The sequence below is a fragment of the Xiphias gladius genome, chromosome 15 (assembly GCF_016859285.1).
Source record: "Xiphias gladius isolate SHS-SW01 ecotype Sanya breed wild chromosome 15, ASM1685928v1, whole genome shotgun sequence".
NCBI classification, from domain to species: domain Eukaryota; kingdom Metazoa; phylum Chordata; class Actinopteri; order Istiophoriformes; family Xiphiidae; genus Xiphias; species Xiphias gladius.
This window is the reverse complement of record NC_053414.1, coordinates 25,331,643-25,475,821: the sequence shown is the minus strand read 5'-3', so window position 1 is coordinate 25,475,821 and position 144,179 is coordinate 25,331,643. Positions and strand designations below refer to the sequence as shown.

At 41.0% G+C, this 144,179-nt stretch overlaps 6 protein-coding genes across 9 annotated transcripts; 2 read left to right on the top strand and 4 right to left on the bottom strand.

Annotated features, from left to right (window-relative positions):
- Window positions 1–45,560: 45,560 nt before the first annotated feature.
- Window positions 45,561–62,635, bottom strand: nomo (nodal modulator). Its single transcript, XM_040147311.1, has 31 exons — window positions 62,480–62,635; window positions 61,809–61,898; window positions 61,677–61,722; window positions 61,431–61,531; window positions 60,919–61,025; window positions 60,729–60,801; window positions 59,083–59,235; window positions 58,468–58,605; window positions 58,166–58,255; window positions 57,926–58,031; window positions 57,632–57,782; window positions 57,276–57,453; window positions 56,815–56,956; window positions 56,535–56,666; window positions 55,773–55,909; window positions 55,574–55,661; window positions 55,314–55,377; window positions 55,139–55,234; window positions 54,757–54,978; window positions 54,242–54,324; window positions 53,839–53,998; window positions 52,126–52,252; window positions 51,218–51,331; window positions 50,913–51,040; window positions 50,280–50,421; window positions 49,935–50,018; window positions 48,738–48,848; window positions 48,519–48,620; window positions 48,169–48,288; window positions 47,842–47,934; window positions 45,561–47,525 (listed from the first exon to the last, which is right to left on the bottom strand). Exons 1-31 carry the CDS (start codon window positions 62,633–62,635, stop codon window positions 47,394–47,396), a joined length of 3,666 nt encoding a protein of 1,221 aa, XP_040003245.1. The 3' UTR covers window positions 45,561–47,393.
- A 204-nt stretch (window positions 62,636–62,839) lies between these two features.
- Window positions 62,840–70,245, bottom strand: LOC120800877 (transmembrane channel-like protein 7). The gene is made up of 16 exons (XM_040147316.1): window positions 70,081–70,245; window positions 68,398–68,662; window positions 68,065–68,213; window positions 67,717–67,872; window positions 67,544–67,629; window positions 67,310–67,455; window positions 67,081–67,228; window positions 66,470–66,652; window positions 65,991–66,136; window positions 65,643–65,757; window positions 65,137–65,234; window positions 64,677–64,860; window positions 64,453–64,583; window positions 64,090–64,245; window positions 63,910–63,988; window positions 62,840–63,780 (listed from the first exon to the last, which is right to left on the bottom strand). The coding sequence occupies exons 1-16, from the start codon at window positions 70,094–70,096 to the stop codon at window positions 63,586–63,588; spliced, it is 2,253 nt and encodes a 750-aa protein (XP_040003250.1). The 5' UTR covers window positions 70,097–70,245; the 3' UTR covers window positions 62,840–63,585.
- Window positions 70,246–70,247: 2 nt separating this feature from the next.
- On the top strand, window positions 70,248–82,889 carry tmc5 (transmembrane channel like 5). 4 transcript variants are annotated; one of them, XM_040147315.1, is made up of 21 exons: window positions 70,248–70,827; window positions 71,909–72,101; window positions 72,666–72,907; window positions 73,118–73,195; window positions 74,535–74,651; window positions 74,793–74,895; window positions 75,230–75,311; window positions 75,439–75,699; window positions 75,928–76,070; window positions 76,205–76,349; window positions 76,631–76,783; window positions 77,178–77,344; window positions 78,097–78,172; window positions 78,261–78,358; window positions 78,459–78,554; window positions 78,705–78,780; window positions 79,337–79,470; window positions 79,662–79,835; window positions 81,075–81,153; window positions 81,302–81,394; window positions 81,472–82,889. In XM_040147315.1, exons 2-21 carry the CDS (start codon window positions 72,028–72,030, stop codon window positions 82,075–82,077), a joined length of 2,997 nt encoding a protein of 998 aa, XP_040003249.1. In that variant the 5' UTR covers window positions 70,248–70,827; window positions 71,909–72,027; the 3' UTR covers window positions 82,078–82,889. The 4 variants fall into 4 exon arrangements, with proteins under 4 accessions (XP_040003249.1, XP_040003248.1, XP_040003247.1 ...); XM_040147314.1 differs by having other exon boundaries at window positions 71,899–72,101; XM_040147313.1 differs by lacking the exon at window positions 70,248–70,827 and adding an exon at window positions 70,836–71,368.
- A 669-nt stretch (window positions 82,890–83,558) lies between these two features.
- On the bottom strand, window positions 83,559–90,007 carry LOC120800435 (germ cell-specific gene 1-like protein). Its single transcript, XM_040146539.1, has 5 exons — window positions 89,657–90,007; window positions 87,494–87,541; window positions 86,218–86,370; window positions 85,395–85,506; window positions 83,559–84,734 (listed from the first exon to the last, which is right to left on the bottom strand). Exons 1-5 carry the CDS (start codon window positions 89,943–89,945, stop codon window positions 84,440–84,442), a joined length of 897 nt encoding a protein of 298 aa, XP_040002473.1. The 5' UTR covers window positions 89,946–90,007; the 3' UTR covers window positions 83,559–84,439.
- Window positions 90,008–95,028: 5,021 nt separating this feature from the next.
- sec23b (SEC23 homolog B, coat complex II component) lies at window positions 95,029–105,805 on the bottom strand. The gene is made up of 19 exons (XM_040145998.1): window positions 105,601–105,805; window positions 103,519–103,746; window positions 103,014–103,071; window positions 102,774–102,860; window positions 101,810–102,046; window positions 101,542–101,624; window positions 101,300–101,444; window positions 99,565–99,723; window positions 99,318–99,433; window positions 99,088–99,211; window positions 98,894–98,974; window positions 98,689–98,778; window positions 98,343–98,449; window positions 97,794–97,947; window positions 97,510–97,587; window positions 97,108–97,269; window positions 96,854–96,940; window positions 96,506–96,727; window positions 95,029–95,750 (listed from the first exon to the last, which is right to left on the bottom strand). The coding sequence occupies exons 2-19, from the start codon at window positions 103,737–103,739 to the stop codon at window positions 95,661–95,663; spliced, it is 2,301 nt and encodes a 766-aa protein (XP_040001932.1). The 5' UTR covers window positions 103,740–103,746; window positions 105,601–105,805; the 3' UTR covers window positions 95,029–95,660.
- Window positions 105,806–107,286: 1,481 nt separating this feature from the next.
- ccdc85al (coiled-coil domain containing 85A, like) lies at window positions 107,287–129,630 on the top strand. Its single transcript, XM_040145999.1, has 4 exons — window positions 107,287–107,934; window positions 109,305–110,403; window positions 126,202–126,259; window positions 128,632–129,630. The coding sequence occupies exons 1-4, from the start codon at window positions 107,617–107,619 to the stop codon at window positions 128,648–128,650; spliced, it is 1,494 nt and encodes a 497-aa protein (XP_040001933.1). The 5' UTR covers window positions 107,287–107,616; the 3' UTR covers window positions 128,651–129,630.
- Window positions 129,631–144,179: the final 14,549 nt, after the last annotated feature.

Below are 144,179 nucleotides of genomic sequence, written 5' to 3'. Positions count from 1 at the left end.
ATGGGGGTTGCATCATTAGTTGTGGAAGATATTTTTACTGCTGCCTTGTTGTTACAGTAGTTAAATGAAGAAGATGAGATGAACTCTATTGATCTCTGAGGGGGGATTTAGTTATTATTGCAGCAGAAATATGATATAAATAAAATGCAGTATATACAACGTATTTACCGAGCACATGAAAGATTAACGATCGTCTTTGAACATTTTCCACCTAAAGTAACAATTTACAGATTCGGTGACTGATTTTTGGCAGCGAACTGCAGCAGCAAACAGGATTTGTTGTGTGCAGATGTGTATCTTAGACCCTTTTTTGTCTGTCTCCGTGAAGACAGGTGGGCAGCATTTTGAAAGATGAGGATGAGGCGAACAAATGCTTCTTTGGCTTTTCTTCTTACTTCAAATTGACAATTTCATTTTAGCCCACTCCCCCTCTAAACCCAAAGGCCATGGGCACTGCCACGAGCCTTCACAAGAGCAGAACAGTAATTGAGGGTGAGGGGCATGGATTTGTGCTTAGACTTATTTTACGTAATAGGAAAGAGATACTTTTTTTTTAAAGCTGCACTAGTCAATCATTTTATATTAACAATGGAAGAAATGGCCATTTGTAATAGTGAAGTGGTTGCTTGTAGTGATGAACCCAAAGAGAAAAATTATCCAACTCTGAAGTTCCCCTAGCAGTTTTTTTTTTTTTGCTTTTACATCCCCCAGCTTTACTGTTTTGATTCACTCTCACCGCTCTCATCCATCTCGTTTTCAGCTGCAGCAGACAGCTGTTTAGCTGAGGACACAAATCCACATTAATGCTAACGTTGGTCCATGGCTGATGGATTTTTAAAGAGCTCTTTGCCATCACGTTAGCCATATCAACTTTATATGGTGATAATACGTCAATGTTGTGTTTGCAGTTTGATCTGCTGCCCTCAAGTGGCCAATACTAATCGATTAATTCAGGTTTAACAAATACGTATTTATTTGTCTGAGTTCTGAAAAAGGAATGTTCACACAAGAGTATGTTTTCTCATATACAGTGAAATGAAATGGTTTCAGTGCTGATCCGTATATTGTTTTATTTTTGGACAGATTTTCACAGGGTATTTCACCTTTATCTTCACAGTCTCATTTATAATAAAGGTAAAATACATTTTAAAATGCATTTTATTTCATCCGCCTTTCTGTTTTATGCACTTCTCCCCCTTCAGTCTCAGGACACCATATAAATCTCATGCATGCACTGTTTCAGCAATCATCAGCAACAATGAGAGCACCTGTAAATAAGCTCATTCGCCCTCTATCTTAACACGTCTGCATTGATGGCTGGCGTGTAAAGAGAGAGATGATATAGTATTGACAGAAAACAGATGGAACTACCAACTTGCCACTGTGACTTGCCGTCGTTATTCCATTTTCGCTGACAGCTTAGGCTGCACTCTGGGCAGGGCCTTGTCATTTTTTCAGTACCTGAATTTGATCAAGATGGAGGCACAATGAGAGGCACCATTAACGTGATTTATGTTCACCATCGCTGTTGCTGTGGCAACCCAACTTCCAATACTCTAACCTCTGTGAAAGCAGCTTGGATCCCTATTGCTTGCCCACTAATGCACATCAGCGTCTGCACACATACAGTACATATGGGGAAAGACACACAGAGACCACATTAACTCACAGAGACACGAAAACACACACATTGCTTGGTGAAAAAAGAGCAGCCCTCCCAAGGCCAAGGAGCTTGTGTAACACACTCTATTTGACACATTCATGGTACAGCCTGAGCTGAAAGCATTGTACTCAAATATGAACTGAATTCATTTGCACTAAAATGAGAGAACAAAAATAATTCAATAACCCGCTGAAAGGACACTCATTTTCTCTGTCTACTGCAGCTCAGTAGGCTGCACGGGCAGAATGAGTCGGGGCTGGGAAAAAAAAAGGAGACAAATCCAATCCTCCAGAGCTGTCATTGTGCCTGATGAGTATAACACCACCTCAACTCATCCCTCAAACTCCCACTTGCTGTTTCTCTGGCTCAGCCACAGCAGCACATTGCTGTTTAGCTCCTGTAGTGACCCATCAAAGTCAAGGTGAGGTTTCAGTCATGTCTGGCGGTTTTCAGCTCTTATGTTTTTCGCCAAGGTGAGTCAACAGCACAACAATTCACACGTGACGAATAGAGAGATCCAAAGTGGATTGAATGTGTAATCTGCAGCGGGGGGGGGGGGGGCTGAGTGAGGAATGAGAGACTATCGTGTTTTATGACTAATATCCTGTCAGAAAGAAGGCAGAGCAGCCGGCTGCTTAGAAGCATTACATGTTCCATCTAAACTGATGTCTGATCATCATCACAGTAAACAAAAGGACTTTCCCCAAGCAAAGTTGCCCCCAGTGCCTGTGCCACACATCCTTTTTTTGAAAATAAATCTGCATACGTTTTAATAAAAAACTGTCAGCGAGAAAACTCAAACCTGAGACAACTTTTCTTTGCTCAGGAAAATGTATCCCCGCATCAGCAAAGTGAATATGCTCTTTCATGGTTGCAGCAGCTCCAAAAAAAATCCAATTAAAAACTTTGTCTCCAAAACACTACTACAGGTTATTGTTACTTTAAAGCAGCAACCGCTTGAACATGAATGCATCTGTGACCTCCTGCTTCCAACTGCTCTGGTCAGCTTCATTCTCAAATGGTCATTGAGGTTTTCTCATTTCATGCAGCAGAGCAGTGATTTGGAATTGTGTTGTAATCTGAGTAATACCGTCAGAAGTCATGAAACCAGAGAACACGTGTTACAGTGATTCACTGATGTTCATGTCTAAACGCTAAGCATTCAAACTTTATACCAGTCCGATGAAGCCAGATAATCAGACAGAGATCAGAGTTTCCATTTTGTTTAACGTCATTCCCTCAGACTGACATTGTGTCCATGTCAGCTGACTTGTTGTAGGGAGGGGGGGGGCTAAGTTTGTTAACAGTAGTGAGCAGTGCTGAGCATTAACACATAGCTTAGTAGGCGGGACAGCAATGTGAGTACTTTTTTTTGTAAATACGGATTGTCCGGCATGTGGGCGTGGTGGATTAGGAGTTGTTTAAAGGGATATTTGACGGAGCGGCGCGGATGAATGAAAATCATGTATTGAGAGATGCAACAAAGTTATTTTACTGCTGAGTGAGCAGTGACGTAATGTCGTTACGTTGTTCAATGAGCAATGTGCTTTTGGTAATTTATTAGAGTTTTCAAGTAACATGTCCAACACTGGTGGTAAATAATGTCACCGGTGTAACGTTCAGTTGACATGGAGGCAGTGGTAGCAGTTGATACAGGATATGGAGCAGTAAACTCAACGTTTTTCACGATTTCCAAAGAAATATGTCGATTTAAGAGTTATTATTTCTGTATGTCGGCTTATAAGATACTCCTGTGTTGATCACATCCACAGTTTTGCCAGTTTTTTTCATGGATGTAGCTAGTTTGGTAGCCACTGGCTATGGAGGATGATGAAGTCCCCATTCTTAATCCCACCTTCTAAATTCTGATTGGTTGACTATTTCTTCAGCGGGGGGAAACAGCAACATGAGCATGAATTGTGCCTTTAATATTCATATTCATTATAGCATGTCTTTTATGATTTTATCAATGCAGTGTAAAAGTTGGAGAGTTCTAGATGTTTTGTGCACAGTGTTCCAGTAGCCATGGCTTTGGTGATTTGCAAGTCAAAAGATATCTAGATGTCTAGGTTGATACCTCTTTTAGGTTCCATATTTTAATGACTATATTTCCAAACTGAAGCAGATCTTAACTACATGCTGAAATATAGTCATTAAATGCAGTTAAAAGAGTGGTCGTATGGAACCTGGATGCATTAAACTAAATGCTAACTTCTTGATAAAACTGAGCCAAATTAGACGTCTAGACTAATTTGGACACTGTTTATGAGTTTATGAGGTTTGTCTGCCTTTTCCCTGTAACTCAGCACAAATCATTCTTTACTTAATGGTCAGGAATAAAAATTTACTTTCAAAAATCTAATACAATTTTAAGAGAAGATAATAATCTTTGTAAGTGAAGCTTTATAATTTATGTCGACAGTACTATAAAATATCAGTTTCAGCTCTCTAAGCCTTGTTATAAAAGCCTGGTCTCCTCTATATGTCTTTATCCTACAGAAGTGTGGGATTGTTTGTTGAAAAGCTTATGTGTTATGTCTATACGTCATGGTGAAATATCGAGCATACAAAGGTGAAAGAAAGGTGTTAAAGCATAACTTGTTACTGTTAAAATAGTAGAAAAAGAATGTACACCAATATTTTACTCTTAAATACTACATATTTTACAATTAAATATTCATTGAGTCGACCACAACACGTCACGTTTTGCATGCAATTGTACCTAAACACTTAAAATATCAGTCCACATGTGGCTTTATTTACAACACTTAAAGTGGCAACCTTGAGGATTTTTCATGTAAATAAATGTCTGTTAAGTTACTGTTTATGGCCCAATGAGGAAACACAATGGTGATTGAGCCTATGGCCACTGATGAAAGTATTGCAATATTTATATATTTGCAGTATTATGAACTAGGTGTCTGTGGCGACATTCCCATAAAAATAGCTGTGTTAAGTTACCTGCTAATGCAAACTGAACATTATCTACTGCTGCAGCTTCACATTAAAAGCATTTAAGTGGCAAAACAAGAGTTAACCTATATTATGAAGTAGTCCCAGGAAATGCAATGTGTTGCAGTGAGCTTAGCACCCACACTGTCGTTCATCAAAAATGCATCTATAAACAAGATAACGGTCATTTTGATCATTTCTGAACAGCGGATCAGTTTGCAATATCGCAGGGATTAATGGAAAAGTCAGTGAGCTGTTAGATGAAGAGCTGGAGGCGGCAGGCTGCACACCTCCAACCTTTCAGCGAGGTAACCAACTCCTGTCACTGTGCCCTGCTGTTTGCAGACTCATGCCGTGTGCAGCATAACATCAGATCACATTTGCTCACAGAATGATGGAATAAGGAATGATAATCATTAGCAGATCTTCTTTCGTTCTCCACACTTTGGCCTTTCCATCGCTTTGGTAGAGATTAAGCTTGGTCTCATCAGTCCACAAACCGTTGTTCACGAACTTTTGTGGCTCATCTCTGTACTTCTCTACTTCCGATTCTTACTGCTGATGAGTGGTTTGCTTCTTGTGGTATGGCCTCTGTATTTCTGCTCTCTAAGTCTTCCTTGAACGGTGGATTGTAATGCCTTCACCCCTCCCCTGTGGAGGTTGGTGGTGATGTCAATGGCTGTTGTTTTGGGGGTTTTCTTCACAGCCCTCACAATTGTTTTGTTCTCAACTGCTGTTGTTGCCCTCGGCCAACCTGTTTGATAACTGTTGCTGAGTACATCAGCAGTTTCTTTCTTCGTTTTCAGTTGTACTGGCCAAGTTATTTCCAAGTTGTTGTACTGGCTATGCCCAATGTTTGTGCAACGACTCTGATCGATTTTCCCTATTTTCTCAGCTTCAAAATGGCTTGCTTTTCTCCCATAGACAGCTCTTTGGTCTTCATGTTGGTTTATCCTTTTTAAAAATAAAGTCTTCACCCAAGGTTAATACCAAGAGTGGACATTCAGAGCCATTTAATGTTTAAACAATCAATTTAAAAGGCAACACCTGGGCAACAAGAAAACACCTGTCAGTCACAGGTTCCAATATTTTTGCTCATTTGAAAAATTGGTGGGTTGAAACAGAAGGTGCAATGTCCTAAATTGTTTGACGCATCTGGATATAAATACCAGGACATAAGAGCTGAAATTCTGAACTCTTGTATCACATTCATATTTTGATCTCAAACCCAAACGTGTTTGTGTAAGGTGTCTGACAGTTGTGAGTGTTGATCTGTCCCTGTTGACTATCACCTCTGGCTTCTACTCTTTTGCCTCTTTCTGTATTGGCTTCCTTACCTTTCGTTTTTGCCAGAAAAGTAATTTCACCTCTGCCTACAACTTTATTTACACCTCTCCCAATTCCCTCAGCAGTAAAGGCCACAGCTCAAGGCAAATGCAAGGACATGTGCTTGAGCAGGGCCTCACTTTATACGTGCGTGTATTTATGCATACCTATGCACGGTATGTGTGTGTTGTGAATTTCAAAAAATCTGCACACACTTTAGGTGATGTTTGCAGAAATGTCTAAAAGGATGATCTGATGTTTGCAGAAAAATTTGGCGAGCAATATAAACTATGGTCTGCGCAGACCTTTAGCCGTTCGGTCTGTCTCATGTCCCTAAACCTCAGCTCTAGGTCAACGCCTCCCCGAAGCCCAATCAGAACTTTACAATTAGTTGATTGAACCTGCCTCCAGTGAGCCATCTGCCTGGGCACACGGTGGAACTGATGTCCTCACCCGCTAGAGGCAATTAACTCTAAATACGACTCTTCCTGCTCATGCACTGCAATTCTCCTCCCAGCTGAGTATAATAAGGTTGAACTACATTGAAGCTGAAGAGGGGGCGTGAAGCCTGCTCATGGCCCCCAGAGGGTGATGGGTAATTACTTCCGTCAGATTTATACTGGCAGTCATGCGGAATGGTGGACGACTGTCTCTGACCCTCGTAGGCAGGGGAAGCAGTGGAGGTTTATTTGGCCGCCTGGGGTCAACTTGGATTGAAGGAGGGGGGGGGGGGGGCTGGTGGCATGAAGAGAAGGTTAGGTGATTAATTGGAGGAGCAGCTCAGGGTCAGCCTCCATTGTTGGTGTGAAGGGTCAAATGAGTGCGCCACCTAATGCCTGGCTCACCCTCGGCTATGACTGAAAGAATAAGTTGTAACTCAGAGCAGTGCACAGAGAACAGGAGAAGAGAAGAGAAGAGAAAGAGAAAGAAATAAGGCCACCATAGAGACAAAAACACAGATTCTGCAGATTTGGAGTCCCTGTCTCTCGACTGACATTTCAATTAAATTGCTATCACAAGTGCCAAGAGTACTGTTGACTTCATATCTTGCCCAGATGTTTTTTTTTTCACTCTGAAGGTTTTGAATTACTTCGAAAAGTGTAGGAAATGTCCCCAGCTAAAGCAAGAGAGAATAGAAGTGCCTGAATCAGTCTCAGGTTTCACTGACAGTAAAAAAGATATCTACAGTTATAAAAAGAAAAGAAAGATAGGAAAGGCTTGGGTGATTTTCCATTCACAGAAAAACATTAAATAAAAATTAAGGTAATTGCCCTTCACCATTCTACATCTAGACATTGACATCCTTAGCCGTTCATCTGTTTTTAAAATTCCTTCGGGTTTCCATAATGTGAATGTCACCACGGCTCCATTCTCCCGCTCAGCCATTAAAGTCGGCCTGGAACATGACAGATCTTTGAGACCGCACCCCACTCTTCCCAGTGATGTTCCTCTCCTTGCTGCCTAAAACGACAAGCTCGAAGAGCAATGCAGTATTACAACACTGTATTTCAATCCTGTTGCTGACATCGGTGCATGTTTTTTTTGGTCTGTCCTCTCTTTACTTCTCCTGAATCTTTTTTTTTCCAGAAAAGTCATCTTATATGGTGCTGATGCCCTTAAAGAAAAACAACGAGGATGGGCGTATCATAGGTACCAGCACTGAGCTATCAATCTTTGAAACCGATTGTCTATCAGCTGCATGGCTTCGTCCTCGACATGTCTACTACACTGCATAGAGGTAAAGATGATGGAACATGTCTTATTCACTTTAAAGTAAATTAACTTTTTTTTAAAAATGGAAATGCAGTATATTTCTGTAGTACTTTGATAATTTTGATTATCATTATTGCTGTAGCCAATTAACATAATTTCATATATTTTAACGCCCTATTTTCTTGGAAGCTAATGAATGCTGGGATGAAATATAAAATAAACGATTAGGCTATAACCAGCTGCCCATTGTTCCAGCACCACGTCCAGCTTATCAACAGCTCCATGTTGGCTTTCATGGCACTAGAAAGAGCGGCCATGTCAATCCTCATTAATTCTCCCAGTGAATTAGAGGCAAAGTATATGATAGGAAATTAATGTCTGCGAGGAGATACTTAAATTATTCAACAGTAACAGGATTATGATGAAAGATCACTACACTGGCTTCTTTCTCTTCCATCCCCATCCATTCTTCCTCCCCTACTCTTCCCCCTCTTCCTTTTTGTGATTCCTCCCTCTTTCCTTTTATTTCTGTCAGATGGCAGCCATTGCCTGAGATATATATACATATACATATATATATATATATATATTTATATATATATATATATATATATATATATATATATATATATATATAAATGTGTGTATGTATTAAGCCCTGCCTAATACTTGTGTTATCCCAACTGTTGGTGTTATGCCTGCATAATCCTACCATACATTATGTTATAATACTTTGTTTTATTTATTTATCTTTACCTTTTAATCCTTAAAAAATCAACTACAAGAGATTACGTTTTCAGTCTCGTTTGTCTTGTTAGCAGGATACTTAAAAAACTGAACTGCCTTGGTGAAATGCAGTAGAATATGCTGTTGGCCAAGGAACAAATGTTCAGTTTTTTGTGCCGATTGTGAATTCATGTGCTGAGCCAGAGGATGGCTTAGAGTAAGATACGCTATTATTATTTTTATGTTGTAAACAAAGTATCCCATGACTGTCTAACCTCCCAGAAAATCACAATTTATCATTTTTACATGTTGGTTTAATATGAATTAAACTAATCAGCTTGTGTTACTTTGTGGGTTTTAAAGTGCTGGTATGCGGATTTTGTTACATTTGCACAGAGTCAGGCTAGCTGTTTCTCCTTGTTTCCAGGCTTCATGCTAAACTTAGCTAACTCATGTTAAATGAGCAAACGCGAGAATGGTATTGAGCTTCTCATCTAACTGCTGCAAGAAAGTAAGTAAGTGTATATCCCAAGCTGTCAAACCTTGGTCCCTTTTACTTTTATTAATCCTCTAAATGTTAATATTTAGAACATCTTGGTGAAGGCAAGCCCTTGCTAAGTGCTTTTCTAGTTTACCTGTAGGTTTAATTTCAATCATTTTGCAGGATCATGAAAAAGGACGGTAAGTGTTTGTCAGTTTCTTTGTAGGTTTGATGACGATCTATTCTAATGTTAATGTCAGGAAACTTAGCAGAGAACTAATTTCTGAAAAATATAAGTTGTTTCTGTAGAATGGGATGCCAGTGCAAAACAACAAGCCAAAACCAATAACGCAAGAATAGATTTTGTGAGTCAAGAACAAGCTGCAACGAGACAGAGATAGGGGCTGTGGAGGCTATACAACCATGGCAACAGGGGCTGAGAATATGTATATGATGCAGTGAATGGATCCATGTAGGGATTTTAAATCTATGGAGACGGAAGAAGAGAGATCATTATGTCTTAGTCGGTAACAAAGACTGAAAGTAGACATGGACAATACCAGCATTCTGCCACACAACAACCACAATGAAGTTAAACTAAAAGAAGCGTCTGAATTCATAGGTCAAATTGGTATCACATTACCTTGATCTCTTAAAATGTAAAATAGGATACATGAAAAGGTTAGCTATGATGAGGCTGATAAGCTGTGCATACAGTATCTATTTTGTTGTTTGCAACAAACCTATGAATTGACTTGGTAATAAAAGATAGACTTGAACAATACTGTCACGTAGTTGCCACATCTTTTGACACCTGCCTCTTTTGAATCCAAAATACTGCTGGGGTGGAAGTAGTTGTAAAACTTTGTAGTTTGTTCTTACTTTTTGGTTGAGTATCAAAAGTGCTTTGTGTGAAAGGAACCCCCGGATCCAGGGTGGGGCTGCTGCATATCCTATACTTACTGCATATTCCTGCACTAAAATCCAAACTTAAAAGCACAATTCGTATGATGTAATAGTTGTTTTTGTTATTGTTGTAAATAAGCCAACGTCTCAGTTGAAAATGCACAGAGCAAAAGTTAGAGTGGTTAGATCTTTCTGTACTTTTTAGAACTAATTAGAAGAAAGTGCTTTTGATGATACTTTGAACCTGCATAGCCCCAGTACTTGGCATGCCATCTTATTACCTACCTTGTTTACAAAATGTGGCAATTTCAAACGGCCTGATGGGCTATATTGGCAGATGTGCACCGTATCTGGTAGTAGATGAAATAGGGAGTTGTACAAATATTTAGGGGACATTTAGTAAGCACACAGTTCTCCCAGGCCACTGGGAGCATCTTATTATAAAACAATATCAATATTTAGAAGTGCTTCATCTTATTCACTCTCACTGCAGAAAGTAATTGTTGGTAGACAATAACTTTAGCATTCAGAGGCAAACCCACTCTTTACAATCGCAAGGTCTTTGGGAATACATAAGTTATGAAGACCCTACTTTAACTGCACTTTGCTAGTACACAATCTGGGAGAAAGCCGTCTTTTAAGACACCACAGCTGCATCTGCAGACTGAAGCATGAATTTGTAAAATGTAGCCGTGGAACACTTTGTTGTACTCGCCAACCAATTCCTTTGTCCTTAGTTGGCACTGCAGGATGTTTTCAGAGGAGTAACCCGAGGCTAGGGATGTACAATGACTCTGTGCACTAATTATCTGTTGCTTCAGTTAATGTTCAATGAATTATTCATCTATGATTGGTTATAGATACATGACCCCAGCATAGAATGAAAGGTACCTGAGTTAATCCCCCGTAGATTGGATAAGTAGTGCAGTGCTGGGAATTTTTTATTCTAAAATTAGCAGGATAAAGCTGATGTTTGTTGATAGCTGTTATTATTGTGGCCTTGCTGATTTATAGTAGCAATGCGCATATTTATTTTTCCTAAGCCAAAAAAAAGAAAAAAAAAACCCTAATAATTAAACATTAAACAACAAACAATAGCACTTCCACATAGAGTGTAGGTTTGCTGTGAATAACTGGGAAAACAAAAACAAAAGGTTCTCCTCATGTCAAGGAGCCTGAGGACAGACTAAATGTGAAGCATATGATGAATTAGTTCTTTATGCTTAAAAAAGGCAAGTGGAACAGAGGGATACTGAGCAGTTGATTTTTTTTTTTTTCATTGTTTTTCCTGAGGTCTGAGAAAGGAGACAGAGGGGGAAAGAGGCAGAGAGCGGATGTACAATGGGAGGAGTAATTAGACACTGAGAGCAAGTAAATCTTTCACAGCACAGTGAACATGCCTTAAACCATTGCTTCGCTTCGAAGATATCCTATTTCTTTCTACAGTTTTCCTGTTCGGCCCCTGAAGTTTGGAAGGATGTGGATAGGAAACTTCCTATCCGGCCAACCCGAAAGTTAGCATCACCATGGTTCCTTCGACAAAAAGCCAATAGGATTTTTCCATTGGCTTTTGGATTATTGCAGAGAATAAATTCTAAACAAGAGTTTATGACACTTAAATGTTTTGTTCAGTAAGATAATCTTCACAAATGAACGCCACTTTATGATTTTTAAAGCCTAAATACAATCACCAGAGGTAAAAGTCTAATGTTAGGCTATGAACAAACTACGCCACGGTCACATGACTTCAACATCACCACCGATAAGTTCCCAACTTCTTATTTGAATTAGCGCGCTTACCTCTTCTACAAAAGCCTTTGCTCGTAGAAAGTTAGTAATAGTTTGAAAGAGCCTGAGTATAAACACAGCGAGGCTGTAAAGGCGGACTGGAGAGTAGATCAGTTTTCGTGTTTAGCCTGATGACAACCTATTTTTAGCCACTTGTTAGCAACCGCCTTTTTAAAGATGCATAAAAGCCTGAAAAATCGCGAATGGGGTATTTACTGATGTATTTCACATTGTAGAATAAAAAGTGATAATATCTTGAGTTTTTGTTAAAAAAAGACATTATTTCAGGCATCTAACCAAAGAGCCATCGCCTTCGGGACGAGGAAACGGAAAGTGCAAAAATGACAACTCAACTCCGGGTTTTAGGATTCAGTCTTGCAGCACTCAATAGGCCTTTCACTAAACCTGGATTAACATAATTTTTTAATTGGGGGAGGCAGAAACAAGCTACAGAACATTGTTACATTATCACCATTTAAAGTTGATATGGCAACCTTGTTGGCAATCAGTTGACTATCTATACAACCAGCAAACATGACATGTCATACGACGATTAAAGGGACAAGACAAAAATTCTGTTATACAAAATTAAATTCTGTACAGTTTTGTAACTTTTCTCTAATGATTGCTTTTTTTTCTTGTGTTACATGGGACACCTCTGTCTCTTCAAGACTTAAAATCCTTTAATAAAACAATTTGAAAAGGGAAAAAAAAAAATCACTCTTTTGTTGAACTGCTCAAAACTCACATCCAAAGGTCCTGACCTGTGACGAGGGTTCACAAGTAGACGTAAACCCTGATCATAATCCAGGATGGATGCCGATCCAGACAGCTGTGGACTTGCACGCAGACAGTGGACGTGCCCACGCTTCTGTACACACTTCAATCTGCAGTATGCGTACGTGGACACGTTCCACACATGTGCACTAGAAAACATGATGGCGACCTCTTGACAGAAGAGGAGCTCCTTTGTTTGTTTTGCTTGGCTGAATAACATGAAAAAGGAAAACAGAGAAGGAAAACAGTGTGTGTGAAGCCTAACAAAAATGGGACCAAGCATGTGAAATACACTACGTACATTATGACATACATATATTGAACGTGTCCAATGTTCTTGTTTGATGCATGCACTTGCTCTGCGGACAGTCCGCACAGTCTCAAATTCTGGGTCGCACGTGGACCCTTGTGGATGATGAAATTTATGTCACGGGGACCCTTACAGACACACACACCTGGAAACCATCAGCTGTCTTTCAGACTCTTATAGAAGCGTGGCAAGCCAAAAAGGTTTTTCACCAGGAGTCACCGGGTTTTTCATTTTCATTTGACAGCAGCGACTTTCACTGAACACTGAGAATTATGTTCAGTGTAGCAAACTGGCTAAGCCACAAGCATCACAACCAAGGACTGAACCTGGGTCTGGGTGTTAGAGGCTGAGTATTTCTCTCTCTGTGCCATTATGACATGATTATTCCACAACTGTTTCTGTTGTTTATATTAAATTGCCCACTCTTTATGCAAAAACAACAGCAGCAGATAATAAATTCCACAAGACTTTTAAAAAGTAATATAAAAAGGTCACAAATGATTCTCCATATACATAGCTGTTTTTAATACTAAGTAAGAAGAAATATTATCTCTATCTATGTACATAGTAACACATTTACAAGTGTATGTGCTTACTTTTAGTCCAAATATCACCATCTGAGAAGCCTTTCTTGCATTTCCACATGACACTTTTCAGGCAGATGTCACTCATCCTTTAAGACAAGAGCGACTGAATCCTTTACCAAGCCAACATCTATTTAAAACCAGCAGATTGAGTAAGCCAGATGTCAGATGTGTTTTCATATTAGTTACAGCTCACTGGCAAAGGGGATAAAGTTGGCTACACCAACAGGACATGCTGGCAAACAGCCAGAGGTGTCCAGGCGTACACAGGCAACAGCCCCATCAACTGAATGACAAAGCTAGGTGCCTGAGATAATGTGATGTAATTCATTGACAGTGCATTTTCCCACTGAACCATTCAAAATGCTATCTACACAGAATGGAGCTAACAGACAGGAATATTAAGTAGACTAGACTTGAGGCTCTTTGACAGTGTCAGACTCATAATAATGTTCAGCTGTTTGTATCAGCCCTAACTTGTGTTTTTTGTGTTTTTTTTTTCATTAAACACTGGTCTCAGTTTTATGAAGAACAGAAAACAGCATCATGCCCGTTTCAAGCTGAATTTTCAAGCCGTTGCCTGGATCCCTCTGAACCCGACATCACATGTTTGTTTGTTTTTTATCATCTTCTTCAACTCGAGGCGCTTTAGTATGTTGAGGGAATTACTTGATGCCGACCCGAGGGGTTACACTGTCTCGGTTTTCCAGTGTCTCATGTTACTTTTGACCTGATCATGTGCCTGGAGAAACTTGGAGGTGTACTTTTCAAAAGATTGATACTATAGCACGGACATGTCGAGGTTTGATGGCAAGTTTTTTATGTTAACTGTGCATGGAGACGTGCAGTTGCTTACACTAAAGACTATGATTGGCAGTTGGAGACGGTTCTAATTCTTCTGAGACCATAGGTGAACCTTTGTCTCAAGCCATACACCAGGCTAAATAATTAGAATGCCCGGTGGACCTCCTACCTCCTACATTTTCCAGCAGCATCAGAGAAGTTCCCCTTTAGCGTTATATGTATCTGAAAACATGTGGTTTAATGTGTTTATTATGAGCAGGGTTGATTGAGGAGGGATGAGAGGGGAAGTCACTACTTTTCTGAAAAACACAAAAGAAACAACAAAAGCCATCGCTTTCGATTAATTGCACCTCTCTCCATCTTGTATTAAGGCTGCTATTTTATAGAGCTTACATGCCAACATCTGTCTACATTTTTGGGTACATTATTAATTTATAGTGGTTGCTACATAGTGTCATCTGGCCAAAAAAATGATACTATGTAGGGGGTCACTCATGTTTGTTATGGTTACGTTCACATCCTGTAATGGACCTATAAACTTTTCCCTCACCTTCTCTGTTCTTGTCTACTCTCTTGGTGGATGTTAATGTATCTGAACAGGTACTGCACTTTCTTCTACCTGCAGTTTAGAAAATAAAGAGAACCGAAAAAGCTTGCGGAGGCTAGGCTGTTGGGGAACAGTGTGGAAGTGCAGTTTGCTTTCACACCGATGTGTCCTTGATCAGTCTGAGATTGTCTGACAAAGCTGTTTTGAATACACTTGCTATAACAAGCACTGAATGGGTGCAATTTAGGGTCCCACAAATGTAGGTGATCTATTGGAAACAACTGTTGTTAATGTAATACTGAGGTCTGTCAAGTTCAAAAGAAACAGGAAATGTAGGTGGCCAGTCAGGTAGATACAAATAGAGTGCTGTGGTATTATGTTAGCTCTGACAAGGTGATTTTTCTTTGTGGGCGTCTGACTCAGAGAAAAAAACAAAAACCCACAGCATGACAGTCAGACTGAAAAAAATCATAAATTACAAAAGAACACAGGGTCAAAGGTCTGCATTTCTGCTGGAGGACAAATTTGGCTCGAAGCAGGAAAAAGAGTGAGGTGAGGACGAAGGTCCGCTCTCTGGTTAACAAGGTCACCAGAAGGCGGACCCGACAGTGCAGTCAATCCACAGCCCGACATGCACTCCACTTTAATAAAAGACACCTCTCCACAGGTTTCATGAAAAAAAACACAGCAACAGGCACATATTGTACAAAGAGGCAATTCTGAATCTTCTAAATTGATGTTTTAAACAGACCTTGAATGGGTCAGACAGGTCTGGCTTGTCTGGACAGAGACCGCTCAAACAGAGAACTTTTCATTTCTACAGTGTTGGCGCTCTTTTTTTTTTGATAGTCAATTAAACGGTTGTCTATGGGGTAAGCTTAAAACCTTCAGAGTATTTTTCATAACCTACAGATCAGAGTGAATCGGTCTTTGCGTATAGCTTACACTCTCAAACATTGCTTCCCTTGCATCCTGACGACAGTTACTACCTTGAAATGTTTCTGTTTCCCATTTGTTACAAAAAAAAGAAGAAACACACTAGTAGCTGCTCTGATGCAACCAGTATAAATCTTTACATAAATTTGGCAGGGAAAACTTTTCAATAAAGCAACCTGTATTCATCAAAGCATTCGTCTCCAGCCATTCCGTCAGGGGGGGTCCAAAGCCAAGGGAGGGCCCATGGAAAGGTTGACCTTTAATGGGATCAAGTGCGAATTACTTACTGACTTATATCACTGACGATACAACTGATATGTATTTACATATAAATATGTGTTGAAAATATATTTCAGCTTGTCATCTGATACCTCATACCCCACTGTTATTGTGAAAATGGTGCAGTGGAAACACCAGTCAAACTGCAGCGTCACCGACAATCAGGGGCTCAAAAAGGAAAAGCCAGAGAGAGAGAGAGAAGGAGAAAATGAAAGGAGCAGAGAGGCAATGGCCAAATTTCCAGCCAGTGTGAAGAAGCACCAGGTATCAGAGACTGAGCTGAAAGTGGCAAAGTAATGTTAGCATGTTCACTTAAATAGATTAGAAAAATCCTGCTGCACTGCCTTTATAAAGAGCTATTGCTTTTTTTTTCTCCTCCATTTCTTCTCTCCTGTTTTGTTTCAAGATAAAAGGAGGAATATAACTGTCATGGTCAAAATTTGAATGAAATGTGTTGGAATAACTTACTTGACCTCTTGTGCTTTGTAATCATATTGTGTAAGTGTATACAAAACAGAGCATGGTCTGGATGGCTCCATTACACTGGATTTTGAAATGGTTGTTAGAGACTCCATCTTTGTCGCTACAAGGCTAATGGCCAAGAGCTTATTTGAATTTGACTGTGTTGGTAATAGAACTAAGTGTGGGTGGGTGGTAAGGGTGTTGGAGTGGGTGTTGATGAAGGGCCCAGTTAGGAAAATTTTGTCCCCCTGGCCATAATTCCTAATGGCAGGCCTGTCTGTCTCCCATTGACTGGAGGCCAGTGGAAATGCTGAGTTTCAGGTCTGAATCACATTACAATGCACTGAAAATAAAGAAAAGATGAGTCACTACAGTGGAGGAGGGGAGAAAGCTTTTGATTTGAGTTCACAGGAAAGCAAATGAAAAAGTATGATACATAATGTAAAGAAATAACTACCATTTCTACTGAATATAAGTGTCAGAATAAGTAGACAGGATAGATAGTGAATCATAAAGATGAAGCCTCTCTTGTCCTTGTGGCAGAAGCATGAGAAAGAGGCTGACACTGAAAAATGCACGCATCTTTGACGATTTCAGTGTTTGAACTAAACACACACACCTCCAAACTCACACATATTCTTAATGATTTATTACCCAGGTATTGCCTTATCTCTGTATTCATGACACTGGTCCAGCCTGCCATAAATAACCTTGTGTTCCCTCATTAGTAGGACAGCCATGTCTCCCTTGGCCTCATTGGCACGTACCCGCACACAAACACACACTGTCCCCCCGAGACCAGGCCGACCATCACCATCATAAATCCATGGGGCGCACAGTCTGGCAAGGAGGGATGAGTAGTTAATTATCCAGACTAGCAGAACTGGGCATGGAGGTGACCCAGACGTACAGACTGGGAAACCCAGAGCTATACAGAGAGACATTGAAAAGAATTGTGGTTGCTCCACTTGATGGTTTGTCTCCCCACTCTCACTTAATCACTGAGAGTTAATTAATCAATTGACTTTACCCATTTGTTGCTAATTACAATAATAGAGGGTCAGAACTTGGCATACACGCGGTGGAAAACAGCCTGGACAGGTTTTCGCTCCCATTACAAGATCGCATTGGATGAAAACATGATAAACCCCCCATTGGCCAAGTGAAGCATTTTCTTTTGCTTTCCAGACTCCACATGTTGCTGCTGTCAAAGTCTCTGCTGCATCTACTAAGACTTGAGCTACTAAGCTACAGACAAGTGTTGGAGAATAGACATAAAAGTTTTGGACTGCAGTAAAGCTGGACTGCTTTGATTTTACTACAAGATACAAAAAGAAAATTAGCTTTGAACAAGGGCCTTTGTTTGCTTACAGCCTGCAGCAAAATGTTAAATTTGTCAGAAAGACCCGCAGCACTGGTAAGCTAGGTAAACCATACCAACCATGTATTTGCAAGTTTTATCTCCTTGAAGCTATAATCATAATCAATGTTTTTACATTCATAATGGATCAAATCACTATATGTATTGTTAAAGCGTTTTAGCATCTTTTAATGTACTGTTTTGGTGTTTGGCCTGGAAACCTTTTCTTTTTGTTCACAAGTGACAACTGTTTTCAGCTAAAAGCTCTGAAAACCCTCTGTACATTACCTGCTCAGCGCCACACGACAAACAGTTAGTAACTAGCCACTGAACATAGTGGAGCATTTAGCAGCTAAAGAGCCAGATATTTTCCTACGCAGTCGGAATAGAGCGAAGCAGAGTTAATGAGAGAGAATGTTGTACTTACATTCATCAAGTTGCCGGAAACGCGAGTACTACTGTTTTTCCACATCTGCTGGATGTGTGCTGTTTGCCAACACATTTGCCATATCAACTTTATAAGGTGATAATATGTTAGTATCCAAGTGTTAGTGTGTGTAAGCTTGTTACGCTGCCTCCAAGTGTGCAGAAAAAAATCAGTTAACTTCAAGTCATGAACATTTGGAATTTTTTCTGACAATTTTCACATGAAAGCTAAATCAGATTTTTGGATGCATTTGTCCGACCATTCTGGGCAGCCATTGGTTGATATTAATTTCCTTACTTTAAAAAATATCTGTTAGCTCTTGAAACCTGCTTGACTTGTGCAATCCATCACAGGGAACATCAAGTCGGTATTAATTTTTTTCAATTACATGATCACTGCACGGTAATACAGATTGATCTGACCACACAGCTCAAGGAAGTTCCAAGAGAGTGTTTCCCACCAATTTTACACATGAAGTTCAGTAAAAACAGTTGTATAATGTCCTCTGTGACTTTAGAGGGGGCTTTCCAAAGTTTGAAAAAATGAAAGAAGGTATTGAACTGCATTATGGAAAGTGTGGGATCCAGTGTTTTTGGAACTCGACCCATTCTAAATTGGTAAAATTCAGGATATCTTTTTTAAAATCTGTCTTTTCTGAGTCCCTTAATTAACATTAAATTATTTAATATCATTTTATTACATTATTGATATATTATACAGTACAAAGAACATTATTTTCCCCTATCATGCAATGTCAACCCTACAGTGCATGATTAGAGATAAGACTGGTAATGCAAGATCACAAAGGTACACAGACAGTCTCATTAATATTCACACCTAGATTTGTACACCAGGAAACAAATACCCGACAAACGGAGAGAGAATATGCAAAGAAGTTGGATCAGTTGGAACTTGAACCTGGGTATCTCTAACAATCTTTAGATATTTTAAGGACAAATCCATAAATGTAGTCTTACAAATGAGTCAAACCACTTCCTCTCAGAGTTGGCACCACGGAGCTGGCTCCCATCTGGTGTGATCATGCTCCAGTGGGTCAGCTCGGGATGGGTTGGGGGGAGTGGATGAGAGGGGAGGTGGTTTGGGGGGCCGTGCGAGAGCAGAGCTCCCAAGCCTCTCAGCCCGGCTGCAGATAGAGTCATACTACTGGTGCTCTGGGTCTGGTTTGGGGGTGGCACTGAGAGACAGGCAAAGGCGACCTGCTGTGCTGCAAGGTCCGATGGAATGACGAGGAGGATGAATATGTGTGTGTGAATGTTTGTGTGTGTGTGTGTGTGTGTGTGTGTGTGTGTGTGTGTGTGTGTGTGTGTGTGTGTGTGTGTGTGTGTGTGTGTGTGTGTGTGTGTGTGTGTGTGTGTGTGTGTGTGTGAATGTTTGTGTGTGTGTGAGTATTTGTGTGTGTTTGTGTGTGTGCGTTTGTGCGTTTGTGCCTGTGTGTGTTTGTGTGCGTGGTGGACTTGATGGGCAGACTGTGAGTGGGCTGCGTGAAGTCCCAGCAAACCTCAGCACAGAGCGAGAAAGACAGAAGATGAAGGGGGCAGATATGACAGCCAGGGAAAGACGGAGGCCAAAATCAGCTGAATGACATCAAAGACATCTAATATGACAACACCTCACTGATACTCTTGTCACATGACAGGAGTTGATATTTTGGTAATTGAAGGAATATGCACAGATCAGCCATATCGTTAGAACTGGTAACTGGTTTTAATGTTGTGGCTGATTGGTTGATATTTACGTATATGACACAGAGGCTTTGAATAAGCATGAAAGGGCAAACCATACCACCATAACATAGTCAGCTGCCTTCCGTTCTGCATCTATTTACCAAAATCTGTCACATAAATCTGCTGTCAGGGGAACATGGCACGAATGGAAAGGATAGAAATATATACATAAAAGGTACTAATTTATCATGCCAAGTTTTACAGTTAAATGAAAGGTAGCCTTCTCTTTTATATATTTGTTTTTGAATATCCTGCGTCATTTGTTCCTCGTATTCAGTTGGTTTAAATAGTTGTAACCGTAAAAACCAGCCAGTATCCAGTACCATTGGATGCTTACTACCCTCACAATTTTCGACCCTGAGCAACGTTCAGTGCCAGTGCAGGAAGCTGAGTGCTCTTTATTTAGTGAGGGGGAATCTAAGACCAAGGTTTGTGACCTGTCACAGATCTGCAGCCAAACATTTGCACTGAAAGCGGAATCAGCGTTGTGATTGAACAGATTTTGTCCAATGTTCTTGTATGGCGATAGAGTTGGTAAAAACCCACCCAATTGTGTCTAAAAATACATTTTTGTAGGCCTAGAGATTTCCAGTCTCTTAACGTTTTAAATTACACCGTCACACCAGTAGGAAGCTTTGCTCTTGGTACTGGTACTTTAGGTATGTTTTGGTCTGTACTGTTATGTAATTAACATATTATGACATATTATACATTGTTTGAAAGCATTAAGTCTCCTGATTCTATCTTTGCAAAGCATTTTAAGATCCCTGTATCACTGCAACAGCTGCTGACACAAAACTGGTTCAGACTTGTGGCTAGGGTTCCAAAGTGTTTTCCACACAAAAGGTACCACTACAGGCCTTCTTATCCCTTTTTTATGCCAAAAAAATAAGCGAGGCAAAAAAACACGTCTACCATGTTTGTGCCTCTGTAACTTTGGTATCTCTTATACTCCTTCTGACTTTTTGGTTGTAAAATTTAATTAGCTACCTTTCAAAGGAGACCAGGGTTATGACTTTAATCAAAAGGGTTGACATGTCTGGTAACAGGTTAAAGCAGTATCAACAGATTATTATTGACCACTGGCGTGTATTGGAACAGGCTGTACATATTATGACACTGACATATTATCACATAATGTTCTTTTAGTGACTGTGTTAGCAAACAGCTGCCTATCTACACATCCAGCAGACAACATTATTATCCCGCTAGAGCGTTTCTGGCCACCTGATGAATGCAAGTTCAATATTCAGTTTCCTTTTAGCTCTGTCTTGTTAGTTGCTCACTTTGTCTGTCTGCAGTTCAATGCTGAGGAGGTAGCGTATGTTGAGTTTATCTGCCTGCTGCTGCTGCTGAAAACAAGATTGATTAGAATGGAAAGAATAAACCAAAACATTAAAGTTGCAGGCTGTACGTGGTCATTTGACCCATTGTTAATATATAAATATTAACTGGTGTGTAGCTTTAAATAATGTCACACTTAGCTTCACATCTACGTTAAAGGTTGCATTCTTATATATATATATATATTTGTATGTATTTGTTTTGTAATAATTTTTGTCTTTTGCTCCTTATCATGAATCATTTTAAGTTCAACTGTAAAAACCCAACATATTCTTTAACCTCTGAAAATAAATTAATAATAATAATAATGATGATGATAATAATAACAACAATAATAATAATAATAATAATAATAATAATAATAATAATAATAATAATAATAGCCTATTTATCTTTATTTGCCTCAGTTATTAAAATTCTTCCATGCATTGCAATATTGTCTTTTTTTTTTTTTTTGCTCGTTTCTGCGGAGGTGTTCCTCTGTTTATTGCTTTGTTTCCTAATATATCCCACTATGACATATGACAGTCTCAGATCCACATTTCATTTTAAAACATGTGAAATACAAATGAACCTAGAGCGAGATCTTTGAACTTATGAGGCCATATCCTCTATTATGTTTCTTTCTCTCACGCCCATCCCCCTTGACATTTGTCAAGACTGGATCCCAGTGCAATCAGGTCTGTGTTGTGCATGTCACACAGCGGCTGGCTGCATTCTGACAACCCAATCAAGAGCACCAGCAGGAAACCAGTAGCAGCTAGCCGGACTCAATGGGATTACAGTCCAGTTAGCAGTAATCCTACAATCAGGGTCTCTGTAACACAAGGCAAATGCTGTACCTCTCCTATTTCTTTAGTACTAGGTTGTTTATGTGCGTTAGTGCAGGATAATGTTGCAAAAAGTCTGAGCTACAGATGCCGCACAAATGGCAGCTATTTTTCTAGAAATTGGGTCTAAAAATGAACAGGTGGTTCAGTAACAGGTACATGCAATTTCTTAGGTGGGCAGTGGGAATAAACTGTCACTGATAACGCCCCACAGAAGTTTGGAATCAAATCGTATCAACTCGGTAAAATGGCTAAGGCTTAGAATGCTACTCCGCTGAAGCCAAACCTGAAACAAAAGCTGTCTTTGAGGGATATTGTTGTAATGCAGAGTAGCCAAGCGTTAGGCTACAAAGGCTTATTCCAAGCTTGGAATGTAGGTTTCAGTGAGTGGATGGAAAATGGAGGTTAGACTCTTGCCACCCCAGCAGCCATCTGACAAATCCCTTTCAGTGACACTGCACTGTATACTGTGGATGGATCTGCCAACTGCCAACCTCCCACCTCCAGCACCAATCAGGGAGGAGAACCAGACTCATTATTCAGGACAATTAGCCAATGGGCTGTTTGTCCCCTGTTGTTACTCACGGCTCATTTGGTCGCAGTCAGATGACGGTGCCATGTCCACTCAGGCTGCATGTCACTCAGGGGGGCTGACACAGACAGACCGGAGAGAGGCGGCCAGCTCGAGATCAGCTCAGTCAGGAATACAGCCATTCTTATTTACTGAGAGAGTGTTCATGTGAACATGCATTTATTTGTACCCTCTTCATACTAGATGCTATAACAAACAGAGGAGTGATATAAAAGGTGAAGACCTGAGAGGTGGAGACACAGTGGCCATTCAAGTAAAGATTACATGACAACAGGATAATAACAAAATGACACCACGTATCACTAAGCATCTGAGGAGGGAAAAAGTTCATTGTTTTTGTCAAACATGAAGGTTCTGTGTAGTAGTGACAGCAAGCAGTTATGCATGTACGCGTATGGACACGAGGTCATCCGCACACATGCAGAGAGATGAAAATGTGTGTGCATGACTCATCCAGTTAACACTCTCCCCCACTGGTCTGGCATGACCGTATCATCCAGTAACCCACAAAGTTGGATTGCTCTGCTTGCATGGGTCTTTGTGCGTGTGTGTGTGTGTGTGTGTGTGCGTGTGTGCGCGTGTTTATGATCTAGAGCATTTACAATGGAGATAGCCTCCAATCTGGTCTCTTTCAGTCCATGGTGGTTTATGTGCACAACTTTGTACAGCCATTTTCGAGGGTGTGATATGGGAAAATAAAAAGTGTGACATTATTCCCAGATGGGCTGCTGCCCGTGACTGAAATTAATCATCAACCACAGATTCTGCTGAAATGGCTGAAAAGGGTCTAAGACTTTTTAATTTTTTCATAGATGAAATTCCAATAACTGTATCAATAAATACATTACATGGTATTTAGTAATACTATTTATTCAAATTCAGGATACCTCAAGTTTTGTTTTGACTGCTTATACCTCCAGTTTAATATATCTATTACATTTTAACTAGTATTGTCATAAGTTTAGTCCTAGATTTAAAAAAAAAAAAAGGTCTCAAAATGTGAAAAAATGACATCTGAAATTCAAATAGTCTAAACCGTAAATTTAGATATTTTTAATTGAAGGCTGCATGCAAGTTAATGGTGGAAATAACTTTAATCTTACTGGTTAAAATGTAATGAGAAATATCTTCAATTCATGTTCTGGTCTACCTATTTAATGATAAAATAGCTTTATGATATTTGTGTCATAATGCTATCTGAGGGGTTCTGACAAGTAAATACATTTAGGAAGATATAATAAATTATCATTCCCATGTCATATTACAGTTTCAGATATGCTTAACCTATAATGAGAGGTTATGATGCATCAAAATGCAGAGGTCAAATACGATATGAGTAGTCATGACATACTTTATGTATGAACAAGTGGCTTGAGCCAGAGTCACTTTTCTCAGCAATGTAATCTCACAGTCGTCCACCTGGTAGGCGTTAGTTTGATTTTTTTAAAATAAGATCTTGAAACATCGTATTTTCACTGCTATTAACTTCAGGATTTATATCTAGTAAGACTTAACTATAACATCTGCATATAAACTAAGCTTATACTGCTCAAACAATAGTTATACCGTCTACATCCTCTGTACTCTGTACTTATGATCTCAGGAGCCAAAGAGTGACAAGGGGCAATCTGTTGTTTGAGAAAATCTGAGCTAATGGTGATCTATGTAGTATAGTATAGTGTCACTAGGTTTTCTTGAGGAAATACATACATCTGTAACAACTCTACAAGTAGACATTCAAATGCTTTCTCTGAATCTTTTGCCATTGATGTCAAGTCTATTTTTTGTTTGATAAACAGGTTCGAATATTTGCTTTTTTTTAACATTACAGTGTTAGTATGTGGAAGAACTTGGCTTAATCATTTAAAATTTGTGTAATAATTATTACCTAATTATCCTACTTAAAGATATCATATTTGCCCTTAGATGTCTTATTAATAACAGCTTGAGACACTGTCTTTAGGAGCGTTTGATTCTTTATGACATTAAGCGATAAGCGATAACTAATTTATTTCCGGAGTATGTTGTGCAATTGTATCGGTATCAAACTGGAATCAAAGATATCAATCAACCTAGCTGCACAGAAAGGCATCTCCCTTCCAAGATATAAAGGCAGATGTCTGGTGTAAAGATCAGGTACACAAAATGATACAACCCTATAGAGTTTACAATGAGTGCTTGGTATGGTTCTATGTTTCCATATGTTAGAGAAGTGTTGGATGAAACCTTTGGTGGGGAGTCCAGAAAGCAGGGTATAATCTGTAGGATTTATAAGAAGGTGAATATATTAAATGACTCCGGTTTCCATTAGGCATGTTGCACCAAATTGTTTATCGACCCATATCTCAGCGCTGACACTCCCTGATTAATGATGTTATTAAGGGGGGAGGAGCAGTGGGGGGAAAAAGATGACAGGCCGTTGAGTGGCTGCCCCAAAACATTGAACATTAATGTCTGTATGTGTGTGTGTGTATGCGTGCATTTGTGCACGTAGTCTTGAACAAGTCCATTCTGCCGTGTGTAAAATTAAAACTTTAATGTGCACCTGATCACACATTTGTGTTCACTGGTGCATTCATGCATTTATTATGCCCATTGAGGTCTATTAATGCATTGCTTTGGATGAGCTGTGTGTGAACATATATACATGCATGTACAGTGTGTATTGACAAAAGTGTTCATCCACTGCTCTGAGGTCATTTCTTAGCTTAACACGTATTCTAGTCAATTACTACAGGAAATACTTATTTTGAAAAATCATACCCATTCTGGATTGCACTTCTTGCCAAATTGAGGTACTTTTATTCAGGATGACAATGGCCCTTTAGGAGTGGTTAAGTTTTCAGCTGGTGTTTTGAACAGCATGGTGATAATGATAACCACATGCCAAGATTTTCAAAACGACAAGATATGATCCAAATTTCGGCTTCTATGTTCCACTCTGCAAAGATGCCTGTGACAATGCAGAAGAGGCTTTTTACCACTGCCAAGGTAATGACAGGGAAAGCAAGACGATGATTCAGACTTACAGTATATGTTAGGAGGGATCAGTAGACCAAAACCATCACTGGCAAAACACTCTGTGTCTTTGCAGAGCTACCAGTTTAACAGAGGAAAGTTTTTTTTATATTGTTTTCCTCCTAGTGCTCTAAGTAATCCCCATCACTCTGCCCGCTTCTTGAAGTTTTCTGTCAGTGTGAGTCCCACTGGATGAAGCTCCAGCCACTGGATGTGAGCCCAGCCAGACAGAGATAATGTAGGTCTAGGTGACCTTTGAGCTTTGGCAGGCTGCAAGTCATCTGACACTTGTCTCAGTCACATCTGCTCCAAGGGCCACGGGCCGCTGATTTGAGTGTACGCGTGCTCGGGCTAACATGGCATGTGTGTAAGTGAGACAGAGGGAGAAGGAGAGAGTGAGAGAAGCGTCCGTGCCTCACTACACCTATGACGGATCAGTCGGGGGGAGGAGAAAAATGAACTAATCAGCCTCTCCAGTGGTGGAATCTCACCCAATTTATTTCCAAGCTAACAGGCGTTGGTTAATGAGCTGAAGCAAAGCATCCTCTCTCTTCCTTCTCTCACCTCTCCTCCTGTCCTCTGCTGTTCCACTGGTGATTCTGCACACCAAACCAATTACTTCTGAGCACATCCATTCATGTGCACACACATTCACGTTGGTATGTCCAATCACACATGTTCACAATCTAGCTCGAAAGGACAGAAATACACGCACGTGCATATGAATAGATATGCTGCAGTCTCGCACACGCGCCCCGACAATCAAACAAAAGATCTCTGTGCACGTAGTCTGAGGTCTTTGTTTGGTCTGCCAATAACTAAGTTTGTGAAAGGGTAAAAGGCCTGGTATTTAAGAAAACCGAGAGACCCAGACAGTGTCATTACCAAAAGGTTTTACCAGACATAATATCTATGGGAGTCAAATAGAAATAATACCTTAATGACTTTTCGCTAAGGCCAAGGATGCAGCACAGACAGCTCTCTGTCTCTTAGCTATGGTGGAGAAATACATAATTCCTTGCAGACTTTACAAATGCAAATCCACTGTTCCACTTGAACTTTTATGCAGGTCTTAGGCAGGTCTTAAGTGGAATAGCCAATTGGGTGAAATTTTGTTTTTACTATACTGTCGATCCAAAATTGTAAATTCTCACACATTAGCAGGGGGAATACAGTGAAAGAAATGTTCTCAAAGTTCACATCCCTCTAAGCCTCTTCAGCTCGAGAAGTTTCAGAAGTTGCAGAGTTCTAAGATATGTCTACAGAATTTTGTGATTTTATGAGTGGCCGGATTTTCTGCATTAATTGGTGATAAAATGCGATTTGATCTTCATCTAAGTGCAGATAGACACAATGTGCTTAAGCTAATAACACACAAACAATTATAATCTTTCATGTCTTTACTGAACACACTCATTAAACATTCACAGTGCTGGTGGAAGAAGGAAGTGAACCCTTGGATTTAGTAACTGATCGAACCTCCTTTGGCAGGAATAACCTCAAACAAACTCTGCCACTAGCTGTGGATCAGACCTGTACAACATTCAGGAGGAATTTTGGACCACTCCTCCTACAGGACTGCTTCAGCTCAGCCATGTGCGTATGATGTCTGGTGTGAGCAGCTCTCTTGGAGTCATTTCACCGCATCTCTATTGGGTTAAAGTCTGGGCTCTGGTGGATTTTCCTTGTCATTTCAAAGTCATTCTGTAGTAGATTTACTTTGATGTTTAGGGTCATTGTCCTGCTGCGTCACCCGACTTCTAATGAGCTTCAGCTAGTGACAGCCAATCTCACATTATCCTGTAAGATACCTTGATGAACTTGGGAATTGGTTTTTCCCTCGATGATGGCGGGCTGTTCAGACCCAGCAAAGTAACCCCAAATCGTGATGCTCCCTCCACTTTACCTTTGGGAAGATGTTTTCATGTTGGTATGCAGTGCCCTTTTCACATCAGTCGTAGTACTGTGTGTTCCTCCAAAACAATTCAACCTTACTTTTATCAGTCCACAAAACATCTTCCCAGTAGTACTGTGGAGTGTCAAGCTGCTCTTTAGCAAACGTCTGGCGCAGGGTGATATGTGTGTTTTTTTTTTTTTTCGTGAGAGCTGCCATGGACAAATGCTTTATGCAACCATGCACCATGGTGTGTATATGGTAGACTCATGAACAGAGATGTTAACCAGCTCTAAAGTAGCTCTAACCAACACCTCCAGCCTTTTTTCATGTTTGCTAACTGACTGGTGTCATTAGCTGAGGGGTTCAGCTTTCTTCCGACCTACACTGTGAATGTTTGAATGATGTATTCCTTATTGACAAGAACAATGCAATGATTTGTGTATTAATTTAAATAGACTGTGTTTGTTCATCACTGTAACTTAGATGAAGATCTTATCATATTTTAAGACAAATTTATACATAAAAGCAGACAATACTAATATTGTTTGTTATTTATTATTATTATTTTTTAATAATAATAATAATAATAATAAAAGGTTCACTTACTTTTTCTTGCCACTGTATATAGTCTACAACAAATACTTCTAACATTTTACAACACTTAAACACAAATTTTGTTTTGTCAACCCATCCATCCAGCCCATCCTCCACCTAATGTGGACTTTGTCATTCTTTATACTACATCACCTCTCCTTTGCCCCCGTCATAAAACATATATCAGTGTTATATTAATTCTCCTTCTAATCATTGTCCCTTTGATGCAAGTTTTCAAACCATTTTTAGACAGTGTGTCCAGTCCAAACTAAGCAGCTTTAAAATGCTATACATACTGAGCAGACATCACCTGAACCTGTTAACCTTCAATCAATAATACTTAAGGGCTCAGTCCACCTATAAGGTGCCAATACTATTGAACACATCAGTGAAAAAAGCATTCTCTAAAAGTCATATAACTGAATGGGGAATGGCTCAGGTGACCTTTTGAGAATATGCCAGTGGAACCTTCCAGCAAAATCCCACATTCCTGGAACAGCAGTCCTGACGTTATGGTTGGGGATTTGCAAATCCTGTGGCAGTGAAAGGTGGACCAATCTGATTTTCAATGAGGGCAGTTGGCTGACCAAAAGCCACTCTCTCTAACTTCTTTTATATGGACCAAAGAGATGACTGACTGGGAGAAGCAGCAAAAACCAGATAAAAAGAAGCAGGCAGAGTGAGAGAGGACTAAGTGCACTATATTCTCTCATACTAAGGTTTCTCTCAGATGTATGCAGGATACTATATTTCCTATATAACACATTGAATGTGGAAGTACTGTGTAAAAATGCAATCAAAAAACTGATTTTTATTGAGCTTGTCAAATATATGTTACACCTCTGTTGAACAGGTTTGTGAGTGTGCAGCTGTCATATAATTAAAAGGATTAGTGGCAGTGTGACTAGTCTGACACTTTTAAAAAGGGGGACTGAAGGATAGATTCACCTTGCTTTACTTTGCTCCACTGAATATTAATGTACAAATGACAATTATATACAGTATTATGTACAGTACTTCAATAATAGAAAGGGCTGGATTTTTATTCCAATCTCTAAACTGATAAATGTGCTAGTTTGATTAAAAGTGACAGCATTTTACTGTGGGAAAAAAAAAGAAGTTGTCAAAATTTACATCTGTGACAGAGTTCATAAGAAAATAATCCGAGACCAGAAGCATATGCAGTGAGCATATGTACCAAAATTTGAGAGTGCAAAGAAATTGATGTGTCAACTCTGATAAATCATGTCATGATTCCGAAGCCCCGAGAGGACAGCTTAAAATGAGGTTACATGGAAAGTTTATGCTATTTTTAAATGTGCAGGAAGAGTCTCATGTACTCTTCAAATGCAATGTGGTCAGGTGAAAATAAGCAGGGAATAGTAGCCACGGATTTCACCCCACTCTTCAATATCCTTTACCTCTATGGCACTAAAAGCCAGCTTATTAACCACGTGATTAACTGCTTTGGCATGCATCTCTCCATGTAATCTCAGCGCATCAGTGTTAACCTGAGATTGCTTGTCAAGGCTGATCAACTCTCGTCTACATGTTTGATGCCGAGTCATGGCAGAAAAGGCCGAGAGTTCACGCCCGCAGGCACCTACTCCAATCACTTGCGAGCACTGGGCAGCTACTTGTCATGTTCGCATGGTAAGAGTCTTTTCCTTCAGTGCTGTGGAAACCAGCGGCCCCTCTGGGTGCAGAGAAAGAGAAAGTCAGAGGGAGAGCAGTCTTCGCCAGCTCAAACTGAATAGCTCAATATTCTATCTAAGCTGAGCTTCATGAGGAAATCAATAGAGACATTTAAGTGCATACACTGCTTGATGCTGTAAAATTCCAAGGGATGTCGCTCATTCAATACCAAGGTCTGAGAGATTCCTACACAAAACCTAGGAACAATCTAAATTAAAATGTTCCCAGAAATCTTATCTTTATTGTAAGCTTGTTTATTTATTTTTTTATTGGTTGGAGGGGGTCTATTCTACCCTGCCCTTCTCCAAACTCCTTTCACAGAGACAGAAGAGAGGCGTCTTTTCTTTGAGGGGAAGAAATAGCTTCAATTAAAAAGGCAAGTAGCTTTAACAAATTCCGAGTGCTGCTTGGGTAGTAATTAAGTCCTCCAGAGTGTTGCGGCCATTAGAGCTCAGAACAACCAAATGAGGACACACCCAGTGTGACCCGATTAAAAGACGAGAAAGCAGCCCCTCGCTGCTCCCAAATTGCTTCTGGCAGTCCATCAGTCTACAATGTATGACTTGAATCACCTTCCAGTCAGTATGAAAGTGACATAAACTTCCCAGTTGGCTGCTTAACAACACTCATATAACTGTATTTACACCAAGCCATTCACAAAAAATATTGTCTCAAAGCTTTTCAGGAAATGTGTGTACTTGTCTTTTGGGTATATTTTGTGGGATGACCAATTGATTGTAAAAATATGACGACAGTAACTTACTTTAAGGTACTGTCACTTTCTTGGCAACATCTAGCTGAAGAACAGATGCTGTGAATTCAGCTGATGTTACCTCTAATACACAAAAAATGACCTAAAATTGCCCAATCGCCCTCCCGTGAACAGCAACTGTCCAATAGCAACTATGGTGCTCTGGTAAAAATGATTTTTCATTCCTTTCCATAACCACAAAGAAAGACCAACACAAGGAATGAATTAAACAGTGTGTTTATCTGCTCTAGTAAGCTGCAAACATTTCCGCCTGCTAGCGTACTAAGTACAGTAGTAACCTAGAGTTACTTCCAAAGCCAATAGTTAACATATCATTAACTAACCACTTTAGCTTGTGGGGATGCAGGGTACTTTAAAAACGCGTTCAATACTAGAACATCCACTGTGTAGTATTTCCCCACTTTGCACAAGCCTATCCTGGATACTGTCAGAGTTTAGACTAATATTCGTAGCTCTGTCCTGCTCTTTTTTGGATTTGGGGAAGTCTACACTCTAGCTCGTCCAGCCAACATTACCCAAGATAGCGTTTCATCTGCCAAACACATTGGTTAGTTCTCATTCTAAGAGCCATCTGTCTTGCAACGATCAAAATGAAAACATGCTGTTTAAAACAGTATGTAGGCTAAGCAGCCCAACGGGGTTATGTTAGAAGGAAAACTGGAGGTAATGCACATAACCAATGTTCCCTTAGGGAGGGAAACAAGATACAACACATCAATATGGGGATTGTGTCCTCGTGAGACCAACCTGAAGCACATTTTTCAACACGCCTATCAATGCTAATGAGACTGTTGTGGGCACTGGAGGCCCTGCCCTCACTAAGAAGTACAAAAGGTGCTGCACAGTCTCTTCTTCTCAATCTACCCTGCGCTTCACTGAGCCCTTAGGTGGTTATGGGCTGACCTGTATTCTACCTCGTTTCCCTCCCTCAGGGAACACTGGTTATGTGCATAACCAACAGTTCCCTTTCAGTTGGTACACTCGATACAGCACATCAGTATGGGGATATAGCATCTTGCCCCTAGACTCCCACGCAGATAGACTGAGTTGGCGTGGCCCTGAAACAGCGGCAATGGTGATGGCCTCCGCATCACCTCCCTGCTGAAAAGACTGCCTGAGTGATATCCTGGGCCATCACGTCTAGGCAGTAGAATTTCATAAATGTATGCGGAGAAGCAAAGCTAACCTAGCCAGCCATAGAGCATATCTCCTCCAGTGAGACACCCTTCAGGAGAGCCCCTGCCTCTGGTAGACTGCGCATGCACGCCACTGGGCAATTCTGCACCCTTGCTGGCATACACGTGAGAAATAGCCCCCACAATCCAGTGAGAAAGGGATTATTTTGAGAAGGCCTTCCCTGACACCAGGTTAGTAGAGTAGATGAATAACTGGTCTGTTTTGCATACCTCTCGTGTCCGGTCAATATAGAAGGCTCCACCTGTGCTTTGCGGCCGCAAAGGGAGGAGGCGAAAACACTATCAACTCAAAAGACAGAGTCTTGTAGTACAAGGCTGGCACCTTAGGGACATACACTGGGTTAGGGTGATATGAGAGCATATTAATGGTAATAGACTCTAATGGTTCAAAGGGCGTCACATAAAGCATCCACAACCAATGTCAGATCCTGTTTGGCAACCACGGTTTTATATGGTGCAGTGCTCTTTTCATAAAAGGTACCACGAGACTGATGTGTTGTACTGAGTGTACCATCTGAAAGGGAACAGTCTTTTAACGTGATATCATTTAAGTAGCCAGCGGAAAATGCAAGACAAACACAGTCTACAGTGTCAGTGGGATCGAGTCCATTTCTTTCAATTTGTCCGATGCCTCCTGACCTCCTGAAGAAATGTGGTGCAAAGCTACTTGGGGGGAAGCAAGGAAAACCCTTTCATTATCCCCAGTGTCTGCGGTGTAGGAGAAATCAATAAAAGTGCCCATGCTGGATTCATCTATATTCTACTGTGTTAATCTAATACCCTCACATGGGGAAAGGAAGATGAGTGGGTGGTTTGAGGGGAAGAGGTGAGGGAGTTTCAGAGGCAGGGAGGTGCGCTGGAGGGGAAAAGTAAGTTAGAGATGGCCAGGTCAAAGAGTTATTTATAGACAAAGTTTTTCGGTGCTCTCACACAGGTTGGGGTCACTTAGTCAGGTTTGAGCAACTTTAGGTAAGTTGAGAGAGTTCTCTTGATTCAGATGCAGGTGAGATGCAGTGGCTGCACAAATATCACTTGTGATCTGTGCTGAACCACAGAGGAAAACAAAGCTCTAGTTATCAGACTTGTTACAAAGTCTTAGAGATATAAATGGAGACAAAAGCGTCTGTGATTTTTCGAGAAACAAATCAAAGAGGAACATAAGACCGCTGGAGATGCACTAGATAGATAGTTGACATTTCAACTGTGGAAGTCATGCTAACGACACACTTGTTCAACCTCTGAAAATCCACACCCACACACGTACGTTCACACACACACACACACACACACACACACACACACACACACACACACACACACACGATCTAACAACCACATCACCTGTCAATGGGAGCCTCATTAAGTTGACAGGCGCTGGCCTCTCAGGGCAGGCCAAGACGTCAGAGCCCTCTCCTTCCTGTCATGACATGATGGATCTCTCCACCACTGGCTGCCAAGCTGCCACTCAAGTCCGCCTTCCTGTGGGCGTCCACCAGGAAACACTCGCCAGGCATCCTGCTGATCAGCTTATATGTATATATCTACTATTGCCATCCACGTCCATATCTGACTGCATGTCGAAGGGACGATCAAGTTTGGTTGTATTAGCAAGTTCTTCCCTGCCTCTTGCTGTCAACATGTGAATGGATGTATATTTATGTTGTACCAATGGCTAACTTAATATTGTACTATACTGGCATAGCCTGGCTCCAGACATCTGAAGCACCAGCCACACCTCCAGTTTGTTCAGTGGTTTACGTACGTCTAATGTTGTGCAGTAGGATACGATAAGATAGACTACTAGGATTAAAAGGAGGGCATCATCTTTGTACATAGCTAGCCATCTACCTACATCCATAGAAAGTAGCAACAAGTGTGGATGAGGTGGATGCAGCTGCAGGGGCAATGAAACAAGCTGAAATATTATCACCTTATCAAGTTGTGTTGGCAAAAACAGTTACATATTTATGAAAATGTTGATTAATGCAGTTTTAAGGTTCGTGGAGATTGAAATATCTGTAGAAAGATCAACTCTAGCAATTTTTTGTAGCTTCCCGCTTACCTTCTACTACCCACAAATCTTGTCAACAGCCTTACAAAATAAGATTTCTTTTTACAAAATGAAGATTAATTTAACCTTTGATGTAATGCTGTAACTCTTAAATCATGAGCGGAGGGAAAGTTTTGGTGTCGATGGGAGAAATGCTCAACAGCAACTAATGACAGCTCCAACTTTGATGAATTCCCATAAGAGTTAAATGTTGGTATCTTAAGATCTTTGAGGAGAACCAATAAAATGACAGCACCACTGTTGATCAAGTCTGACTGGACAGGGAGCTGCATACGGATATTCTGCAGTGTTGCTGGATTGTGGGCGACGGATAGTTCAGTGGTCACGTTACCGATAAGGTGAATCAAGGTTTGGACAGTCATCTTTTGTTAAATCCTTTCCAATCACTAGGCGGTGTAGAGAGAATCAGATAAGCTAAGCACACATTTTAGGCATTCTGACAGCTTTTTCGGACGTGGAATGTCTGATACTCAGTACTAGGAAGAATAGCACCTTATATTTTGTAAATTCAGGTTTTGTGACAAGTGTTACACTTGGTGCCTCTCACTGCATTGTCTGTGGGATTCTTGGTCCACCATCTCACATGTCTCATCTGAGAGACATGTGAGAGATGAGACTGTTGAACTGGTCAACAGTGTCACACTGACTGGACACAGACAACATATTTCATTTGACCTCAATAAAAACTTTATGTTTATTTTAGGATAAATGAAATATGCTAAGAAAATGCATGGTTGGATGGATATTGGGTTGTTGGCTGTCTGCTAAGAAAAACCAAGACCTATCAATTAAAGTCATGTTTCATTAAGTGTGACTTGGTACTCTGGCTTAGATCAGTTTCACTAAATTGACCTATGACTTCTCTAGTGTGGCTGAAAGTGCATTCGGTTTGCGTTGTGAGAAGACCTGTGTGCTCATTTAATTTACAGTAGGTGCTGGCTGAGGAGAGAGATGCTCAGCTCGAAATCATCAATAGTCATACTGCATTTCCATGAAGTTCACAAAACGATCACCGAAAAGGCAATCAAAAAAAGCCAGGCCTGTAGCCTTGCAGTCGATTTACAAGTGCATGAATGAATAACAGCTCAAAAGGGGTGTGGGTGTGGAGTAGGTAAGAAATTTCAAAGTACTTATCAATATTACATCTTGTATTTCTGTTAGTATAAGCTTATTTTACTGTATTCAGATTTTTCAAATGTATTAATTTAGTTGTTGACATAACCAGATGTAGTCAATGAAATTAAAAAGCAAACAACCGTTGCTAGGTTTATGCAGGTCAGTTTAGTTGGCAGAAAGTATAATTTAGTCGGTGCAACTGAAACTCTAATAAGTGAAACTAAACCAACTCTGGTATGTTACATTTTAAGCCACTAATGATTGCTGGATTAATAAAATAATAAAAGTCTATTATATGTTGGAATTGTTTGGTTTCGCATAAGTTATGCCATTTTATAAAACAATTTCAGGAGCAATTAAAGCTGCTCTAATCAATATTTTTATATCAACAAGGGATGAAATGACTATTTGTAATGTGAAAGGTGTTGCTCCTAGTGACAAACCGACAGATAATTATCACCTAACTCTACTGTCCTCCTTAGCTCCATTGAGCTATTCAGCATCTTTTAACTCTGATAAACCTACTGTACACTACCTGCTCAGCAACTAGCAACTAGCTGCGGTTAATATAGTGAAGATCAAAGCAGAGCTATTAGGAGACTGAGTATTGGACTTAGAAGCGCTAGTCAGACATGCAACTATGCAATTAATACTAATGCTGCTCTGTGTTAGCCGGATGTGTAAATAACCAACTGCTTGCTAACACAATAGCGATATCAACTTTATGAGGTGATAATATGTCAGAGTTGTACAGCTGGTTACGCTGCCCCCAAGTGGCCAAAAACTCAATTAATGCATAATGTGTTTTGCACATTCTTGATAGAACTATATTAAGTAAAGCCAGCAAATTATTTTATATGATTGATTGGTGACATGCTAAAATAGAGTGATGATGCATTCCTGTACTGTTGCCTGGAGTCTATGAACTCGTCAAATCTGATATCAGATTTGTTTATTGGCAGTCTTACACAGAGCTCTTTAAGCCTTCATGCCCCAGGTCAGACGTTGTTGTAAGTCATCTACCTAGAGACATTTAGGACATAAAGTTGTATGAATTATTTAATCTTTTTCTTCAAACACTTCTCCTGAAGTGCATCCAGACATCTCACAAAGTGGAAGTATAGAGGCATTGTTAGCTTTCGTGATAACAATCTCAGACACCTTACACCTCCACTGCCAGATCCCTGCGTCCAACATTCTTGTGTGTCCCTTTCTCTGTTTGTATCATCAAAGAAGCAGCCTGTGGCAGGCGGTGCCCCTTTGAAATGTGTGTCTGTCCAGCAGAGCCATTCGACAGCAGGCAGCTAGAGGAGCACACGGTAGCCTGGCCAGTTTGTACCAATTTAATGCTGGATGCTCTCATATGCAAATCCCAGTGGTGACCCAGTGACCCAGGCACTATAGAGCAGGGAGCTGGTAATAGCTTGGTAGACATAGGTAATGAGGTTATCAATTAGAGGGAGACTTGCTCGCATTTGTCCCTGTTATGATGTCGTGTTTTCGAAAGGGCTTCTGGGGAAGGGAAGCTAGGTGAAAATTTGTAATTGTCATTTCATTAAAGGATCCAGAAGCCAGTGTTCCCTAATGGGTTGTTTTGTTGTGAGCAGATGTTTCCAATGCAGGGAAGGTTTTCTGGATTTGTGCAATAAATTAACCTGAAAAGACTACAAGTGATGATGACCCATTATCCTGACGAAAATAAAAACTGTATCATAACCACACAGCAGATCATTAGGTTTGTACATTTTATTTGCATTCTGGTCTCAGCCTCATGCACACAAAGAGCATACATAAAGGTTTGCATATGTGTTTCTGTATATACTTTGGTGAGTTGCCAGTAATGGTGTGGCTTTGTGTGTAATGGGAGGTCACTCAGTATTCCTCTCAGCAGCTGGCCAGATGCTCTGAGCATGAGGGTCTTAGGAGGTGAGCAGACAGAATAACAGCCCAGGCCAGGTATCTTATCTTCACTCCACATCCGTGAAGCCTCAGAGGCCATGTATTATTCACTTAGGAAGACAAGAGATATACCTCAGCATGAGGGATTGCAAGAGGAAAGAGAGGAAAAGATGAAGGGAGGGACGGTAGCGAGCAGAGATGGGAGGATGACAGCACTTGAGGGACAGGAACATGTGAGGAGATAAACTGATACAAAGACATCTGGACATTCATTAACAAGATCAAAAGTGAGATGAAGATAGCTTGGTAGGAGAACAAACTGTGTGCCGTTGAGAGCCGTGTGTCTGTAGGCGCACTGTCAAAATTGGCCAAAAATGACATTTGATTATTCCTCCTAAAAAAAAACCCCCATGTAGATCTGAACCATTGAAATATCTTTTTTTGTGCATTACATCTGTAAGAGAGAGACATAATTACTTGGGTGCATATTTTCGAGCCGTGCCCTCAGATTGCTAATGCTGGAATGCTAGGCTAACTGTAGCTTACATAGCTTATATACAACTTTATCTCGAGGTTCCACAATTTTGTCGTCTACTGACCAAAATCCGAAGTATTTCCAAACAGGGATTTTTAGATTGGTCAGAGTGCAGATCACTCCCTCTGGGGCCAAGTTGAGTTGTGAACTCTCTGCCATCATAACCACACAGTTGTTGAATTATTCACTCATTTCAGCTTGACCTGTTTCATTTTCAATCAGTGAAAGTGACGTTCCTGTCCATCATTCTATGCATTCAGTGCAATGGCTCAGGCCCACGCAAGAACTCGCAATGCAGACAGCTGTGGTAATGCTGCTTTTTTTTCACATTCAAATATTAACTTTCGCAATCAAACGTCTCTTTTTTTTCCCCTACAGTTCGATTATGTAGTCAAATTTAGAATATTTGTTGAGAGCCCTAGTCTGTAGAAAACACTTGAATGTTTGATTTCACTGATTAGCACACCTTTAGTCAGAGGGGAGGAAATAATCAGTAAAACCACCTGCTGTTTTGTTTGGCTTGAGCAAAATCATGCGTAAACCCAAACGTGACTTCAATGGCACAGGGTTGGAGACCGCTGAGCATGGAAGCAAATACTCCTTTGGTTCTGGAAACAGTAGACAAGATACACACCTTACTTTTTATTTCTATATTCTTATACACAGGGGTGACAATTCACTTTTAAAGCAGCTAAAATCAATCAATTTTATATTAACAACAATTGATTACTTGACTACTTGTATGTGAAAGGGGTCGCTCTTAGTATTGAACCCGCAGAGAATTATCACATGAATCTACGACCTGTCAGCTCTGTGGAGCTTTATGGCAACTTTGTTTTGGTTTTTTTGGCCTGCAACTACACTGTTTTGGTTCACTCTCATTGCGCTCGTCTACCTTATTTCCAGCCCCTGCAGGTAGCTATTTTCACTGAGAAAGTTCTAAAAATCCACTGTGCACTACCTGTCCAGCACAAATTGGCAGACAGACAAAGTTAGCGACTAGTGTAGCATTTAGTAGCTTTGCCTAAATTTAGCATTTAGAAAAAGGGCCAGATATTTCACTCAGTAGTGGAGACCAAAAATGGAGCCAAAAGAGAGCAAATATTGGACTTAAATTCATCAGGTGGCCAGAAATACATCTCCAAATAAATGATCATGTTGCTCTCTATTTGCTGGATGTGTAAATGTTTGCAACTGTTTGCTAACAAGCCAGCCATATCAACTCAGAAGGTGTTGTCAGAGGTTTGTTTGCTTGTATTCACTGCACCCGAGGCAAAAAAAAAAAAAAAAGTTATTGCAAGTTTAACATGGTACCTTTTAGCCTTTTTATGTCCATAATAAGACATTTGGGCAAATACGTTTATTCACTTTCTTTCTGCGAGTTAGATGAGAAGATCGATACCACTATGTATGCTATATGAAGCTCGAGCCAAGTAATAGTTGGCTTAGCCAGCAAACTGAAGAAGCAGAGGGAAACAGCTATCCTGGCTCCTTTCAATGGTAAAAAAAAAAAAAAAAAAGAAAAAAAAATCCATTGTTGTTACGTGCCAGAACTGTGTCTTGGCCAGGCCAGTGACTTTTTGGAGTCTGCGCCTGTTGCTGACATCGACAAGACTCCTGGTATGCCAAGCTTAGCTAATCGCGTGTACCTGCTTCATATTAAAAGGACAAACATGTGAGTGACATTGATCACTGCATCTAATTCTTGGCAAGAAAATGGATAAACGCATGTCTCAAAATGTCATCACACATCTTCAGGCATCAGTAAATTGTAAATTGTGATGTGATGTAATTCCATATGGAGCTTTGGCAAAAGTTCTTACTTGTTGATGAATTTGAGCAATTTCTTCCTTCTACAACCTTTTCTATCATTTTGTCTCATTCACACATTCTTACATTATCATGTCTGGTCAATCCGCTTTCTGCCTGTACTTCTAGAGCCACATGGTTGTTGAATGCTTTTCTTTAAGTATCAGGATTTTTTTTTTTTCATACCTAAACTTATGCGGCCCACCACCTCCCAATCACCACCATGATATTCAGATTGTTTCAAGTCAGAGGTTCACTCAAGTCCGCCACCACTGGTGCCCATTGGAGATCCTGTCCTGGGCCAACATTTAATGAAGATGCTTCATATTGATTGAGTCTAATTACCAAAGTCTTTTTTTGTTGCTGTCTCAATAAATTGTGCTTCAGCTTCTGCTGACAGGGATTTTCCACTGTTTTCCACCATCTGCCATTACAAACAACTATAGAGGCTTTAGTTCTATTCCCACTGGAAGTCACTGTCTTCTTTTTGTGCAGTAAAGTGGTCCCTTTCTGCATTTATACAGCTTTTCAACAGATTTTCTGTGAATCTCAGCACAGCAGGTTATTATTTCAAATGCAGCAAAGTGGCTTGTAGATACTACCAACTGTCTCAGCTCTGATTGTTCACACTAAATATATTAACATCTCCAAATTAATGTGCTAATGATTTTTTGATGGAAAAAGCTGCACACAGCCCATTTAAATTCTGACAGTGTCTCATCCATGTCTTCCCTCTTGCACCAAAAACCGCCCACACTAGCTTACCCATTCCCACTGTGTCATCTCTTTATCCTCAGGCTAACCAACAGTGGAGGTCAGTGAGGATTTCATTCCATCTCTCTCTCTACTCTCTCTCTCTTTCTCTCTCTCTCTCTCTCTCTCTCTCTCACACACACACACACACACACACACACACACACACACACCCACACACCAACACCCTCTCTACCTCTTTTTTCTCACTCAGTCTCTCCAACTGACTGTCTGCCACACACCCACATCTACACAGCTCTCCTAATTGTATGCACCGCACACCTATCAAATTAAATTAGCACACAAAACCCTCTTATGCTATCACTTGGCTGACTATTCACCCACTTAATTAATCCAATTAATCAGACAAGGGATATCCACCTAATCAAAACATATGTGTTGTATCTGGCAGCATCATGAGTAGCCTCCCACCACTGCTCAGCAAAGTGTGAAGGGTGAGACCAAGAGACGATGAAACTTGAATTCTGGTCTTCCTCGTTTCATTATCCTCCATCATCATGAAATATGACGTTCTCCAAAGTCTGACACTACAGCTATAAATGATATACCTTGTTTTGATCAGACGATGCTGACTGATGCACAAATTACTGGCTTTGACTCGAGAAACGATGCCTTGTTTGTTTGTTTAATGTGTGGTGTAGCTGTGCCTTGAAGATAATATTATATATTTGCTGTCTGTGTAGAACATACAGTAGATAACCAAGGCAGAGCACAAATTTCACAGGGCATAATTGGGAATCCATGCGAGATATGCAGCACAGCTGAATACGATGAATACTTTTGCTCATAAATTAAGCAAAAACTTGATTCTAAACCACACATTTCACACAAAAACATTTAATGTGTACATCACTGTACTTTGTTTGAATTAAGTCAGGCCCACACCTGGCCTGGAAGGGCAGCTTTAATGACTGGTTGGGCATTAATCGATACTGGTAGCACTGCAAGCTGATATTTAACATTCAAAGCTCATCCCGCTGATGTGCTAAAGAAAGGTCTCAGTATATGGAAGCCTTTTGATCGTGGCTTCCAGGTTGTCAGCAGCCATGCCTGCCCCTTTTGTCCTCCTCCACAACGCGACTTTGCTCAAGGACTTGTGCAACTCCAGTCTGATCAACTTCTTCCCCGTATACAGAGACCAGACATCGCTCTGTGTCCCCCCCTTTTGTCAGGCTCCGTTGACCATACAGATGACAGTATAGACTATGGCACCAGTGTATCGGAACCAAGAGCTGAGGAGAGCGATGAGGGAAGGGAGAGGAGATATGAGACAAAATGAGACGGATAGAGAGGAGGAGGGGAAGAGAGTCAGTCCTTCCCAGAGCCTGTCAGCTTTTTTATTACTGTGATGTGCTTTTATCACCATGCCCGCCAACAAAAATCTCTTAAAGCCAACGGGGCGGCAGCTACAGAGACCTTGCTGAATGGCGAGCGGGCCTGAAAACTCATTTGATCTGCGAGGTACTTGAGCATTGCCAGCAATTCAGTGAGACCTCACAAGGGTCGGACAGGGCTGCAGGGAGGATGGTTCACCTTATTGACCCAGTTCAGGATGGAGTGAAGGGGAATGGACAGCCGGTAGCTGTGGTCAGTGTCACACATGTGTTCAAGGAGAGATTTGTGCACAGGCAGAGGATTAGAAAACAGTGTTTGTACCTGGCTCACCTTACGCTGTGCACTGCTGGGAAGAAGGCACCGAGGCTCCCGCAGAGAAGTATATGTGTTGAGATGTCAATGCCCATATGTCTGGGTAAAAATGGAATGAAGAAAGAAAGAAAAAGGATGTGTCGAAATCTCTAACTTTTCAAAAAATTGAGATAAACTCTAAAGTTTGACCTTCAATCTACATGGTTTAACATAATGGATTAAGTGTCAGAGGGAAATGTATGTCTTGGAGGAGCGCAATGATGTGAATTCAAATTCTGCCTTATTTACATACACATAATCAAAGATATGCAATGCAAGGCACCAACCATGAACTATTACATCCTTAGTTCGAGTCCACCCAGGGACCTCTGTCGCATGTCATTCCCCTTCTCTTTTACCCTTCATTTTCTGTCATCTCTCTAGTGTCAAATGTTTTAGAAATGCATAAAATGCTCCAAAAAACAAAAATCAAAAACTACAGACATTTGATTTAGATACCTGAACCTGGACTTGTCTCATCTCACTGACGAGCTGCTCAATCTTCCCAAACAATAGAGTGTGTGAAACAAATTGATTATTGATTTTAATATTGATTCAGAGGAGCTGTTGTAACATCACTAAGTGCCAGGGCATGCAGTCATGCATAAAGCTGTCTGATGCAATGACTATGTGTGCTCTCAGTCACTAACTGGACAATGCATACTTTTGACCACTTACTTTTGACCACTTGGGGGAAGCAGAAACAAGCTGTACACACACCACTGACATTAACATATTAATACACATAGTTTCACACTATTCCACTGATTAACAGGTAGCAGTAAGGTGCAGGAATGAAAAAGCAGTGAGGGGAATCAAAACATTAGAATTGAGGGCCAGAAATCCATACCACCGAAAAAAAAAAAAAAAAAGATGCTAAAATGCTCTGTACAAGTTCACAGGAACTGCAGAGTAAGGTGATACTGACACTTGGTTCATAACTACGAGCAGTGCTTTTTATATATGTACATGTCATCATTTAATTCAAGGGAACGTATTTGTACCATCCACTCCACCAGCAGAGCAGGTTTATATGAAATTGGATGTGCAACACAGGTAATATAACACCTTCCTTCGTGGTGGGCTGTCTGGCTGTCTTTCGAGTCCCTCCAAGGTCAGCATTTCCAATTGATCAGCACTGTAAATGCGCATGCCAAAGTTCGCCGAAGTTCACCAAAGTTGAACCCGGTGTGTTGGCTCTCAGCATTGCGCTGATGTACTTGGTGTCTGTGAGTGAACGCAATGGTCATGACAGTTTAATTGTAATAAACTGATTTTGAAATTTTGCTGTTACAAAGACTGGTGTGACTAAGCCCTAGGAGTCATAGTATATTTAAATGTTTGAATGATGTGAGACTTTGAAGGCCTTCTGTGCTCTCTTGCTCTCTCTCGGATTACATTAGTGGGGACGTAGCCACCTCAACTTTCATCACGTCTGGCAGACAGTAAGAAGGCATTAGGTTTCATAAAAGGGTGACATGACACACGTCTTGTATTGATAGAAACTGGCACTTAGAGTCTGTCTGGGTCATGTCTCCACACACACAGATGTCAGCTCCCACAAAAAGCAGCCAGTAGATACTATTACACATCATCTTCACTGTCGCCCATCTCGTCATCATCCCCAATGAATATTTAATTCCTCTCCCCGTCGCTGGCCTTCTCATCAAACGTCTGGTACTAATGTGCCACAGACGGTGTGCTGCGCCCCTCTCCACCACCTCCCTCCGCTGCTCTGCAATGACTTGTGTCCTGGCCAATGCATTATGACTGGTAGGGGTGACTCAGGCTGGGCAGCATGCCACTGGACTTTGGGACGACATGAATGGAGAGGGGTTATTTTAGGTGACGCACCAATACAGATGCAGCCGACGCAGGACCAGTCATAATTCTGTAAGGATTTTGGATATGACTTCCAAAATCCTTTGCATTTTAAAAACTCTAAATTTATTTACAGTAAGGCAACACACCTCAATTTGAAAGATTTTGTGTTAAAACGATTTAGCTCTTTTATTGCGGAAACTTCTCCTGAGACAACTAGTTCTACACATGATCTGGTTTAGAAAGCTTCCACTAATCCACACTTTGTTAGGGGGCTCCCTGGAATACAATTTGAGAGGTACTTAGAGGCTGTGTGAGGAACACAGGTAGTGCTTTGTCCTTTTCACAGGAGGGGACAGAGTATAAGGAGGTAGCCCTTCATGTGCAGGATCCACATAAGCTACATAGAAAAGCACTGTCTCAAATGTGTCTCTGCAGGAAGGAGGAGAGACGGACAAATGCTAACAGTGCCGAAGGGAGAGATAAGAAATAGTGATGGGCAAAAAAAGGACCACCAGTTCACTTTTTAAAGCTCAAAATGGAAAGAACAGACAAAAATGAGAACAGTGAACAGAATAAGAGCGATAAAGACTTATTTCTTCATTAAAAGACCTAAAAGGCAGATAATTCTTGGTGTGGTTTCCTCTTAAGAGAAGTCTTTTTAACAGAAAATATCACCAGCCGACAACATTCAAGTAAGTAAATTATTTCGAAAGGCATTTCTTTGTCATTACTGTGGATGCCATTAAGTGGTACTTTTGATTTCATTCCCTCCCCCGCTCACTATTTTATCTCTTATGTGGGCACACACATTCACACAGACACACACACACACTAACGTGCACACAAGTTTAACTATCTGGATACAAAACTGACCAGAGAGCATACAGTAGGCACCATGTTCCCAATGACAGATCTGTACAATTTGTATAGGTTACAGGCTATATCACCCTGTTATGTAAATACTAGATTTCATAATAGCTGCCGTCATCATGAAATGTTCTGTAAATTTAACTTGATGAAGATTCACTGGCCCTCACACACAAGAGAGTGTGTTCACTAGCAGTAAACACCATGTCAGCATGCCCCACGAGTCTTAGTCATTGTCACACCTTCGGACCCTCATGGGAGGCTTCATTTTCATGTCTTTGTTAAAACGCCAAGTGTTCCATTTTTACTACCCAGTACATCAGTAGCTTAGAATATGGACAGAAAAGCCCAACTATCTGCTAACACGTTAGCCACAACAACTTGAAAAGCTAATGGTGTGCCAGAGATGTGTTTCAGTGAGAGTATTTTAGAACCTTTCTGCCCCGAGCGGTCAGATATGGACCTTTTCCCCAGGGGGCATGTTGACATGTCATGGCTGGAAAGACCGGTGTAATTGCTAGCATTAAAAAAGTTCAGTTCCATTCTAGTGTCCCGGTAAGTCATGCTAGTAGGGCAGTTCAGGAACATAAACTGTTTTTGTCCATAAACTCGGCAATTCATCTGATACTGTATACCCTATGTCTGTTAGCAATGCCACCTTCTAGCACTAACAAAATGGTAGAGTTTTTTGCAAGGCCTTTTCCATCAAGCCTCCTCTGGAGTTGGGCCTACTGTACACATTTTTACATTATACAGTTGACAGTACAGAGGGACAGTGAGGCAACGGTCTCAAGACAGAGCATAGAGGGAATTCGACACATTAGAACAATAAGATTTAGACTGAAAGCGGTCCTTTATAGACTGCTCTGCTCTTAGAGCATTTTAACCTCTTAGCCAAACATCAGCTTGTCCTGGCTGAATTCTAATATACACCAAAACGTTTTCTGCCATGTGTTGCCTGGGTGAAGAGAAGAAGTAATGAGATCAGTATGATACTTATTGATTTTCTGGGGGTAATCCACATTTTTTTGATCCTTAACTAAAATAGCACAATATAACTATTGTTCTTGCACACTTAAAGGATGAAGAGATACACAATTCTTGCCATCTTAATGAAAATATTGATGTCTAGCATTACACTGCCCCCTAGAGGCAATACCATAAAACAGTTGAGCTAATTTTCTTCCAGGCAAACTTTATTCATTATCTCAAAAAAAAAAAAGAAAAGAAAGAAAATTAACAGATTCTGATGAAATGACAATTACACCCCAACTCCCTCACCCTCCCTCTCCCATCTCAATCAAACTAATCAACTCCCCCAAAATACGGACTAATTGGAATATCTTTCCACTCAGTAAACAGTCAGTGGCCTTTTCATCTTTGAGTGAAAGTCAGCCAACAACCCAGAGCAGATGATTTGAATACAGAAAAAAATAATTGGGCACCATAGTTTTCACAGTGCATTAGACAGCTGAGCGGTAAGACAATGAGCTTCAGAAATCATAATTCTGCCTTATCTTTCTAAGTTTGACTCAAGGTCGTGGCGGACCCTTTGTAAAGATTCTCACACATTTTCACTTCTGTGGATGGGAGTCTTTTTAAATTTTACGTTGCTCTCCAAAATAGCTTGTACCACACTTCACCTGACAGAGTATCATTCAAAAAACAACCACACCTCTGGAAGACATTCACATCTGATTAGACATATGTTAATAAATTAATCAACTATCAGTTATCCCCTATAGCTCCCTACCACCCACCCCTGACCACACCCCCCAAAAAACCAAAAAATAATCTCCTCACAAAGTATTCAAACTCAAATTTCAAGCATCTTATCCACCATCACTTTCCTGAGCTAACAGAGAAACTGACATCAAGTCAATCTTGCATCACACTTAACAGCTTATAAAATACCATCAGGGTGGATGGAGTGCATTACAGTAACTCATGGGTGCTTTACATTTAAATGACAATGGTATAAAGCAGTCATTAGCTTGTCAACGTCTTTCGGTGTCTTTCAGTCATAGTTAGCAGTTAAAGAAACCCCTGTTTGTGATGGCATTATGACGGTCAATGTGGTTTAAGAGCCAATCTATGGGTTCAAATAAGGGACAAAAAGATTTTGAGCTTGTGAAATGATGTTTAAAAAATTCAAACCTTATGGCTCTTTATAACCCTTTCTGGACCGGTTAAAAGGTTGTGGATAATTTGAAGAGATTTATAGTTTAAAGTGTCTAAATAAAACCTGTGCACAAATTATATCCGTGATTATGTTTCACACAAAGTCAGACACAGTTTTTTACTCTGGGTCTATACTTTGATGTTTACAAAAGCAAGTAATTTGCGTAAACCCCGTCCTTCAGCTCAGATTCTTTTTTCCCCAACAGGTTTACAAGGTTGATATACAACCACATCTTTTGAAAACATTTTTTGACAATAGTTTCTCAAGCTGAAAATCTTTTTGACCCTTATTTGAACCCATACAAATCAATTTAAACCATAAATCTTAAGAATCACTCTGTTAATACAGATAATTCTGATTAGATCTTATCAAATTCCATCTACACTGTGATGAAAATCCCCTTTGCGTACTGTACCACAATGCTGGTGGGTGAGACACATGGTCATCCACAGTACCTGATAGTAGGTATCACAAGCATTCAAGTGCCTTCAAAACACAAAAGATTTTAGATGACCTAGATAAATTACAACGGTATAAAAATGGCTCATATTCTATCACAAATATTGACAATATTTTTAGACAATGAGTGTTCTGGGGGAAAAAAAACAAAAACAAAAAACTTCTAAAAAACAGACAACACTACCTGTAAAATGTCAGCTATCAGTCCAGTGAATCTGAATGGCTGATGAGGTGGTGGTAATGCACGTTGAGTGGTTCATGTTGGGCTTCACTCGGGGCCAAATCACATCTCAGCGAGCTAAACAGTTTACTAGCACCCATCGTTAGCCACAGCTGCTGAAGAAGTTTAACCCGGCTAACCCAGTGCATGCTGAGGCTGGGACTGTGGGTGCTAGTGTGCTATTTAGCATGCAAAGGTGTGGTCTGAGGTGAGCTGTGGTTGTGTCCTCATGTACGCCTGGCTTTCTGTCTCTTGGCCTGACGTTTGGCTTCATCCAGGGCAGCACTGTCCCCGCTGGCCTGGGCCATGCTCCTCACACCCTGAATACGGTTCATGACCTGTAACAGGAGGGGGATCACCTGCAAAACAGGTCAGCAAAGGGTATTAAACAAATGCTTTTTTGATTAAGAGTTTCTTACTTTAAATATTACAAAAATCCCTGGAGAAATAATGTGATTAACTTGAAAGACTTAATAAATAAGAGCTGATTATGAAACGTGAAAACTACAAGGAGGAGGACATTCTTCTTTATGTCATTCCAAATTTTAGGATTTGCCAGGATAAGGCCAAAGTCCAGTGAGGTTTATAACAAATAAACAGATTCAGAAATTCAATAGTCCAGCAAGAAAAGCTCTTTGAACATATTCTTTGGAGCAGGCGGAGCTGGTTACGTACCTTCTCGTGGTTGTACGCTGCTAACAGGAGCAGCAGAGTGAGAGGCAGAGCTATGTAGGAGCCTTGGGCAACATCCTGATCAGGCACTTTACGCTGTGGGAAAAGCAAACACAGACATACATGGACGCAATGTGACATGAGAAAATTGCAAGAGAAACAGCCCAGTCAATACTGTTCTGATTGGGGGAAAAAAAAGCCTCTCTCTCTATAAGTCACGATTCCTGTTCTTCTGTGCTGTGAAATAGGAACGTATTCTCTCACATAAAACACAATCAAACAGCAGACACAGCCTGATCTTTGGCTTTAAAGAAAGCATCTGTATCTTACAGTGGGGTTGAAGGTGAGCGTGATGTGCTTGTGGTAGCCGTTGGAGGTGAAGGACACCTGGGGCAGAGTGAAGTCATACTGGGAGCGGGACAGCGTTGAGTACAGCATCAGAACATAGGTCTGGAGGACACGGAGAGGGATGAATTTAGACCTAACGGCAGCATGTCCTGGGTCATGGTTATTTCTAAAGCTATCTATAAATTTAGTGAAACTTAAAAGCACATTAAGACAATACAGAAACGTACAACCACTGAATAATGTAGATTAGAAAATCTGGCTTTTGGTTTTATTCAGTTGTTTAGACCTCACTGCATTAATTTAGATTTAAGAGCAGAATTACAAGCTGATACCTCTCCATCTCTGTCCAGAGGAGGGAAGTGGAAGAAGAGGGACTGTCCCAGAGAGACGCTGTTGATTGGGTTGTCCAGATTGTCACTCTTATACAGCTTCACCTGGACAGACCAAAAGAGGGTAAAGTTGTAAAACGTCAACCGTCAGCCAGGAGACCATTGCAGGGGAGATACGGAGATTTATAAAATGCGGGGATAACATGAGCCGAGCAGTTGTACCGATAGTGTTGGGAGATGTTCAGGGGACGTGATGACGTTTCCGCTGAGGTCAAACTGATTGATCTGCCTGAAAGCGATGATGTTGACCCCTTCAATGTCACTACTGCCAACCTGGGAGTGAACACAGTGAGCTTAATGTTTAGATACAGCCTTGGACTCCTAAAGAAAATACCTACTATGGATAAAGCTTTATACAAGTCACACGGTGTGATAATAACAGAGAATTAAGTGGAATTAAGGCATTTCCAGCCTTGCCAATGAGATTAGAGGGTCGGCACTTTCAGACAAGCTAAAAATATGAACTAAGAGGTTTAAACTTGCAATGGGATTATCACTGCTTTTGTTCTGCATATAGGAAAGGACCCATGTGATAAGGCTGCTGATAAGTCATAATCACAGGGTTCCCACAGTCATTTTAAAAATTCAATTACAAAAGTTTTCCATACCCTCCAATATTGTTTTCATGACTGCGTTACTGCAGTGCAAAGCTTAAAGGACTATGACATTGAAAATATGCTAATGTTTAGGTTGGATGTTTGATATTTGCATTTAAGTAGAGGTTCAAAGTTCATTCTTGACCTTGGAAACAGCAGGTGAGAAAAAAATCGCACAACAAGGTGCATTAAGTAGCTGTTCTGGCGCTTTTAAATGTAACACAAGGGAAAAAAAAAAATCTTCTCACGAAGATCATGTGATATGATTGAAAGTCTGAATTGCTACTAAATGGACTGTGTGGTGAGATTTTTTTTTTAATACAATTAAAAATAAAGTTAAAGAACCAAAGTGCCTTCTATACTTTATCTTGTACAACATGCATATAAGAGCAGCAACTGACAAATATTTTCATTATCATTTTTTCTGTCCATTGTTTTCTCGATTAATTGCTTAGTCTATGAAATGTCAAACAAAATTCCACTTCGCAATTTCCCTAAGCCAAAACTAACTTCGTTAAAATGCTTGTTTAGATTGACCAACTGACTAGATGAAAAAAAGCAGAGTCAGAGTGTGTTTAAGTCTGACCAGTTACATTTTAGCCTGTGGATTTTCTCATATTATTCCCGCTCTTAATATTTAAATTGGTAGCAACTGTAATAAAATTACTCATAGTTTCTTGAATTCTCCAATAGCCGAATGATCGTTTATACATCTGGGAAGCTGTGTGGACCACAGGAAGCCTGTAATTATTTTGTTGCTTACCTCTATAGCTCTGTGTTGTGGTAGCGCCCTCTCTATGTGGTCGTTGCCTTCAGCGCGTAACTGAATCATATACTTGCAACCCGGCTGCAAGGAAACATTCTGTTAATCAAGTCATTTCAGATTTACAGTAAAAGCACTAAGGAGATACAGGTACGCCATTTCAGAGATTCAATATGCTCGCTGTTCGTACTCATTCATGCAGTGCCAAATGCAGATGACACGAGGTATTTTACCAGTTCAGTCACTCCTTTTCCCAGACACAGGTGTGTGACCAGACCAGTGTGATATAGTTCATTCTAATCTGAAACTGTCTAATCTGATTTTAACAGTTTCTAGCATCCTCACCAGCAGACCCCTGAGTCTGAAGCGGCCCTCCTCATCGGTGACGGTGTCCTCGCTGTAGAGGCTGCACTCTCCCTGACCCACCGCCTCCACGGCAACATCCCGCTCTGCGTCCCCGCTCAGAGACTGCACCGCTCCGTAGCAGCTGAGGACAAAAGCACAAGGCCAGGACACTGATAAGACACATGTGGAAAGCATCAACTGGCAGGTTAATGCATGGTGCTGTGCAAAAGTTTCAGGCATTTTAGATCGGTACCCATCACGCAATACCATCAGGGAGGCGTCTGATCGGTCCTAAATCACATGAGACAGCCTAAATCCGCCAGTCCGCCAAGATGTTTGGCTCAACCTACCTGCCAAGTACCTAAAACTGTACACAGGTGTAATTTGTGCTGTTTCAAAGACAAAGAGTGGTCACAGCAAATTCTGATTTGATTTTGTTTTTATCTGTTTGATGAACTTTGTATGAAGCTAACTGATATATAAAAACTATTTGTGACATTCCTTTGGAAAGTGTCCTCACTTTACTTTTAGTGCCTTAAACCTTGGCATAATACTGTAGATGTTGAAAGAGAAATGTTTATGCTCGTACGCAAAACTAAACAGGAGATAACTGGTCAAGGTACATATGTATACCTGTATGCAGTCTTAATGCCGGTTATATCGATACTGAGGTTTTGACCTTCCTCCACTGTGATCATCTGAGACGCCGGTTCAAAGCGGAACTCCTTCATCATGGGCTTGAAGTAGTACTGACCAGGACTCTTGAGGAGACAAAAACAGTGATTATGTCAGAGGACAAGCAGAAAATACAGCATTATACATTTGCTAGAGCCCAACAGAGGTCAAACCCTACAATCAGCTTTACAGCTTGGCGGACTGATATGGTACACAGAAAAGTACAGTGGTGAAAGCAAATGAACAAATTGCTGGATCCCTACCAGGTTATTAAAGATGAGCAGGCCAGTGTCCTGGGTCAAAAGGTTGGAACGAAACTGTCCTCCACTCAGAGACAGAAGGACGCCAGACAGGGGCTGACCTTCCTCTGATTTGATCTATCGAAAGAAGGGAAAGAGAAGGAGAGAGCAAGTTATAAATTTCATGATTTGACAACTAATTAATTGATTTGACTAATAATTTCAGTCCCACATACTATACCACATGAGTGTGTCAAGACTTGTCCAAATTTGAGTAACAGAAATTGAAAATTTGATAAGTGTTATAACTGTCGCCGTACCCGGACGTAAGAGATCGAACTCCTTCAATCGTTTCAAAATAAAAGTTCATGAGGACTAAATGCCTGTTGTAATGAAGCCAAACTCGAATAGACAAATCTTGAAAATGATGAAATCACTCTGTCTTGGCTCAAATTGTCAGAGCCAGATTGTGAAACAGTGGTCATAATCAGGCTGACAGGTGAGTTCAGTGTCTCTATTGGGTTTTTTTTTTCAGAGTGGATTTACAACAGAAGGCTCAACAAGGGCACAAAACGCTTTATAAATGCTGTACAGAAGATTTCACAGAAATTTATCACACAGTCTGAAAGGGAAACCAACACTGATCATTTGTGCCAGGATCTGATTCTGGAAACTGATTCAACTATCATCAATGATATTTTCTTTTAATTATATTTAACTGAAATATACACTAGGTACTAACAAGGGCATTTCATCCTGTCATTTCATATTCACTTTAAACCAAATAATCAGTGAGAGTAGTCAATGTGAACAAAGAGCTTTAATTGTAGGATACACTGGGTGAAAGTGCCAGCAAGTACTGCGGATGTGAAAATGGCTGGTGATTACTGGGATGTAATTCATATGCAAGTGAGGAGGGTGGTCACATTTACCTTGAAGGTCACACCAGCCAGAGCGAACGCCTTGAAATCTCCCTGGGTTCCCTCCACAGGGCTCAGGACGAAACCTTCTTTACTGGCACTGATGTCATACTGCCGGTCGCTGTGAAGCGGACCCACACTGGAGGAAAGAGGAGAAAGAAGGTGGTTAGGACTGCATGTCTATGGATACATGCGGTTACTATACTAGTCCATATACAATACTGAATGACATACATATGATCATGACAGATAACAGTACAGTATTCCATCCAACTTAAATTAAAAATAACTTTTGAATTGGTAAACCTCCGATAATGAAACAATAGAAAATACTACTCACAAAAAGGGATTACTACACGTGAACCCGATAATGTTGCATACCTGATATGTTCACTTATGACTCTGACATTTTAAAGTCAACCCAAATTGTATCCACCATATTCCTGCCTGAGGAGAACTATTTTCTGTTCAGGGCTCAAGGCAACTGCTGACAAATTCTCCAGGGACCCAACACCTTCAGAGGATCTTCCTCAGGGCAGAATGTGAAGGAAAACTACTGCAGATCAAATTCTGACATCTAAAATTGCACCTATACAAACTATTACGTGAGTATCAGAAATGTCAAAAAACTTTTATAATGCAACATGAAAAAAAAAAAAAAAAATCTATGAAACTCCTGATGTCATTCTTTGTCTTACTTTTATTTGGTAGATAATCAAGTTTTGGAACTACTCCTTGGAATAATACTTTGGGAGACATAAACAGAAAGAAAAATGTAGCCATAGCTGCGGGCTACAACTTGTTCCCAAGATTTTAAGTATACATTTGTTTACAGTATGGCAAATTGGCACTATTAAAAGTATATCGAATTAGCTATTAGCTGTTCCTGTTAGCAGTGCACCCATGGATGTGCAGGCAACTACCACAGGTTTACTTTGTTATTGAAGAAAACTTGAAAATTTGACGATTCTCTGGTTAGTTCTGGGGTTTTAAGGAGCATCTTTTTTCCTATGATTTCCGAGTGGATTCGTGGACGTTTATTCCCAGCGGGCATCAGACATAATTGTATCCTCTGGAAGTATGAGTCACACTGAATCTGAAATTATGTGTATTCATGTCCCTCTACAAGCTGCTCATCTGTGTGCAAAACAACATCTGTGCAACAACTGGAGAAGAACAACTGAGCAAGCTGTAACAAACAGCGGAAGTGAAAACTTTTGATGCAGTTTTCACGCCACACACGGCACTGATGCAGCTCTTCACGTATTAAAAGCTCTCAGCCTTGCCGCTCTCGCGTGCAGCTTTAGACAGTGTTCACCATGAGGCCCTTTTAAATAGACTGCACAATCCGGTTGGTCTCTCTGGCACAAACTGTGATTCGATTATCTATTTGGCCGACCATGTCTAACCTCTAGAGTCTTTTAAAACCCAGTTCAACTCTCTGCCCCTGAACAGCAAATTATATTCCTGTTTAAAGTGGAACCCACACATTGCTGCTGTTTCTACACTTCTTTTGGCCTTAATGTGTTTGAGGATCTGACAGTTTGTATATTATGACCTGCTGAGCACACACTTTTATAGCATAACGTAAAGAAAGCCATTAATATTACCATAATCTATGGTGAGATAAAGACATCTATGACAGGGCGCAGCCTCCAGAATAGCCCACCTCTAGTTTTATGCGCTTTATTTTTATCTCTTAATTCAAGTACTGGGTTCTCATACCTGTATGCTCCCATCTCATTAGTGGCCACAGTAATGAGCAGTGCAGCAGCTCCTCTATCAGTGATGGAGATCTCGACACCCTGTAGCTCTGGTGACACCTTGCCCTCCAGGAAGAGACCCGCACGCCCTGTGATGTCCACCAGCCGACCTGGACAGGACTCTGTCAACGGGGAGAGTTTATTTACTTTTTAAGCTAGCATGTTTTGCATGCTACAGAAATGAGGGGATTCTATTGTTTGAGTTGATTTTTCTCCTCTTCTCCTCTAAGGGCTAAAATATTATAAGCACAAGGGTATACACTTTCGTAGAGAATTAAAGCACTAACAAGCATCTATAACAAAAAAAAAGGACACAAATAGACATGATAATTTTTTTAGACTACAATGTGTGTAAAGGGTTTTACCTCCAGTGATAGTGGCCTCTACTTCAGGGGGGTAGAACAGCAGTTCTTTGGAGGAGGGAGTCACTGTGATCTTCTCTCCAGCCCTGTACAGTCATTTACAGTAAATATTAACTCACTGCATCCTCACATGGATTCAAGTCTCTCAGAATTGGTGTGTTATTGTCACCATGCCAGACTGAAACTGACAAAAAAGAAACATGATTACCTAGAAACGAAGTTGGAAAGGATTATAACTGAAAGCCATAGCATAAACCTATAGGATTGTTACATTATAAGTAGGAACCCTGTGTTTCTGCGTTTAGGAACATTGTCAGTATCATTAAAAGAAAAAACTGTTTGAGAAATTTAGTGGGGAAATGTGCTTCCAAAGCCAGCATCTCACCCCACTTCACAATGCTATAAGACAATGAGTACTAGTATGTGCAAGAGGCACATTCCTGAGTGAACCGAAGTCTTGCAGCCATAAAGAGCAAAGACGATAGATTCAACTGCAGTGAAAACACTGTGTAACTGACCTGGCCCAGTAGGAGAACTCATAATGGAAGGGGCCTGTCAGTTCATCAGCCTTCTCTTGGATTGGAGGGTTATCATCCCTGGCACCTCCCTCTTCTTCGGCGGCACGACGCTCCCGTTCCTGACGGCGTAGTTGAATCTCTTGCAGCTGCTGCTCCTGCCGCTGCTCCTCCAGGCTCCGCAGGGGACCCAGCACCAGCGCCGGCTCACTCTCGATGGACGATCTGACCGAGGAGAGGGTGAAAAAAAAAAAAAACAAACAGAAAAACAAAAAAAAGAAGATAAACCAAACATTTGAAATCATCATTTAGACTGATGCTCAGCAGCGCATGTTTGTTAGTCTCAGAGCTTGCTAAAAATGAGCCCAGCCGTGATGAGTCTTACTTGATGGTAACTGTCACGTCTAGAATCTTGTCAGTGGTGATGAGCCCAGTCATGTGGTGCCGCACCGCAGTGAGGGTCAGGATACTGGGGGCCGAGCTGTTAGACACAAGTAAAGGTTCATTACTTAATGCTCTTTTAACCCTGAATTAAATGGATACAGCATGTGATCACTTACGTATCGTAGGTGTAGAAGTCCTGCTCAAACTGATGGCAGGAGCGAGGGGTGACTTTGTAGACACCTGGACAAGCCATTTTTAGTTGATTAATCACTTTGCTCCAGTTTTATATTTAGGCAAGTCTGACACAGACATTTGGCTCAAAACACTGTACTCTAACTATTCACAAGGGAACAGTTGGTACGCTGATATTTTCTATTCTCAATATGCTAATTCATACTATGTTTAGCTAATGAGAGGTCAGGAGAATGAACCTCACCAGGCTTGGAGAGGCAGAAGCGGTTGACTCCCTTAGAGAGGTTGTACATGCCGACGTTCTCAGGTTTGCTGCCATCTTGGAAGAATTCCTGTGTATTAAAAAGCATTCAGTTAGAATCAGAATAATATCTGTGGACGTGCCACCACCTGTAACAACCCACACCGGGTACTGCTAATGTAGTCAGTTACTGATTACTAACCAGAGTGATGGCATGGGAGAGGGAGCAGCGCAGGATGTAGCCAATCTGTCTGAACTCCACCCCTAAGACGTCAGAATCCAGAACCTCCACTTCCATGGACTTATGCTTCCAGCACCACTCCTCATGAGAAATACTCACTGGGAGGTGTAAAAAAAAAAAAATTATGAATAGACTCAAATTAAAAGTAACAGAAAAAAGAATGTGTTAATATTTGCTGGTAAGGATTAAATCTGTCACACTAGCCTGAGGAGGAAAAACCTCAGGTGCCATGACCACTTGAGGATGAGGCCTGGCAGCCCAAACAAGCTGAGTAAACATGCCTCAAAGATGCTGTGTGTGCAGACAGCTTGCAGACACACCAACAGACTGTGTGTATTGAACAGTGAGGGAGATGGATGTGGCACCAGAAGGTACAGAAACACCAGCTGAATAATGTGTGCTTCCAGAAAGCTGGTGCTTAACACTAATTATGATTGAAAGATGGTAATTAGTCATTGATCTCCTCACAATCGTTAGGAGAATAATTACTGTGATTTCTTGATGGATTCTGAAATGCAGGTAGGATAGGGGAATCCGTTTATGCACTTCACTTGCTTTGACTTCTTCCAGTATTCAGGCTCCAAATAAATGCTGAGGCACTTCTATAGCTGGCAAAAATGCAAGCTTACCAGCACTAATTTCTTGTCTGTAATTGCTCTAATCTACCCTGAATATTGCTATTTCTATAAAGACTTAAAAGTATCAATAGTACTGAGTCCCGACCTTTGTATTTCCCAGGTAGAACGTTGTCAAAGGAGAAGCCGAGGATGTCGCTGCTGCCAGACAGAGCCACCGTCCTTCTCTCTCCCTGCCGGCTCACCGGTTGCAGGGTCACTGAGAGGTCATCACAGGACGCTAGAGGTCAACCAGAGGACACAAGGTCAGCTTGTTTGAAAAATCAAAACCGCTCAATTCAATATTCAACAATCCACTTTTAAAAGACTTCATTCAAAGATGAGTCCACATTGAAATTAATACAAGCCATATATCAATAAGTACTTGCCTAGACAGTAGACTTTTCCAGAGACAGAAGCCATGAATTGGGTGAATAGGAGGTTTGTGAGGGGCTGGTCCACGAGGGAGACATCCAAGGCTTGAGGCTGCAGAGCCAGGCCTGCTTTCACCTCCACCTCAGGGAGAGACACCTGAACACATGGAAGTGAAACCAAAGTCACACTGTAGCCAAGTGTCCATTATACTGCAATATACAGACTGAAATCAGTCATATCTCTGCCAATACACCTCAACACCAGTTGTGACTCAGCAACTGTCCCAGTATCTCAGTAAAAATCATTGTTCACTGACTGTGGATTAGACAGGCTTTACAGTTTTATATAAACAACAAAGTAGGTGACTTCTCTTTTAGGATGAATTTTCGTAACTGATTTACAAGCCAATGCAGGTGAAGCTATTGATGCGTCCTGGCTCTAACTATTAGAAGCCTAGGTGGTACTTGAGTCTTACATGGACGCTGTAGTCTCCAGGTTTGGCCTGAAAGCAGAAGGCCCCCTGAGGGTCAGAGTCGATGGTCCGGCTGGAAGACTTGTCTTGGCCCTGGTTTGTCATGGTGACCTTGTAGCGCCCCTGCTGCTTCATGCCCTCGGGCAGGCGGCTGATGGAGATCTGGCCACACACACTGAACCTGGTGTGGGACCAACATCAGAACGTCATAAGGCTTGTTAGCAACGTGGCAATATGAAAGAGCATACGGACAGCACTGAAGCTGCAATTTTGTAAATAATTTCAAAACATGTACAATCAAAACTTATAATTTGATATCTTGATAAAATGTATGCAGTAAGTGGACAGGCCAGACGCACCCTGCTGTGATGATGTCAGGAAGTTGAGGTGTGTTGGGGGCAATCTTCACTGTGATTGGCTCAAAGAACATGAGCTCCTTGTTGACGCGGATAGTGTAGGTACCGGCTGTCATGTTCTCTAATCGGAAAGAACCATCCTCCTTGCTGATGACTGTGAGAACAGAGTGGATAAGCAAGCAAGTGTGAAAACGTGTTTACGATGAGAACAGCTGAACGCACCTCCCCGATTTTTTGCGTCTTTTTTTGTTGCTTTGATACTACAACCAAAGTCTGGAGCCTTCTAGTAGTGTTTACCTTTGATTTGGTTGTTGAGGGACACTGTAGCATCAGATACACCCTCCCCACCGACACTGTTGAGAACTCGGCCTGTCACAGAGAAGCCCATGACTCGGAAGATGGGCTACACATGGAGCAACAGAAACAGCACTGCATGTCAAGTTGATGTACCATGCCTAACATTAAATCTAAGTGGTTAAATAATGACAAATGTTAAAACAAAAATTGAAAAATTGAGATATTATTTAACTTTTTTACCTCGAGCTTCAGACTGTTGTGTTCAACCTTGAAATTCATCCTAGATGGAGCAACATCAAAAGTGATCCTTTCTCCTCTATAGAAAGGCACCTGACGTGGAGAATTTCACAAAAGCAGAGAAGGAAAAATAATTATATTTACATGAAAAAGAGTGCGAGAGAGGCTGCATTCAAGTGAACTGTGAGAGTGAACTCAAAGAAATAATCACCAGTAAGGATAAGGGACTCACAGCAAATAAAGCGTACATGCAAGCCAGTGTAATTTTATCTCATCAATAAGGGAAAAAAAAGAAAAAAAATTACCACAGTGTACTCTCCGCTGGCCAGAGAGGGGAAGATGAAGGTGCCATCTTCCCTGGACAGAGCGCTGCACAAGTAGACCAGGGAACTGTCCCCAGAATCTGCCCCCTCCACTGGGGATGTGTTACAGCCACTGACATCCTTGAAATCACACACACACACACACACACACACACACACACACACACACACACACACACACACACACACACACACACACACACACACACACACACACACACACACAAAAATGGAGCAATCTAACTTAGTTTGTTGGTTATGATATACACTGTTTTCCTCAATACATCACTTCTTATCATCACTGTTGTGTAAAAGTAAAGGGCGTTTTTTATAAATTACTATAACACAGTCAGTCCATTTTTAAGACATTTAAAAATCAATATTCCCTGACTTCTCTTGAGATAAAATCCTGGCTTTGCCTGTCTTGAAACAAACAAAATTCTATGATATTAGAGAAATCCCAAGAACAGTAGGAATTCTGTTACAATACAAGCTGCACCATACTTTCTTCAAATAATGAAGGATACATTAGACAAGCAGTATGATTAGTTGATCTAATTTTGACTCCTCACAGTTTCTAAAATAATGTTGGTTTACCTCTCTCTTGACTGTCGCTGAGTACAGTAGGAAGGTGACCTCTTTCATGGGGTCCCCATCACTACGGACCTCCCCCGAGACATCGTAGCCTCCAACCACCAGATGGTCGGCAGCCGGGGCATTGGCATTGGAGACATGCACCAAGGTAGTACTCTATCGGAGGACGGAAAAGGTCAGCACACGAGTTACAGCGAGGGTCAGAATAATGACCCTGTCAGGAGCAGTGTGATAACTGCTGGGGATCATAGGTTTAAACCTGCTAACCTGACAGGGAACCTTATGAGCTGAGCAAGTAGGTGCATATTGAAGTTTTCTACACTCAAGTGAAGCCGAATTAAAAAGACCTCGGAGATCGTGCACTCTCTGAAGTGCTGACACTACTCAGACATGGAACCGTGATATTTGGTGCCCAGCAGTGTGCTATTACATACTATGGGGGTGGAAATGATCACACACACACACACTCACTCACACACTCACACACACACACACACACACACACACACACACACACACACACACACACACACACACACACACACACACACACACACACACACACACACACACTTCTTATCTTACTATCACTTGAAATTATTAGTTACAAACTTGCTGATCTGTTCCAACTCTGTTCCAAATGCCTCAAATCAACAATGTAAGGTTGTATAGAGAGAGTCTTTATCTGTTTTACTATATTATCATAGAGGGGTACTGAATTTATACACTGAGTTAAATAGGTATCTTCTACTGTATGTTTTTCATTTTTAACTATGTCTGTGTGTGACTGATGACTACAGGGTGCGGGCTACAAATAATTTCTCACCGTGGTCAAATCGATGGATAAAAATCTTAATCTTAATTTTCTCTTTATATTTTAAAATACACCATTCCACCTGTGGGACGCTTTGGCCTCCTTAGCTCTCAATCTTCCTACGGTCTTGTCAAATTATACATAGTTTGAAAGCTCAAAGTCTCCTGATTCCATATCACTGCAACAGCTGCTGACACAGAACTGGTTCAGATGGCTCCAAAGTGTTTCCCCATACAAAAGGTGCTACTACAGGCTTTATAATCCCTTTTTTTATACCAAAACAAAATAGGTGAGGTGTAAAAAAAAAAAAAAAAAAGTCACCATTTAAAGGAGACCAGGGTTTTGAATGTAGGCTGAAGAACAGTAACCTTTTTATTTTAGGTACATTATTTTCAGACTTGTGCACAAAAAATGGGCATGTCTGTTGGGGGGTTAAAAAAGAGAGTTAAGAAATATTTTCCACAAGATGTTTGGGTGACAAAAGGTACTTTCACTTCACTTTAGTGTCACCTGCTGGCAATGATATATATTTTTTTCCATTCAGAAGATACCAAAGCCTACAACTATATGTTTTTCATGGGTGAATGTTTCCTAAAATTACAAATCAACACCTCACAGCTCCACTACACTGATCAAATTTTGTAGCTTCGACAGCAAACGACAAAATTGAATGGGAGCCAACACCTCATCCAAACATTCATTGAAAAAGGCATCACTGGGGCCACCCCATGTAACCTCATGGTTAAGGCTCATACTACATAACTCCAACATCAACGGTTCGACTCCCGGTCGGGGGACATTTGGTGGATGTCATGCCCGAAGAGAATATACCAACCTGCTCCAGGGTCCAAGAGGGATGGGAAGCTGTGATGTCGTAATTTCCAGGGAGTACTTTGAAGAAGGTATACCTGTGTTAGTAAAACCAAACAAAGGAAAGGTCATGAAACGGCACACTATTTCCAACATATGTTTACTGCAGAAACACCTTTGAACCTCCACTGAACAGAAAGGTAGGAGCCACTTACTTTCCTCCAGGCTGTGTGATGACACTCTGGAGTTTCTCCTCTGTTCCCACTCGGCTCAGTTTGACTTCTACCCCTGCCGGACCCAGGAGATGGCCCTTACTCAGAACCTACATGAGACACAGCACATTAGGAGGAAAAAACATGACACAATAGTAAGAGAGATTTTGTGTCATGAAGCAGTTCCTTGACTGACATTTTCCTAGAAAAAGCTTTTATAAGGGTGGATACACTATCAAAATAGTTTTCTCTGGTATATAAAAAAAAACCAGAAGACCTTAAAAGTTATCCAAACACAAACACACACACAAAAAAAACACGGATGTATGTGTGAGGGACATAACCTCACTCTGCTGTACACCAGAGCACTTTTTCACCATCAATTGAGCTGCAAGATTTTTTGATTTCAGCGAAATTGTTAAGATTTAACGCCCCTTTTTGTGCAGATAAGCTTCAAGGGTCTTCAAGTCCAGATAATTCCATTAACAAGGGAGGAAATTCTGAACACATCTCACCGTTCCTGAGACTGAAAAGCCAGTGAAAACAAAGTTGATGTCTTCCTCTTTGGTACAGATGTCGCTAACTCCATCCACATGGAGGTCGACACTGGTAGGTTCTGGTGAGTTAAAATCAGAGGACAAAAGGCATAGAGGCAAGCACATAGATAATGGAAACAACCTCCGAGACTTTGCGTTTGCTAAACAACAGCTGGCATAATTAATAGTTTGTGAATTGTGAGGATGCAGTTGTGATAGTCTTACCAAAGCTCCACCCAAGAGGAGGCTCGATCTTCAAAATGAAGTCTCCCTATATAAAAAAATGAGTCAGACAGATTACAATCATCATAACTGAAAAACTGAGAATATAGATACTTGAGTTAGTGTGTCCCATACCTTGTCGTAGAGTGGGATCATGAAGTAGCCATTGATTGGAGCACAGTCCGTTTGGTATTTCAAGGAACCTTGTTTAGTGTACAGTTTAATCTGTGCATCAAAGAGGACACAAATGTATCATGAAGTATATTTATAAGTACTACACCTGAACTCCCAATTGCTGGAAGGCCAGCCACAGTCTTGATGTTACCGGGCACACTGGTTGGATATCTTGTGTCAGCGGTCGTTAACAAACCAGACCAGTCTCTCTGGGATTTAGTTCGTCTCACTAATTAACCAAATGGCTCATCCCACGGAGCCTGTGAATGAGCAGGGATTAGGACTAGGGGCCAGCATTTAACGGCCTCCTCGTCGTCACTGACGGGTTTTAAAATTTAACAGTATGTATGTAATTTAACATATGGGTTTTCAGTCACCCGTGACTGCGTACAGAAAACACTCAAATGAGCCAAATAGCATATAGCTAAAACAACACCTAACTACACTGACGGCTCTTGTGTATGTTTGCTAGATACAGAGAGCTAACTCTGAGTTCAAAATATATTGCTTTTATGGTCATTCCATTCAAACTGTCATTCACGTAAACCCCAGCTCTCTGCCTAACCTTTAGCTTACTACGACAAACCAGCTAACTGTTAGCTAGCTGCAAGCCGGGACGTTAGCACTCTCACCTCGATCAGAGAATAGTTGATTTCAACGTCGGACTTGACAAATCCCCCGCATGCCACCACTATGTCATCAGAGGACACAGTTAAGAACTGAGAATAGATGATACAGAATAACACCCAGATGGATCCCATGTCAGCCCGGATCGTAATTCTCAACATTTTTGGCTGACTGAGCCAAGCTACAGCACGCTGCCTCCGGTTCCGTACCAGCTGAGTTGCTGTCAAGGACCGAGTAAAGGCACTGACGGCGGCAGCGATCTCTGCTGGACCGGAGGTGCTATAACGTGACAGTAATGACCCTCCACTGTAGGTAGAGAAGAAAGGAGGAAAACAAAAGCAAAGATTGAGGGAAAACAAAATTAATTCGACTAATTTCAATATTTATTTTTCATGTAAATAGTTCAATGTTAAAGGCAATCACATAAAAGGCACCTAACATTAAAAACAGCACATTTACCCAAAATCTCAGTAAAGCAGTATCCACAGTAATAACATACCCATCACCCAAAGGTTATTTTAGAGTTACAGAAACTGAGTCACAGTATTGGTAAAGAGAACATGGTTACAGTTTAGTATTGTGAAATATACTGTTTTCTTTGCATTATGGTGCAACCTTAGAGCAAATAATAATGATATAAATGTTAGATTTAAAAACACATAGGACATATAATGAATGCATAGTACTGTATGTAAACACAAAAGTTGTACAAGTAAGAAAATGCTAGTGTTAATACTTTTAAAGTGCATACATTTCATAAAGGTTTTTCACACTCCAGTGGTTATAGTAATGCAAGTCCTTCTCAGAAGGAAAAGATACGAGAACTTAGAACTTAGAAATTAGTCAGCAGAGAAAAACAATCTGACCAGGGATGACTGCTTTGGTTTAAAAATACTCAAAGATTGCCACTTCTTAATAGTTTTATGATTAGATTGTCAACAAAAGAACATTGAAAAGGGACCATGCATTAATGTCAGCAGGTCCGCAGAAGCTACAACGTTGTAGTGTTTTCACAATAAAAAAGAACATTGAAGATATTCATTCAAACAGTTTTTCTGTTTCAGTAAATTTGTCCAGTCTTGGATCTGGTCTGTAATATCAGATCTTTGCCTCACACATGTGTGGAGGAGTCTGGAGGTGGGTGTGCCAGGAACAGTGCTTCATTGAAATTGTTGGAGAAGCTGGTATGGTAGCTGGGGCTGCTTCTGCTGCTGCGGAGCTTGGATTTGGACACTGGAGATTTGAGCGCTGGGAGCCTCTGGGCCTGGCACAGCTTCTGGATCAGGAAGCGTTTGTCATGGCCCTCCTGGAAAACAAAATGAAACATAGATATAGAATAGAGTACAGATAAGAATAATAAGAATAAAAATAGGAAAGGAGGCTGACATGACCACAACCACATCTTCAGAAAAAATGTATTCTTGTGTAAACCTACCATTGCTAGCTGCTCCCTTAGTTGGTTAATAACTCTCTTGTGAGCTCCAGCAAGTGCAATCACATAAAACATGGCCAAACTGCAGAGAAAGTGGAAATATTATTTAAAAATATAGCCACTCAGAAAAAAGAAAGAAAAAAAGAACTGTTGTTAAAGGCTGAAAACCTGACTGAAACATACCACGTAACAACAAAGAAGGAGACAGCAAACGCCTCTGATGAGAGAGCGAGGAGCAGGGTCTGGACTCCATCAGGTAGCAGGGATACCGCAGTTGGCAGCACCTCCCAGGAGGTGGTGTAATTAACAAATGGTCCACAGGCCTGGGAACAGTTTATTCTGTACAAAAGGGAAGGGTATATGAGTGTATATGCCAAGAAAACACGTAAGCCGTAGCAACAAATGACCCTACATTCATTGAATCATTGACATGCTGAAGACAAACGTGAGAAATTTCATGTCTTCATTTATATTTAACTAAGTGAAAGTCGGGTTTTATTAAAGCCTCAGAGATAGAATTCAGAACATAATACGGTTATTACTCACTGTGCTACACTAACAGCGACAGGTAGACAGGCAAGAGCCAGGCCAATCAGCAGCACGCCAAGGAAGAAGAAGTTGGAGCTAGAAGCTCGAAACGGACGTGTGGCTGGACGGCAGTTATTCATCAATGACACCTAAAGATAAAGAGCACAAAGGTAATAAAACATTAGAAAACTGTATTCCTGATTTTGAGCAACATTAAAAAAAAAAAAAAAGACAAAAATCACCTTTTTGATGTAGAAGATAAAGAAGTATTTGATGATGCAGATGGCAGGCAGCATCGGGCAGTAGAATGTGCCAATCCAGCAGATGGTCTGACCGTAGACAATCTCTAGCACATTCTGAGGAATACCAAACTCCTGCTGGCCCCACCACTTAGCCAGGCCACAGTCACAGTACTTCACTATCAGCCTGGATAGGAAAGGGCAATGCAAGGACACAGTTAGATATGACTGATGAACAAAGAACGGGAAAGAATTCCACTTAAGGAAAAGCAAGAATATTCGAGGAAGGCTAAAAAACACTGTAAAATTTGTGTCAGCGGTCTTAAAGAGATAATTTACAAACACATCTATACCTCTTGAAATCTTATGATGATCACATTCTGTGCACAAAATTAGACTAACAGGAGTTGTTAAGTTTCTATTGAGATGACGTTTTTTTCACGGTGGGAAAGTGAGGACTTACTTTCGGGGAAACTCCACAAAGATGGTGACTGCGACAATGATGATGAAGTCAAAGATGGTGAGTTTGTACATCTCCTGGCCAACACGGGTCTCCCAACACTGTGGACAACAGAAAGGACATAGAGTGGCACAAACAGAGAGATTGGATTTCACTTTCCTGTATAAATGTAGTTTGAGAATGGACTTTATACTGTAATTGCAATTATATACCTCGATGTGTTGAAGAGATGAATGAGTGAGAAAGGACTGTATAAATGTGGGGCTCAGTCACCACTGATACCTCTGCTGTTACACTCTGAGTAATGTAAATTTAAGAGGCATGAATTATTAACAGTCAAAAATGAACTCTTAATAGCTTTAAAACCTCTTTGATCATTTAAGGAAATCATTAAGCACTGAGCCACTGATACGCATGTTTACACTAGAGATAAAAGTTTGACGCTGGTACCTGCAGATTACCGAAAGAAAACATTCTGTACTGTATTGGAATAAAAGAAAATGACTCACGGAGTAAAGCAAATGGTTATAGCCACAGATGCAGGGCTCCTCTTTACATTTAGTGATCTGAGACCAGAGAGAGAAGAGCAAAACCCCAATACTGGTCAGCCGCATGAAAACACACCTGTGAAGAAAGGAAGAAAGAAAAAGAAAGAGAGAAAGAAGGAGAAAAAGGCAGCAATTGTCAGCCTTTTAGTCTCAATGGCACTCCAGCTATTTAGCTCAAGTGGTTCATCTTTCACATCATAAGCTTGTGATTGCAAGTATATGTATATTTCCTCATTGTGTTTTTATCCTAATGCAATTAATTTTCAATAAAAAGTAAGTAAGTGGTCAATAAATGGATGTCCATTCTACCTAATGAGAGTGAAGCGGATCTCGAAGGCAGGAGAGTAGTCCTCATAATTGATGATAACGGAGAAGAGGAGGGGGGTGATGAAGTTGGCCAAGGTGATGACAATTGAGGGCAGATACTCATAGATGAGATCCACAATGAAATTCTCCTGCAAAAATAGCAAAAATAATATTGAAATGATCAGTGTACATTTATTTAATGATTTATGAGAATTCGTGTTCAGATTTTTTTTTTTTTTTTTTTTTTTACAAATCAAAGCTAGAGTCTGAAGTAGTTTTTTTTTTTTTTTAATTTCAAATGGGATTCAAAAAGGGTATAAATGGCTTTATTAACCACTGGAATATGATAATAATGTGAGAGAGATAAAATAAATTTGGACGGTTTCAAGTTTGATCGGAGTTTCTTGTATGGAAAAGTAAAAAAATAATGAAAAAAGACTTAGACTTGGCTTGCTTTCCAACAGAGAGAAACATTTCATTACCTTTGTGTCATTCCTCTGTGCTTTCTGGGAGAAGATGGTGGCTACGTAAATGCTGTAGAAGCAACAAGCCAGAACAGCGATGACAAAAAGGTTGAGGATGAGGCGGATGAGGTAAATCCGACACTTCTCTTTGCGAGTGCGATCTGCTATTTTCTGCTTGATCCTCTCTTCTTCCAAATCCGTCTGGGGATATGCAGTTTTGAAATGAGGCAAGTAAACATTCAATGGAAGCATTGATTATAGATTTAGAACATTTAAAACATCTCATACAGTATAAATCTGAACCAGGGATAGTGCATCAGTCTACATGACTTTTTGAAAGGATCTAAAAACTATGATATCCAAACAGGTACAAAAAAATGTTATTGGCTGGTAACCAATACATAAATTATAGTAAGAAACTGTCCATTTATGTTAACATCACCCAAGATCAGCCGCTGCATGTAGCCACTGAGGTTACATGTATCCAACCACACACGGGTTTACTATCCAGATCCAAACTGAGCTTCTCTCTGCATGTAAAAATTGCCACTTCTGACCTATCTTAACTTATAGCTCCTGGCAAATTTTGGTATATGAACACATTTTGTTCAACAGAATGATCGACTGACCCTGAGCTCATAGAGCAGGCTGCTTCTCTTCAGCCTCGCAGCGTTCTCGTTGGTGATGCAGAAGTCCCAGCCAGCAAAGATCTTGTTGCAGAAGCTCTGAAAGCGATCCTCATCCTGAACCAGGTTACGCTTGAATCCCGTGGCAGACCTTTAAGAGAGAAAAAACAAACTCCCACAAACCGCTCACTCAAATAAATTTAATTGATTGTGATTTTTGTCTTTTCAGTACCTTTTAACGATCCAGATGAGACTGAGGAACAGGTATGCTATAGTGGCCATCAGGTATGCCAATGGCAAATTATAAGTGATGTTTGGAAAGTGGATTTTGTCCACCTTGTAGTAGCCGTAGAAAAGATAGGTCTGTTCCAGAAAGCCCTGCAAATGATGCACAATAAGCCACATGGAAACTACATGGAAACTGTTTTTCTTCAGAGACTATTAAATGTAAAGTGGAAGCACTTACTCCACCAGACAGCAAATCTGTGATGTGTTCATGAAAGATAACCAGGCCTCGTCGAGCGCTGCTTGGATACACACTACACACACTACCTGTATGGCAACACAGTAAATTATAATCTTAGAACCATTTTATGCTTAGTTTATGCTCCTGGTTGAAACAACCCAGAGTCTTCTCACCATCATTCTGGTTGTAGGTGGTATTCTTTGAAGCATAGGGGGCAACGATGATGGGCAACATGACGAAGCTGAACATGAGCAGAAAGATGATCAAGTTCAGCATTACCAGGAAGCGCAGGAAGGAGAAGTAAGACAGGATCCCTGTGCCAAACATCCCTGAATGAAAGGTAGACAAAACGGACAACTAAACAACAGAAACAACAACAACAAAACCACAACTGGTAAACTTTCTGTGAGAGCAAAAGTGTTTTTAATCATTTTGAACATCTAGAATAGAAATCAATATATGTCTCTGAGGAGAAAGACACAGTTTTTGACAGTTGAACCATCTTATTATTAATCTCTCACCCTCTATCAGGTGGATGTCTCCCCTCCAGAGCTGCAGGGAGCTCAGCCATTCTTGGGCATCATCCTTCAGCCTCCTCAGATACCTGCGGGTGCTTTCCCTCCACTGTCTCCAGCTGCTGAGCTCTCGAGCCTCCTCCAGGCGCTGCGCCCTAACAGGTTACATGGTCAAATGCTTTGCTTAGCAGACTATATGCAACCTCTTGAAATTAATGATTAATGAAAACAGGCAATAGGTAACATTGTCCATTTCCAGTCACTTTCAAAACGGAACAGATCTGTTTAACTTTGCCTTTGGAGAAAGTGGTAAGGATACTATAATGATGTCTTTCCTACTTGTCTCTGCGTTTCTCAGCCATGGTCTTGGTTAGTTCCCTGATGGGTCTCTGCTCCGTCTGACCCTTATGCTTCTCCTCCTGTCTGCTGACTGTGCTCACCCCCCATTTCCCACTGCCAGAGGAACCGAGCCGAGCTCTAGAGCTGCTTCTTCGCTTGGTGCCACCAGTCGACGACTTCCTACGGTACAGTAGGGACTGATAGCTAGGGAGCTGGTCCAGCAGTGGGTTGCTGGTGACTCTTCCACTATGGTCAGTGTAAAAGACTAGAAAAGGTGAATAAACATGATTAGATCTTACAAAGTTAACGATATGCTTGATAATGCAGAACTCAGGGCTACCATTTAGTCCCAACTTTCAAGTGTCAACAGTTATGATATGGTTAAAACTCACACAGTGAAATGTAATAATCTTTTACTACTGGCCTGAAGTAAATGACTAAATGCAGAGACATAAGCTGAGGACAATTCAAATTAGAGTTGCAAGAACTAGTAAATCAATCGATCAGTTGAACAAAAAAAACAACAACAAAAAAATCAGCAATTAGCATACACCTCCTTGGGCTTTCAGAAATTATTGCATGCATTTTATTTTGTCACTAAACAATTAATGGATTAACCAAGAAAATAATCGACAGATTAATGGGTAATGAAAACAATAGTTAGCTGCAGCCCTGAGCCAATATTTAGAGTATGTTTAATACACCGTGGTCAGGTATTCAATGCGGTTTTACTCATCTTCGTCCAAATCAGGACATGCCTACACATAATTCACGTTTTAAAATGGTTCTCCATGCTTTGTAAATATTGATAGGTAGTTCCATGTTATACAACTGACTTTCTCAATAAAAAGTTATAAATACAAGCTTATGTAAGATAGATGAGATCTTAAGGAGGAACTTTTTATGATTCTATGTATTATTCTCTACCAAATTTTATCATCTTGCGGAGTGCGACTGCAGATATCTGTATTATTCATTGTAATGAAGTGACTACCAGTTAGATCATACCACTTGAGTGGATTAAACTTTTATCAGAAGAAGTTTGTTTAAAGTGACAATGGGTCTACGACTGCGCACAGCGTGCAGCCATGTGAGCTTATGACTGGACTGGAGCTAGCATCAATGTCCTGTGCTTTTTCAGGCTTTCCTGTAACTTATCCTTAGAAGTCATGGGGGAAAGAGGTGTTTTTGCCATAGTCTGCCACACATCATCACAATCCCGAGCTGTAACATTAAAATATACAAGAAGTCAAAGTGTTGCTTATGACAATTACTGTATGGGTTTCCGGTGTGGGAAACAAACAGGGTTTGGGACTGAAGAAACTCGTCTCACTTGGTTCATACTGTATGTGTCCAGCATCAGACTATGGCAAACCAAAAAGCAGACTCAGCAAATTAAAAAATGCCCAGGGCGAAGTTCGATACGGTAAAGAGACTTAGACAGAGACAAACAAAACCTAACTCCCTGAACTCTGATTCCTGTGCTCTTCCAAAGACCATTTATCAAATCATTAAGTAACAGGTCAAACTTGTTAGCCTGTTGTTACTGGCTATTTGTTCTTAAAGTTGGAGGCTAGCATTACTAGCCTCTTAGCTAATGCTAGAGTAGTTTTTTTTTTTTTCTTTTTTTAATGAACTGACTGGCTTGACTTATTCGTACCACCCTAACTGTTGCATGTTTACCTGAGTCGACCTCCATCGTCCCCTGTTCGGAGGAGAAAAAACTTCTTGCTAATTACAGGATAATACCGCGGTGAGCTAACAATGAACCTGGCAGACTTTGTCAACTGGGAGCTGACTCCTCATCGGTCAGGAAGATAACACAGCCTTTCCCAGAGACCACTTCCTGAATGTGGTTGCCGCTCCAAGAGCTACTCTGAACTCACACTGGCAGTAGTTTATTTCATGCTATTTTCTTCATGCTTATCCTGTTTTATTTTATCATACCTTGCTGTTATTGGAATATTACTATAATGAATGCTTTTATTCACTAATCTCGAAAATTAAGTAACTAGTTGGGTGCGGTTAATTATAATCACTCCAGCAATTTAGTATTGCACTTTCAAAAAGTTGGAAAACCTGGAAGATACAGATAACAAATAAATGGTAAAATAAATTAGATTTTTCAAAATGGAGGCAGCTGAGACCGAAATAGGCTAGCCGAACTATGGTGCCTATGGTTCTGGTCCAAAAAGGCTGGATCCTACAATATACATACAACTGTTTTTTTTTGTTTGTTTGTTTGTTTGTTTTTCATGGGGTTTTTTTTCTTCTCCTTTTCCTCCGGTGGGGGCTTCTTTTGTTTGCTTGTTCGAGTGTATAACAAGTACGCGGATTGGAGCGGTGCATCTCTAAGGTCAAAAAGAGGAGAAAATTAATCAAGATACGGAGCAAACGGACAGAGATTTAAGTTCTCAGAAGACAATTGAAGTACGTTTTCTTTAATTTGAGTATAATCTCTGCCCTTTACCAGTTGTGAAAAACAATGAAATTCCAGTTCACTGCGTGCGTAAAATCGAGTCTTGCTCTAACTAAGGGAATTTCCCTTTAGTTAGTGAGTAGTGTAATCATATCCAATTTGCGGAGACCTCCCCTTTGAAGGACTTTTTGCTGTTGGTGGCTTGCAGATTATTTATTTATTTATTCGTCATTCATTTATCTGTCTGTCTGTCGACTAGTTCAATCAGTAAGCACCAACAGGGGTCAGCTTTAGCCTGAGGGGTTTCATTATTTTTGGTGTACTCAGAACCAGTGGACTTTTACCTTTATGGCTTTAGCCCACACTTCCTGGTAGCCAGACTATCCTTCATTTTATCTCTCTGAGTGTGGATCTTAGGCTGATTCACGGGCTACTCCTCAGGTTTGGTCTCCGAAGACTGCTAAAAGGACTGAGTCATTGTTCTGAAACTCTTCAAAGTTTATTCAGGAACTACTTCCATGTGTTTTCTCACCATTGCAACACAGTTACCAGGTAAGCAGGGTTTGGTAATGGAGCAGAATGGTTTGATATAATGTGACAGGATTTTTCATCTATATAATCTATAGCCTATAGCCTATATCCTTGCATACACTACTTGTAGTCCCAATTTTTGAGGTTTTTCTTTCAAACCTCCATTGCTGTTTTGTCAGACTGTAGTTTTCTCTACGTTTTATTTCAGTGGCTCTGTGGGAGAACTATAGAGCTATGTTACTACATTGGTTAGAAACCAAACCTACTAAATGAATTAATGATGAACAGGTGAGGATGGGACCGAGGGGATTAAATTACACATGCTTCCCCCCGACAATGTAGCTGTCACTCTGAGTATAGAGAGCCACTTGGCCTCAACATGTGATGCTACTTGTGATGCTACTTGTTAAGTTATATTGAAGTTGACTTAGCTGGCATCTGGAGCCTCTATACCATATGCAATGAAAGCAAAAACTCTTATCTTTCTCATGATATCTTAAGAAGAAACACTATTGTAGCCATTTACGCTTTTGTCTGTTCAACCGAGCAAGTTGTTTACAGTCTATTAGTGCAACTGGACTATACACACATCAACATATTGAAGAGTGGCTGCGACAGAGTGAGCTGAAGGACTGTCACTGTCTCCAGAGAAGAGCAAAAGGATAAATTTGAAGAATCTCATGACAAGTTACAGCAATGGAGGATTTTTCAATGCTGCTTACCATGACAGCGAGACTCTGGAAATTGATAGAAGGTTTGTGGTAATATAATAACATATAATATGGTTTTGGCTTAAAAATGTGCATCGGTGCAATAATGTATCCTGAAGAAACTATCATTTAATTTAACAAAGAATGTGTTTGACTAAGTGCTGTGTGTTGTTTGTACTTGTAATCAGAAGGCATATGTGAATGAAAGAACAGGATGTTCTTAAGGAACAGACAGCTTTGTGGATGTGCTATTTATCTTAGCTTTATCCCAGGCTGCAAGGAACTAATTTTATTCTTATAAGAACTTTAAGGTCTAAAGAAAGTTTCTAAAAAACATTACAGTAAACTTCAGAGACAAATGCATTAGTCTATTAGTCTCTGAAGTTTACTCACAAACTTAATTCTACTCTTCCTTGTAGGATATTAGATCCCTAAAATTATCCACAAGAAAGCTACATATCTTTCATATTAGTGATATCTGACACTTGTTTAGTTACAGATAATGATTCTGTCATAATTGTTACTTGAAATTCGAGTTCCTTATTTGAATTCTTAACCCCAATCCTCTCAGGTATCATAAACACATACTGTAAACTTTATTTGTTCAGCGTGGCTTCTAAGGCTTCGAGCAAAACCCACCACACTAACCCCTATGCCAGGGAAGACCCGAGCTGGCGGGGTGACAGGGAGGGGACACATAACGCTTCCACAGGTCGGACCGGCGTCGAGGATTCTTTCACGAGAGTGCCTTGGGGGGGCTTGCAGGAGGGGAGCTGGAGGGGGAGAGAAAGCATCCCCATGGGCCTCGTTTCAACGCGCCCCGGGAGCCCTTCGTGGCAGCATAACCTCAGTGAGTGGAAGATTTATTTGTGAGAGTTAGTCTTTATAAGCATTTGCAAGGTCTGTTGTACTGTATCATAGTAAATAAGCAACATTATTTAGTGTTGACTACTTGTTAGACAGTCAGTTGGCTCTGCACTTTTGTAGGTGTTTTCATGCGTTGCTAAGAGACTCTTCTGTTGGTACTTAACTCTGTTTCCTCCTCACTTTTTTTATTCAGATTGCAGTACATTTCAAATCGACCCTGACTCTCGATATGATCCATCACCGTCTGTTCGACTTCCTGCTCAAATGTCAGGTAATGGTTAAACTAATCTTACTGCAGTAAAAGCTTCTTTTGACAGTCATAGTCTCTTAAGATTTACTGTAAGCTCTCACACATTTGATATGGTATTGCTAAGTACGCACAAAATCGTAAAAAATGTGAGATTCATGTTGACCTGTTGACTGATAATCAATCAGTTTAGACGGTGCTGCTGGGCAATTATTAATGGAAGCTGCACACCAACAAATGACAAGGAAGACAAGGAAGTTGGTAAAGAAAATAAAATGGAGTGAGGGGAATTATTTGGGAAATGTTATCTTAGTTTGAAAGGACATCATCTAAAGGTTGTGTACATGCATTTGTAAAAAGGAAAAAGAAATCTGAGTGGACATACTTTGTTCTCACACATTTGTATCAACGTCCTGTCCTTTTGTGCTGAACTATAACTAAATCCTTGGACAATTATTGACAATTTCTCGAGATTTCAGATTAAATCTCATTTTTTAACCCTGCTATAAACAAGGCTCTAGGGTTGCCAGTGTCAGTCTGTCAACCAGTTGATCAGCCCACCACTTTGTTCCAGACTGAAATATCTCAACAACTGCTGGATGGATTGCCATGAAATTTGGTTCAGACATTCATGGTCCCAACATATTTAAACCTAATGATTTTTGTTCTTTTGAGTTAAATGTCTCATCAACTATTGGATGAATTGTCATGAAATTAGGTTCAGACAGTCATGTATTGCTCAGGATGAATTGTAATATCTTTGGTGGTACCTTCACTTTCTGGTGCGCCATCACCAGACCAAAATTTGAATTTGTCCAGTACTTTGGTTTATAGCCAGTTCCCATCGGCCACAGTTTTACTTTGTGTTTATTGTTAGCATTCATTGTAAGCATGTTAGCATGCTGATTTTTAGCTCTAACTATCGCTGCACCTATCTACAGTCTCACAGAGCCGCTAGCATGGCTGTGGACTCCTAACCTTGTTATAATAGAACTTATCATCATAGTTCTAATCAGACATAAAGATAATATAAAGACAGTGGTATATTAGCATTCACATTAGCTCAAATCGTATATTGCACTGCTATCAGCTGTACTTTTAATCTGTGTATTTACAGTAGGTGTGCAGTTTATCGGGAAATTAAGAAGAAAAGAAAGTAATAAATCAAAGCACCATATCTTTATGAAGCTGTCATGGAAGAATAAATAATTAAGTGTGTGGGCAGCTGCAGGTGTTACATTTAAAAATGCCAACTTTAATGACTGTCACCCTGCTCTTGTATTTCCCATCTGCTCCATTAGTTTACCATTTAACATCAAACTCAATCAGAAAAACACATTCCTCTCTGTCTGTGTTCATCCAGGTAACATGACAATGCGATGGAGGGGAATCACAATGAGAAGGATGAGCATGTTTCCTAACACTGATCCTGCCCATCTAGCCTTCACAGAGGATGCCATCAGGAATGAGATGGAGAATGGTAAGAGCACGTGACAGGTGTCGGGTTATTCCTGTGGATTTCTGCAATGTGAAGTGTGACACCTGGTCTGCATTCGGGATGGCACTTGTAAGCAAGTTAAGATAACAAGGAGGACTTGTCTTGTCATCTTGTTTGTCACAGAGGAACAGAACCTGGTCAAGGAACTTGTTGCCCTGTCAACACGAGAACGAATCCGGGCTATTCGGGACCTTCCAATGAGCTTTGAAGAAAAGAAACATATCAGGTGGGTTTTGAGTCACAAGCCGTAAAAGGGGAGAAACATCTTTGTCTTTGTTAAACATTACCCCCATACCCCATTGGCTTAGTGCTGTTGAAATAGAGATCACTGTAGGAAGAGTTATATATATGTGAGCAATCACACGCACACACATACACACATAAACACACTGCTCTCTTGTTTCCAGGGACATTAAACAAGTAACTATTAAAGTGAAAGCAAGCTCAAATATTTTTCTGCAGACTCCAGCATTTCATCAGTCTGGCAGATCTTGTACTTATGGACTTTATAGGGCTAATGTCAATATCATACCAAATTATCTTCTAAATTATTTTCACAGGAGCCAAGTACTGGCATTCAAGTCCTCCAAGCAATCTCGGCAGTTCACATGTTTTGCAGATTGCTCTGAGAATGTGTCACTGGTGAGTCTTTCATCAAACTTAAAATGATATGTTGCAACGCCATACTTAAACAACTCATTCTGAGTTTAGCCACCTGATTCATAACCCATGCTTCTTTATCGTACATGTTACAAGCTTTTTTTCTCAGTTTTTCCGCAGGTGCGGCTACAATGTAAGGTCAGACAGGCAGAGCCTGGAAATGTGGCAAGGCATCATGAAAGAGATTGGTGGAAAGTTTGGCACCAGTGTCCTCTCCTATTTCGTGTTCCTCAAGTGGTTGCTCATGTTCAACATTTTCTCCTTCCTGGTCAACTTTGGTTTTATCACCATCCCACTGCTTGTTTATGACCCCTTACCCAACATACCTCCAAATGTGAGCTTCAGAGGACTGGAGATACTGACTGGAGCTGTAAGTGGAGGCTCTTATAAAACCACCTACCTTCTTATAAAGCCACAGCTATCCACACTATGGATTAATTGACTATGTGTAAAGTGAAAGGGGGATTTATGGGTCCTACTTTGGTTATTGAATATTTTATTTCACTTAACCTCCTTCCTCTGCAGTGAGTTGATAATGGCGGCTTGGCTGAATATTTTCCATATTATTTGCATATTACATTTGTTTTGGTTTCTCTAGGGTTACTTCCACTATACTGTCATGTACTATGGTGGCTACAGCAATGAAACACTTGTGGGTCTAGTGGAGTACAACATGCAGCTGGCCTATTTCTTCACCATTGCAGTCTATATGGTGCTGTGTGGAATTGCACTTATTTTCAGGTCAGTTCAGTCCTCTATTACTTCTAGAATAGCTCTGATTAAGTACATTTATCTGAATTTGGTTTATACTAGTGCAATTACAAGAATGTTGTAACTGAGGTTACCTGTTTTTCCCGGTCTGTATTCTCATGCAGCATGGCAAGCTCATTTAAGACAAACTATGTACTAGCGGAACCAGCTTCAAACGGTGCATGGCAGCTCCTGTGCAGCTGGGATTTTAGTGTAACCAACGAGAGAGCAGTGAGACAGCGCAAGAACAACCTCCGTGTCCAACTCAAGGTGACTATTATTGCATTTCAAACCTATTGCTGTCAGTTAACCAGCAGTCAGGAAAGATGCAGTAGGTCTTTATTACATGATCAGTCCAGAAACGTCATAAAATATACATTGTACAAATTGACTTTTTGGGAAAACGACTGCAGCTGCAAATTATATCTTAACAATGAGCTTTCAGAACCACTTTCAGACAGTTAACTTTAAGAGATGAATTCCGTTTTGCAGACTCATTACGCATCTCATTATTTTTCATTACCATGTTTGTCCTCTTGCCATTTCCCCAGGAGTCTTTGTCAGAAAAGGCCCAGAGGGAACTGTTAACCCTCTCTGAAAAACTGAAGCATTTTGGGGTTTATCTGGGTTCCTGGCTCCTCTCCACTGGCTTAGCTGTTGGCTGTGGAGCCAGCATCTACTACCTCTGCCAATATGAACAGCAGGTATACAAGTCAAGATTGAATAATTAGTCTTATTGTTAAATTGGGATAAACATTTTTGTTTGATATGGACTACAGAGTATATTAAAAAGGTTTCATCTCTGTCTGGAAAATTTTATGTTTTTGGATGAAAACCAGTATTAACAGAAAAATCTGCTCGCCTGCACAGTTGCAGATCCCTATGTATGTATAAAAGAAACAGCATATGATAATACTTTATAGCATAGTAAAGTATTTGGTCTTTAAAATCCATATCAGCACCATAACCTTACAACTTACAACTGACAGTAATGTGGCAAGTCATTTACTAGCAGCAAGGGGTTTGATTCATGCCAGTACGCAAAGCGTTAGTTGTCGAGCACTATCTTGATCTGACCTCCATCTGTTACCTTTATAGCGAGCAACTGATGCTGCCAACTGGTCTCTGCTTCAGGAGGCAGAGACTCTCCTGGTTCCCTTTGTGGTGTCTCTGATGAACCTGGTTGTCCCGCTCTTCTACTCCCTCTTCAATAAGTTTGAGCACTACTCCAGCCAGCGGAGACAGATCTACGCTCTTGTTGTCCGGTTAGATAGCAGATACTCTAGTTTCTATCAAGAGGAGAACATACAGTAAAAGACAAATGAATCGAGAAATATGTTTTTGAAGGAGTATAAATTTTGGGGAATATGCTTATTTGCTTTCTTGCGGAGTTGGATGAGAATATTGATACCACTCTCATATCTGTCCATTCAATATAAAGCTGGAACCAGCAGACGATTAGCTTTGCTTAGCATAAAGACTGGAAACAGGGGAAAACAGCAAGCCTGGCTCTGTCAGATGACAAAAACCACCTACCAGCTCCTCTAAAGCTCACTGATTACCATGTTATATCTCATTTAATTAATACATACAAAAAGTGTACAAAACTACATGTTGTCATGGGACATGTGGTTATGTACCAGACTATTTCTTGGACTAGTGCCCTGTAAAAACACAAATAGTTGTTTTTACACTTTTGTAAACCCATTTTTGTACAGATTAAACAAACTAGATATAATGTGTTGATTAGTGAGATGAAGAGGTTCTGGTACAGTAGGTGGAATGTGTTACCTCCGGAGAGAGCCATGCTGTTTCCCCCTGTTTTCAGTCTTTATGCTTGCTAAGGTAACTGGCTGCTGGCTCCAGCTTCATATGTAGCGCACAGACATGAGGGTGGTGTTGATCTTCTCATCCAACTCTCGGGAAGAAACAAGAAAGTGTATTTCCCAAACTATTAAACTATTCATTGAACCATTAATAATGCTCCAAATCTATCTTTCTCTTTTCCAACTTACAGAAATGTCTTACTCAAGATGTCCATTCTGGCTGTCTTGTGTTTTTACTGGATGAATGTGGTAGCTAAGAAGTTTTCGGTACGTTTGACATGAAATAACACTTAATTGTTTTTTTTATAACCAATATAAGTTTCACCATATCACCAATCTTATGTGGTCCCTACAGTGTTGGGAGTCCATGGTAGGACAGGCTTTGTACCGTCTGGTCATTGTTGACTTCCTTTTTCTGATGTTGGGCTCCTTCTTTGGAGAGTTTCTTAGCAAGTAGGTTACACAAATTGAGTTTATCATTATTATTAGCACATACAGAAATGGGGAAAGTTAACCTCAGATATTAATTATATTCATCATTTCTCTACTACAGTGTAATTGGAACCAGATTACTACCACAACTGGGGGTTCCAGAGTTTGATATTGCCAGAAATGTCCTCGAACTCATCTATGCACAGACTCTAGCCTGGTAATAACAATACATTTAATACTTATTATTCAAATAATTGGACACATTATCTCATGGCACAATGGTATTGTAATTAAGATTCATATTTCCTCCCCTGGTCAAAGTGCCAATTTCCTATTAAAAGTTGTATTCTCTACTCTCTATCCATAGGATAGGAATCTACTTCTCTCCTCTGCTGCCTGCCATCCAGATTGTCAAATTTTTCATCTTGTTTTACCTAAAGAAGGTAAACACAGCTTCACAAGGTCTGGTAGCCTTGTAAACTGAACTGCCGTGATGACACACTGCCATTGGCAAAAACAATGCCATAGCTGCCTGAGCAGCTCCATACTCCTTTACAGCTTATGTTAGTTTATTTGTGCACCTAGGTCAATAATTAATTTAAATCCTTTCATTATATTGACTGCATGCTTTATTTTGTGTAATGAAAAGACGGGCAGGGTTTTGGATTGATGGAGCAATTGCATTGTACTATACCAGGCAAGAACAAGATCAATCAGTCCCAGAAAAGTAAATGATTTCAATACAACTGGTAATTTGAGCCAGGCCAGATCTGGTGTTGCTGAATGTTTCATGAACATGCTGAATGACCTTTCAAGCAATGCTATTCAAAAGCTCTGATGAGATCCTCGTGTTTTCCATTATGGAGTGAAACTTAAGCGATGTTTTGGCTGCAATGAGCTCATAGTTAGCTCTGAGTTATTGCAAGAAAAATGAATGAAAATGGTGTTTGTGTGTGAATGTGTGTTTGTTCATGTGTGCATGTTTTGGCGCTTCCACAGGTCAGCCTGACCCAGAATTGCCAGCCTCCGCGGAGAACAGGCAGGGCAGCTCAGATGCAAACAATCTTCATCGCCCTCCTCTTCTTCCCTTTCTTCGTGGGAGCCTTGTCCATGGTTGCATACACTGCCTGGAGGTATGAGGATGTGGCCTATTAACAACTTGGAGTCAGAGAAAAATATTTTACAAGGTCATTACCTTCTTAACAAAATTATAAGAAAGCCCCAATAATACCAATCTTTGACACATGTTGCATTGTTTACCAGTACAAAAATTCTGCAAAATCAAACTGCAGTTTTGTTTTGTCCACCTTATCCTGCTCTCTAGACTGACTCCCTCGGAGCAGTGTGGTCCTTTTCGGGGACTCAATAATACCTTCAGTGTGGTTGGAGTCTGGATAGATGTTGTGGAAGAGATCCCTGGTTCTCAGTGGGTTGCCTGGATCTACCAAAACGTCATCAGGAGTGAAATCTTCTATTTTCTTATCACACTCATCATCCTGTAAGTGCATAGTGCAAGTGCCATGTTTTGTGTGTGCTACATGTACTGTATTGTAGCTTGTAAATCCAGTTGTGAATCACGTTTTTCACATATTCCTGATTATTATGGGCCTGCAGATCAAACATACGAGGAAAATCAATCACAAAATCAAACGCTAAACACAAAGCAGCTGAGGCTGATGGGAATGTCATTAGTTTTGCAGGTATTGGCTCATAAACCAAAGTACTGGACAAATTAAAATGTCAACCTCATGGTTGCACTAATGGAAAAGCCAGGGGGTTCACCAAATTCTTTAGGATTCTTCCTCTGGGGACCAGGAACAAAATTTAATGACAATCCATAAAATGAATGAGTTGTGCAAAATATTTTGTGTTGATTGGAATTAAAAGTAATTTTGTAGATCATTTATTTATTTAATTTATTGTGTATTTAAGCAGTCTTACTAAGAAACTGATTTACTGAGGCAATTACATCAACACATTGGATAATTAAGTGTTTTGTGTATGTAATACTGAGGTAACCTGTCATGTCCAAAACAGTAAACAATTGAGGTCATTGAATTTAAGGACAGGCTTGTTAGGACATTAAGCAGATGGAACATCAGTGAAAATAATCTGACTATTAAGGCGCCTTTCCACTGGAGGAACTTTTCTTGGGAAACAGGAACCTTTTGAGGAAATCATTTCATAAAGAAGAACCAAGGTCTAAATTAAGTCCTGGGAGATATCTTTAACCCTCAAAAAGTCACTGCTCGGGAGGTAGGACTTCTGTAGTTTCAGGAACTTATAGGGCGGTCAGCAGTGCTGAAACTTGCTAATAGGTCAAGTATGCTAGTATTTCCTATAGTGTTATTATACACCTGCAAACATGTTGCTTTGTTGTTGTAGGTTTGCGATACTGTGTACCACATAAAATGCGGTGCCATCACTTTATATATTGTCATCATGCTGTATTGGTGCGCTTTTGATATGTCCCCGGACTAATTTGCTTAATCTTCCTAGGGCTGTGGAAATAAAAATCACAATGTCCTGGACAGTTCTTGGGAGATTAAAGATTGAAGTTCCTGGAAGTTTTGGTGGAAAACCATATTTATAGACAAATATAGACTGTATGCGTACAGCATGTGCTTGTGTGTGTATATACGTTTACATTTTTGCATCTTAGTGTCATTATGCAAACAGATTTCTATGACAGTAAAACTAGATTGTTTTGTTACCTGGTCATGTTTTTATTGCTCAGGGTCATCATATACATCTTCTGGCAAGTCACACAGGGCCGCAAGGAGCTTATTGGTCTACTGAGACAACAGATTGTTAATGTGAGTGTGTTTCGAAAAACATCACATAAATATGTCTTTATAGAGTTTATTTTGTTTCCCTTTTGGAATATGTACACAACCTTGGGTGTACTTGAAATTAATTTCTTTTAGTAAAGTCTGTTTTTCCCTTTCTCTTTTCTCTCACCAGGAGGGGAAAGACAAGTCCTTCTTGTTGGACAAACTCCAGAACCTCCAGAAAACTCAGCCTAATAAAAAACCCAAACAGAAGAATCAAAAAAAGGTTTGTTGTGAAATTTGTTTCATACCAACAAATCACCTTTCACCCTGAGATTTTAATATTTTTCCCCCTTCCTTCAGCACACCAAACGGCGGTCAGATGCCCTCTCTTCAGGTGGTCAGTCCAACTCAAACGCCATGGTTCAGGCTTTACTTGCTTGCCAGCGACTTGAGGAGGAAGAAGAAAGACGGACCGCGGGTGGAGTGTCCGTTCCCTCTGACATCTCCACCTCCAGCGCTCTGCTGCAGGCAATGTTGGCCCGTCAGAGAGTCGACGACCAGGATGAAGATTTGTACCAGATGCCTGATGAACACCCGTCATCCTCCAGCGCCCTCACACAGGCCTTGCAAGCCAGGCAGAGGGACGAAGGTCGAGAGAGGGATGGATATTACGACACAGCAGGTTTTTCTCAAAACCCTGTGAACAGATCCAGCGCTGTCATGCAAGCGATGCAAGCCAGACAGAGAGCAGAGGAAGACGGAGCAGATGATTCGGATGACCCGCCCCCCTCTGTGTCAAGTGTTATGATGCAAGTCATGCAAGCCAGGCAGAGAGCAAAGGAAGAGGACAGGATTCAGTTGGCCCCTGCTCCCCCACAAAACCCAGCTCCCTCAGGCTCCAGTGCTCTCATTCAGGCCATGTTGGCCAGGCAGCAGGCCCAGAACGAGTACGATGATGGTTACTGAACAAAGGGGTCTGACTTTATCTGACCATGGGGACAGGAACAGAACAGAAAAGATTTCTTTATGATGTCTGAAATCAGTCTTGTTATGGTATAATTTTGCATCGGTTATAAGTCCAGAAATGGGGAGATTTCTCCAGAATAACAATGAATCCTGCTGTATATACAAAGAGAACAAAGATAGCTACTGTAGCAGGGCTATGAGAGAGTGCCGGTCCACCTCTTTATGCACCGGTTTACAAATATGTTAAATATATTTCTACGATAGTGTAGAAGCTTTGTATGACAAATAAGTACTATAACATATACTCGCTAGGCCTGATCTCTTGCCATTTCTAATGCAATTTCTGTATCACAAACATGTTGTTAAAACTGTATATATTCTCTGTGAAATGTAAATGAGCACCTGATACAAATAAAAGAAAGGCAAAAATAAATTAATTACTGTCCCCTGTATATAACATTGTAAGAAATGGGATTGTAAACCAAAATAAACCAGTAATAACAAGCAGAATTAGTCACCACCATTTATAGAATGAAATATAAGTTTGCAAACATGATCTGTTTAGACAACACTGCCCTCTGTGGGGATTATTCATAAAATGTCAAATAAACATTGGGAATTAAACTGGTTATCAGCCTTTTCAAAGTAAATGCAGTCTAATATGTTAAAAAAAACAAACTGAACTGCTGTGTTCATTGCTGTACTGTTAACACCCTAATGCCAATTATATCAAAGTTGGTTTTCACTTATAGAGATATATTTTTTGTATGCATCTTTACTACAAAGACACAAAGACCGTACTGTCCTTTACTGCCGTACCTTTGAATCATGTTCAATTCTAACATGTTTCTAGGAGATTAGTATATAAACAAAATAATAAAATTATAAACAAAAATATAGATTCACTGTTTTTATTTTTGTATTTCATTCATTTATATATATATATTTATTTTTTAAGTTTTTCCATCTCTCTTAGTCAGTGGTGGAAAGTAACTAAGTACACTTACTCAAGTACTTACTTAAAGTACAATTCCTAGGTACTTGTACTTTATTTTTGCATTTTGATTTTATGCTACTTTCTAGTTGTATTCCACCACATTTAGGGGGAAATATTGTACTTTTTACTCCACTACATTTACATTGACAGCTATAGTTACTGTTACTTCACGGATTCAAAAATTAAAATATCTATAATGAACATATAAAATATGAAGCATTGTTATACAGTATATTAACCCAACCAATAGTATATAACTAGAATTAACTACAACATTAAAATGCTGTTTGCATAATAATGTGATGCAGGGATGATTAATTATTCCAGTGGTATAATATATTCCGACAGAACTGAATACATCTTCCACCACTGCCTGCATGCTAGCTGCAGGTACAAACATCCGCCAAAGACATAGATACATTTCTGAAAAGGGAGGGGATCATAACCCCCCCCCCCCACACACACACACACCCAGGGGAAATTAAGCCCTCGAAAGTAACAATAACCAAAACACCGTTTGACTGGGGGGACTTTAATATCCACCACATTTGTCCGAAACACTCGGACATTTTGATGGCAGTATTTATTTTCCTCCAATCAAAGCAGAAACATCAAAAGGAAATGACATGCTATGCTGGAAACGTGTGATAGTACACTTACTGCTGATCATTCTAATCAAGCCATTACAAGTGTTCATTTAAACCTTCATCCTACAAAAGTCTGCGTGATGAGTTTCACCGCCATTTTTTTATATGTCTAATGCATGTGTCTTGCATAAAAGTAACTTATGTGAACATCCAAAAGTAAAATAATACACAATTTTCCACAGCCATTCTGTGTACAAACATACTGCACACTTACACTCCACAACCTATTTATAATTTATATACTTGTATCTAGGCACATCATTTGCAGCAAGTATTTCTGGCTTTAATTCACATTTAATGAACACCGGTTAAACTGTAACCCTGTCTTTGTTAATAGACAATCATTTGCATTGATTTACTGTTTGACAGAAACATGTTTAATAAGGCTATTAGCATCTGAAAGACCCTGGCTACATTTAGAAGGGTATACTTAACATTTTCTTTTAAATCTACATTGTGGTAGGTTACACAAACAGAGAGAACACCTTCATCCATGAGGTTAGATCATGACCACTTTTCTCCATTTCTCAGCTGGATTGCTAAACTTTAACCTTGTGTGACTTATATTTCTGTGACCTGTTTCAATTAAGGCAGTGTTGAAATGTATCAGATGAGGCTAATGATCCTGTGAGGCATTCATCCCGTACCGCACACAGAGCCGGGAGGGACAACAACACCTCCATTCATCAAGCTGCCACCACCTACTGTCCCGTCACATTCAGCACTGTTCTTCCCCTAAAGATGCCGCAATGTCACTCAGGTCCAGAGAGTCAGCAGGTATGGGAGTTTTCCTGCCGCTCTTCAGGGTCTGGCTCGAATAAACCTCCACGGATTTAGAGATGGAGTGCACGGGGCGTTCTCGGAAATATCCAAAAGCCTCCCTTGCATCCTCCTCCCGGATGCTTTGCTCGAAGGTCTTGCGTTTGTGCCTGAACTCGATGACGGTCTTCGTATACGAGTTGAGGGTGGTGACTGAGGCGCCCATGCAGCAGGTGAAGGACGCCCAGGCCATGCTGATACGCCAAGGGGGAAAAAAAATCAGACAAATCAGCACATGCGGTGACTCTGCTTTGGAACTCTGCTTTGTGGTGAAGAGACGGTGAACACACGTGTATATCCAAATTGCATTTTGACCCTTTTCCCTTAATATTTTGACACTGTGGTAGGTGAGATTAGTGTCTATCACTTTAAGTCCCTCCGCTCCCCTCGTGCATGCCGGGCCATCTGGGAGATCAGACAATCAAATCATCCTCTCATGTACTTTACACACAGGTTGGTTAATGTCAACAAAAGGTCTAGAATTGTTTAGCCCCTAAGATGTATTTTACGCATACTGCGCATATTGTAAAGGAGTGAAATATTATCTCCTTATGCAATTCCAATCACGCCTGTATTGGGGCTTTGGACATCAAAGCCTAATCCTACCATAACATGAGAGCTTTGGGCTTTTTTCATTAGAGACAGTGATGCCGGGGAGAGGTGAGAGCAGAGGCACAACCACCTATTTGGAGCTGCTAGACGCAGAATGGAATTCCGCGTCTGGTTTCCTAATAGGTGAGTTGACTTAACTTTATTTATATACCGCTCTAAATGCAACACCGTTGATCCCAAGCGCTTCATACGACATTCCTGAACAAAAGCAGAATGAGTATGGTCTCTGAGTTCTGTCATACCAGAAGGACCAGCCGTAGTCCCAGTTGTAGGGCCTCCAGTCAGGCGGACCGAGGCTGACCGTGACCTGAAAGACCTGTGTGTACATCACATGAGCCACCATACCAAGAAGACCTGAAATCATATGGAGAGTAAATGGTTAGTTAGCTGGCTGCATGAAATAAGGTTCAAAAGCAAATTATGCATGAAGAATTCTGCAGAACTAGGCTGATTCGCTTCTACAAGCACAGACTCAAAGCATCTTCAAATATGTATGTACGAAAACACACTAAAAAAACGCGATCCCAATCCTTAGTCTTAAATGCCAGTTCATGTTTCTTGATTCTTAAATGTTCGGAGCTTTTTTTGGACAAAATCTGCAAAACAAATGTCATATTTAATTCCGCTGGAACTCTCTGTGCTTTCATCCCATCTGCCACCGAAAGAAACGAACAAGATTTCTTCACCTTATGACTCGTCGCCATGACACATTCTGTTATTAATTATCTTCCTCGGTCACGGGTTTTTAATTTAGTTTGGATTTATTTGTTACAGAAAAGCTGGAGGACTGGCTCCTAGGTTTGAGACAGAATGCAATTTTCAGTGAGAGCTCACTTATCTTCTACATTAATGTTTAAAGCAAGTGACGTTGGTTTCGTCTATCCCTTCCTCTCTTGAGGTGGGATGTAATATGTTGAGCCATATTCGGGAGAGCCCTTTACAAACCACATAAGCAGCCATGGAAAATAGAAACACAAAGACTTGAATATACTGTAGTGCATTGGAGGCAATAAAAACAAACACTCACAAAAGCATTTCAGTTAAGAACAAATAAAATCCGAGCACCTGAGAGCACGGTGAAGACGGCAGCGAAGGCATTGAGCTTGAGCCCATCAATGACGTTGCTGGAGTGGACCAGCTCTAGACACATGAGGCTGAAGCCTACCACCAGCAGAACAATGTACAGCATCTCAGAAACCAGTGACAGCCACAGCATCCCTGCAAAATAGGGACATTTGATTGCGATAACATTACATTAAATCCAGTGGAAACACGGTTAACATTTTAATTCACAGTGTGATACAAGCTATTTAACAACAACGCCATAGTCCGACCAAGTAGGGCTTTAGTTTTCATGTTCAACATTAGCCTTAAAACAGACACTAATGGGATTTATCTGGATACCTCAGTGGTTCCTCACGCAGCCAAAAGAGGCTGTTGATAACATTTCCAACTGGAGGGAGGCTGAATTTCAGCTGAGCTCTCCAGGCTTCTCCAAGGCTCATTCAGCTTCCCAGTGGTTCAAGCCAAATGTGATCTGGCTACACAAAAAAATCTCTGCCTCCCCTTCCCTTTTGTGATTCAGTCATTCTGACACTTCGCGGATTGGCAGGAAGCGAGCATTTCGCAGAGGACAGTGTCAACACAGCTGAAAATCCTACAACTTGACACCGAATGTGTGTGGCTTCCTCTCTGTCCCCACTGCGTCATATTAAAGGGATAATTCCATCGAAACAGTGGTCCCGCACAGCTCGGTGGACAAAAGTGACTGAAATGTTTTGATTTTTAGTCTACGTTCGATATCATATCCACTACATCAAAAGGTGAAATTATTCTGAAAATATATGCAGTATTTAAGTTCATTGTCAGGTCTTGGCTTTAGCGACTGTGCCCTCTTGCTGTAAATAATCCTTTTGAAGATTGGAAATGTCAAAGAGATGACGAATTTATTTGGAAAGAAGAACACGTGCTTCTAGCCATTACAATTCTTTGCTCACAGCCGTGTCTGTGGCAGATCGGTGAGGATGTCTTGATAATATACTAAACCTGATTCATAGTGTAAAGTCTGCTTTCTTGCTGATATTTCAGCAAGTGACTGACAAAATGACATTTAGAAAGTGGCTTGCATGCAATTATTGTGTGTTGCCTGATAAGATTTATCAATAGATTCTCTCATTGTAGGGAGAAGTCTCATTTCTCACCTCTTTCAGGCGACATTTTAGCCATGTGAATTTTAATTACACTACACAGATCATAAAAGTTCCATGAGAGTCCTCGGTGCGCTTTTGAAGAACTATTTTGTCATGGTTAGACCTACTGATGATGAGCAGTGGACACTCACCTTTTTCTGATGCAGGGGCCAAATCAATGAAACTTCGGCATCTCTCACCTGCAGCACAAAGACAAAATATTGTCATGACTAAGCACAGCACATCAGCAGTGGCATCTTCAGCCAGCACTTGGTGTGGAATTCTCTACGCGGCTGGTCAGAAATAAATGAGCCATTTGCCGGCGGAAAGGTTCAGGGGAGGACGTGTGAAACATTGAGAAGGTCAGAGGGAACCAGTGTGGGATTAACAAACAAAACTGAATAAAGAAATGCTCTTAGTGCTGAACCGACACTGGCTTCAGTCCAAGTCCTAATCTGCGTTTAATTCCCAGTTTCTGTCCAGGTGTGTTTCAGAGGATCAGCTCAGAAAGAGTTTGACCTCCTACCCGCTGAATCCGCACAGCAACATGAAATTCAGAGTATGTAAATTCAAAAAATGAGTGAATGAATAAATGAGAGGCATATGTCATAAGTGCAGCTTTTCGGGTTTTCTGATCATTGTCACCAGATGGTGCGCTGGCAAGGCCGCTCGACATCTGGTTATGGTCCTACTGAATCACAGGTACATGCACAGAATTAGACTGATAAAATAGAATCGATATTCTGTAAAAAAAAAAAAAAAAAACCCCACCGTAATAACAGTCATGCCTGTCAAACACTGACATGTAATGAGAGCCATTGGTGATTTAACAAACAGGATATAAAAAGAGACACTTGACACAGCACATTCCTGCAGATGTGACGTTCTCCCTCTGTCATCTGTCGAGTGGAGCGTGTCGCTGGATTTGTTGCAAGTGGAACACTTTAATCAGGTAGAAGGAGGGTGGCAACAGCTGTTTTGAGGAAAAACTCATCAAGGCCCCTGTTACATAATCCTTATTAACTCGAGCTGTCTCAACCCCCCCCCCCCCCCCCATTTTACAGCCACTTGATGAGATAGACATGTGCTAGCAATTCATTCTAGGGTAATCTCCGTGTCTGGTGCATTTCCTTTCTTGAGCACTGTCAAAATATGTATTATTAGCAGGGTTATATCAGAGAGGTGTTTTATTGAGTTTGGAGACAGATGCTGGAGTGATTCCCGATCAGCTCCCAGCAAGGCAGCCACAGAGGACTAATCTGGTTTGATCACACCTTTGACGCACGTTACCTTCCCAACTCACCTGCCCCCTTTTTCTCCGATCTAATTAAATCTTTACTCCAATGTGATCCAATTCATTTTCCATTTTCCACCGACTTAGGGAACGATGCACTGTGCGCACATCATTCACTGTTTTCTCCTGCCATTGTCTTAAGCTGTGAAGCAATCACATTCTGCTCCTTTAGAGTTCTGGACAGCCACCATTTTAACGCCCCGGTCTAGGGACAATGTTGAATGGGGAGTGCGACCGCTGCCCCTCTTTCCCTCTTTTACTGCCTTTAAAACCGAAGCTCCCATTTGCTGCTGTTTGCTCAGCGTTTCATGCCAGATAAATCCAGATAAAGCAAGTTATCCGGATATAAGTAGACACTTAGTTCACATGGAGGGTGATTATCCTGACGTGACAATTTGAGGATAATCACCCTCCACATGAACTGAGGAAAATGACAGGTTTTTAAGAGGTGAACAGAGGTGTTTATTTGGGTTTTTTGTTTTTAAACTGCGAATGGTGACCCACTGGTTACGCAGGCTCAGACAGTAGCATGCGGACTGTTTAAGGAAAGTCTGATGGCGATGACAATCAATATCTGTTTTGTAACAATCCAAACAAAAGACAGAAGGAGTGCCACAGGTCATGCGCTTGCAAATGTAATTTTAGGTGTTCCAAAGTAATAGCCCCGAATAAACTCATAGGCGTTTTCAAATAGATTTTCACATGAAAAGCACCAATAGACAGGGATTAAAACACTTTTTACAGATAAAATGCAAATGTTCCGCGGGTGGGGCTATTTCCCACTCATTTCCAGATCAAAATGATTTCACTGAACGTTTAATTGAAATAGGCTCAAATGTCCCTCCATTAACGGCCACGTAAAAGTTGATGAAGTTCAATTAGTCATTGCAGATGAGCCGCTAATGCAGTATTAATAGTTCAATGCCTCCTCGAGCATCAGGTAACTGTGTCTAACGGTGAATTGTAAGCACGAGCTGGCTCAGCAGCCACACACACACACACACACACCTCCAGCTCTTACTTTCATCGTGGATGTTTTCCTCGCAGGAGAACCAGATGCCGGTGTGGAACTGACGGAACAGGAACCTGTCGTCCCCGGTCTCCCAGCTGTACACCACTTTGTTGGGGTCCGTCTCGTTCACTCCGTAGTCTATGCACTGGTGTGTCCGCAGCTTGCTGCACTTGGGCTTGGGGACTCTCTGCGTCCCCACGCACCAGTAAGTCGTGATGAACGCGGTAATGGAGAAGAGCAGGGCGAGGAAGTTCAAGCTGACCGACAGAAGGGTCCTGCACCTGCGACTCGTCTTCATTGTCCGTGAGTGGGGCGCAGCGGCGCGCGGACGGCCGAAAAGTTCATGGGTGCCGAGTGGAACGGATGCACGAGCCCGGGCTAGTTCCCGAAGACGCCGGGGGTGGTAGGGGTCCCATCTGGCGCTCCACAGTTCCCGACCGTCTCCACTGACGCGCGGGACACAGCCCGCATCCCACCACTGAGCTCGGCTCTGTGCCAAAGTGTCACCTTCCCGCCACCGGGCGCGTCTTTCTCTCTCCCTTTTGACACGCGGTGGCCCGCGAGCGTCCGGCCAGTGGGACGTCACGTTGTCAGAGGATTTGACACCCGCAGCTCGCATCAAGTGTGGGATCTTCTTATGATGCTCTCTCTCTCTCTCTCCCTCTCCCGTCGTCAGGAGGAAGCCTCCCTCCCTTACCAGCCTGGGAGTGTGTAGGACAAAAGTTACTGCTCATAGAAAACAACATACAGTATCCTCAGCCCCGTTTACTGCATTATTACAGAATGTAAGGAAACTGCTCAGTGGAGGGTGATTCAATTAAAGGGCTACTCCAGCAATTTCCTGTTTAAAAAAAAAGTAAATTTAATACATTTTCTCACAAGAGAATAAAAAAAAAAGGTCTCAATCTTGCAGAAATGCAAACCAATGCAATCCAACTTTGTGTGTTATGTTTTACTAATCAGTGGCTTCACTGTTTCCACTGTTTTGTGTTTGGTGGGAGTGGAGCCCGGTTTTAAATGCAATGCTCCTAAATGGAATTGGAAGCAAACAACAGACATTAAATTTTATCAGTGATACAGCAGCAAGGGTTTAAGCAACTATCTTGTAAACTAGAATAACAAGGGCTGGTAGAGTTAATGTTACTTCAAGGAGTACTGATCGAGGCCTGTCTTGATCAATTCATACATCTTGAAACTCGGGACCAATATAGGTTTAAATATTTGTGAATATGAGAAACCTAAAGCCTGGAACAATTGGCACAGACAGCTGTACATCCCACTCAAAGTGCTCTGATAACTTTGTGTAAAGTTTGAATTTTGACTTTGAGTTACTCCCACATTTTGACTATTATTCTGGATTATGCAGAATGTCCAAAAATGCCTATTTATTGGTCAGTAAAATCAATAAAATGAAATAAAATGTTCAGTCATTCCTTGTTAAATTCCAAACAGCCGTTGAGGTTTTTCTGGTAGACCTTGCCTTCGTTTCCGAGAGTTGTTTCCGTTTTCAGAGAAGCTGACCTGCGCGCTCTCATTCAGAGCGAGGTCAGGGAGAGGATGATGAGCTGCTCCTGATCAGACTGATGGTGGCCTGTTGAGCCCTGCGGACTGTGACAAGTCAAGACTGCCCCGCAACACTGAAAGACCGCAGTGAATTGTTTCTAATCTAAACTGCGCGGGAGCACAGAGACAACACCAATGTTGGCATTTCAAAAGCCGTTTCCCATGAGCACTGCAAATTCTTTGAATGGGAATGAGCTAAAAATACAAATCGTTTGAGCCTGTTGGCAAACAGTCTCTACAACCCCAAAGTTAATGAGGCCAGATAGCCCGGACATCTCTGTTACCACAGCAGAGTGCTTCATCTTCAGCTGCGGAGGCTTAGCCGCATTTCAACATGACTCCGAAAACTGACAAATCAGGCCAAGGCTCTCCACCAAAGTGCCCCAAATGCGGTTGAACATGCCGCTGCTGATGCTGTGGGTATCCATGGCGGGGTGTTGTACATAAAGGTGATCAAGGAGTGAGAGGTGCACATGTTGCTGCAGTTACGCAGAATTAAATCTCCCACTTCAAATATTATGTTCTATATTATGCAGGCTTATACGCACAAAAACAACACATTTGATGAACGGCTTTGATAAAGGGACAACTCAACTCTCCCCACTTTGTGAGTAAACTCTTCTGCACATCTCAAAGCTTCAAAAAGTGCTCCGTGACCTTAAATCACCCTGTGGTTCTTGCCAACAGCTAACAAGGGTCTTTTTAAATATCAGCAGTATATTGGTAGTCGGAATACTTGGCTACAGTCTGGTAAACAATGCTTATCACGTCCATGTGGATGGTGATAGGCTGTCTCCTGAGTTTGTGGCAATAACAAGAAGTTATTCCCTGCTCTCAACGCAACACATTTTTAGTCCGGTGCTGCAGTGTGGGGAAATAGATGTTTACGCATTCACCACAGCCTGTCGCAGGAGAATAATTTAGTTAGCAAACATTTCCGGAGAAGCGGTTCTACTATATACTACACAGGACACATTACCTGAGGGTGTATTTAATATATTTTAATATTTCAGACTATTTATGTCAGTCGGGAGACTCACAAAAACAATGTGAGGGCAACATATGACCGCTGTTGCTCTCCAGCAAAATCTTGGAATACTGTGGTCTTTCGGTCCTCATATCCTACAGAAGCACACTTAAGGTCAGGGCAATTCTCTGACTAGACAACTGTGAAAAACATATCCATGTTTCATTTACACTCCCACCAGGTACTGTTTACAGGCCCTCCTGAGAATTTGACCTCGGGATACTTGCTGAAAATTAAAACTGTGCTAATCTCATCATTGGCAGCCTGTAAGTTAAAGCTGCAATAATCAATATTTTTATAAAAACACTGGAGCAAATGACTATGTATAATGTCAAAGGGGTCGCTCTTAGTGATGAAATCTCAGTTCTCATCAGTGCTATGGAGCCTTTTAGCCTTTTTCAGCTCATCATTTCGGTTTTCCTGTCTGCAACTTCATTGTTTTTTTTCACTCACAGCGCCGTGAAGTGGACGACTGTTTTTGGCGCAAAAAGCCGTAAGAGCCCACTGTACGCTATCTGCTTTGGGCCAAACACCAGATGGACACAGTTAGCAACTAGCTGCTGAAGAAAGTCAAACATATAGCAGCTATTGAGCCAGATATTCCACCAGGCAGCCAGACACACGGCTCCAAATAAAATGCTAATGTTGCTCCATATCTACTGGATGTGTAAATAAGCGACTGTATGCCAATGAGTTTGCCATGTCAACTTGAAAGTTGATCACATGTCAGCGCTGTGATCACACAGCTTGTTATTAAAATCTGTTATTGCACATTTCAAGTGAGACTATGTAACTTTTGAAAGGAGAGATAACAGTCTTCTACTTACTGAAAACTTAAAGTCTTAGGCAATTATACACATCCTTTCTCAACTGAATAACAAGCAGGGGCCTTGCTGCTGCAGCCTTACTTGGTCTGGTATTTCCTCAGTCAGTCAGGACATGTATTTCGCTAGTTTAATTATTGTATGTTTTGTATTGTTTTATATTGTTTCTGTCCTTGTGTCTTTTTCCATGTTACACATGGAAAAGTGTGTAACACTTTTTCCAAGTGTGACGGACACTGCATTCCAATCTATGAAATCTGCAACATAAAGATTATTATTATAGGAGGATTATAAGAGGAGTTTATTTTCTTATTGGGGTGACTATTAACTCATGCCTGTGGCTGTGAGATTTAGGATTAACAAGCTGTGTGATTAATATACATTTAAACTTTGGTTTTAGGCCCTATAATCTTAATCACCGAAAGGAACAGAGCTATATTATTTATCATGTGTTATCTGACTACAGTATTGTGTCAGTCATAGTTATATAAACATGATATGACATATTCTATATAGAAACCTTACGTAAGTTATCCGGGACAGAAACCAGAATGGATTTCTCTGGCTGCTGGACTAAAACTGATCTGTTAGGATTTGATAGAAGATAATAAGAGGACACATTTCCTTACAGCTTTGCCTAAGCCTGGGCATCACATGTACATGAGCATCATGAATGACACTGACGAAAAGAAAAAAACTGGGGTGAGAGAAATTGTTAGCATTGTTTTGCTTCCCTGAACGTCATCATACATGCACGCCTGCAGCCTTTGCATGTGTCAAGAAGGCCAAACATATAGCCACGCAGATTAAAATGAAGACATGATTATTTTCCCTTTATGGGATCATTTTATATCCATGTAGAGTATGGCCGCAAATGACACGCAACTGCACCACTCTCGACTGAAAAATGCACGATTCAAATTGGAGCTTTTGGTATTGTGCATGAGTATCCATGTCAGAAAGAGATTAAGAACCATTGCATCTTTTTATTTGGCCTTGAATACCTTTTGAGCATATGTGGCTTCATAGTGCAACATAGTAATGCCTAAGCTCTTGATAGACACAGACTTCATTTGTATTTCGGTGGCAACTTCCGCTTAAAGCTGCTAAGAGTAGAATTTGCATCTAAACAGATAGCCTCTACGGATTAGGCTTCATAATCTGCCGTTCACTGATCCTAGAAATCATACTGTCTGGGTGCTCTGAAATCAGCTTACAGTGACAGTAGATGGTGTGTGAGTGGTTTTATGATCGGGATTGCGTGCCATGTGGACTTTATGTACAGTAGTGACGAATGAGAAAAAGACAATTGTTGAGAGTGTCGCCTCCCATCTGCACAGAGGATATCTCACATACTGTTGTTGCAACATGGTGTGTGAACATTCTGTCAAACACACTGGCATGAATTCGTTCAAAACAAAAATACCGGATGCTGAGAGGAAGGCCCTGCCTTCTGCCGCACAGACAGAGGCCCGGTGGTGGAACTGAGCATCTCTGATAACATCTGTCTTCCATGGGAAAATCCATGCATCAAAATTCACATCGTTCAAATGTGCAGCGGCCTAAACAAAGCCTTGTGAATGGGACGTGCAGTACATGCTGGTGGCTGGACAGACAACACAGACAGAACCTGTTTCCTGCTTTCTTTATATGGGTAGCATTACGAATCCAGGCAGGATCTAAATCAAGCAACTGTTTCTGTTATACAGTCGTACAGTATATTAAAGTTTGATTACAAAGACACTTGGGCAATCATCGGGTGCAAAATACCAGATGGTGAACAGGATGAGTGGACGATACTATAGAACACCCTATGAAGTCGAAGTTAAAAGTAAATGTCAATGTTCGTCATTGAACAGTCAATCTCAGTTGAGTTAATGTGATTGACTTTCATTCCTCAGAACATTAAAACTCATTATTCAGAGGGAATTTTCTTGGAAAACAGTTAAGGTATAATCCATGTAGGATTTTTTTTTTTTTGTCAAATAAACCGTGGTTTACATGCAATCAGTCTGAAGACCGATAAGCCCTGTGTGTGAACATTTCTCGAACAGCATTAGAGGTACCATTATAATTTATTAACGAGAAAAAATTCTAGACGTTATGTTTAGCTATAGACAAGGCAAATAGATAAGCGTCTTATTAAATAGCACCTTCAACCAAGTCTAATCCAGTAGATACACATTTTAGAACAAAACAAACAAAAAGAAAACATTAACATATTAGTCTAGTCATTCTGCATGTCAGATGGTATCAAATATAATACAGAAATAGAGAATTGGATATTGCTTTCATGAGGACAGCCTGGTTCTGGAATATTGGTGCCATTTCTTATAAATAACAAGTTAATGAAAAGGAGTAGAAGTGAGACTTGTTTTCTTATTAGGAATGTGCTATTTTCTCCCTTTTTCTGTTTCTTTTGCATCATGGAAATGTCACATATGACTCAAGAAAAGAGTACTATAAAAACAAGCAAGCACATACAGTAGAGTCTTTGGGTTTGGCTCCTTAATAAAAACAGAGGAAATGCTAATGGATCCCGATATCAGAACAAGAATGTCGAATCACTCCTTCTTTCTTTGTGGTGGAATAGAGATGTCTACGCAGAGCTGGATACAGCCAGTTTCTTTAAGTGGTCCATGAAGACCTGCAGGCTGACGTCATCAGTGAGGATTGGGGCTCCTGTCTCCTGCAGATGCAAAGGGTGGACAAAAATAGTGGTTGAGTGATTTACTCGCTGTACAAACAGATCCTTCCATGACATAACTCTGATCCCATGATCACTTAATGAATTAAGCACGTTTATCACAAAGATTATTTCATGCAAGACCTCGCTCTCTTGATAATCTCATTCTCGGACTGGCAGCGATGTATTTGCTGCGTTTGTATACAGCAGGTTATGTTTCAACTCTTTCTTGACTTGGGAAATAAGAGATTAATGCTATTTCCGCTTTGAATCTTCCCCATTTAGAATCTGAGGTTAGCTAATCCAAGACCTGCGTTTGCTGACAGCTTGACTAGAAATCTTCTGAGTTGTTTTTCATCCAGTGTACGGACAGTCCTGGCATTTTAAGGACTGATTTGGATGCAAGGGAGAAACTAGACGTTTCTAAAACTTTTATACATTGTTTCATACTTATAAAATACGTGCCTAAGAGAGCTCTTTAGGACAGTGCACATAACCTCAGCCCACTGGTATGAGGAGGCAGGCGAAGGGTAATCCACCGAATCTGATCATATTTAGATAGGAGAAACGACTATGCCTTTACATATTTAAAAGCAAGCTTACATTCAGTAAACTTAAAACAAAAACAACTAGAGAGATTGTATTAACGACACCATTTTCCTCAATTTTGATAACCACAGACTATTTCCCCTTTTGGTGAAGAATCTGACCTCTAAAAGAAATCTGTATACAAATAGTAAGTTGTAGCTGAACTGTACCTGTCCCCAGGCATAGAGGTTGTTGTGGGTCTGTGATGGGTTGACCTTGGAGAGCAGGAAGCGAGCCTGTGAGCCGCCGTGCTCTGTGTCGATGTAGCGCGGCATGGGGAAGCGCGTCTGCAGGATCTCCTGGGCGTCGTCCAGAGGAGCCTGCAGCAGCTGTTTGAAGTTCTCGTACTCTGCAATTTCCTGGTAGCCCGCCTTTCGCCACTGGGCTATGGTCTGGAACACAAGAGGACAGTGACCGCATTTGGAAATGATTGCTTTATCACCAAATGATCTTTTTAGCCTGGTCTGCTGGTAATCTAAATGAATAGATACAGTTTTAGTCAGGGTCTGCTGTCTCACCTCTCCATGGTAGATAACCAGCTGGAAGAAAGTGTCCATCAGCAAGATTCGATCTGGCAGGATACTGCTGCTGTCCAGGAGCACAGGCTTTGAACAACAAATGCATCCGGGACACAGTTAATAAATATTCAAGCACCAAAATGCATCAGCACTGGCAAACATTTCATAAGGAGACATCGTGAGGAAGCTTCTAGTAAAGGAATGCTGGACTCTTCTGACACTGATAAAAATGGTGTGGAGGGTGTGAGGCTGACCTCTGGTGGTCCATAGAAGGAGTATGAGTAGAGGATGGGCTGGATCATGATCAGGGACTGGGTGAGGTCCTGCCTGACAAAGTGGTGCCTGTAATAGGACGACTCATCTGGGCTGTTGTTGAACACCTGCAGGAAGGGCGACCGTCGCAGATGGAACATAAACTGCAGGGGGACGGGAGAGGAATTAAAAAAAAAGAGTTATTAAAATGATTAATCAGTGTCATGTAATCAAAAACCTTCCAAAGGGTTTTTAAAAGCACACAATCAATAATACAAATCAATTAAAATTAGGGGTCACTGTTACAATTGCGATTTATAAAGTCACATTCTTAATCTAAAATTCTATTTAGTAATGCCTTTACGGGCTCACATTCATACATTTCCACTAGGAGGCAGGTTTACCTGTGGGTAGAGGGACAGAGACTCTGATAGTTTGAAGGATGTAGGATCGTCTTTATTGAACTGGCCAAACTTTTGACACTGCAACCAAAGGAGACAAAACATTGTTTAAACACTGAAAATACCACAGAATAAAGCTCGCATCACCTGGCAAATCATAGAGCAGAATTACAGAAAGAACATTTTAGTTATTTACACGACAAAATCTGAACAGTGCCAACTATGTGTTGTTCCTCTCATCACAAAGTACAAGCAGGGAGTAGTTTGTGTGTGGGACTGTCACTCACCAGGCGGATGAGCTGCCTGTCGAGCCAACGCAGGACATCCGGTCCCTCCTCCGACTCGGCTCTGAAGACTCCCAGACGAGCCATGAGCACAGCGGCCGCTTCTTGGTCGAAGGAGGACTCGATGTGCTGAATCTGGGACTGTGCATCTGCCCAGCTTGGGTAGGGTCAAAAAGAAAGGAGGGGGGGCAAGAGAGGAGAAACCAGAGAGGCGCAGGTGAGCGTGGCTGTGGTGTGAAGGAAGCACATGCACACAGGTCTCTGAAGGTGTCGTCCTAAATTGCTGGAAAGTAAACATCGTTTCTAGTAGGGCTAATATTGATTCCAGCTTTCATTTTCCTGACTAAATACCAGACTCATCATAAAACTAACTTTCACTTGCAGGTTCATAAAGTGAATATTCACTCCTGACAGTCTTTTCAGCAAAATGAACTAGCTTGTTAATAATAATAATATACCATTTTAACACAGAATAAAGTACAGTTTCAGGTATATTCTTGCCTGTCATAAATCACTAAACAGTATCTATACCAATAATAAAACCAGTCTTACTTCCTGGCAATGGTAGTGACTCGTATCCTCTTCTGTGTGTTGGAGTGCTGGTACTGGGTTACAAACTGGATCGCCCCTCGGCCACCCTGGGGGACTGGTGCATTGTGCTACATAGACAAACACACACAAAACAAACAGTGGAGAAAGTAAGACTATGGTTGAAATTCATTCCTCACTTGCATGAGCTGAACAATTGGCCACACAAAAAGCCATTGTTTGTAGACTTACTGAACAAAGCCCTTATCACAGTTATTCGATTGTTTGATGTAATTAGCGTCGGTACTTTCATCATCACACTGTAATCCATGTCAGCTGAAAAGCTAAGGTTTAAACCTGCGTCCTTTACCTGATTCACCACTTCAAAATAAATGCCCAAAGTGGTGGAGGGGTTGAGACTGCACACTTTCCACTGGCTCGTGCCACCAATGCCCATCTCCTACACAAAACAGAGAACATATTGTGATGAATGCTGGCAAATAACTCCTCTCAGATTACCTATTGTGAGAGAAAAGAATCTGAATCTCCAAGTTTTATCTGGGGCAGTGACTCACATTCTCTGAAACACAGGAGCCTTTGGAGTTGAGTGAAACACACGGTCCAATAGCCCCGCAAACCTTGAGCTCCCTTGACGTCTAAAAAGACAGAAAAAGACAAGACATAAATTCAGCTTCAACAACATCTTAACATTAAAAGCCTGAATACAACAAGCAATGTCATTTTTTATGATGGTAAATTGCTTCTTTACCTTGACTTCCAGGACACCTCCAAATGCCATGCGGAAGTCTCCATTGTAGTCCTTACTAAAGACTCTCTGGAATGTTTGCTTGAACAGGGAGGTATTAAAGGAGTCTCCCATCACAACGTGGCCCCTGATAAAAAAAGTACAACAAATTATTTGGAAGCTAAATTCTGCTTAAGAGACAGAGAAATATAAAAACACACCCTCGACCAATAAAGCAATGACGGCTGACGCACCCGGTGAGATTAGATAAGCACTTCATCTCCAGCAGGCCAGTCTGGTCCAGGGCACAGGCGTAGATGTCGATACTGTGGCCGTTTACTGCTGAACGGTTGGCCAAGGCTTCATAATACTGTGTGATACAAAAAACAGACAAGTCTATAAGAGATTTCATAATAACAAAAGGAGCATTTTTATAGGAAGATTTCACTCAAACAGAAGTACTTTACTTTGTATGAGAGGGACATGCACATAATTTTTCACCTTAGTGGCTTTCTTTAGGTGGCGAGCGTTGTCCTTCTGGATGTCATGCCAGGAGCGGATGGGAGTTTTCAGCTCGTCGCCCACCACCATTCCAGGGCCCTGGGTGGGGGGGCCTCCGATGAACAACATCACACGAGCCCCTGTGTTGGGGAAGGTACCCTGTTGGTAAGGAGAGGATGGAATCTGGTCTCAGTTACGGGTAAGTACCATTGTACCATTTCTCAAATACAAATTACGAAGCAGTTAATAGTCATGGGTAAAAATCATTCCTCAGTTAGTTTTGTCCTGTAGCACTTGTGCTGAATCCCTGTTTTTTAGGCTGTGGATAATGAACACGAATGGACTACTGACCTATTTCTCTAATTTGCCATTTAAAGAGGAGTGTCGTGGAGGGTGGCACTTGAGAGTGCCTGATTAAATTAATTAGGACCAGCTGTACAAATACAGCCTCAGTAATCCATAATCGACCCTTTTAAAAGGCGAGTTAATAGTTGTATGCCTCTGCCAACCAGTCAAGTTGGCATGTCATCCATGTCTCTCCAGACTCATGTAATATATGGACTGAAGACTTTGAAGGAACTTAATGAAAGGTGTATTAAGTGTATATTATCATAATAAGCATATGAATTCTTGAGTTATGGCCAAAAATGTGTTTTTTGAGGTCACAGTAGTTTTGACTTTTGACCACCAAAATAGAATCAGTGCATCCTCAAGTCCAAGTGAGCGTTTGTGCCATTTGAGGAAATTCCCTCCAGGCGTTCCTGAGATACCGCGTTCAACAAGAATGGGGTGGATGTACGTACGTAGGGACATAAAGCCTCAGGCCACGGCTGTCGCTGGCGTGAAGGCATAAAAAACTCAAATGTGTTTGATAACACCGAGTATGGGCAGATTTTTTTGTTTTATTTGCTAATGTGAAACCTAATTATAATACAGAGTGCACTATTTTATTTTGAATCATTTTGAAATGATTTTTTCACACTGAACTAGAGGAGCCAAAATCCGGCTGAACTGAATGTATGTATAAAGTTTCAGCAAAGGGCAAATCTGACAGCCAACACTTACAACAAAGTCCACAGTCCAAGAGTCTGTTCTACGTAAACGCTGATTCATTTATAAAGGGACAGAGTGTAACCATTCACAGAGAACAATTAAACAAATGAGCCAGTTGATAGTGGATCCCAGCTGCTTCTTGCAGTTCTGCTTTATATGTAAAAGAGCCATTCATTACATCAAATGCCTCTTGACAAATCAGAGAATCTGGAACCAAATTTATTCTCATCAGGCCTCATCTCCTATCTACTGAAGGAGAGGACACGGGGGAAATGATCTTTTGCGCTATCAGTTATATAACCACGTAGATTAGCAGTAGGAAAAGAGAGGATAATGATGGTGGAGGGCTAACAAGGACCCAGCTTTTGAATTGAAAAAGCACACAAACTGTTCCTGCAGGGGACAATTATCAGACACTGAGTGTATGTTTGTGAACAGTTACATGTGGCACGATTGTTTCGAAGAGGCTAAAACTCAAGTTACTGTGAAGCACCTCAATGAATGACTGATATTTCATTTGTATCAAGGCCATGTGTATAAACAATATGTCTGTGTGTGTTAGTAACCAGGTTAACTTGTGTTAAACCACACATGAAAAATACAGCTTATTCACGGTCCAGCATTATCTGTATCCACTTTGAATGCATTATTATTTGTTTTTCTGTATGTGTGAGTATTGTACCTCCAGCAGACCGACAGCAACAGACAGTGCAACACCAGTGGAGCGGAGTGGGCGTTTGCCCTGAGGGACAGGCCAGGGGTCTCTCTGAAGCTCACCAAGCAAGTCCGTCAGATTCATATCGACTCGGTGCACGGGCTGAAGGAACCTGGAAAGGAAAACACGTTAGACAAAAAAAAACTAACAAACAAACAGCTACCATTAACTGACAAAGACACATTAGAAGTGTTACTGCTCCTCCACACCTGCAGGAGGCTGTAGCATCCTGAGGGGCTACTGGGCGACCTTGCTGCCCTGACGCTGCTGGCTTTGTTAAACCCAGCATCTCCTGAAACACACACGAAGAAAACACACACATTATGAAGTTGAACAAAGACTTTTCACTTCAGCTACAAATTTCAAAACCAAACATTTCCCGGAAGAATAAAAGAGGCACTCTGAGGTTGTGACCAGATACACAACCCTCTATTTTTCCTCATTCCTCGGATTCCCATTGCCTTTGCCCTAACCCACCTGGATCTGTTTGGCAGACAGGTCCTTGGTGCCCCTGAACACGTAGCTCTTGGCGATCCCCTCACAGCTGAGCTCGTGAACCTGGACCATGCGTCCGAATGTGATTAGGCCCACCAGGGCGTTGGGTGGCAGCAGGCTGAGGGACATCTGTAGGGACTCCCTGAGGGCCTGAAGGTCCTCCTCTTCCAAACATGTGTCCACTACATAGAGGAAGATCAGAGGGGCTGGTGATCCACGCTGTAAAGAGGTAGAACGAGAGGGTTACACGCTGGTATAATCATAAATATGGTTTCCTCACACTTGATCATATTCAGTGAGGCAGTGGCAATCGTTAAGTTACAGTTTTATTCTTTTATTCTTGTATGCTAAAAACACACAAAGAAATGGAGAAGAAGAGGCTGAACTAATGTTTGGTTGTTGTTTGCTGAATGTATGTTTCTACACTATTTGCGCTAGGAGAGACACTGTGTGATCATCAGCAGCCCATATTACTTTAGAAAACCATATACATTATTTATGAAAATACACATCTTAGCCACAGTAGTAGTCTGGCACTCATTGGTTGAAAAGCCACTTTAATAACTAATGTTTATTATAGCTTACTGCGTTAATTTAATTTATCAAAACACTACATGATTACAGTGAACCTCTGTCACTAATATGCAAAATAAGATGCATGTAATTGCTAAATATATAATCTATTTCCTTTTCTTTTTTAATCGCTGGCCTTTAATAAATCATCCCTAAACCCATAACAAAGAATACTGCAGTATTTATGTGTCAGGGATGCAAGGTGACACTGTACTCATTTATCAAAACCAAGGCTTAAAAATAAAAATAAAACTCTACACCTTTATAGGTTACTATTGGAAATCGTTAATATTCACCTTTGCACAGTACATCTTCAGTACATGCAATCACTATGCATAAGGCGAAGGTCAGAGTGCAGACGTGCAGTATTTACCTGTACTATGTACTCAATTGAAGAAAACTGTGGCATGAGTTCAGCTGGCTGGTTCACTTCTGATATCCCTGCGTAAGAGGGAGGGAACTGCAGAAAAAAAGCAAAAAAAAGTTAACCAGCCTTATAAAAAGGAAAGTAGCTGGTCCACATTAAGTTATTCAGGCCTGTAGAAGTTTTGGCAACAATTAGTATGAAATAGAAGCATCTTGAATAAATCATGCAATGAACATCAGTACTTACTGGGTTTCTCTGAAAGCAGAAGTTGCACGCCCATATTTTTGCTCTGAAGTCAACTTGACTGTAAAAGAAGGATCAAAACAATTTAGGTTTTGCATCCAATTGGCAGGTGTGTACCTGTGACTGATAGTGGGCTGCACAAGGTGTATTTGCAGTTCTTATATACCCAGTACTTATAAACATGTCAGCATTTCCAAATGCTGACGTGTTAAAAATATTCAAACACAGCAACAAATTTGCATCTCTACAACCTCCTTTCATCCTTATCTACATTTACCCCAGAGATGCTAAAAGGAAATGTCAAAAAGAAAGCTTGAAAAGGACAGTTACATTGATGCTTAAACACAATTTCCATATAAAAATAGAAAGCAAAATTATTCCACAAGTCAAAATAAAAGCTGTTTTCTGGTGTTATGCAGCTAAAAAAACAAAAAACAAAAAAAAAACCCCACACAAAGCTGTATGTGTAAGCATGCCCATAAGGGCATAGATTTTTTGTTTGACTAACCATAGTGGGTTAAGCACCGCCTTGCAGTTGGCCCGGCTACACAGAACTGGTTCGTATTGGACCGGCGGCAGGTCAGGCCTCTCCTTGAGGGGTGTGAAGAGGCATGAGACGGGGACCACGAGCCTGGTGGCTTCCAGACGGCTGGAAGGCCAGAGGTTCCAGCTGAATCTAACCCCATCCCTGTCTTCGTTCTGCTGGATGAACTCCTGGTAGGTCGTCATCACCGAGCTTCAGTGGAGAAAGAGCCCAATACAGCACAGTTTAAGTTTTTGGCCCAATGGAAGAACTACATGTGGTGTCTGTGACACTGGTAGTTTAACTCATTCCTGCTTCTGTCTGTTTTTTTTTTAACTCTAACTGCTCACATTAGCTGCAGTGAACACCTGCTCTTTATACAGATGCGCCTTTCTCTCCTATACTACAATAACACACAGGTGTTCCAAAGCATGATGCTCAAATGTGACATCGGGAAACCTGACCAGCGTGTTTTATGAGCAAGAGAACAGTGTAGAGAAAATCCAGTGGTATTTATAGGCCCTACCTTTGTTGGCGTGTGTCAGTGAAACATCAATGACGCCTTTAGCAAGGAGTCACCAGGGATCCTTTTGTAGTAACTGTACTATCCCTCTTCCTCACCATTACAGGACGCAATACAACACTCTTTCCAACAAATTACAAGAAGAATTTGGAAAGACGACAAAAACAACATTTGCAATCTCTTGTTGGCAGCTAGGCATAAGATTCAGTGTAAGATATGCTCTAAACTACTGTAGGCCAGACAACTGTGCACCAGGTAGGACTGCAACTACTGATTATTTTCACAAGCTATTAATCTACCAATTGTTTCTTCAAAAAACAACTAATCCTTAAGTCTTTATAAGAAAATAATTCTGAGGGATATTTCGCAATTTCCAGGAGTGACATCTTTGAAGGATCTGTTCTCGCTGATAAGCAGTTCACAGTCCGAGGAGGCAGCAAATTCTCACAATTTCGAAGTTGGAACTAGGAAATGTTTGGAATAATGTCTCTAAAGAGTTGGTGATGAATTTTCTGTTGATGTAATGTGATAATTTCAGCTCTAGTACAGCCCCAGATGGTTACAAATTGAGGATTTATTTCAAGTAAATGAATAAATATTTACATTGCAGGTGACAGTTACCTGGTCTGTGATAAGAGGAAATTAATTTCTCAGTAGCTAAAAACTACCTATGCCAAATAAATTAACAGAAACTTTAACTCTATTTGGGTGACCCCCATTATCTGATCAGAGCTGAAATTAATTGATTACTTAATCAACATAAAAATAATCAGCAACTACTTTGATAATCGATCCATTGCTTATGTTCAGTCAATAGGAACAAATATTCCCCAGCAGTTCCAGCCTCTTCAGCAATGTTGCTGCTTTTCTCCGTCTTGTCATAGTAAGATATTTAATATCTTAAAATCGAACAAAACAAGCAATCTGAAGACATCACACCTTGAGAAGTTAAAAGGAAAATAAAATTTAAAAAAATTCTCTATTGTCCGATATCCAGTGTTTTCTTACGGAATGTGACCTTCGCTTGGCCATATCTAACGAAGGAGGTGTGGGATTGAGCTTACTGGGGATATTTTGTGTAAGAAATCGATTTCCTCCTTTTTGCCCTCAAATTTGCCAATTTCTTTAATCATAAAAAGGCAGTACGATTTCGAACCATTTATACAGTAAAATTAAGCTGATTAGCTACTGAGTCTACAACACAGGCTACAGGCCACGTACAACACTGACGAACCCCCCGCTGAAGGTTGGGTTCTGTCTTGAACAGGATTTCTGCTCTGAAATCATTCAAATATGATCATTTTCGCGGTGCCTGCTCCCGCTTTGAATCACGCCACTCTCGTTAACAAAACGTTATCTTGTTAATCGTCGTTGTCAGTTGTCTCTACGCGGCTCTGTCACTCAGAGCTCTTGAAGCTAGCACTACGTTGTGAGGCTGCCGGCGGGTTAGCTAACGGAATGTAGCATTAACCCACTTCCTGTTCCCTCGTCAATGGAAGCAGGAAAAACGGGCGGCCTACTTTCGAGCAAAATTAAGTACTTACCTTTTATGACAGGTTTTCCTCTGGTCTAGACAAGAACGAATGAGCACGTCCTATTAGAAACAAGTTACAGCATTTAGAGGTGAAAAGCCGACGGATGGTCAGGGGCACAGAGACAACGGTGAGGGGATCCCTCCCTATCAGCCGGCTTCTGCACTTTACTAGAATGACGTGTTACTCCAACTTCAGTCGTCTCCTATTGGCTCTTCTTTACATGGCGTCACCAGGGCGTGCTCTGTGTGCGCAAAGAAGAGTGTGACTATGGGAAATGAAGTATGCAGGACTTGTAGTAGCTGTTCTCCTATACTGACAGTATAACACCGTTTGATAAACTGTGGTTAAGCGACTGCGACTGTTTTTTTTCACTCTCAACTTTCTCAGCACGTAGTCACCGACAAAGTACAGAGGTAAAGAGATCATTTCTACCCGTTTTATGATCGCTGATGGAAAGTAGGCCAAATACATTTACTGTAGTCTACTAAAGAAGGCTGCCAATTTTGAGGTACTTTATTGGGACATTTCTTCTCAACTAAATTTTAAAGGGAAATATTGTAACCCTACTTTACTTTCCATTTAGCTGTAAATCTGAAATTTATTGTTAATAGTTAACAGAATATATTAGACTTTATTGTAATTATAAATAATTTTATATTTGTTGCCAGATACTTCCTGTAGAGGATTTTATGCCTCTTTTAAGGATGTTTTAATTAAATAACAAAGTATTTGGTTGTAATGTAAATAATCTCAGTAGTTAATATTCAAGGTTCGGTGCAATTAACGCTGCATATTCTGATTTTACATACCACATTTATGATCATCTCATAAAATATGATGCGTATTGATGTAAAGTATAATAGTGCTTAATATTTGGCTAGCCAATTCTAACTCCCAGCCAGCTTGACCAATTACTGCTTAGCCTACTAGTGCTCACAGTAATAATCACATCTTTGAAATAAGTAAGGACTGGGAAGTAGCCTTTCTACACTGCTCCACGTTTTGTACAGTTTTATATCTCAAGGTCACACAGACCCCGTGGCTCCCCATCAGAATGTGTCCATGGTGCCGGAGTGAAGCTGTGGCCCGCTGCTGCTCATCGTCATGCTGCGTTCACGGCCGCGCTCGTACACTGGGACATTTGACATAGGCCCCGTGGCCTGTGCTTTAAATGCCCTAGATTTTACTGACTGAAAGTTTTAAAAACACAGGATGTTAGCCAAGTTGAAATACCAGGTTGCAGAGAATGGGTGAGCTACTTGTGAGAAAAAGTGAAAAGTATTTTTTATTTAAAACAATTAAAAAAAACAGCAGTAACCTACTGCGTGCTTTTATATACTTTTAAAATGTACTTAATTTGTCTGAGAGTCACTTTTCTTTGCTAATCTCTGCTTAATGCGCGCTGCCTGTCAACACGCTTCCGGTGAGTCTCACGGGAATCTGAAGGAAACCTGCGTGTCCCACTTCAACGTAAAGTAAATCCGAGAGGGTGTGAACTCAGCATTTCGGGCAGCCCGTTGAGAATGATTGTGAACATTAGGTGGCGCTGTAACCAAGCTCTATTTTTGGTGGGGCAAAAACCCTCGGTGGGAGAGAGAGAGAGAGAGAGAGATGGGAGGAGTGGGGGGTGGGGGGTGCCTTGTTCTTCCTCTCTCAGTGTTTCTGTCGAGCACAGCAGCACTCTCGCTCCTCTCTCTCTCCACGGGCGGCAGGTGTGTGTGTGTACCGACTGTTCCGACCGGAGCCTCTCTCACTGTGACTACATCTGGGACTGACTTTGGATACTAAATCCGAGGCGGTAACTCACACTGCACGTCGGCTGCAGAGGCTCCATCCCGACTGTGAGGATGTTGCAGTGAGAGAGAGCAGAGCCGAGCATCTCCCTCCGCTGGTTCGCACTCAGCCGGCATCGTCAGCTGTTGCTCTGCGAGAGAGTGGAAGTGTCGGCAGCAGCACAAAAGGCCAAACTATGCGACTGATCTCCGAACGGTAACCGTTTTCCACCCTAAGTCGACCGGGGAGCGGATGCGAGCAGAGGTTTTCAACCAGCCTCTGAGTATTTTCTGCCCGTTTGTCGGTCCCGGGGAGGCTGTGCCAATGGAGAAAGCGACTCCGCCGCCCCAGCCCCAGCTCCAGCTGTCGATAGCGAAGACTGAAAGTCCAGCGGAGGACATCTCCGGTATTACCGACGAGGAGCTGCTCAAGTGGTCCAAGGAGGATCTGGTGCGGCGGCTGCGGCGGTCTGAGGCCGACAAGATGAGCGTGATTCTGGACCACGGGAATCTCATCCGGGAGGTCAATCGCAGCCTCCAGCTGCACTTGAACGAGATCAGGGGGCTGAAGGTGAGGGGGCGCGCACTGGAGAAGGATGAGATCATAGGTTTGGAGCGCACCTGAGAACGCGCATAGCAGGAGGGATGTTCAGCTAGAGAGCGCCTCGGCAAACATGGTGTGAGAGGAGATGGTATCATTGAAGTTCATTGTGCCATCGCGTAGGCCTGCGTGAGGATCTGGTGTGGATGAACGCAGGCTTTTATGTCTTCGTAACCAAAGGCAGAGTTATAGTTTTCAATCAACTTTTGCAGGGGGAGGTGGGGAATTCCGGCTTTCAAAAATCAAGAGGACTTTTATTAACAGGGGGAGGGACGACAATGACAAAATGTATCTCTGCAGAGAAGCTTTTACAACGCAGGGCGTGTAAAAAGTACAGCAGGCCAGTGAGGTAGAAATTCAAAATCCTTCTAATACAGAAAAGGAGGGCATCTCTCTATAAATCCACTGCTCTGTTCATATGCCAGTGCACAAATCTGGCGTCCAGATTTCTCTCTGTCTACACACACCTTACATTCCTAAAAAAAAATCTGCACATAAAGCTGCAGTGTGGGCAGGACAATTTGCCTTTAGAGCAACGTGGCATTTTGCTTTGAAAGTATTTTACAGGCATTCTCCTTTACAGTAACCTTTACCCACGGCATTCATTTTCTGCGGTACTAATAAGGGGAATATGGCACAATGTCCACATTGTTTACAGTTAAAGCCCAGACACAGCCTGAGGGTGGCCTCAAATGGATGAAGCACATGGGGGTCATTTGCCTTTCCTGGAGACCTCTTCACCTCTCCGCCCATCCAAGCTGCCTAATTGCACAGGCAAGATCTGGAGGGTAAAAAAGGGGAGAGAGAGCGCGGGAGAGGGAGGATAGGGGAGGGTTAAATCATTACCGAATGATAGGGAAGGAAAGAGGGAGCTGAAGAAGGGGTGTTTAAGTAAATGCTGCTTGGTATAAAATGTGCAAGGCGTATGATTTCTCTGCCCTAAGCCAGTCTTATTGCTGTGTGTGGTCTCTCCGTCTCCTACAGAGCATTCTAATCCACATTATGTACTTCACACTGAATGGTATAGAGTGAGTCAGTGCTTTTATGGGAAAGACAGAGAGGATTAGGATTTCATTTCATTATGATTGCATACAGCGTTCGACTGATATCTAAAAGAGCAGTGAAGTGGATTGAAATTGGACAATGGTTGCAGCGATTTACTTTGGAATACAATTAATAGAAGAAAAACTGTTTTCTTTTGTACCAATTGAAAAGCACATTTATGTTCCTCCTGTGCTGATTAGCATTGTCTGAATTTATAATTAACCTAGCGCTTAGGCCTGATGCCCAGTTTAACTCATCTCTCTTTCCCTCTTGTTTTTGCCTTCTCTTCCTCTCAGGACATTAACCAGAAGCTGCAGGAAGACAACCGTGAGCTGCGGGACTTGTGCTGCTTCCTAGACGATGACCGCCAGAAAGGGAAGCGTGTTTCCAGGGAGTGGCAGCGCCTGGGGCGATACAGTGCCAGCATCATGCGCAAAGAGGTGACTCTTTACCTCCAGAAACTCAAAGAGCTGGAGCTTCGACAGGAGGAGGTGATCCGCGAGAACCTGGAGCTGAAGGAGCTCTGCCTGCTGCTGGATGAGGAAAAGGGGGTGGTAGGTGGAGGAGGTGGCGGCGGAGGAAGTGGCAGCGGAGGAAGTGTAGGGATTGGAGGGTGCCGCAACTCCATAGACAGCCAGAATAGTTTGCTGCTGGTGCCTGGGCAGGGGCTCCTGATGAGAGACGTTGGGGATGGGAGCAGCACCTCCAGCGCTGGGAGCGCCGACAGCTCCGATCACCCTCATCATAAGCAGCCTCACCTGGCTGTGGGAGTGTGTGGAGTTGGCAGTGCTGGGGAAAAAGGGAGCCCTGAGCTTGTACATAAACCCAGGTGTAGCAACATCAGTGGAATAGGAGGAGGAAGTGGAGGTGACAGGGAGGTGTCCAGTCCCGAGCACCCAGCTGGGCGCCACCGGAGTACAAGCCTGGAGTACCCATACACCCTGCCCCAGCTCTGCCGACCCCGGTGCGGCTCCATATCCGTGCCTGACCACAGTCGAGCCATACGAGGCCTCAGCCCAGAAAAATATGGGAGGAACGTGGGCCGACGCAGTCCAGAGCAGCACCCCAAGCACCACAGCTCTGATCTCCTCCTGGGCCAGAGGCAGCACTTCCTGGGCCAGGGAGGTAGCGGGGAGCTCTTTCAGAGGCACCACAGAAGCAGCATTAGCAGCACAGGCTGTGGGAGTCCCGAGCCCCGTCAGGCCCATTTAGGGACCAGCGAGCTCCACGAAAAGAGCTGCGTTGTCCCAGGGGGCAGCCCCGAAACTCATAGGCACCAGTACAGTATGAGCCCTGACCATGTGAAGTTTGGCAGCCCTGTGAGAGACGGGCAGAGGAGGTCAGCTGCAGATGAGCTGTCGCCACATCATCGGAGCATCTACAATGGCATGAATGGTAAGTGTAGGTGTGTGTGTGTCTGTGTGTGTGTGTGTGTGTGTGTGTGTGCCTGGCAGTATTTCTGTCTGAGTGAATGTTATCATCCTGTGTTTTGATTTTCTGAATAAACACCGCCCCCCTCAAAAAAGCCCAAAAATGCTGAAATTATCCAACTCTCCCATGCACGTAACTCCTTAAATAGTGGAGGATGCTGTGCAACATCTTTTACACACAGAGATATACAAATTCCCATGGACTCAGGCCACACAGACACACTCAGACAAACGTGAGCACGAAAGGTTAACACAAAAGCCTCTCAAGGTTTTGCTAATTTATTGTTTTATCTCTGTAGAAGAGGGATACAGTAGGGTAGAGATGTGTTTTTTTTTCTCTGTAAAAACTCAAAAATCTTTTTTGCAAGATTTCTTTTTGGTGAGATTGATCTGATGTGTCTTTATTCGATTGAGAAAAAAAAAAATTCTCATTCTGACTGCTGCAAAATTTACAGCATTATTGATTTTTTTTGGCATCTTGAGAGGAATGTGGGTTGGCTCAGTGGATGAGAGACAAAATAAGGAGTTTGGAAATATTTATTTTACATGTTCTGTATCTAAGTTGAACAGATTTAACTCAAATGATCCAGATTTCAGCTTGTGGTGTAATGTTGCAACTGTCGGCACAAAAACTCACGCACGTATACTTGCACGTCTTATAGTAGATAATGATTTACCCCCAAATCTTTGCTGCAGTCCTGCCCATCTTAGTGAGATCAGTGGGAATTAAGAAAGTCAGAGGGAAATATCAAAGTACCAACTTGGCTGCTGTTTAAATACCCCACAGTAGCTGATAATGATTTCTGGGGGGAAAAGTGCTGAGTGGCACAGAGCTGGCAGAAGCTAAAGGAGAAATTCCTCAAGGTGAAATATCTGCCTGACTTTGCAATACGAGGCCGAAATTACAAGAGAAAAAGAAACAGTTTACACAGAGCCGAGGAAACCCAACATTTACAGGAAGGATTTCAGTTACCTTTCACGAAGGTAAGTCAGAATGTGTGCTGAATGTGTGCTATAGTCACTGAGTCATTCATGGCTCTTGATTATTTCAATTGATATATTTCATTGTAAATAGAAAAATACAAAGCAAAGACACAAAGGACTGTTTAGAGAGGATGCTATCTTTGCTAACATTAGGTGACCTTAAAGGGGCACTACACAGATTTTACACATGCAGATCAGTTTACTAATCATGAGGAGGACTACTCAGCCTGTGAAAACAGTTGTATAATGTCATCTGTGGCTCTGGAGCAGCTTTGTCAAGTCAGAGAAAATAATCCTGATGGATGTTCCAATGAAGAGACAATATCAAGTTGCATTATAGGGAATGTAGTGTTTTAGGTGGTAGACCCATTCTTATTATAAAATGTCTTTTGCGAGTTAAACACGATGAAATTAAAACACTAAATCGCTGGAGTAGCCCTTTAAGAACTACACGGTAGCCCCAAAAATGACAGTCTACTGTTAAACATGCTCTCTCTAGCCATTTTGCAATCTCTACAGATTGCACCGGATTATTACAAAGACACACACAAAGTTGATTTGCATCATCATTCTGTTTCTGTTTTAGCTCTCTCTGCACTCTGTAGCGCCATAAGAGATTTCAATCTTGATGTAACCTGAAACCCATATGGTGTCTGCAAAAGGCCACGCCACATTAATGCCTCGCAAATCCCTAATTGGAAAATGTTGTGAGTGCACAGGGCACTCACTGGCCCTCGAGCCTGGTGGTTTTCCAACTGTGGCATAACTGTTGTGAACTTAGCTCAGAGGGAAATGTTATGCACCAAGTAGCCTTTAAGCAGATCCATAAAGACTTCAGTCATCGTGTGTGTGTGTGAGAGCATTTTGAGTGTGTGTGTGTGTGTGTCTGTTGCTATGGAGTCAGATTGGTATATCACGGCTTCTCGTCTGTCAGAATTGCTGTTTATCTCTATCATGAAGGTGTCCCCCAAGGGCCACCATGCCCCTACTGACCTGTGTCACAACAACACAATTTAAAATATGCTAAGACGTCTAACTACTAACTAACTACAGTACAGGCAATATAGAAAATAAAAGATAAGAAGGATGAATAGACATACACAAAGGCTTTTGTGAGATAAGAGAAGTAAAGAGAACAGCTTTGTGGCCGTATCCACGTGTGTCATCCCCTGACCCATCCTTACTGCCATGTCCTTTTTTGGACGAAGAGGGAATTTAATTCCTGTGACGATGTAGTACACTCCACTCGCTTGGATTATCCTCTAAGCCCTTTGCACAGTATTATTTCATTTTTATGTATCTGTGCATGTGCTTCGCTTGTGTGTGTGATTTGGGCGGATGCACTGAAGTGTCCCATCCAAGGTCACTGTAGCAGTATAGGGCTTGTACTCAGACAAATGAGAGTCTCATGTTCATGTGACACTCAAAAGTACTGACGTCTAGGCCTTTTAATTTGCTGTCAAAATCCGAAATGAAAGCAAAACATCACTCTGACCTCCGCAGCCTTTTATTACATTCGGCTGTTGCATCTTTTGGCGAGCTTATCACACATATTCACACGGAATGACTAAAAGCACTCTTAGTTTTACAGTGTAGAACATGACAGAGATACTCAGCTTTTCTAATAGAAGAAACAAGCCTGAATAAACTCACCCTCTTATCTCAACAATACATGATCCAGAAAATCACTAACTGGTTTAACTAAAAAGGCATTTGGAAAATCCAAGGAATGCTAAGTGCAAAAAATAAAGATGAAATAACTGCATGTCATTTTGGAGTTTTACAAGTTTCTGAATAACAATAAATGCTGTCTTGCCCATATAAAATAGTGGGCCTGTAGAGCCTGTTAAGACTTTGTGTGTCATATTGAGCTGTAGAAACAATGGCACCTTCAGCTCAGCGATGACCCAGATCAAAAATATCTGTCTTTCCAAGGGATAGATTCCCTCTTAGTGTCAGATAATCAGCCAAGAACACTGTAGTTGTCTGACCCAGCCTGGAGGGGTGACTATTCGCTAAGCCTATAGCATGTCTGCACTGCAGAGGGTCTTTTTCAGAAAGAGGAGAGACTTAATCATGTTTTCTGCTTTAGCAATCGCAAGTTCTGCATATTAGCTTAAGCTCCTCAGATGATCGGGAAGAGAAAGAAAGGAAAAAAAGGACACTACAGTGTGTGGGAGAACCTCTGCCCTTGTGATGCCAATGAATGTCACACACACACACACACACACACACACACACACACACACACACACACACACACACACACACACACACACACACACACACACACACACACACAGAGCCGTGTTTCCATCACTTCAGAGGACACTGGATTGATTTACGTTCATTTCCTGGAGACTTACCCTGACCCTAACCCTTACCATAACCACTATTTGCCTAAAACTAGCCCTTACACTAATCTTAATCTAAGTCTAACTTTGAGCCAAGTCTTCACCGTAAAATTGAATGGTTTACATTAGGATTTGCTTTATGTCCCCAAAAGTTGAGGCCCCTCAATGTAAACAGATATACTGTATGTCCCCGCAACATGAGTAATACACACGCACTTTGCATGCATGGCAGATATGCAGTTTATAGTGATAACAGTAGCAGGTTTACAAGTTGAAATTCTTAGTTATTTTTGAAACTATGTTTTCTTTATTTCACGTAGGGAAGCATGCTTCTCTGTTCTAGCCAGCGAAGATTGATTTTGCCGCCTGAAATGACAACTGGTCCTGACAGATTTTATCAGCGCAAGCTAGCCAGCTCCATAGTGCTAACTCTGTGAGTTGGTTGAGAATTCTGTTTTTAAATGAAAACCATGTAATAAGGTCTTAAATATGCAACTCAAAGATATCGTCATATACGATGATGCTGAAAGACGGAGACTAAAGCTACATCTCCGAGGCAAAAAGTCAGCATCCTTACCAGTCGACTAATGATCCATGCAGACGACATCGAAAGAAAGGTACAGCATTGTTGTTGTATTGCAAGGTAGTGGTAGTTAATTTTACCCGAATATTATAAGGATAAATGTAAGATCTGACAACTATTTCATTCTTACATAATCCCTGTTTGGAAGCATAGCTCACTATAGACATACTTGGATAGGAACCAGATTAGATGCATGCTGTGTTTATATTTTCATTTTTACATGACAGGAGGACAATTAGAACTAACCAGTGCTAATGACCAGCGTAGCACTGTCACGGGTAATGAGTTAGGCTGGGGCTGCTTTGTAAACTTCTCCAAATCAAACAAAGAGCAAGACAAAGCTGTTAGCCTTCGATTTTAGAAAGGGGATAAAAAACACTCCCAAAACTCTTTCAATACCGGGTATTGTTCTAACTACAGATACTCACCCCTGCAGCATGTGGAGAAATCAAAGGCTGACAGGCCTGCTGTGCCTGGCAACAGCTGCTAAGCTATGATTGGACAATCGCTGTTTGTGGGAGGGGTTTAGAGAGTATTTGATTAAACGTATGTTTTTTTCTTTCACAGAAACTGAATCTTTGAAAGAAGTGGTTGGTGAACTTTTGCATATTCATCTCTAACTCCTGTTCTTGTTTGTTTGTTTTTTCGACTCAGTGAGAACTGACAAATGCTGGCAGCATTGTTCAGCTGTTTTCCGCCATTCTTGAGCATACCACTTCTGATTGAATTAGCAAAGACCATCGCACTGTCTCACTGGTTCTGTTAATCTTTTATAACTGCAGCATCAGTTCAAACTATCCAGCTCCTCTGGCTGTTGTTTAGAAGTGCCGCTGTCTGTCAGTGCAACAGGAAATCATCACTGAAGCTCTGGCCTCAGATAATGTTCCTCCTCTCTGCTGTCACTGAGAAGGCCAGGCTAACTCCTTCTCTCTCTCTCTCCCTCCTCTCTCTGTCTTCGTCTCTCCTTCCATCCTAATTGGCTGCCAGTGTGAACAACCAGCTGTCTGACAGAGAGAAAACTCTGATTACAAAGCCCTCTTTCTGAAGAAGGCCAGAGGATGTGCTGTTTGCCAGGCTGAGCTGAGGAAAGAGGGTTGAGGAAGTATTTGAGTGGATTTCTAGCTTTTTTCTTCCCCTCCTTCTTTCTATCTCTTTCCGTCTTCCTCTCTGTAACACATCATTTCCTCATCCTCTGACTCCACTCTATCCTCTTCTTCCTCACTCGTCTGCCAAGGCAATGGACGGAACGTATCCCCTTGACAAACTGTGGAGTCTCACAGCCTAAGGGGCATGAAGAAACTCAAATGTTTGTCACAGCTGCTTGGCATGAAAGGATTTGAGGGAGCATTAGGCTGCTGTACTCCAGTGGATTAGTATTATTACCAGGCAGCCTCATCTGTATTACCACTATCCCAGCTTTACCTGTCATTACTTCTTGAATTTACTAAAATATAAATAATCCTGAGTTTCTATCGGCATTTTTTTGTAATCAAATTATTATTTTTTTTTTTTAACTGAGTAGGTATTCCCTGCTTGATGTATTTTATCAACTAAAACAGTAGAGGAATGAGAGCAGGTTAAAAACTCCAGAGACAGTTAGAGCTGAGGCCTTTAGAGATGTGCGATTCTTAAGATGGATGCCTTTATCACAGCTCCACAAAGGGAAAAATGTTACTTTTAAATGCTATCATGGCATTTGAATTTGTAATCACATCTGAGGCCAATTTTCACAAACACCCTCACCTATAGCCCATCAGAGCAGCCATTAACTAAGGAGTGCATGATTAGGCATTTTGTTTATCCACCTCTGGTGCATATTGTCATTTTTAATCCATCTGCCGTCACCTCGGTGCTCCTACTGGATGGAGCAAAGAGCCATTTATTATCTCTTTGCTGTGTACTACATGAACAATACAGACTTATTTTTGGTCTTATACTAGAAATTTCAGCCAAATACTCACGACAAGAGTAATTTCAGTGGGAAATGGAGTGTGAAATGTGTCTGACAAGAGAACAAAAATTGTATTTGACAAGATAAATTATAAATTAGGGAAAGAAAAGGGATCATGTACTGCAGATATAGCCAAGATGAACATTTACAATATTATGAGCCTGCACGGTATCTGGACGCTCAAATATTCAAATGTTATCGTGTTCAGTCAGAATATGAACATGTTGAGCAGTTAACTGTTTAAGGATGCTCCCAAACACAAGCCCACCCAGCCCCCCATCCCCACCCACCACCCCACCTCATACAGCTCCTAAGTTGCTGTATGAGTTATGAAGGAGGCTGCTTGCCGTGTACTAGCGTCACTCCAGCCCAGACCCCAGGGGTGTGTGACAAATGTTCCACAGTAGCCCCAGTCATCCAGTAGACACGCAAACCCACTGGAATGGAGAACAGTCTTTGTCCTCTTACGTTGTGCCAATGGGGAACGGCCCACTGAGCTGAGAGGAAATTAGCTTGCTAGGCCAGGTAATTAACTGGAAGTTGAGTGGCTGCCATGTACGAGGGCAGGACTGGGCCTGAGGGAACCTCTGTCAGTACCCAGAGTCACCAGCAGTAACCACATTTAGCTACTGTCTTACATGTTACATTTACTTCAGCTGTTGCTGAGTGTCATGCTGAGACCTGGCAGTCTGAGGGTATCAGGTGGGAGTGAAGGAGGAGAGTGGAGCTGGACAGATGCAGCTGAGTGCCTGTGCTGTATGCTGGCTTTCACTGAGCTGGATGTTTGGCAGCTTTTAGGTGTTTCAGTCTGAGTGAGTTTGCTCTAGAACATTAAGAGAATAATAGCAGAAATGACTCGAGACCGTCTTGCAATGGGATCACACGAGCCGCGACAACCATCAACATGTTGACGTTCCGAGCCATGAGTATTCAGAAGTTATGACTACATTATCGCATCAGTACTCGTACTTATGGGTCGGACCACGCCCATCTTCGAAGTCTGCCATCGTGTTGATCTCAACTACACACCTGTAAAGTTTCGTGATTACATCTGGGTGTCAACCAATCGCAAGACGGTCTCTTGTCATCCATGCCATGGATAACAGCATGTGAGAAATGTGAATCCCAACTTAATATCTTGTAATTCTGCGCTTGTCCACTAATGCACGTTATGAAATAAGCAGCAGAGTTCTAATAGATAATGAAACTGATTGAATGTTGGGGTGTTTGAATAATGCCATGGTGAATATTTACGTAACAGTCTCTTTTTTCTGAAGGACAAAAAGCCATCACTTTAACAGATAGATGACAGTTGGATTTGTAGACATAAAATGCATTTTATGCTTTCAAATTCAACTTTTAATTTGTAAGAGGATGTGTTACTTCTTCTTCAATAGTTACATAGTCTCACTTCAGTGCTCGGCTAGCTTTTCTGTGGTGACAATCTGTTGTGCATTTGCATCACTGGTCAAGCAGCAGTGATGAGTCGTTTTGCTGTGATGGTTTTCAGAGCCTCGCCATCGGTTAAAAGAGGGATAGAAAGTGAGATAACATAACGGGAACATAACATGTCAAAAGCGATGCAGCTAACAACATTATTATCTCTCCCTTTCACAACACCCAGGATGTAGTTATCCATTTCCTGGGGCATACATTTATCTCCTGCCCATCTTGTGCATTATGTGCATTTGATGTAATGTTTTCCCAAATGAGGTGCATGTGTGCAGCTCCCATTACTGTGGATCAATGAATGAAAGTAAAATGATTGGCACCACTGTCATTATATTTATATCATTATCTCTTTCTAGTTCTCTATCAGCAATTTCTTTTGGTCTGTTTAGATTTCCTCTCAGAGATATTGAAATCAATCCCCGCGCTTTCCCCACTGCTCCAGACTGACCGGCTCATTTCCGTAACTGTTACAGCAAAAGGTCCATTTAATTACCTCTTTCATCTGGCTTTGTGAGAGCTTTAGCTGGAGGTTAAACGTAATTAAGGAACGACAGTAGATGACCATTTTCTGTGCTGGTATGTTACTTTTTCAATAGTTTCTCTAAATGTGGGGTGATGAATTCCAGATAAAAACAGATTTATACTGATATATCTTAATGGTTGCATTCAAGAGCCATAATTTTTTTTTTTAAATCCTATATAACAGGTTGCTAGAAATCTTTTTTTCACTTCTTTAATGTGAGAAGAGCTGTATGAGATGAGTGCAGTATTTTATGGGAGGAAATGTAAATTTAATAGGACAACAGCAGTTTATCTTGCAAATGTCTGCTTAAATAATTAATCTACCTTTGAGAGTCATAGCCGAAAGCATACCACAGCAGTGTGACTGACAGTTCAGGCCCTTGTAGATTGGGGAGGGATGATGTGGGGGCTTGAACACAGAAGAAAGCAACAAAAGAAGAATTAAGGGCTGATGTCGTGACAGCACTCACTTCAGTATTCTGTTTTTTTTCCCATTCTGTTTATCTCTTTTGTTCAACTGTGAATCTTACAGAACAAATATTTGAAATTTTAGTGAGTATGAGTATGCTCTCCCTTTTGATGTAGATGTGTATCTGAGTCCCTTAGATCACAAAGGCCAAATAACTGCACACACACACACACACACACACACACACACACACACACACACACACACACACACACACACACACACACACACACACACACACACACACAAAAACACATACACACACACACACACAAACACACACACAGCCCTTGTAGGCTTGATCAGTCTACAAGGCACCAATTATCCACCTCTGCTCCAGTGAGTTTCATACCCTCATCTGTCCACAGTCTACCCCAGCCACATTCCAGATACCAGGGCTTCAAGTTATTTCCTGTTCCTACCTGCTGCCATCACTCACTTCATTAAAATGCTTACACAGTAGTCAGAAGACATTCACCATAAATTACAGCAGGATGACAGTTTTTGCCCTCTTAATCGTGTATATTTATTTTCTGCATAGCTTATTGTGACAACAAATGGGAGCTTAAATGATAAGAATGTCATTAAAGCAGTACTAGCCAGGATTTCTGAGAAAAAAAAATCCCATTTTATCAGCCTAAGATACAAAAAGAACAAATAGGAGCAATTAAAGTTAATCTTTTCAACCAATAACGTGAGAAAAGCTAATGTTTCTCCTAAAAAGCAATGAGTGGCCAATTTCTCACTGGAAAACTTTAGGGAAATATTCTATAAGGACACCAAATGGGCAAAAAGGGAAATATACCTACACTGTCATGCTGAGGAGTCCAGTTGCTTCTTAAAAGGAATACTTTTAGATGCTTATTCACATTCTGTCTAATCAGTTAGAGTGGTACTATTCTCATGTGTGTGCAGTAACCATCGGATGAGTTAGCCAGTGAGCTTAGCTTAACATAAAGATTCCCCGTAAAAAAGAGAAATTGTTGTTTTTACATTTCTGTTTGTGTATGGATTAAACAAACAAGATATAATGTGTGAATTAGTGAGATTTAGAGGTTCTGGTAGGCGTATTTGTTGACTTTGGACACAGCCAGGCTTGCTGTATCCCCTTGTTGTCATGATGATAAGTTAAAGTAATTGCTTCCATGCTCTGGCTCTCTCTCTCTCTCTCTCTCTCTCTATATATATATATATATATATATATATATATATATGTATATTAAAATTGAAGCTGTTTAGAGTAGTTACTTTTCACTGCCGTATGAAGCCACTATGCAACACCAAAACATTTTTTAGCATTGCTTTAACTACAGTCACATACTGTCCAATCTCACAATAGTGCAGTGACTTTAAGCATGGCACATTCTATTACATATTCTAATTATAATTATAAGGCCTGGAGAAAATATCAAAAAATGTGAGAGCAAGGAATCCTCAAACAGCCATTTTGTTTGTGATGACGCCTCAATTTCACTTTATTTTTTTCAAATAGAAAGGACTTTTACCCTTACCCTGTCTAATTTTATGGATTTGCCAAAGACATACAGGCCACCAGGGCCCATAACTCACAACCAATGCAGCCAATCATCATGTTGGTGGTACAATCTAGTGCAGCAGAAATGACCAAAGAGATGAAATTCTCCAGACCTGAAGTGGTATCGACTTGGCATCACATGACTGGGCCTTTCTGTGAGTCACTGTTAGCCACTGACCAAACACTGACTTGACTCCATAAATACCCTGCATATTGTTTCCACTTGGTGTGTGTCTTGTGGTCACGCATAAGCTCTGTATTATGCATTCAGAACTTACCCTCATTCTCCAGAGTTGCACATAACAGCACTGGCTGCAGCTGCCTGATGGGCGTTAAGACAAGTGGCTCTCCTGCCAGTCATCCTTGCTGACCGACTGACTGTCTGTCTAACTGATAGTCTGACTGACTGCTAGCTAAACGGAAGGTCACTGATCCGCCGTGCATCTCCACAGGCTTTCCTGACCAGCCAGCCTGAATAATTTATGTGGCAAATTTTTAGGAGATCTGAGGGGATGGCCGTGTGAAATTACTTTGCATTGATCCTGAAAGTTGAAAGAAGGAGAGAGAGGGGTTGGGTGGGGTTTACTGACAGACCGGGTAGGATTGAGAGATGAGCAGCCCTGAGGAAAGCAGGTTTACATCAATAACAACTCCATTACTGGTTATTACAAATTATACGGCGGTCATTCAGAATTTTTTTAAGAGGTGCTTTATTGTTATTGCTTGGAAACCCAGCCTCCTTGAATCATTTTACAAACTCGTTTTTCATCCAACAAAAGAGATCTGATTTTGTTAATGACGCCTTTTAAAAAACGGTCCGGAATCTCTTCTCTGAACTGTATGTTGAAGAGTTACATAGAGTTAATAAGTGGCGTTTGGCTGCAGAGGGAAAAGAGTTCCCCATCTGTAACAGTGATTTATTCAGTGTGGGAGCAGCTTCTCCCAAGCCAATCTCATAGATCTCTTTGTGAGGAAATTTAGAGCCTTTCACTCGAGCTCTGATGTACAGAGGTGGAATTTGAGGGAGCTTAGGCCCAGCATTATTCTGGAGTAATCACATTATCTATATACTCCTGCACTGACCCACAACGAAACCCCTTCCCTCTACACATCTCTCACATTCCGTTAAATCCAATTTTGGTTTTAACACCCTGCCCATAACTAAATCAGCAAACACCATCTAAGTGTGCTGTTTTCTCACTTTATAACTCTCCTTGAAGAGGTCACAGACGATGGAGTTCAGAAAGAGCAACTTTCATTAGACATTGATCCAGATCACTTTAAAGGGATTCTCTGGATTTTGGCATATGGCTAGTGCATGTTAACAGGACTGCTCCATCACAAGACAGCAGTTTGTAGTCTTGTGACCTGTGAGTGTGTGAGTGCCGACCTTGAGACAGCAAATCCATTTAAGCTAATTGTTCTTGCACTTGAGCAGCCGAGGTTTGAGTCCTAAGACCGAGAGCTGAGTTAGCATGATACGTTGGAGAAAAAACTGTATTGTTTCCACCAGCTGTTGGTTGAAAAGTTCCATGCTGTGTCTTTCTTGACTTGACTTGACGTGTTCTAACTGTGCAGTTCTGGCTGACTTCATGTTACACACATGAAGATGTAGTATACCGTACGGATGTATAGAAAAGTCAGTGTGTCAGACTGACACAAATGACAATACAGTGAGAAAAAAATATCAACCAATCCTTGAAACTGATCCGGACGTTCCAGACAAGGTAATGAGCTCAGGAACAGAGGGGCGCCACCCTCTATACCGCAGGGTGATGACAAGGTCCTGCCCACATGTGTTTATTATGAAAAATCATCTGGAACACATCTGGAACTAATCACATTGTGTAGAGGGCACTTGGGCTAATAATCATTTTGCACTAATATAGGCAGCATTAATTCGTGTTTCAGAACTCTGGCGTCAATCCTAAACCACATTCAAAAACTGCTGGGCTGTCACTGTTAGACCAGAGTAGGTTTGTATCGATCCATCGTAGCATGTTCAGACACATTCCTGCTTTCAAATGTAGCATCCACGTCTTGTAGACTTTCTCTTTCTTTGTTTGTGTCTGTGTCTCTCACCACTACAACTTGCAAAGCGAGGGTCACATCATAGACAGAGACAGCCGAAGGCTACCCAGAAAAAACATAACGCTAAACACAAGAGTACAGACGTGTATAACACAGCTTTCACTGGAAAAGTATTTAAAATCTGTACAGCAAATCTTAATCTGTTGCATTTCTTTATTCTTTCCCTGCTGTTTAGTTTTGACAAATTGTGATTTGAAAAAGGTAAAAATCCTTAAATGTAAAATTCTTATTATAACATTTTTCAGGCATACATAATTTCTAGTTAATCAGATTTGGAAAAACACATTGAAGGATCTCTTCAATAAAAATGTGTAGGTTGCCCAGAGGAAATACTTCCACCATCTGTGTTCAGACTGTCTGTCTGGTGAAAGATCAGGTAATGAAGAGGACACATCAAGAGCTGAAGTGAGAAATTGAACTTACAGGTTCTGTTCACGAAGTAGAATAAGAAACTAATTCATATTCTCATTGACCTTTCTCAGTAGTATGTCATGTGGTTCATATCATATATCTAGATAAAGACAATACTTTTATGAAAATAATTATTTATTTAATATTTCTCTTTCCCCAAACACCATATTCAATGATTCCCAGACATTTGCTAAAGGTTACAGCTCGGCAAGAGAGGCAAGATCACGAGAGATTCAAGAGGTTCACGGTTAGCTCACACATGTCCATAATAAAGGCAGGCCAGAGAGAAGAGAACACTATAAAAATTTTCAGGTTGCAGAGATTATAGCTAAAAAAATTGGAAAAATTATTTTTGCTTTGGTGAATTGAGCTTTTTTAATGGGAGCTTTAGTTTTCTGTATGTTCACAAAGTAATCATTGTTGGACTTTTTTAAAACCCTCAGTGTTTCAGTTTCTTACAGTAACTGTTGTAGTGGTGGATGCCGATTTTTCTGATTTGTAAACCTCAGGAATGTGGTCAGTTTTTTTCACAAAGACCGATGAAAGAAATGCTGAATGAAAGATTGTACTGAGATACAGAGGCTAGCATGACACCATGATTTTAGCTCTCCATGCCACTGTAGTAAAAACACTGTCGTAATCAGTTCCTACTGAAATGTGTCCATTGTAACATTTTTAGAATAAAAACTCATAAAACAACATTGTCAAGCCCGCAGTTATTGTAGATAACATTGTAGGCTAATGGCTTTGCACAGCCAATAGCTCAGTTCAATGGTCAGCCAGCAGTAAAGTAGCAGCTTAGCTCATTAGCAGTTGTGGTAGCTCGGCAACCCTCATCTGTCACGTGACCCTCGCTTTGCACGTCGTAGCTGCTGAGAGTCTCCCGTTTGTGAGTTAAGCTAGATTTATAGTTGTGCATTAGCTGTGGAGGCTATACAGACAAAGCTGCTATAGCTATGCTGGCGTGCAAATCCTCAAAAATATATCTACACGCGGCACAACGATGATACCATGTGGAGAGCGCAGGAAGTGTGAGTGGTCAGCTTGGGCTACTTGTGTTTAACCAGTAACCAGTGTTCTTCTTTGCAGTAACACACATCTAGAAAAGGCATTTCCTCTGAAAACCTCCTATTTGCCACAAACGTCACTCTCTATTATAGTGAATCAAAGTATCACGCGTGGTTGCAAATTAATCTGGACATGCCAGACAAGTCTTTGTGCTCAGGCACAGAAGGGCACCAACCATTTGTGTGTTATGACCATTCATCTGGAACACATCTGGAACTAATCACATTGTATAGTTGTATATAGTTGTATCGCTGGACTTCCTATAATTTATATAGGTGTATAATTTTGTTCCAATTTAACCAAAATAAATTGAGAGCTCACTTATGAGGATTATCTTATTCACAAAATGCATAAATTGTTTAACGCCGTTTTCTTTTCTAGCATCAATCCAAATCCACATTCAGAAACTGCGGGGATGTCACTGCTAGACCACTCTATGCTTGTATCGATCCATCAGCGAATGTTCAGACAAAGTCCTGCCTCCAAATGTATTAGCTACACATCCAGTAGACTCTTTGTGCGTTTGTGTTTGTGTGTTGGAACGAAGCGAGATGCATGTGATCGTGTATTTACTGCTCTCAAACAGGTCTATGAGCTCTGCTTTAACCGTGAAATCAATCCCATTCCACACACCGTGACCTCCAAATGAAAATACCCTCCAGCCCACTGCTGCATCCCCCCGACTCTTCAAAAGAGTTTTCATATCTCTCTGAGCCGTCTTGCTTCATCCCCCTCCCCCCACGGAGATAAACACAGTGAGGGAAGGGGCAGGGAACGCGGTGAAGGTGGCCCCTGGAATCTTTCGCAGAACTTGGCAGTCACATGAGCGTTATGAATCTTTAATGTGAGATGTTGGCGCGCCAAGGTGAGGAAGTGTGCTGAAAACATGATTATGGACTCCTGGAGAGGAAACCGTTGGTGGAGAGAGAAAGAGAGACAGAGAGCTACTGTATATCAAGCAGGGGAGAAAGAATAAAATAATTGTTTTGAAGGGTAAAGGAGGTAAAGAGGGATAACATTTTTTTTTTGGAGAGGACTGCTTAAGGCGAAGGCATTTCCCACTGCTTTACCGAACCAGGTCCTGACCAGAGCTGCTCACAGAGCCAGTAAAGTATGAGAGCAAATACTGTATGTCCCTTTCTTTAAATGATTTTTCCTGAGAGGCAGAAATAAAGCAGCAAAGGAATCTGTGGTCAAGGATGTCAAGATACAGTCCAGAGCCTGTCTTGTGTTTAAGGGCAGTAAAGCTGAGTGCAATAGTGTGATGTCTTACACTTGTCAGAGAGTGAGAGAGCATGACTGTACTTTTAGTGGACCGAGCTGTTCAAATCTGTCACTCAGTAAACAAAACAAATCCTTGTTTTTTTGTCTCACTGTCTGCCCCCCTTTCTCTCCTTCCATTGTTTCACTTGATCTTTTAGTCTAAGATTTGACGCACTTGATGTTGAAGTCGAGATAAATCCGCCTGCCTGTGGGTGTGCATGTGTGCGTGCACACTGTGATTCACATGTGGGCGCCCTGTGAAGGTTGTTGCCGCTCTGCTTGCTGTCACTTGCACCATTGCAGCAGAGATTGAAATAGACGATGGGGGGAAATGTGGAAAAGTTGTAAATGCTGCTCCATACAACACAACATAGGCCTGATGCTCCTTTTACTATTTACTACCATCTACATTGTTACTTTTATCTTGCAATGCTTTGAGGTTATAGAGGAAAAACATAAAAGATCGAATGGGATGTAACATAAAAATAGAAAGAAATACACCTATTTGCTTTCTTTCCAACAGTTAGAAGCATAGGGAAACAGCTAGCCTAACTCCCCTTAAAAAAAAAAAATGCCCCAACTACCACTTCTAAAGCTCATTAATCAACATGTTATATCTCTGTTGTTTAATCCCTTAATAAACAGTCGTGTAATAGAAGTACTTTGTGGTTTTTAGGGAGTTACGTGCTGTAACCATTTAGTGAACAACAGCCATTGCCCTTGAGATTTGCTTTAGCTCCATATTTAACATGCAGCCATGAGAGCGCTATCAATCTTCTCCTCTAACTCTCGGCAAAAAAGCAAAGAAGTGTGGTTCAGTTTTTGCATGAGTGGCGCAGTCATTTTCTATAACAAATATATTCCCAATTCCACCTTTTACATATATTTCTGCTCATAACGAACGCTTGTTTATTTATATCAGCATATTTTATTTATGAGTCATTTTTCCTTGTTTTAGCAGTCTAAACAGACAGACGTCAGCTCTAAAACATTTGGTTAATGAGACGCTCTTCTTTTGTCAAAATCACGCATTTAAATTTGTTTCTTCCTCTGTCTCTTTCCTCCTCTCTCTCTGTCACAGCTTTGATATCAGCCGGCTGCTGCACTAACAACTGTAGAAATGTCAAGCTATGGGACAGGTAAGAAGCCCTCGCCACCTTGTTCCTTTTTCATAAACCTCTTTTGTGTTAATTAGAGAGGAAGAACATCCAATGAAGGTCATTGTTTGTTCTTTCCACAAGGGTCCATAATCCTGCAATTAGCTCTCATTACTCTATCTTACCATACAGTGTGTTTCCTTTAACTGGGGTCTTGAAACCTATTTACATATAATTGTTGGGTTGGAGGGTACATGTGATTTATATCAAGTACTACCAGTATAGGAATGTTTTCACTCTGTTCTCTTGCTCATCAGTAGGTGATCAACAAAACGTATTCTGTAGTGATCCTGTGACATTGCAGTGCTCCGGGTCCAGATGAGTAATGTGTTTGCTTGCTTGCTCTGGCCCAGGTGTAATCACAGTGGGTTTACAGTGGGACCACAGAGTTAGAGGTGATCCTATCCTGTCCCCGTGTGCCATCCTACATCTTCACTCAGGCCTCAGTGGGAGGGCGAGATGGCTGTCTTAATATTTAATGACTGCAAGACAAGATGTACTTCCCCCTAGAGGATAGTCGTGCCCCCCCCGGCCACTGCTGTCGCAGAGCGCATGCACTCCTGTGTATAATGGCATAAGTCACACTCATTCTCATGATCGCTCTTCCAAATATGGTGACTTTTTCTAGCTGTGGATGAAAGCGGCGTCTTCTTCCTTTTCCTTCACATTAGTAATTTCACCCCATCACTCCTTCCACGCCTGCGCTTTTTCAGACAACGCCCCCTTACCTCGTACAGAAATATCAATGATTCAGGTGAGGAAAGGAAGAAAGTGTACTTTGTGTCAGTAGATGATTTGCAAGCTCAGAGAAAAGCGACGAGGATGCGGCAACAATGCAGACTGAAGTCAGGTCCCGTGGCCAACCCTTGGCTCTTCGCTGTGGTGGAGACAGACGCAGGCAGGAACAAAAGGATCCGTCACGAATAAGCAACACAAAAGCCTTCAGTGATGAACGACTTAGTCACTTAAACTCTCTGTCTCTTTCATATGCTTCTCTACAGAGATCTTTGCTGGTTCTGTCTATTTAACTATCTTTCTACCTAATGTATGACACGACAGGACAAGTTATAACTAATGGCTTTATTAGTGGTTAATAAATCATTTGCGAATACTTAATGGTAATACTCAATGGCCTTGAACATTTCCAGGGGTGCCAGATTGGGACAAACCCCTGTTTTTTCTCCAGCACTACAGAGCGTCTTGATCCATTTATGAACAACTTATTAGCATTTACATCTGCAGGCTTAATGGATTATTGCAAGAACCCTCGAAAAGATGACCTTCAAGATTAAATCCAGTATTTGTGTAGGTATGAGAGGCAGGTAACCTGTACTTATCTTACCTGTACTTACAGTGACAGTAAGTCAAATGTCTGCTCTAAAAAAGACAATTGGGGTGGAAATCATATCTGTGTTTTACTGCTAATGCTTGAGCATAAATCAACATGAATTTGAGTAATGCTTCCAGAGTAATACATTGCCATGCCGAATTTAAGTGGTGCGCTGTTACTTTCCAAGCAATTATCCAGCAAAAGTGCATACAAAAATGCCTGATTTCATCCTGTTGAAGCTGGACTTCCTATTAAATGAGAGATGTAATCCTGACTCTTCTCGTTAAACCACTAAACCTAAGGCTGGGCTTATACAAATAGGTTCATAATACACAGTAGGTTCATTTAATGCTGCTATTACATATCAAACTCCTCATGAAATACCTGTGTTAATCTAAGCACAAACAAAAAAATCCCTCAGATCCCCTGCTGAGTAACACTGTACTCTAATGCCTCTATTTAGAGTGATTGATAAGTGATAACGCGTTATAACATAGTTGTAGACAGACTAAAGTTTGAAGGAAACCGTTCCTGGTTTTTGCTATAACTGAGGAACAGAATTTGGGAATAATCTAATAAGGAACACTTTGGGAAGTGCAGTTTGTGACTGATGTGATTGATGGTTTATTAAAAAGTCAAACGTTGTTGACGTACATTTGTAAAGAATTTTATTACTATCTATAAATAATTAGTGAACAATTTATTGACATTTACTTACAATAATTTACAAACTATAAAATCTTTATAAAGTGTGCCTCATTTGAAAGTGGTACCACATTTTCTGATGCATGACTATATCCAGTGAATTTACATTTTCTTTTGTAAGTTTGTAGAAATTTGAAATTCAAAATTTGCAAAACATCCGTATACTCACCTACAGTTTAAGCCCATGCATACAGTGGCTCAGTTGCATTTGTGCCTTGGTCTTTCTTTTTTATCAAATCAGTCGAGGATCAATAATGTACCAAAAAAGTCATACTGTGCTAATAAGATCTCCAATTCTTGTTCTTGTTTTCCTTTACAGCTTTGATGCCTCGTCTTGACCCCAACTTGACCAGTTAGGCTCCTCAAAGAGAGGAGGGGTCACAGCGGCACAGCCCCTCTGCGTCTCTGGCCTTGATAGACACGAGACCCCCCGGGTGCCGCTGTCCATGGCTCCACGTGGTCTGCCATCCATGGCCTCATCCATGTCCACAGCCCTGAAACAGCCTGCCTCCATTTTTTCATTTCTATATATCGAGGGTTTAAGGGGAGGGGAGTTTCTTGAGAGAATGCTATTAGTATGGTTGTTACAACAGCTAAATGGATTAGAGTGGATATCTCTCCCTGCCAACTGTGACACGGCTACCTCCTGGAGAGCACCCAGAGAGAAGGGGAGGGACGCTGGGGATCAGTGAGAGGGAATGGCGAGGACTCCGCACTGTTGGTGCTGCTACCCCCTGTTTACAAATGTAGATTATTGGTGGAGAAGCACATAAATTAAACTTTCTATACCCTGCTGTTCTCAACTTTTAACAATTTTCCTACACTCTTTCTCCCTTCTGTTTCCCTCATCTAGCCCCACTGCTGTCCGTTTTTCTCCACTCTCTCCCTTATTCCCTTCATCTTCAGACATTCATCATCCAAACTGTATAATGAGACTGGTGTAATCTAATGTTCTGTCTCTCAGTCGCCAAATCCAGCCGATCACGATTGCCATTGTCTCCTCTCCCTTCCTTGTAAAATTCTAAACTTTTTCACCCATTTCAACTGAACTTCAAAACAAAACAAAAAAAACAAATTTGTCAAAGATGTTCTAGCAAAGAAAAAAAAACCCTTTTCCTGTGTCTTAAACCAAGATGGTCAACATTACTAGCTGCTGAATGATGTTCTAGTTCTATAAGATGCAATGTTCAGGTGTAATTTTTCTTTTTTGTATTATCTTCTTTGCTCCCTTAAGACGCCTATATTGAAGCTGGGGAGAAGATTATACATTTCTCCATGTTGTTTTTTACAAGGAAGTAAAGTCCAAGTAAAAAGTAGATTATTGGATTAGTTTTCTATATATCTATATATATATATATATATATAAATATAATATGATTATTATTTTTGACTTACTGGTATTAGAACTATTATATGAAGATGCATATGATATATATATCAAATAATAAACAGACTTCTTTATGTAAAAGTGCATCACTTGTTCAGGTTTTATTTCCGTGTGCTGAAATGACTTGGAGGGGAGTGTGTGCCGAACTTTGACCCTGCAGTCAAAGGTCAGATTGGACACGTTGTAAAGCTAATTTTAAGGTTAGGAAAAAAATCAACAAGTCATGCACAGCAGCAGTGACAAAAAAAAGGATGAGATTATAAATTGTTTTTCAGCCATTTGGAATTCTTGTGATTAAAAATAAACCATTTTTGTTAAGCGTGTAAGTGTGATTACATGAAATAGAAATATACTTGAACTAAAGCAATTAAGCTTTAGCAGAAACGCATGCTGGCCATCACATGATAAATGTGACACCCTCGCATGTTCCCCCGTCTCATCCTGTCAGATGGGAGACAATGGGCTTAAACTGGAAAGAATTTCCTGTTAAATCACTGGAACTTAAACAGATACGTCTTCCTTCCTCTGCACCCATCACCTTCCTTCACATCCTGACCAACACACTCAACCAAATTGTGCTCTGAGATTCAACATTAGGATTTTGCACACTCTTGGGTGTGTGCATTTATGATTAGGTTAAAGGATGCGGCTGATGATATTCTATATTTTTGTTATTGCTGAGAAAATCCCTTAAAAAAACAAAACCAACAATGCAATAGTCTGTCTCTCAATACTTTCCATCTTCTCAACCCTGTCTGGGGCCCAAAGCCCATTTTTTCCCACTGAAGATGTAAAACAGGTCACAAATATGTTGTTTTATTTTTTAAAAAGTCTAAATTGTTTCCTAAAACAGCTAGGCACTGAAGTTTTTGAAAACATGAAAGTGCAATGGTTGGGGACTATTTTCAGTTGCGGGATAATACACATTTGGTACTCTGGTGAGAATGATTGCAGGATAGTGTATTTAGAGATTGACTCAAATAAACTACAGTGCCCATTTTCGTTGTAATGAAGGGACATGTCATCCAGTGCAACGGTTTCACTCATTAATGCATTTTTAATTGTTTTTAGACAACAATGGAGCCCTGTGGCTCTTAGGAATGAGATATATCAGGCTTTGACTTGACAGACTATACTTCTTAGCTGGATCAATTCATTGCTAATTTCTGTGTTTTCATGGGATTTGTTAACCATAAGAAAAACGTGAAATATCACCAGACTTTTCCTTTAATATTTGTCTTTGAGAAACGCATCTAGTTGTTATGGGTATGGTTACGTATGGTTACGCCTCCAGGAAGTGAATCAAAGTCAGTACAAGGTCACAAATCCCCACGTGTCCTTGTGTGTGTGGGCATTATTGCGTATTAAGTCGTCCACTGGGTTGAAGTATTATCAGTACACTCACAGTGCAAGTTAAAGCAAACTGAGGCTGATCTGGTTTGATCTGATTGCTCAGAGTGATTAGGGTTTACTTATTTGCCTGAGAAAAGCTCTTTAATGAGGATCTGTGCTCTGCTGGTATTTAAATTCAACATATTGTCCTCCTATGGGATGCCCTGCTGGGGAAAGCATCTGGGGGATCTATAGTGGCTGATGGAACTGAGTGATCGCCTTATCTGCAAAGCAGTAAGTGTTGTTGCAGTGAAGGAAAAGCACTGCAAACTCTGTCTATAGATGTGTATGATTAGATGCAGAGAAAAAGGAAAGTTCTTATTTCCAGTGCTGATGTTGTACATTAAGGACGGTAGTGAGTGAACACAGAGGAAAAATGTTTGAATCAGTGCATTATTTTTAACGTGTATAATTGTGTATATAGTGCTATAAATGTAGGGTAATGCAAATGTCCCTCTCTTTGTTTTGACCATTTAACCTAGCGGGCGCACTCACCTGATATATTGTCAGGACATGTGTCTGTGTGTATACAAGCCTCCTGCAATGGTTTACATGTGTGCATTTACGAAGGAGTGTGGAAGTAAATGTGTGTGATCACGTGCATGTGTGTGCGCTGCTAAGTACGCAGACTCATGTGGGTGGCGTGTGCATTCCAGCCAGCCAGACAGTGGCGGGTTGATGAAGACACACCCCTGCCTGCTTAGCCAGGAAAAAAGAGAGGGAGTGTGTGTGTTTATATTGATTTGTGAGCGTCTGTGCAGTTTTTTTCTCTTTCATTATATTTATTTACAGTTAGTGTGTCTGTGTGTGAGAGAAGTGTGTTGTGAGCTGCAGTTAATGTTTGTGTGGGTGAGAGCATGCAGCGCCACGGATCTACTCTGCTGCATTGCAGCACATCCTGCCCATCCCGAGGTCGCTGTCGTCCTCCGCCAGGGCACTCCTCCAAGGTCACAGCGGGTCAATCCTCCCCATCTGCATACCCAGCCGCTTGCGAGGGTAAATCCATAAACGCAACACCAAATCTGTCGGCTGTTAAAGCAACGAGACACCAGTAAGAACCAGGGCTGGAGATAACCATACTCAGGCTCCATGGTCAAAATAATCTATCAGCGCAGAGACCAGGCATGTAATCTACCCAGATGACCGGTCGATCAACCGGGAAAACCGATCAACACAAGATGAACTACTGCAGCACACACATTCTACATGCAAATACATGCAGCCGAAGTCACATGTTGTAACACTTTGACTTGGGAGCTGTTAGTCTGGTGGAATTTACTGTCCATCTGTGGAAGATGAGGACTTTTATGGGAATCGCCGACAGGCATGTGGAGCCAAGGCTTTATGACCAAAGCTGTCCTGGTTTTAATTTATAATGAAAAAAGGGTATGATTGCTTCATATGGTACTGACTGAGTTAACAATTAGAAAAAATAAATGGAAACAAATCCCATGTAGAGCATTAAAAAGCACACTGAAGAACAAAAAACAAAACAAAAAACCCCCACAAGCACTACATGAACTTGGAAATGCATGTTCCTACAGTACAGTACAAACACATTCCTGTGTAAATCTACTGTTTTACTGTAAAGGAAAACTATAAGTTCAAGGACAGAATCAAACAAATAAAAGAGGTTCTTCTGCTGCCATGGATGCAAGCAAGAATCCCTGAAAGCATCTACAAATAACCAAAACCAAAATACTATCTTGTTTTGAGTGGTTGTGGTTGTGGTTGTATTAGTATGAGAGGCAGATGACCTTATAAGGGAGAACAGGTAAATTGGGGAATTAATGTTCAGTCATTTTTATATATAGTACTAATAAGCACAAATCACACATTAATGTGAAAATAGCTTTAGGAGTGATTTATTGCCATGATGAATTTCCTGTGAATTTTTCAAAAATGTTATTCAGCAAAATACATACGAAAAAGGTGAATATAAATGCAGGATTTAATATCAGAGAAGCGATATGCTGCAGGATAATTATAGTTTATTACAATTTAGGTAACATTGCACTCAGCAAAGTAACAGCTGAGATCTGGGTAACAGCAACATCACAGCAATGAAGTCTGAAGGGACAAGAGATGAGCACATTCGGTCAATGGCGAACCAGCAGACAGCATGTCTTTAGCAAGTTGTCTGCTGGTTCAGTTTTTGTCGTGGTCGCTGTAAAAAACCTGCATCTCCAAAATGTCAGCTTTTCATGAGCTAAGAAGAGCTCCTCTGTTGATTTTACTTATATCTGCAATAACAGAATTATTATTTTTTTTTGCCCCCTGGGGGCAGCAGAAAGGACTTGTGAACACGGCAATGACACATCATTAACATGTTATAGTGAGCTTGTTAGCGAGCAGTTGCTTATTTACACATCCAGCAGTTAAAGGACAACATTCGGAGTAATGTTTCTGGCCACCTGGCACTCTCTTAAGGTCTGTTTTTGGTCTCTACCAATTCCTGGTGGAAATATCTGACTCTTTAGCATCCTGCTTTGGCTCAAACCACGCTATGAGAGTGGGGAGAATGAACCAAAACAGTAAAGTTGCCGGCCGGACAGCTAAACAGTGACGTGACACTCACTATAAAGCTCTGTAAAGCTGAAGGGAGCTGAAGATTCAGGTGATAATTCTCTGTAGGTGCATCGCTTTTTTGCATTGTCATCTGATACATTGTTATAACAGAAATATTGATGAATGCCACTTTAAGTTATCTAATGTAAAGCTATTCTGTACCCTATAATGGATGTTCACATGACACACTTTGGGTAATAAATCTACCACTCCCCTTTTTTTTCCCTTTCAACGGCTTTGGCTAATGTGGGAATTGTAAAACGTCTGTTAAAACTGACTGCTCGTGTTCCTCGCTCTGTCAGACTTCTTTTTAGAGAAGTTCAGAGAAGTTCATTATTGCCAATAAAAGTAATGACCAAATCTATGACAATAAGACCTAAGCTGAAATAAACATTGTAATAAAAGTTGTAATAAAACTGTACTGTGCTACCACAAACACGTGCATTTGCCAGTTCTTCAGTATTTGCGACCAGTGACAAAGAGTGAGAGCATTTGGGCACTTTGGGAAATGCAGTTTGTGACAGCAGACTGACTTGCCTTCCGACCACGTCTCTTGAGCTGTTTGACATGGAGCGGCTTGTTGTATAAATACCCAGCTCAGCTCATCTGCCAGGATGTTCAGTGTTTTATTACATTCATGCATCCGGAGGATTTCAATGGGGCTATCAATGATTTATCATCTAGATACAGAGGAAACAAACAAATAGACCCCCCCCCCAATGTTGATGTAACGCAGCAAAGTCTCAAATCTCCCTTAAATGAATGAGCTTCGTTTATTTATGTAAATTGGTCGCATCCCAGTGAGCTCCCTGGTATATAAGGGAACACGAACCACTACAGATAGGCAAGTGCAGGAACAGTGCAAGGAAAAAACTCCTATCATTCGTGACACCTTGACTGCAGGCTCTCCGGAGACAGAAAGAAATGAGGAGCTTTCTTTAGGTGCACTGATTTCAATGAATGCACACACACATAAGCTCTGGACAGGCGTTTGATTTTTTTCCATAACAAAAGTAGCCATTGGAAACATTTTTGTGAAGTGATTAACGTCTTCGTTATGCAGCGTCTGCATCTGAAGTGAGGAAACAATGTGCTTCATCTGCATTCTGTTGGTGATAAAAATGAACTCCTTCGTGATCACAAACACTTTGTTGTAAACACAGCATCACTACAGTCTCGCAGTCTCACAAGTAAGCGTGTTTAACTTCTCCCCCCATGTAGGTCACCATCATAAGCAGGAAAATCACGTCGACGCAACGACTCATTTGCTAATGACCCATCTCTAGTACAATAGGAGTTAATTACATCCTCTAATGCCTTCACGCACTAAGGCTAATGGCCAACTGAGATAACAGATCTCTCATTACCACTGTGCACATATCTTGGCTGGAATGGAGGACTTATTAAACAAACTGTGCACACTTCATTGTGGAGGCACTTGCCACATTTATCCGGGTCCTACTAGAAAGGGAGAACAATGTATTTAAATTGGTCATTCAGTGCTGGTGCCACTACAACACACATTTCAGTTGTGAGGTAATTGCGCTTTTAGATGATGTGACCAGCACTGCAAAGGGGTTGCATGGTAGAACAGCCAGGCAAATGTCATGGAAAGTCAGCAAATTATTTTAATCCATATACAGGGTAATAATCTGTGACGCTTTTATACTCTTATACATGTGGATGCAAAACAAGACTTGTTTGTTTTCTGAGGGTAAGGTTTATTTCTGATTGGTTAACTCAGTGGTTAACAGCCTCAGATTGTTGCTATTATGTTTTGGGATTTTTAATAGTTTTAAAGGTAGTAGCACCATGGAGCATTGTTTTAACGGCTGGGTAGTCCTTTTATTTGTATCAGCAAAGGGCAGGAGGAAGAAGAATGCTAGCCAGGAAACAAGGATGTCAAAAATACACAGCTTAAAATATTATACACACAATGCATTTTTGGTTCAGAAAAATTGAACGTAAGCATAACTTTTGTCTGATTACTAGAAAAATCCACAGGGCACCTTTCATTTTTATAGTTTTTGATCTTCATTGGGTTGCAAAATGGTTATAGTACATTTCCAATGTGTGTTTGATAGTTGCAGTTTTTATTTTTTTAAATACAAATTTTGGATTTTAGTTTAGTTACTTACTTGGTTTTGACTCTGGGACAATATATCATACAAAGTAGGTTAAGGTTCAGAATAAAAATCAAAACAAATACACAGTATTCTGCTCCACTATGCAAAGGTTTCAGTCGTACGTTGGAGTTGTGATGCTTATGGGTTAAGGTGCCTTAGAGCACCCTCAGAATTAATGAGAAAAATTCCCCTCAACCCCCCCCCCCACTCAAACTGTACAAACTGCTGTCTTCTAAGGCAGAGCTTCAGCGTGCCAAGCTGGAGGAAGAATAACTCCTAAAACGGTTTTGTATGTCATTCAATAATGCTACCCAGCCAATAAAAAATACTGAGGCTGTGAGGCAGTACGCTAACTTGTGTTTTGTGCCTTTGGTGACTCTGTGATGCTGACTAATGGACAGATGCGTTGATTGATCAATGTGCAAAGACTGGGAGCTAGAAAGCATTCATTCTATTTGCAGTCGCAATCTGTGTGTAATTAGCATTTGATTTACTAAAGGCAGCAGCTAATTATGCAATCAGTGACTGATACTGCCTGCTTTCGATGTGCATTCTAAAAGAGAAGGAGAGCTTAAAAGGTGGAATTCAGTGGTGGGATTTATATGAAAACTGCTCCTCTCGTCCGATTTCCCTAGAGACTTTTTGTGACATGCTCACACTGTCTGCTGTCAGTGAGATTTTGGTATAGAATAAAAGTTAATTAAATTTTCTCTCTCCCACCAATATGCCTGCAGAAGCTGTACCTGCTTTTCAGAAATGGAGAATTTCCAAAATAAAATAATCCTCGCAACTAGGTTTTTCTAGAACATGTTATACAAGAAAAAAATGATAGTAATGTACTTTTTTATCTCAGAATATTTTTACTATCTTATCTTATCTTATCTTATAAGTGATAATCTGGTCACTGTTGTCTTTATGCCTTCATTCCTTGTTTCTGTGTTTCTTTCTGTCATTTTAATTTTTTTTTTCCTGTCTCCTGAGTGGGTGAGCAGAGTCAGGACATGGAGTGACAGCAGTCGAGGAAGGCAGAGGTAGGAGCTGAACTCAGAGAGAGCCCCAGGACTCACTCATATCAAAGCAGGGGTGAGAACGAGAGACCAGACCTCTTTTTTGAGTTAGCTACGTAGTCATGTGTTAATGCTCTTTGTCCCAGGGAAGTTATGTGATGTCTGTGTGTTTGTCTTTCATTCATTTTCTTTAACAGAAAGTGTTGCTGTATCCTGCCAAGTGCCTAAGGTATCTTGGTCCTGTAGTAGCTACTGTAACTACACAAATGGGCTAAGAAATGCTGTTGGTCTGTTTGTCCTGCTTTGTCTGTTCCCCTGCTATTTCCTGTGTCAGTATTGTTTGTTGATAATAAAAACAGCATGGGCCAGATTAAAGAATGTAATCTCTTCGTTCTCTGTAGTGCAGGACAGATTAGCATTTTGTGGTCTAGGAAAGCCATTTTCACAGCAAACCTTCTCTTTGCTGCCTTAGTTACTGCTCAAAACACAGTGACAAAGAGTGGTAACTAAAGCAAATTAAATAAGTGAAAGGAATGATAATTCATCACAATGGATGGAAATTAAAAGTGTAGAAGTGTACGTGGTCCTTGAAGCAGCTAAAATCGGTATTTCTATATCAAAAGAGCACTGCACTGATTTAGTGTTGCAATTCTATAACATTGTCAGACTCACAATGGTCAGTTAGAAAAAATAAACTTGTAGTCTTCAGATCCAACCAACGCTGCCTTAAGTGACATCACATAAGGCATCTTATCATACAACTAATTTCATATGTGCAGTAGTACTCTTAAAGAATTATAAACAGACCTTCCCCTTTAAAAAGGATTCTCTTATCAATGTTTCGAGGTGAAGCAGGCAGCTGTTTTCAGTGAAAAAGCCAAAAAACCCACGGTTCGCTACCTGTCAAGCACGAAATAGCAGAAAGACAAAGTTAGCGACTAGCGAGAGAACACTGAGAAGCATTAATCACCTTAAGAGCCGGATATTTCACATAGAAATTGGTGAAGACCAAAAGAAGAGTGAAAAGGAAAGTGCATATGGGACTTACATTCATCAGGTGGCCAAAAAACATGAATCCAAGTGTTGCTCCTTGCCTGATGAACATGTAAATAGGCAACTTCTTCCTAACACATTTGCCCTAACAACTTTATAAGGTGGTAATATGTCAATGTTTGCTTTACATCTTTTTCCTGCTGCCCCCAACAGGCCAAAACCTTTTATAATGCACCTTTAAAAGAACAAAACTTTCCCATATTTTTCTGCCTTGATGTTTCAATTGTAATAACCTGTTCAGAAAATGATCTACACAAAATGAAGGACCACAGAATGGGAGGAGTGGGTGTCCACATCTTTAAATTCAAATTCAAATTATATTTTTACAATTTTAATGAGGAATTGTGACCTTTTTTGAAGTCTGATTATACTACACGATGCATTTTGCTGAACTGCAGACACTAATACTATGATAATAATAGATAATACTATCTAGCATTGCATTTTAGTGTTGCAGATCTCCATGTCTGTAGAATGTAAGAGAAAACTGAGGCCCCAGAGAAAACTAACATAAACACACTGTGAACATGGAAACCACATCATGTTGGTTGGTAGAAAATATTTTTCAAGAAGCTAACTAGGACAGAGCAGGCAGAGAGAGCCTCAGCTGGACGTGAAGCTGCTGAAGGAAGGGGATTTGAATTCATTGCACTGCTGGGAGGCAGCAGACAGCACCTGGTACAGCAACAAATTTGTACCCTCTGATGAAGGAAGAATGCCTTTGGTTGATGATTTGCTGCTTAATCATCTGCCAATCTTTCAAAAACACATTAGTTTAACAAATGTGAATTTCTAATGTCTGACATTATGACTTTCAATCTGTCTCTGTCAAAGATCAAATTAATAGACGACAGCCTCTACCAGAGCAATGAAATCAGCAATAAGCCATCCTACCCACCTTCACACACACACACACACACACATACACACACACACACACACACACACACACACACACACACACACACACACACACACACACACACACACACACACACACACACAATATAATTATCATTTGACCCGATACAACAAGAACATTCAAGAGCCAAGCTGCAGCTTGATGTGTCCAGCTTTTCACCCACTTCAAAGAGACAACAGATGCTTTGGTTAGCTTTCTGACAATGGTAACTCTCTTTATCTCTTCAGCGCTTTTATGTCTCTTTCTCCATCTTTTCCATATTTCCTCCCATTTCTCAAACCTTAAAAAAAATAAATGGAGCGATGCCTGCGAGCTAGTTCAGGCAGTCAACTCGAGCTGCACTGCTATGCACATGTGACATTCCTCACTCTCCACAATCATCTACCAAACGCATTTTCCCAATCTGGCGGTCTATTTAAACTGCAAAATTTCCCCAGCTCATCCTCTGCCTGTCATTGCCACTGCTGGCCTGCATCAGTATTATTGCCTTTTGTCTTTCAGCTCTCTCAGATATCTTAGACTCGGCAAAGGTTGCTCATGTGATTGTCATATTACTTTATGGCACTGTCGGTTGCTATGTCTCTCGCTATCTTCAAATCGGTGAGAGAGTCTCTGTGTTCAGTGGAAGAAGTTGGCTTCATTCCCCAAATCCAGGCTTAGTCAACCAAGGTTTGCTCAGAGAATGAATCAAGCGCCCCTCATCCGCGCCGTAGCTCCTGCATCACCCGCAAATGACTTGTCAGATGTCTTGTGTACCTCATCTTGGAAGGGCTATATGCCAGCAACATTTCAGCTCCATCTGGCCTTAACCATAAGGAGCTCTTTGATTTCTTCCTGATTCAAGAAAGCTCTGCCGATGCCCAAGAGTTAAATTCAAGCACTGGTAATTCAATCCACGATCCTCCCAAAGGTAAGGTAAAGCTCCAGCAAAGAGGCACAACGATTCTCAAACAGCTTCTCTCAGACATGTGGACAATATTCCCACAAAAAGATTGAAGCAATCAGAACCCTGCCCCTCTGCTGAAGCATCCATCCTGTCCTCCCTTCTCAAAATGAAATCAGCCCTCAGCGCAATGAATGCCGGAATACATTCTTTAAAAAAGAAACACGGGGAACCTGACACTTATTTGGCTATAATCTCAGACCTTAGTCTCTCTTACGATGGCTTTCTCTTTTATTAATATCACAAATCCCTCTCTGTCAAAGCTACCGTGTATATCCAGAAATTCATTTAGAGACTAGATTGGTACTTAGTCAACCTGCCCCTAATCAGCAGACATTTTGCTGTCCACAAAACGCTAGCCTACTCCATATGCGGTTCCTTCTCCCACACTAGCTCCCTTTGTCTGCAGGAACTGTCCACCTCAAAATCTCAGCCCTAGTCAAAAGAGGGTGTTTTATTCTGTAGGCCATCCTCCAAAGTGAAAGGTAGAATTTCCTTCGGGATATAAGTTTCCTATCTGCATGAATTTCAATGAAAATGGTTGTACACTTCCTAACTTTAAATTTATGCATGTGTGTAGTTGGAGACTAATAAAACACACAGAGTCTGCCACCCACGCTATTAAATAAACATGAAGCATCTTTTGACTCCAGTGAATGTCCCAGCGCTCTCCAAAGTTCTGTCAAATCAGCCTAATGGATGCTTTGTTAATTACCTTATCACTGGCTTAATTGAAGGATGCCTAGCAGGTCTATGCTGGCTCCCAAAAGTGATCAATCAGATGACTTGCATGTCCAAGCTCCTGCAGGATCTATTGCACTCTGCCTCCAATTACATGAGACTTGGTTTAGCCAAAAGTACAATTAAACTTATGATTCAACTTGCTTTTCTACTTTTCCTTTTGCGCCAGCGTCCTCCTTATTCCTCTAACAGTAGATATCTCTGTAGTTTGTGAATGTATTGTATTTTCATTTGAATTCTGCCATCTTCAAATGCAAAGTATTAAAGCCATGCTTGCAGGGATTTAGTTTCACATTCGATGCCAAGATCCAGCATCCCAGAGCCTTCTTGGGAATCATTCCATTCAGCTGCCCCTCAACGGCTATAAAAAGGCGCATCCTGCAGGCAACGATAAACGACTGCCTCTCACTATTTCACTTGTGACAAAGTTAAGGCAAGTTTCTTTTTGGCTATATATTGATATAATGTTGGAAGCAGTTCTGCTAATGCCCTTCTATGGGTTTCTCAGGTGTGGTGAATATACAACCAGATCTCTCTCCTTTAAGCCTCAGCATGATCTCACCCTCTCTGATTTAACCTTGGAGGGGCACATGTACTCAATATTCCTGAAAACACTCAAAGTCTGGCAGATCTCGCCAAGGCACTCAAATTATCACTGCTAAGAAAAATATTACTTTTTGTCCATTCTCTTCCATGATGACATTTCTGCATCATCGCTTGTTGCATATCAGGTAGTTGCTGGGTTTAGAGTATTCATCCATCTTAGCATATCTGTTGTCAATGTGCTTGCAGATAGACTGGATTCCCTAGATAGAATATTCCCCTCATGGCCAAGGTGCTCATGGGGAATGGTCTCACGGGGGCTGGTGTCTAGGCCTACACATAGTAGATCCTCACATCAGTAGTGCCAGGCTCCAAATCCATGCAGTTTTGGGGGGTTTAAGATATTTGCTCTTCACTCCCCAATATATACACGTAAACATATCTGTAAGTGATGAGGTCTGAGCCTAGATGCCAAAGCCTAACTAAGTTCTGCTGCTGTAATAAACATTTCGAACGTGATTGTCTGACTAACCTAATGATTGTTTTACATTGGTTTAAATGATCCGTGAGGATTTGGATGTCATGAATTCAGCATGCGACGGGTAAGTATTACAATACGATGTCAGCGCGTAGCTTGACAATGTTTCCTTGGTGTGCCATTGTGTGAGGTTAGCAAAGTTTAATCTCCCACAGAAAGGGAATTTTTTGACAAAATGCTAAAACCAATAGGGTACCATTTTAGCTCTTTTTCTTACAATGATAAGGCACAAGGGTGCAGTCATGGGCATGTACGGACACACAAACACGTACACCCAGAAGATGAAGTGAGAAATAAAGAACCATCTTGGATCGTTTCACTATATTAGTTTAGCTATGGGGCTTGAAATAAAGGATGAGATGACTCCTTGGGGATATTTTTGATGACTTTGTCCCCTCCTGTTCTTTACCACATTGACTTTCCAAGTCCCCTTTTTTTCCTCTGGTTTTATTATCGCTTTAGAAATAGCTGAGCCCCGACAACCATTTGCAAAAGCAGACTACTGCCATGCTGTCTGATAAAATAAAACAGAATACAGTAAGTGACATTGGATTAAACATCCATGCATTACAAATATATATACATTTTTTAAATGATAATTATACTAAATATGTCAATGAAATAATAAATTACAGTTAAATTACAGTATAATCTCTGCAGTATAATCTCGACAAAGGCTTTAGGCAGATTTGTTTGGGCTTATCCCACCTGTTGATAGAGAGACTCTGTGACGGAGAAGCAAAAGAGATGGGGTGAATGAATAGTAAGGACAAACATGACTCAAAGAGGCTGAATAAACTGGAGACTGGATGTGTGGGCCCTCATGAGACAAACTTTGCAACACATCAGTGAGCCTGCAGATGCAAAACCCGGTGGTAATCTAAAGAAATCTGCTAGCAATAAACAAAACCATCTGGCAAGATTTTTTTTAAACTACCTTAAATGTCAGGGCAAAGACTCTATAGAAATTTTTTTAAAAAGTGCAAAAATTAGGCTAGAAATTGGATTATTTGCCACATGGACAAAACGTCTGTAAATGCTCAGAAAAAAATTGAAGTTTGAACAACACAATTCTATGACAAATGGTACACTCTATTTACAGATAAAATCATGTGGTATGATCAAGAGGCAGCTTCAAGGCAGCTACTAAATGGACCTTGCGCAAGGATTGGTAGTGAGGCGCTTCACCAGGAGGTTGTAATGCAGACAGAGGTTCACACTACCTCCCACCTCCTCGTAACACACCTCCACGACTTGGTACTACCTTAAGGTTGTAATCCTTACGATTCAGCAATCTGAATTCAGCACGGGTTTGGGAGACTCAGCTACTACCAATAAAAACGAGGTATTTACTGAATGTAAACACATTAAATGGTTATTGCAGGGAAAATACTGACATCATTCATGTCGGTATCAAAAACTGGGTTTGATTTCATTAAAATCTTAAGGAATCTAAATTTAAATCCAACTAGAATTTAAAAGTTAATATATTACCATCTCATTTACTTAGATATATAGCCTTTGCAGTTAAGGCTGTGCCTTTATCCAATTCTACAAAAGTAAAAAATAAAAAATAAAAATCAGCTAAGCCATCTCATTTTTCGCTTAAACGGTTATTGGATTATTAGTGTACAGAGAATTTTTCAAACTTGTTTCCTGACAGATCTGACTGAAAAACAGGTTAAATGTCTTACTGAGGCAGTTACCTTGAAAATGGTTTAATAATCTAATGCAAATGGGGGAGGTTATCTATCTTGGACATGAAAAATATTTAATTATTGTAAAATATGATCTTGAATTGCCTTTTTTGTAATGTGGGAAGTAGAAACCTGTGTGCTTCACCAGGAGGAAGGAACAAGTGTGAAGGTCTACACTATTAAACTGCCTTCCAATATTTGTAATATCTTCTATCGTATTCAATTCAGTTCTATTCTAGTCTAGTCCAGAGTTATGTAGTGTATTGATGTGACGCTATTATGCACAGCCAACGCTGGGAGGAAACATTGTCGAGTATAAAACAGTGTGGATGGTGTGAAACAGTGGATGATGTGTGAGGAGCTTTGGGACAACAATCAGAGAGCATGAGACAGGCTGGAACAGCCCTCCTGCTGCCCAGCAGGCCTCGGCCTCATTAGAATTAGCAGCCGTTTGGTTCTGAATGTGTGTCCATGTGTGTATGTGTGTGACAGAGTGTGAGTGTTTGCTTGCACTAGCTGGGAGGCCCAGTGGGCAGGAGCAGATGCTCCATCCTCACACTCAAACTCCCCCAACAGAGTGTGTTATCTCTCTCTCTCTCTCTCTCTCTCTCTCTCTCTCTCTCTCTCTCCCTCTCTGAGTAAGGCTTTTTTTTTTTTTTGGTCTTTGCTTGCCTCCTCTCTTTCGCTGTCTCCCTCTCTCTTGGCCTGTCATCCTATGATACTCTGATATCCTGTTGGTCACATTATAACTATCGTGTAACTTCTGGTTTAACATGGGCCTATTGCATGCCAATAACCTATGCATGCAATAGGCCTATGCATTATGAATATGCACAAGCATTGCTCTTTCCAATAAAAATCAACTCCTATCATACTCTCATATTATTCTGTCTTTCTTTCTACAGCACTCAGATCATAGTTTCCTTCCTGTCTGTATTCATCTGTATTTC

What these genes read in the sequence shown, in the direction of transcription:
- nomo (XM_040147311.1), bottom strand. Translation starts at nt 62,635, where the DNA reads ATGTTGAGAATTACGATCCGGGCTGACATGGGATCCATCTGGGTGTTA. An exon ending in CTGGAGACTACAGCGTCCAT is followed by an intron (nt 56,957 to 57,275) that starts GTAAGACTCAAG and finishes CCATGTGTTCAG; the next exon opens with GTGTCTCTCCCTGAGGTGGA. An exon ending in CTCTGGACAGAGATGGAGAG is followed by an intron (nt 48,289 to 48,518) that starts GTATCAGCTTGT and finishes CGTGTCCTCCAG; the next exon opens with ACCTATGTTCTGATGCTGTA.
- LOC120800877 (XM_040147316.1), bottom strand. An exon ending in CTCATCTGGATCGTTAAAAG is followed by an intron (nt 67,229 to 67,309) that starts GTACTGAAAAGA and finishes TCTCTCTTAAAG; the next exon opens with GTCTGCCACGGGATTCAAGC. An exon ending in ATAACCATTTGCTTTACTCC is followed by an intron (nt 65,235 to 65,642) that starts GTGAGTCATTTT and finishes TGTTGTCCACAG; the next exon opens with TGTTGGGAGACCCGTGTTGG.
- tmc5 (XM_040147315.1), top strand. Translation starts at nt 72,028, where the DNA reads ATGACAAGTTACAGCAATGGAGGATTTTTCAATGCTGCTTACCATGAC. An exon ending in TTCGTGGCAGCATAACCTCA is followed by an intron (nt 72,908 to 73,117) that starts GTGAGTGGAAGA and finishes TTTTTTATTCAG; the next exon opens with ATTGCAGTACATTTCAAATC. An exon ending in GGAATTGCACTTATTTTCAG is followed by an intron (nt 76,071 to 76,204) that starts GTCAGTTCAGTC and finishes ATTCTCATGCAG; the next exon opens with CATGGCAAGCTCATTTAAGA.
- LOC120800435 (XM_040146539.1), bottom strand. Translation starts at nt 89,945, where the DNA reads ATGAAGACGAGTCGCAGGTGCAGGACCCTTCTGTCGGTCAGCTTGAAC. An exon ending in GGCCCCTGCATCAGAAAAAG is followed by an intron (nt 86,371 to 87,493) that starts GTGAGTGTCCAC and finishes CCTATTTTGCAG; the next exon opens with GGATGCTGTGGCTGTCACTG. An exon ending in GACTACGGCTGGTCCTTCTG is followed by an intron (nt 84,735 to 85,394) that starts GTATGACAGAAC and finishes TTGGCGTATCAG; the next exon opens with CATGGCCTGGGCGTCCTTCA.
- sec23b (XM_040145998.1), bottom strand. Translation starts at nt 103,739, where the DNA reads ATGACGACCTACCAGGAGTTCATCCAGCAGAACGAAGACAGGGATGGG. An exon ending in GCGGTGCTTAACCCACTATG is followed by an intron (nt 103,072 to 103,518) that starts GTTAGTCAAACA and finishes CTTCTTTTACAG; the next exon opens with TCAAGTTGACTTCAGAGCAA. An exon ending in ATTTTGAAGTGGTGAATCAG is followed by an intron (nt 98,450 to 98,688) that starts GTAAAGGACGCA and finishes TTGTCTATGTAG; the next exon opens with CACAATGCACCAGTCCCCCA.
- ccdc85al (XM_040145999.1), top strand. Translation starts at nt 107,617, where the DNA reads ATGCGAGCAGAGGTTTTCAACCAGCCTCTGAGTATTTTCTGCCCGTTT. An exon ending in ACGAGATCAGGGGGCTGAAG is followed by an intron (nt 107,935 to 109,304) that starts GTGAGGGGGCGC and finishes TCTTCCTCTCAG; the next exon opens with GACATTAACCAGAAGCTGCA. An exon ending in CATCTACAATGGCATGAATG is followed by an intron (nt 110,404 to 126,201) that starts GTAAGTGTAGGT and finishes TCTCTGTCACAG; the next exon opens with CTTTGATATCAGCCGGCTGC.